The sequence below is a fragment of the Salarias fasciatus genome, chromosome 22 (genome assembly GCF_902148845.1).
Source record: "Salarias fasciatus chromosome 22, fSalaFa1.1, whole genome shotgun sequence".
Lineage (NCBI taxonomy): Eukaryota > Metazoa > Chordata > Actinopteri > Blenniiformes > Blenniidae > Salarias > Salarias fasciatus.
The window spans coordinates 6,282,008-6,424,763 of NC_043765.1; the positions used below are offsets into that span (position 1 = coordinate 6,282,008).

At 43.7% G+C, this 142,756-nt stretch overlaps 6 protein-coding genes across 13 annotated transcripts; 2 read left to right on the forward strand and 4 right to left on the reverse strand.

Moving 5' to 3' along the window:
• Positions 1–22,319: 22,319 nt before the first annotated feature.
• Positions 22,320–31,568, reverse strand: e2f3 (E2F transcription factor 3). 4 transcript variants are annotated; one of them, XM_030082208.1, is made up of 9 exons: positions 30,185–30,329; positions 30,004–30,099; positions 28,506–28,870; positions 28,250–28,340; positions 26,993–27,197; positions 26,439–26,573; positions 26,220–26,334; positions 26,002–26,125; positions 22,320–25,874 (listed from the first exon to the last, which is right to left on the reverse strand). In XM_030082208.1, the coding sequence occupies exons 2-9, from the start codon at positions 30,065–30,067 to the stop codon at positions 25,783–25,785; spliced, it is 1,191 nt and encodes a 396-aa protein (XP_029938068.1). In that variant the 5' UTR covers positions 30,068–30,099; positions 30,185–30,329; the 3' UTR covers positions 22,320–25,782. The 4 variants fall into 4 exon arrangements, with proteins under 4 accessions (XP_029938068.1, XP_029938067.1, XP_029938069.1 ...); XM_030082207.1 differs by having other exon boundaries at positions 30,004–30,329; XM_030082209.1 differs by lacking the exon at positions 30,185–30,329 and having other exon boundaries at positions 30,060–30,150.
• A 397-nt stretch (positions 31,569–31,965) lies between these two features.
• srfbp1 (serum response factor binding protein 1) lies at positions 31,966–36,324 on the reverse strand. Its single transcript, XM_030082220.1, has 3 exons — positions 36,243–36,324; positions 34,106–34,540; positions 31,966–34,003 (listed from the first exon to the last, which is right to left on the reverse strand). Exons 2-3 carry the CDS (start codon positions 34,538–34,540, stop codon positions 32,747–32,749), a joined length of 1,692 nt encoding a protein of 563 aa, XP_029938080.1. The 5' UTR covers positions 36,243–36,324; the 3' UTR covers positions 31,966–32,746.
• A 69-nt stretch (positions 36,325–36,393) lies between these two features.
• Positions 36,394–44,704, forward strand: maco1a (macoilin 1a). Of its 2 annotated transcripts, XM_030120566.1 has the most exons (12): positions 36,412–36,448; positions 36,525–36,640; positions 37,365–37,506; positions 37,604–37,730; positions 37,828–37,951; positions 38,715–38,893; positions 39,887–40,418; positions 40,504–40,662; positions 40,917–41,099; positions 41,181–41,301; positions 41,403–41,577; positions 42,359–44,704. In XM_030120566.1, the coding sequence occupies exons 2-12, from the start codon at positions 36,561–36,563 to the stop codon at positions 42,559–42,561; spliced, it is 2,025 nt and encodes a 674-aa protein (XP_029976426.1). In that variant the 5' UTR covers positions 36,412–36,448; positions 36,525–36,560; the 3' UTR covers positions 42,562–44,704. The 2 variants fall into 2 exon arrangements, with proteins under 2 accessions (XP_029976425.1, XP_029976426.1); XM_030120565.1 differs by having other exon boundaries at positions 36,394–36,640.
• Positions 44,705–45,895: 1,191 nt separating this feature from the next.
• ldlrap1a (low density lipoprotein receptor adaptor protein 1a) lies at positions 45,896–63,618 on the forward strand. Of its 2 annotated transcripts, XM_030120567.1 has the most exons (10): positions 45,914–46,110; positions 55,250–55,392; positions 57,245–57,357; positions 57,506–57,620; positions 59,288–59,360; positions 59,596–59,700; positions 59,926–60,053; positions 60,417–60,451; positions 60,694–60,725; positions 62,900–63,618. In XM_030120567.1, exons 1-10 carry the CDS (start codon positions 46,026–46,028, stop codon positions 62,944–62,946), a joined length of 876 nt encoding a protein of 291 aa, XP_029976427.1. In that variant the 5' UTR covers positions 45,914–46,025; the 3' UTR covers positions 62,947–63,618. The 2 variants fall into 2 exon arrangements, with proteins under 2 accessions (XP_029976428.1, XP_029976427.1); XM_030120568.1 differs by lacking the exon at positions 60,694–60,725 and having other exon boundaries at positions 45,896–46,110.
• Positions 63,619–73,128: 9,510 nt separating this feature from the next.
• fndc5b (fibronectin type III domain containing 5b) lies at positions 73,129–90,042 on the reverse strand. The gene is made up of 6 exons (XM_030120705.1): positions 89,879–90,042; positions 84,099–84,217; positions 82,116–82,314; positions 76,626–76,715; positions 73,251–73,443; positions 73,129–73,160 (listed from the first exon to the last, which is right to left on the reverse strand). Exons 1-5 carry the CDS (start codon positions 89,949–89,951, stop codon positions 73,304–73,306), a joined length of 621 nt encoding a protein of 206 aa, XP_029976565.1. The 5' UTR covers positions 89,952–90,042; the 3' UTR covers positions 73,129–73,160; positions 73,251–73,303.
• Positions 90,043–108,146: 18,104 nt separating this feature from the next.
• LOC115409699 (macrophage mannose receptor 1-like) lies at positions 108,147–112,363 on the reverse strand. Of its 3 annotated transcripts, none has more exons than XM_030120970.1 (6): positions 112,317–112,363; positions 111,660–111,691; positions 111,184–111,564; positions 109,244–109,683; positions 109,084–109,162; positions 108,147–108,740 (listed from the first exon to the last, which is right to left on the reverse strand). In XM_030120970.1, the coding sequence occupies exons 2-6, from the start codon at positions 111,688–111,690 to the stop codon at positions 108,727–108,729; spliced, it is 945 nt and encodes a 314-aa protein (XP_029976830.1). In that variant the 5' UTR covers position 111,691; positions 112,317–112,363; the 3' UTR covers positions 108,147–108,726. The 3 variants fall into 3 exon arrangements, with proteins under 3 accessions (XP_029976830.1, XP_029976829.1, XP_029976828.1); XM_030120969.1 differs by having other exon boundaries at positions 109,084–109,174; XM_030120968.1 differs by having other exon boundaries at positions 109,084–109,180.
• Between the last annotated feature and the right edge of the window lie 30,393 nt (positions 112,364–142,756).

Consider the following 142,756-nt stretch of genomic DNA (forward strand, 5'->3'; position numbering starts at 1 on the left):
TTTAGATTACACCGAGTCTAACAGTTTGGTCTTTTTTTTTTTTCACTGCTTTTCAGTTACCTCTTGTCTTGGGATTTAAACCATTTCTGGGTGGAAAGTAAAAAGAGATCGACCCTCTTTAGGCAGGAACCTGACTGTAAAGTCGAAGCAGCTTCAAAGATTCAGAGTTCAGTCTTCAACAAGTTTTGCATTTAGATTGCTGTATGCAGGCAAATGCTGAACCCAGTCTGGCTTTGACATCGGGCCAACAGTGGGTGCTGTGTTGATTGAAGAAAAGTTAATGTTGTGCTCAAGACTGGTCGTGGTCTCAACCACATTTTCAAGCTCTTGGCCTGGACTCGGTCTCGGCCCCTTATGATCTTGGTCTTGTCTTGCTCTTGGGATCCTCGGATCTTAGCGTTGACTCGGTCTCGAGTGAGGTGGTCTTGACTGCAACACCTCCCATGAATGCATGCAGAGAACAGTAAGGCATAAACATTCATGGTCCTTTAAACTGTCGTTCTTCGTGGTACTGACCCATTCAGTGTCGCTTGGATGAAGAAATGTCTCTACTTATGCAGATGATGGTGTTGTAAATGTACACCTGATTGGCGAAGCGCTGTTGAGTCCAAAATACTGTACAGCACAAACAGCACCGAGATTCAGTCACTGCTGTTGAACTTTTCTTACATGTACAGAACTATTTGCCACGACCACAGCGTGCACCGTGTTTATATCGGGCTGGTCAAAAAGTTTCGTTTTCAGTTGTCATACAGATAAACACTGATAGCACAACGGAAATTGCCGTTTCCATATTGGAGTGCGAACGTGGCCTTTGGCTGCTTTCATACCAGTTGGTGTGGTCCAGTTTTCACATTTGGTGCAACACAAGTGTAAGAGAGCTGTTGTGGCATGTTTATCCTCATGTTTCCATGACAACTGGACATGATCGTCCAGCGTTTGGTTCCACCTTAATGAGACGGGTGTGAAAAGCACCTTGAGATCCCAAGTTCAGTTTTCCATGTGGCTGACATGTTTGGCATTAACAGTGCTTTAGCATTGTCTTTACAAGACTTTGCAAGTCGTTCCAAGACCCGTTCACAGAGCTCAGCTGCAGTGTTTCCCCTGAATGTGGCGAGATGTTTCCATTTTGAAAAAAATGTCAGCGCAGGAACAGCTTTCCTGGACACATCAACGCCGCCTTCTGACAAGCAAAGCTGTGATCATCTTCAATCTTTTTTCTGAGGAAGTGGTGTTTTAATTATCCAAATTTAAAAGCTCTGAGGCAAAGAGATGGCAGCTTTACTGCGACCTTGTATCCAAGCGTGGTGATTAGCGGAAAAATTACAACTTCATGTGATATAATGCGTCCGTAGTGCGAGTTTAGAACGAACTGAAGCAGCTCTGCTTTCCTCAGACTTCTAAAAACAATATTGGATCTGGCAGTAGTATTGATTATTGTGCTGACGATTTTGGGATATGTTTTGATCATCCTATGTCAATTTAGCAGAAAGAAGGATGCATCGGCTATTGGAGAGATGTGACTCCTTACTTCCATCCGTCCATAGTGCTCTAAGTCTAAGTAGCAATACAAATGCATTCACTGATAATCCCGGAAGTTGCAGTAATCTTCTTTCTCTGTTCTTTATTTTGGGCAAGTATTGTGTGCAAAAGAACGTCTTTCCCCTCTCACCTACCAAATACTAAATCTAATCTAGCATTTAAAATGTCTCGACAGAGGTGGACAAAAGTTCACTTTCAACCAAACGGTACTTTAAGTTTTATATTATTTATGTAAGAATTGCAGGTACACGTATATCTTCTATGTTATATTTCAATTTCAATTATGATTTTTCTCCTCTAATATTTTCTATTCAAACACATAGTTTAACATGACCTGCTAATACTGCTGGTCATAACAGTATGTCTCACATTTATTGAGGTTAAAAACCTAAATTTGAATTTATTGCTTTAGAAATTATTAAACGAATGATACAAATGTTTGGAGGTACAGACATCTCGTCAACCTTGGTCTTTCCTGTGGGCTGTAATCCAGTGAAAAATGGCAATAATACACAGACTGCGATGCCTCCAAAGCCATTTCGTTGATGTTTCTTCAAGACATTCTCGTCTCTGTTATTTATGTTGGTGATGACTTGGCTGTTTGGCACCCCAGGGCGATGAAAGTGTTGAAAGCTCAGACAAAAATAAGATGGGAAAGAAAAAAAGAAAAAAAAAAGTGAGGGAGTGTGAGACGGATGACAGGAGTCGTCCATTAGGCGAGTGGAGCAGTCCTGGTGTGAATATTGCATTTCTACGTTTACCGCTATTACAGCCTTGTTCGCTGGTTCCCCTCCTGCAGAGGATAAAAATGGAAGAGAGACACTCCTGTGGGACGATGAGAATATCTCCCGCCCAGTCGGCGATGTGAGATATGGACACACGAGCGCGCACACATGCATCTTACTCGAGTTTAACGGCACCGCTGTCACGTCTTCAGTGTCTCTGTGGTTAAAGTGATCCTGATCTGTCTCTGTGTTCTGCAGGGAGCTAAAAGTCACCGCAGTGCCATCTAGAAAAACACTGCTTTTCTTCAATCCGCAGAGAAATGTGTAGAAATTGAGACGCAGCTACTTAACAGAGAAAGTCATCTCTACCTGCTTCAAATCAAGAAGCATTTTTGCAGAAATGGAGACTCGGCTTGCAACTTAGATTTCTTTTCAACTTATGCTGCAACTTGTGCATACAAAGATGTGAGGGAGGAAGGATGATGGATATATAACTTAAGTTTAATGCTATCCCAGCCTTCACCATCATATTTACATGTTTTCCTGGCGAGTTGGTAATATGGACGTGAACATTGCATATATGAGAAAACATGTTTGGCTCAAAATTGGTTCCCTCTCCTGTTTGATTTGTGGGTAAGAAAGATGATGTAGTTTGTATTTCTGTTTGATATAAAAAAAATATGAAAGATTTGCTTGGAAAGTGCTGGTTTTTACCAAATGAATGATTAAGGTTAGGTAACAAAATTATTTTCCACACATGAATAGAATTTGGTTCTTATCGGTAGTAAGTATAAGTCAATCTGAAGAGGTTAATAAAATGACTCAACTTGAACCTGTTACTTGAGTCTCAACTTGGAACAGTTTTTCTAATGGCTTGATACATGAATTGGACTATTAATAGTCGACACTTGCACTGGATGTGAAAAAAATTGTTAGTTTGATAACAAATGTACAAGCTCCTTGCGATCAGCTTTTCTCTACAATTCAGAGATTTGAGACTTCTGTCAGATCTGTAACCCATGATTAAGATTTGAATTGGAGCTAGCTTGAAATATCTTGGACTTATGACCAAAACATTTCCTTCCGAATTTAGCGTGCGATCAAAAAGCTTGCGGCTTTACTGGACTTGTAGTGAAACACTTGCCTTAGACAAGTGGCCCGGGATTCAGAGTCCAGATAGGATAGAAGACCAAAGACCAGAGATTTGCCTACAGGCTAACACTGAAACTCCGGTTCGTACAGGACACTCTGAAAAGGATGATTTCCCTATAAACAGCCGTAAACAGTTCATGCAGGTCAAGCATGCATAATAAAGCTTTTTATTTCCACTGAAAAAGCGTCGACGTTATGGACATGGACGTGCGAGATGCGACTAATAGGCTGTGCCACGGGAGACCGTCGGGGCCAAAGGTCAGCCAGATGACAACTTTGAACCAGGGGCCAAAATAAAAAAACTCTCTGTAGCTCCTAATCTCAGCTAATGATGTCCCCATGGGCCGAGCGCCGCTCTGCCAGGCCCTTCTGTCATTACAATGCTCTATTTCTCTCACTTTGAGTATTTCGTGTGACAGGATGGATGCCTCATGCCATCAGGTCTCTTTGTTTCTCACATCTGCTGCGCAGTGATGTTTATTTCTCACTCCCACTGTGAAAGTAATAAATGACTTGGGAATTCATAGAACCACAAAGGATCCTTAGTGTTGCCTGTTTGCGCTCTCATTTTCTCCACATATTCAGTCCAGATTAAAATCAAGGGCGTCAGACTCTCCAACTTTATATTGACCTATCTAAGAAGCCGAGGATTAGCACCAAAAAATCCATTTTCATACAGTAGCTTTCATGTATTTATCTTTTTAATTATCTTTGACCTTGCTTTCAGAGCTCTTTCCTTGCTTTTATCATTCTTACCTGGCTGGCACTGGCTTTTTGCTGATTATGTTATGGCCTTTTTCCACTTGCTTCTTAATTGCTATGTAACTATGGAATGTGCTTCATAATTACAGTAATGTGTCGGTGTGAAACCAAAGCAGCTAAATTGACTATAGTAATCATTCGTGTTATTGTTCGCACATGTGTTTCTTTTGTGTCTTTTGTGATGGAACGGCTTGCTGATATCAACATGTGTCAAAGTCTATAGGATTCAGCCCAGCGGGTGACCGAGAGAGAGAGCGCCACGACCGGGAGAGATGAAAGGGGGGGAAAAAAATTGAGGGTTCTCGATCAGCGAGTGAGTAATGGATTGATAGGAACCAATTTTCTTGAGTGTGCATCAAGTTTGAACTCACTTTGTTTGGAAGAGCTGGATTTTGTGTTATCAGGCATCAGATAACGGAGGGGAGGAATGGAAGGCTTATCCCCATCTGCCAGCCAACATCCTTGGAGAAAATAGGAAAAAAAAAAAAAAAAAAAGTATTATCATTCTGTATGTACAGAGCTGTGAATCAGCGCAGTAATCAATAATCCTTGGTCCAAATGTTTGGAACGCTGTTGGAGGGATGAACGCCAGCCTTCCAAAAAACATTTTTTGTTCAGCAGGTGTATTGATGATTGCAGCCGGGAGCAGATCTACAATCTTCCACGGGTTTTAACTCATGATGAGATCGTATTGGTTCAGCTTCTTTTAACACCAGACTTGTGCACTTTTGTACGCTAGTAACGCTCTCTGGTAAAGACAGAAAAAATAAAGGGGGTTTCGATTTTGCCAATGACATAAGGTGGCCTTGTGCAGAGAAAACATTATTTGAAGCAACAGCTGTTTTCCATACTCCGTGTGCATCAAAAGCAGGCGACTACCCACCCAGGGCTTATGACCATGTAAAGTTTGCTGTGAAAGACATAAAGTGGTCCTAAATGTGGAGTTTATGCTGCAGTTAAAACATCCTTCAAGCCTGCTGAGTAAGGTCATGGGAGTTAGTCCCCAAGACGGCTTTGGACTCCCACTTGCCTGCTGACTGGCTGAAGCAGGAAAAGCAGATAAGAAAACGCTCATGGATAATTACAGCCTCCTAAAGACCCCCGGCTGTGTCCTTGCCACACAACAGATACATCTGATCCGTTTTGGGAAAGACTTTATGATCCTCCTCACCAACTCCCCTTAAGTGACTTAACAGCTGGGGAACGAAACGCCAGGCACGGTTTGTGACATGAGGCCCTGCAGCTTTTACTTGCTTGTAACAACATGTCACGCAGCCACTTTGCATCTCTTTATCACTGGCTACCTCTGAAATCAACAATAGCCCACAGTCACTGTTTCAAGCATGCAGGTAATGCAAATACCCACACATTTTTGTCTTTTTTCTCAGGAGTCACAATACTCCTGAAATACTTTTCCCCTCTTAAGTAACCTCTCTGGTTGGCTTTTGACCAAAAATAAAGTTAAAAGCAGCTTAAATTCCAAACATGCTTGATGCAAAATATGAAAACTGATACTAATGGAGCCTCCCTCAGTTTTTTTGGTACATTTCAGGGACTTTCCAGATGTGCGGCAAACAGTGTGATATCACTGATGACCTGTTGGGGCAGCGTGGAGCAGCATAGCTCATGTGCCACCAATGAAACGAACAAAAAAAAAAAAAAAATATTGATCCCTTTGAAGAAAGAGCAAACAAGGGTCAAGTGAAATGTTTAAACAGTTCATAAACATCTTCGCCAGCAAAGTTGAAAACATTATACAACAAATGATCTCTCCGGACCACATTTTAAACACTATTGTGGGCGCACATATTGATTTTAGCAGTGATGAACCTGTTTTATCAATGTTTAGATTACACCACAACCACAATGTCTGTTTCTTTTCTAAGTGGAAGGATCCTGAGTCAACACACACCAGTCACTCCTGCAGAATGTCCACCAGTAAAGCAGGCCTGACTTTTACATGTTTGCATTTCGTGTAGTCACACTTGACCAAAATGTGAAAACAATATACTAAAGGTTCCTTCACAACATCACGGTGCGGATGTGGGGAAACTGTGACCGGTCCTTACTGTAAGATGTTTCGAGTTTGACATGACCAGAGCTGAAACCACATTCTGCCACTGGGAGCTGCAAACAGGGTGCTCGCTGTGGTGGTGCAGCCCGAGTCCGACCCAAGGGTGGAAGCAATAAATTTCAGTTCCTCTTCATCTGCACCAAATGCAAGAGGTTTTTTTTTTTTTTTTTTTTTTTCAGTTGGTAGGTTGTAATTTTCTTTCAAGGCATGTTATGGGCAAAGTATTTTTCCTCACTGCTTTTCAAATTGCTTGCAGGTTGTTCATCCGCGTCATTAACTGGACAGATGGGATCATATTGAATTAAATGTGCTGACTACAGCTTTACTTGCGCAGTTGGTTTATTTGGTGGACTTGAAGCTTTCCGTCTCCTCTTCTTGTTTTATTGCACTGAAGGGCTAAAGACTGATCAACAATGGCACTCTGAGAGTGTTGGAAAGCCATCAGGGTATCCTGAAGAAAGTCCCACAATCATTAAAGCAGAGGCAAATCATAAAAACTAATCAAATTACAGGTTCTCAAGTGCCAACCATGATGTAAAACCGTTTTTATTTCATTAAACGGGAACATTTAGAGGAAAACTTTATGCGGCTAAATCTGTTCACAGGTCTTGAGGAGTATTACGGCGGATGAGAAACAAGCTGTTTTTGAGCCTCTTGTGGTTCCAGAGGGAGCTGTGTGAAAGTTGGTAAATTAACGTAAAGATCCCCACCGGGCATGTTTTAAGACGTATATAAAACACTGTGATCTGAATACCAATTTGTGTCTGATGTGGTGATTTAGCCCCACAGATTAAAAAGAAAAAAAAAAATCAATTATCTTGGAGGAATCCTTGAAATGTCATGTTGTTCTACCTCATTAAGAAGTTCAGAGTCTAAGGACATGCAAATGTGGTACATTCCTCAACTTCAACTGTCAAACAAATGTGTCATAGCTCAAACTTTAGTTTCAGTGTATGTGCACAGGATGTTTCAGGACTCTGTAATTTGTGTGGATTTGTGTCGCGTGTTGAAGGCATGTCGAAGCTGTGACCGTCTCTGAAGTCGCGCTGCAGCAGAACGAGGCCGTTTCTCCTTCTTTTCGGCCTTTCGCAACATTTGAGGGGCGGCGGCGGCGGCTGGCGGAGTGCAGAGTTACTGACAGGACGAACGCTCAGATTATGGCTCCGCCACTCCACTTATCTTGGACAGACACAGAACGCTACCGTGAGTGAGTGATTAAATATGGAGGAGTGGATCATCATTTTCTATATGGCGCTGCCAGTAAAGCCAGCGAGGTCACCTTGGCTCCAAAGTGAGTAAACAATCCGCCGGCCCTGCTGCAGGTAGCTTTTATCTCATGCTGCACTACAGTTAATAGCATTTGTTGTCCTTCGACTGGTTACTGCTGGTGTAATGAAGACGTCATCCTTGCAGTCACTTTAAGTGGTCAGACTTCGGTTACACAACATTTCCAAGTGTCAAATGGAAAACTGTTGCATTCTGGGCGTCAGTTTATACAACAGTGGTAATTAGAGCCCGCTTACTTTTATCTCCACGTCGACGCCGACCTGTCCGTTCATTTTCTGCACCAACTGTGCCCAGATCGCAGGGAGCCGGAGTCTAACCCGGCATGCATGCACACAAATCTCCAGTCCATTGAGGACACACAAACACACACACGCCTGCAGTTTGAGAAACCCCATGCAGGCACCTCTGCTCCCACAGATGTGCTGAGTCATGGCCACGTGTGTCAAGTTGTGGCACCTGCAAATAATTACAGCATTTCCTTGATATTTTAAAGGCATATTTTTAAGACGCATATGCATAACAGGCATAAATCTTCGCCTGGAAAAGCAATCCATCAAGGTGGGGTTAGCACACCTGGCTTTCCAAGCTAATGGGACGACACTCTGATTAGGTTATCTGATATTATCTCCAAATACAGCTATAATTATTAAGGAGAGAGGTATGACCCCTTGAAAACCTGCACTCTGAGCTCAAATTATCCGCCATTAATGGATTTAGTCATTAGCAAAGCCCCAAATGTATTTCTGCCATGCAGTCCAGACAGTGCACGATGGGTAGCGACGATCATTTTTAAGAGTATGCAGGGATTAATGAGCATCCCAGTGGAGGCTGAATGGCTGCGTCCAAACAAAAACACGATTTAGAAACATCTGTGGGGATTTAGGATCGCTTTAAGATCAAATATACACCGTCCCAACAATAACAATGCATTCTTGCACTCCTCATCTAGTGGGGTCAGCTGTAATCGAGGAGCGCCACTTCTCCGGGAGCGGCTCGTTGTTTTGGAGATGCAACTGGTTCTGTTTCCACCCCTGCTCACCAAACGGCACTTGGACTGGCCCGGCCTCACAGCGCGCTTCCAGTAAAGGAAACTGGTGGTACCAGCCGCTTTCCAGTTCACACACACACATACACACACTGTGTTAAACCACAACACACTCACATTGCCAGGAAGGGGTCAAATTAATGGCTGACTTTGCAGCTCTCTGGCAGACACACAGACGCAGACACACACACACACACACACACATTCATTTCTATTCCATTTCTCCCCCTTTCTCTGCCCTTCTGCTCGCTGCCACCCTCTGCTTCCCCCCCTCGTTCGCTCTCTAATTTGCATAATATAGTCTCTCCTTCTGAAGCACTGGGTGCACAAAACACACACACACGCACACACACAGCACTGACAGATGGCACCACTGGCTTCAGACAGTGCGGAGCGGGAATGTGAGGGGAATGAAGGGAAGAGGAGAATGTTCTGGTAAAGTAAACACACACAATAATACCATAATTATCCCGGGCACTGGCCTTGGCTCTAACCTGGGGAAAACCCCGATGTGCCAACTCACTGCACCCGGTGACCTATGGCAGCCAGCGGGGGGAGAAAACACACTGTCATAGGTATGCGCCCGGGCGCAGGCTTAATTATGCAGAGACATGCATGCATGCACAGCGCAAAGTCAGTTCAGGGGAGCGGAAATCTTCGGGATACTTTGTAATCGATCTTTTCTCCTCTGGTGGTGTCTCCAGTCTGCCTATTTCTGTGTGTGTCTGTGTGTGTTGGTGGGGTGGGGGTGGAGGGGGGGTGGGGTGTGTGTGTGGGGGGGGGGCGTTGCGGTTTGACAGGGTGGTGATGGCGGTCGGAGCGTGTCTATTCTGTCGAGCTGAGTTATCCTCGTAAAGCTCTGGGCCTGATTATCCCGCGATGACTCATCGAAAGAGAGAGAGCGAGAGCGAGGGAGCGAGAGAGGGAGAGAGAGAGAGAGAGAGCGAGAGAGAGAGAGGTGAACTCAGTGCACAAGAACCCAACAACCAGGCCACTGGTTACATAGCTATAAACAGAGAGCGAGGGAGAACTAAGAGAACTGGGCCTTGAAAGGCATCAAACGGTAACAATCCCCGGCCAGCCCGGGCGTGTGAGGGCTCGGCCAGAATGAGGACACACTGCGCACACGCTTTTGTGGCACCAGACACACACACACACGCACACGCGTTCGCACAAACAGACGGACGTCCGTCGTTTAACCTGCTTCTTTTCAAGCCTGTTTATCGGCGCCGTGCAAGATGGCCTCTCTGGCTATGGAGCGGCGGCGGCGCTTCCGACGCGATTCTCACCGAGCGGTACATGTCAGGTCGAATAATTAACTTGCTAATGCAGTCAGTAATCACACAGAGAGAGAGAGAGAGAGAGAGAGAGGGAGCAAGAAAGAACTAAATAACAACAACAGCAGGCTGTCGCGGACAGATCTGCAGCCGGCAGGCTTTGTTGACGCTGCAAGAGCGGCGGTCGCCGGGATGAAGTTGCATAACATCATCAGCGGCGCTGCACAAAGGCGGGGCGAGGCGGGGGCTGGGTGACATTTAGGATTGGCCAGACGGGGGGTCTGGAAGCGGCGACAAATACGTGTTGACACGTGCACACATGCCTCCGTGCACACTGCTCCCCGCACATTTCAATGAAGCTCCTCTTAATTCGTTCTACTTGATTTAGCCTCGCAGTGTTTATTGTGTTAAGGAGGGGAGGGAGGGATTTTTTTTTCTCCCCCCCCCCCACTTCCCATTCAAGCTGTCAGACTTTTATACTTTTCACACTTCAGCCAAGAGTTTAAAACTGGAGTGGGATTTTTAGTTGTTTTTTTTAAAAATGTGTACACTTCCTACACATTCACAGCATATATATTCACAAACATATGCAAACACCCACTAGATCGTAGAACCATTTTTTTTTTTTTTTTTCCCAGCTAAGTTCCTGGTGTTTGACTCGATGGACTGGGAGCATGTACCAAAACTTCGGCGTCTTGTTGGAAGTTTTTAAGCCGTTTTTGACTCGAGGGGGTTCTTATGTGTTGCTCAAATATTATTTCCTGCGGGAGCACTCACACTTTTGGACAACTTATATTTCGCTGAAGTAATATTTGCTCTATTGGAGCTGAATATTTCAGAAGGCCATCCACATTTGTACACACACACACACACACACACGCACACACAGATATCTGTTGAGCCTGATTGAACAGGACTGAGCGGCGTTCTCACAGCACCAACTGTCACCGCAGTGAGAGGTCAAACAGAAACAGTAGCACAGCTTATATAAGTCACAACAACGGGAGCAGAGTCGGAGGGGGCGGAGGGTGTGAGGATATGTGGAGAGCAACAGCTGATTTTATGTCCGCTTCATGACAACCTCCCAAATAACCCCAGACAGCGGTGATCTTTCGCTAAAAGAGGACACCCATGTTGCTTCTGCATTTATCTCTCATGGTCAGAAATGTGCATGTAAACAAGTCTTCAACCTGTAACGATGAGCATTGAGGCCGGTGTTCAATTCAAAACTTTCTCAGTATTTGAGTAAGATCAGATAATCCGCAGTTATACAATCCAGCATGTATTTTCCATCTCTTCGACTTTATGGACATTCTTGTGGAAACGGCATCCAAGCTACTGACTTGTTATTGTGTGTCGCTCACCAGCGTAATTGTTTTCCTCCCTCGTTTTAACAAGCCCAGACACCACTGAGCATGCAATCAGTGATTTAGGTTGCCTGGTTCTTTATAACATCGAACATCTGGGAAATCTCAACACGCCGTTAAATTGGTACTCGACTGAAAATCGCCAATTAAAAAAGGTAACCATGAGTTAATGTAGTTTGCAAACATTCATAGAGTCACCATTAGATGGTACTTTTTGTTTAACTTTTTAACACTTGAGAGACAACATATGTTCCCAGATGAATTTGAGACGGAGAGGCGGGCGAGCCAGCTTCTCCCTTTATTGGATTTTTTTCTGTGGATCCAGTATGGCCAAGCACTGAGTCAAGGCACAGTGCTCAAAAAAAAAAAAAAAAAAAAAAAAAAACCTTATCTGTGCTAAATTATCTGCTCATGTTCATCTGTTCAAGAAAATAGTTCCCCTGTGTCTGAGTGCTTTTTTAATGAGCACACCTTACAGTTGTAGCCATTTATTTCCCGTGTGACAACTCTGTGCCATTGTGTCGTGGTCAGTAAAACTTGGATCAAATTGTGAATCAACTGACTTTAAACACCCGATACGTTGTTTATATTCTGTCATTAAAAAGAAATGTGGATTCAAGACATTTGCAATCCGTTTTTATGTATACTTGAAACATTGTCCCAACAGTTTTAGAATGTGCGTTGGTTAATTAGTGAAGTTTTAATATACTGAAAGTTATTAAGGTGGTTTTATTTGTAGAGGGATACGATTTATTATGGGATAGCATCAGTAATTGTAGTAAAGTAGTAATTGGCAGGCCTAACTCAACTTTTTATCATGCACAAGGAAAAGAAATTGCTATCAAATGGCATAAGAAGAAAAGTTCTGCCTGGACAATGAGATCAGGCGGCCAATCAGACATTGCGCTAACCAAAAGTTGCTGTTCTTTTAGAGGTCAATCATTTGTTGTTTTTTAAAGTTTGTCAAATTTACATATGTTTTCATAAAAACATAAATTATGTAGCAATTTCACCAACGTAAAAACAATCATCAGTACAAAGCTGAGAAACATGCAAAAGTTAAGTGGCGAGCTACTGCACGATGGGTCATGTAATACCACGTTCTTCCACAAGATGGTGTATGGAGTCACTCTGCCTCTCTCCCTGCATTCAGTCGAAACAAAGAAGCTCTTCATTCAGGTTCAAATAAGAACATGAACATAAGAACATAAGTGCTCAACATTTTTAACATCAAAGGCTAAATGACCCACTGCTGTCAGCCAGTGCTTTGAATTTAACGACCGTGTCTTTTCATGTGGTTGTTTGAGTTGCTTGATGTTATTTGCACTGCAAGGTCACTGCTCTGCACTGTGGCGTTGATGCCAAAGAAGAACTTTACCTTGTTTTTCCACAAAATCTTCAATGACATTTCAGTTTTAGGACTTTTGGTGGTTGTCAACGAAGAGGAAATGTCCCCACTGAGTGCTCATCATCTAATGAAGGCCATCAATCAGCGGATTAAATGTCTCCACAAATCAGCTCCAGTCAGGGATTTGAAAACTTTTCGAGGTGATCTCTACAGAAAGTAATAACGCCGCTGCTGGAAAAGAGGCTGAAGGGGTTGGACAGGCAGGACAATGAATGTGGAAAGTTCAAGTGTGATTCAGAGTGACAATTTTCAAGGGGAGGGTGGCGAGGACAGAAGGCCGAGGCGGGGAGGGCGAGGAAGAGGTGTGGAGGGGATTGAAGGAGGGGGACGGAGGGAGAGAGGGAGATTTTCTATAAGCAGAAGCTAAAGAGGTCAGACTGCAAGTTTCTGGGTCAGGGCGCATTAAACAAGCAGCCGCGCTGAGCCGTCGTGCTCGGCCCCGTGGCGACGCGGCAATGTGGACAAGCTTCCACCAACTGTGACCGCACATTAGGCACTTACTGCGAGCCATGCAGACACCGCTCAGGGCATCAACACATAAAGTTGCCCTTTATTTTAATCCACAGCATATAGGGGAACACACACAACTACATCCAAGAGGCCAGCAGCTAGCTGTGAAGCACGAGTGTGTGTGTGTGTGTGTGAGTGTGTGTCCGTGTGCGCCGACTGGCACAAATGTTAACCTTAACTCTCATCAGTAACGGTCCCAGGAACACCGCTGAGGGCATAAACACTGGAAGGTAGCGCGCTCAGGACATGGTATGGAATATATGCGGGATGAGAATGATTTGCAAGTCACTGAGTTGTCAGCGGGGCATGCATAGCTTATTTTCATGTCACATTCCTACGGTTGTTTGGCCGGGAACCCGTCTGACGAGCGCGCGCCCGCCCCAGCTCAGCCTGTAATTCTGGTGGTGAAATTTAGCCCGACTCCTGTTGATGCTCAGTGGCCGACAGTCACGCAGGGGAGAGGAGCATGCTGAGGCTCCTGGGAAATTGTTTTCTTTGAACAAGATGGAGATGATGGTTTGAGGTGAAACTGCAGAACAGGCTGTGACACAGATGGATGTTTTAAAAGGAGCGAAAAGGCAAGTAGACACATTACAGCCAACATCTTTTGACATGACGTAAAAACGGCGATCTTACTTCACGCAGCAAGGGAAAGAAGTTTGTCACCATCAGTTTACGACCAAAGAGAGCCGGGGACAATCTGACAGTGGCTGAAAAGATTCCCTGCATCACCGATAGAAATTCTTGATGTACACAACCCTTCAAACAACGATTTTCAGCCTCTCAAGGTGAAAAAATACAAGACCATGTCAGCATGTTCCAAAGTCTTTTTTTTTCTTGGTTTTCATTTTCATGGAACTAATCTGATCTAGACTCTGAGGCCCCATTTACATGACAATGTCAACCAGTAGTTTTAATAACCACATGTTAAGCACTATGAAGTTTACATCACCACCAGTTCACTGGAGTTGGACATGGTGGATTCAAACTTGATGTTGTAGCATTTAAACATGACATTTGTGAAAAGCTGAGTGTGTGTAGCATCGAATCAAATTCAGCTGCGTCATGAATATCTAGCTGAAAGCAGTTTTTATAAAGAAATTTGACAGATCATCTTGAGGGAATGAAATCAACTATTTGCTTTCAGTTAAAACCAGGTAGTTACTCTATTACAAGACCACAGAGCATGTGAGCTTACCTTGTTAGACAAATGCTTCAGTAGAACACCACTGGAGAAGGCTGGCGAGTCTCGTCTTTCCTCAGAGTTCATTAACTGCAGCAGCATCAGTCCACAGCAGAATCAATATGAGCATCTGAAACACATGACACCCATTCACACGGTAAACCAACAAGTACCTACAGTGCTGAGCAACGCTTTGTGTTAGAATTCTGTTTAGAAGAAAGCCAGTTACACAATTGAAACGTAACAAGAGGATAACTGTGTTTAGAAGTGTTTTAGAACGGTGTTAAGTGTTTTGTCCCAAACGAATGAGTCAAGAGTAAGTCTAAAGCATTTTCAATCAAGCATTGAAATGTTTTCCCTTACAGTAAAGATTTATTTGCATTCCCCACAAATCTGCTCGTCATTTTTTTGTTATATCTTACATTTCAGAAATACTGAGAACAATTCCATAACTGCCCTCCTCGCGACCTTCAGATTTCCTGACCTGCTTCATTTCTGACCTGTATTTAAAGACTAGTTAGGCTGATAATTACCTCTTATGTTGTGCTATTTGACCGAAGGCGCACTTTTTTCTTCCTCATATTTTTGTGGCTTATACGGTCCACATCACCGGTGGCATTTGCCGAGTCGTCATGGAGACGGACCTGTTGACATGAAAGCTCAGTAGCTATTAAGAAAGGGTTGGGGTTACGGCTGAAAGCCCTGGAAAATGCTTCTAAGTAGACCTTGAGTTGGATGTTTCATTAAACTGCTATTCTCTCGTCTTTCATGCTCAGTTTTAGTTCTCCTCCAAATGGTTTGTGTGACTCCGAATCGCATCTGGGGAAATAAAGGCGAATCCGAGAAGGCAGAAGTCTTTCTATCCTCTCGTGACACCGGCGCACTTTTGTATTCAAGCTGTGTTTACTGCTAATTTAATGTGACTAAACCAATTTTTTTTTTTTTTTTTTTTTTTTTAATTCAAAAGACAACTGCCTTTTGACGACTTCTGAACGACGCTCATTCATGCGGCTTCGCCGCGAGGCTAAAAGTGACAAGACGCTCTGAGTGGCAACTACAGCAAAAACTAAAACATGGCACTTTTGTCTGATTCATAAACTAAAGCTCAGCCAAAACAGGACTTTGAAAAAGGAGAAATATTCTTTCACGGGCAAATAATGGACCAGACTGAACTGAAAGCAGCCATTATACAAAAAAGAGACAAGAGAGAGCAAGAGAAAGAGGCAAATATCTTTCCAATTATCAGCTCTGGAGCATGTTCTTAAGAGTGAGCTGAAAAGACAGGTTATTAAGCTTTAATGCATCACAGCATAGGAACCATTCAAGGCCTTTTCCCTCATTAGACCTACCACCAGCCTTGCAGCACGTGCGCGTGTGTGCGCGCGCGTGCGAGCATGCTTTTGCAGCTAAGCACCTCGCACTATACTAAACACTTAAACACTGGTAATGAGAGTGTGAGTGCCGGCTAGTCCGCTTACAGACGGAATAATTGCAGATTTAGCCAACAAGGGCATTTCCATTCCCCTGTATAGATTGGATTAGCACATATACAGAAAACTGGAGTCACATTTTCCTAATAAAACCACTCAACGGGAGAGAAAAATGCTTTAAGAACCATGCCCAAGCAGTGTATATACAATATGTATGAAAGCTTTTGATAAATCCTTGAGCAACACAGAGAAAAGATTTAATCACATTTTTCATGGTGAAACATTGTTTTTTTCATGAAACAGGTAGAACTGAAGGTAATACTTATAGAAGAAAACACATAGCAGCAACAATTCTTCCTGGAATATTTTTTTCTTTTTTCGCACTTCAATTTCTTGCAGTTTTTTTTTTTTTTTCTCCGCTGTTCAAACGCAAACAAACAACCTGATGAAATTTCTGTGGACAATATATTGCCCCGGCCGGTGCCTGCACATTAAATGTGTAGTGCTGGGTTGAAACCGCAAAGCCTGAATTGGTTCGCCTTATTGAAATCCTCCGCATAATATCAGAAGGGAATCTATATACCCAAACAGGAAAAGGGAGTGGGAAGACAGGAGGCTCTGTGAAGAAAAAGGACTCTCTGATCAACCTGGGGAGGATGCAGGAGCTTTTAACGATCCGGCCCACCCGGCATGCTGGGACTCCGGCGCAGCCAGGAGTCTACATACGAACACATTAGCGAGACAAAACACCGTCTAACACTCGGTCCAAGTTCCAAAGGATCAATGAAGAAGTATTGGCTGCACTGCTTCTGCTCAGTCAGCCACCAACTCTCCTTCTGTCCGCCCCTGCGTCCCAGCGATCATCGCCATGTGTGCGCTCGGTGGCCCCGAGTCGGATGGGGATGACTTTCCCGTAGATGAGATGATTAATGTGCCTGCTCTAAGATGCTGAGTGAGATTGATGCTGCCCGCTATCCCCTCCATGGCTAATCTTTCATCCTTACAGTAAATATGACACAATGTCCATATGCACGCAAAAAAAAAAAAAAAAAAAAAAAAAAACTGCCTGATTACAAACAGCTTGCAAGTCCTCATCCCTTTTAATGATTACATCCAAAGGCACTCTCAGTCAAACGGCTGTTTGGCTTAATGAAATTAGCGGCTCTCACTATCTGCCTCTGAGCGCGAGGTAAGGAGTTTCCGCCGGGGTCACTCAGCTAAGTAACCCTAGTTAAGAAACTCTAATGCAAATGAGATGTAAATCAGGCTAAAACAGAACACTGGTTAATTTGGCCTCCTGACATTGCAAACAGTCACAGGGGGGATCTGATGCAAATCACATGCAAATGACAACTGACGGTCTTTGTCTCCATTGGCTAAAGGCTAAGAGCCTACGGGCTCGGGTTCACGTCTGGTTTTGTCTATGCAAATATTTGATTTATCCAAGTGGAACTAAAGAAAGTAAACACCCCGGTGGAGAGCGGGGCGGAGTGGTCGGCGAGGGGTTCACGACGGGTCGCGGGGCTCGTCATCGCGACAGCCGAAGCGTTATACACCCACACCGGTTGCAGGAGAGGAAAAACACTAACCTCAAACGAGAGGGAGCCAGACGCTACATTCCGACCACTCCGCATCCACTGAAAGCCAGGACCCAGCTGTGTGTGATCCAGCCAACTCCTACATCATCTGGAGCCATGCCTCGCATATTCACTCCTGAGATCAAGCCCCGCAAAGCCTGCATATAAATGCAGGAACCTGGCCCGGGTCGTATTACGTCTTGACAGACACCATATCTAAAGCCAAAGCCTCCTGAGAAGAGGTCAAACCTTTGTATGGACAAGCCCCGCAAGACCGTGCGACAGAGGTAAATTACTTTCTCTAATGCCGACCGACCTACAGTATGGATTCCTGCAGACGAGGGCTGTTAATTGATCTCCCCTCTAGAGCTTCTATCAACCATCTGCAGCCGGAGAAAGTAACCGGTGGCGGCTTCTGCTGCGTGCTTCTTTCCTTTATAAGTTCGCATTAAAACCCCAACCCTTGAGTCACGATTTGATTGGATTTATGTTGCAAAGATCTGCTGCCTCTTTCATGGAAGACAAGTCAACAGCAAACATGTAGCGAAGCCCTAACAGAGTCTCGCAGACTAATGGCACCCTGCAGTTTTCTGCACTCCAAACCACAATCCTACCTAGTTAATTGTTTCTGTCATGCTCGAGGAGCAAACTCGCAGCAGCATTACCATCTCCTCCAGGAAAGCGGTGCCGCACCAGCTTTCCCGCCTTCAATTCTCTGAAGGCCACCCCTTGAAGTAGCACAGCTGAAGAGTTAGTCATGTGGCTGTAACCTCAGATAACTTCTCGTCTTCTTGCACTTTGTTGATGCACACACGAGGAAAACCTCCAGAAGCATTGGCCTCATGTGATCTCAACTATCTCTACAAGAGTGAGGGAATAATGAGATGATACGCTTTGAAAAGAACACACTGACTGTAAAATAAAGCATTCTTTTAATGCTTCTTTTTCGGGCTGTGTCTTTGAGCACTTCTATTTAAGTCATTTGCGATGACTGGGGAGCTTTGTTCCTATAGCTTCATGCGGTACTGCACCATTTTCACCACTTAAAAAAGGGGGCATTCCACAGATTCGCGGCGTTCGTGGACTTTCCATTGTAATAAAGAATAGATGTGCCTCCCCATTGACAAAGTCAGGAAATGCTCGAAGACCGACTTTGATCTACCGACTTCTGTCTTGTTTTTCCACCAACGGAAGAAAGCGAACCGTTCAATAGCTGCGCCTTCAGTACAGTGAAATTATCAAAGTATTCTAATTTTGACAATGGGAAAGACAAGGGAGTGAAATCACTGAATTTTATCAAGTAAATTGAACTCTGGCCGGCAGATTATTGATTTTTTTTTTTTTCATGTACATCAGAATGAATATGAAAGCATGTTTTACCATCATTAACCATTGTGTGGGAGGTAGGAGCATTGTGTTTTAGACCTCATTCACACAACTTTTCAAGTGAAAACGCATTGCAGATGTTCTGAAAACAATGTCCATTTACACAGAAATGGCAGAAATGCTGAAAATTGTACAGTTTTCATGCCGACATGCTAATTGATGCCTTTTTTTTTTACGTTGAACCACACATTTGGGCTTGAGAACAATACACAGTAAACATTAGCAATGTTGAATACACAGACATTTGTACGGACAGACAACCAAGTTGGTTCACTATTATGGTGACTCGGCTATAAAACTACCAAGTTCCAGGAGTTTATGGACAGGGAGTCTCACTACTCTGGAGGACACCATTGTTATTGTCCATCCATGGTATTTCGTGAACTAACAACATCTTATAATGAGCTTTACCACATGATGAGACACTGTTTTGAATGAGCAAATACGATTAAGCTATAAAAGATAAAAAAATTCAGAAAAATAATGAAAAACAGAATTTGGGCAAAAATAAAATACAATCTGGAAAAAGTGAATTCAGATTTCCGACGGTCTCATTATCGTAGTTTATTAGTTGTGTTCCATCACGCAGCTTTATTCAACCTCATCTGTTAGGAGCATAAACGGCTCCTCAAATGCAGAAATGAGTCAATGGTAAAAGTATCCCTCGTGTCCTGGATGAACTTTGTGAACTTTTCTTTTTTTTTTTTTTTTTTCCTCCCAGTAGCGGCTCAGTTTAGAAGCCTGCCCACAGAGTCTAGCTTTTCCTTGTCCTTCAGGCACTCTTGAATGAAACCGTAGACAACTGTGGTAAGAGCCCAGCGCAGAAACACAAGGCGCTGGTGTCGGCTACCTCTGCTCCCGCACTTCCAAGCCTGCATGCGTGTTAATAGTTCACTAGTTCAACCTGGCTATCACACTTACTCTTTAAGCAGTCAGAAATCACCCCCAAAGGCAAAAAAAAAAAAAAAAACCCTCAATAACCCAAACTGACTCTCCTATATTCCGCAGCTCCTGCCTGTATGTAGGGACTGGACTATACTTTTCTCTGCGCGCTCACAGAAATACGGCACACTTCAGCTTTACGCCAGGTTTAACGGCTCACATTTTTTACTTGTGTCTTGCTGCTGCAGCAGCTCCTTTTTGTTGTGTGATCAATACACAGTCTAGACCGGAGTGTCTGCTTATCTTGGAGTTCCTGCGCATGTGGTACTAAACCAACATGGTACAGTTTGATTTTCGAGACGATAGAGAAGTCCAACAATACCCAAGTTTTAAGTGACGTTACCCCAGTTATAGATTGCTACACTGTCCAGTCGGCCTTCAGTTTAACATTTAAAATTCAGCGTTTCATTTGCCGGGGTTGGAACCCGTTACTGCTTCTTTTCCCATTATAACTATTACAAGAATGACTCACCATACCACCTTGTGGAAAAAAAGTGTTATTACAAGACTTGAGCTACTTAGACAGGTACTGTATATCCATTCCACACACACCAAAAAAAACCATTTGATAACTAGATATATGATGTGTTAAAGTTAAACCTTGAGGGCCATGCTGTGCTCACATTTGTGATCATGTGTTCGACAAGTTTGTCTCTTGCTTGCAATGATGGGAGGCTGATGACCAGCATGCACGAAAAGACTGGTGTATTTTGAAAACTGAGAGTAACCAAGGTGATTTTCTGCTAGTACAATAATACACAACCCCTCCGTGTACCATCAGTTGGTTTACGGTAGGCAGGCAGCTACACAAATAACTCAGAAGGGGTATTGTGTAAGATTTCTTTCTGCCCTTGTCATGAAAGTTTGCTATATTGGAGCTGACTTCGTCTGGACAGTCGAAGTGAAGTCTCCATATGCAGGGGAAAGATCTGCTAGTTGGCAGAGAAAACAACCAAATGAGGCGCTTGGAGCTTGGAAAACAAAGCAACAGAGAATTTGAAACCCTGTGAAGTTTTTCTTCTTTTAACAATTGGCCAGTTCATGCATGAGACAGTTTCTATGGTCTGATTTTTGTTATTTGGAAACAGACGATTCAGGCTGTCAGACACTAACTGTCATTCTGGCCACTAAGATCTGTTGATATCTTATTTACATCTGGATGAGGGGTTGCAAATTAGATGTTTTGTGAGTTGTGAGAGAAAAAAAAAAAAAATGTTTTTTTTTGTTTCTTGGAAGAATGATTGCTTCATTATTCATGGAAAACGCCCAGAATTTGCTGTTACAGTCCAGCACAACAAGCATCACCTACATTTTAAAGACTCGGACTCAGTCTTTAAACTTTACATGCAGCTCTACATCTCAGTCTGACAGCAAAAATCACTCAACAGATCTTTGTTGGCAGATCCCCGACACTGTTACTTCTCTGTAGAAGAGTAAAGGCAGGTGGAGATGTGCCTGCAGGTGCTTCCATGGACATCTCAACACTGCTGTCCATTGATCAGTCTGTGTCCGGAGGGCCCCGGCGGGTCGGATCGAGCTGCAAAACCGGCGCGCCAGCCTCTTTCGGCGTGATCCGCGCACCCTGAGCTACTGGTGATGAATCAAACTACTCCTGTCCTGCCTTCTCACTATTCATTTCATTCATAAACCCAAAATATTTCGAAGGTAGCCCATTGGCTGGGACGACGCTGCGTAAAAAGACGCCGCGCTCCCAGTACCAATGAGAAACAAGTAGTACGCGCTCTCCCTCTCTCCTGCTTTCATGCTCCCTCTTTAACCCTCTCTCATTTTTGTTCTCTCTCACTCTCTCTCTCTCGCCCTGCCTCAGTACATTACACCAGTCAAAACAACAGCCTGGCTTGAAGAGGAGAGCGCAGCGCAGTAACAAGTGCTACGTTTTGGGGGGACGGGGACGGCCGGACGACCACGTCGACCTACACCACTGCTGTCAGAGTGGATTGCACTTACTGGGCGTCACTCCTCAAAGCCCCCGGGGGACCGAGCCTTAAGTGGCGACTTGGTTCTATCTCAATCTCAAATTCCAGCCATCTGTGTTATTATGCTTGGCGCTTAAAAAAAAACCCTCTCACTGTACGTCATCTGCTTGACGACGGGGAAAAAGCACTTGAAAAATGAAACCTAACTGACCGATTGATCGGGCCCATTGACAGCTGTATCGACTGATCTTTAACTGAACTCCCTTGAAGTGGCAGCGAGCTGACGTCAGGCCCAATTCAATACGAGCCGATTCAATATTCACTTGCTTCTTTGGCAAAAATCTTGGTGGCACGCGAGAATTGAAGAAAAAAAAAAAAACCTAAAAAAAAAACAAGAGGCACACATGAATCAATAATAGCAGTGATCCAGTGACTCTCCATGAACTCGGAGCCAGTGTGCCACTGTTTGTGGGGAACTGGGTTGACGGGGTTGTGGAGGGATTCGGAGGTACAACACTGCCATCTATGGAGCAGTCTGGACGCTGCAGGCGCCCAACAGATTACATCATCATGTTGAAGGTGCTTTTCTGAGATGCTGTGGCTCAGACAAAGAAGCAGGGCCAGAGACAGTTGGACTAAATATAAAAAGAGAAGCAGGGAAAGTTTGAAAGAAGTGCATGTGGGTGTGTAGAGAAAAAGCCACTTGAGGATTTTGAAAGAATAGATTTATTTACAAGTGTTAAAAAAAATTTTCCCACAGGTATGATGCTTGCAGAAACGCCCAATATTTTAGTCCATCAACATTCACACGTCGTGATAGTTTCAATCTGTACTGATTGACGCTGCAGACATATGGTTATCCGTTTTCTCCGATGTCTACAGAAAAGGTCTCAGAGGGATACAACCTCGTTGACCCCACTGCCGGAGACTCTTCAATCTGCCATGAACACCAACAGACACACCCAACAACCAGGATACAAAACCCTTCATAATGTTTCCAGGTCTGCTCATTATTTCCAGAAAACAGCTTCAGAATGGTTTTCTTTGACCAATATAATTAAAATCAAAAGCTTTGCATCCCACCTGTGATCTCTGCTGACCCCTTAATGAAAACCAATGATTTAAGGAAAAAAGTGATCATCTGAGAAGTCAGGAACTAACTTTGGTCTGCATGTATCCCAGCTCCAATACAATTCTGATTTCAAGCCTGATGAACAGGCTGATTCTAGCAAATTCACTTGATCAGGATCCAGCCACGACAAATAAAAGTCTCATTGTCCCAACAGCTCAAGAGGTGACGCAGAGCAACGGAGAAGTGGCGGCCGTGACGTGAGCCTGCTCTCTGAAAACACTGAACAAGGCTCACACATTTCCCCAGGAATTCATAAAAGCCTCATTTTCATAGAGTCAAACAATTCACATTACAGTGTGAAAACACCACCAGCCTGTTGTGCGTTTGATTCCGTGGTTTCTCGCTGCCTCCTAGTGCCTCCATCCACAAACTGCACCGAGCCGCATGGGGGCAACACTCAGAAAACAGGGAGCGTGACTGGTGAAGAGACCAGTTTTGAACAGTGTGAATCTGAAAAAACAGAAAAGGGACCTGTTCTCACCAGTGAAAGAGGAAAGCTCAAGCTGCTCTCTTCGAGAAGCAGACGCACACAGTTCAAATAAACTTGAGAGTTCTTGCCTGGAATCAAATATAACATGCTTGTTTGGTTAACGAAAGGTCCCAGTAGTTATGAATTTAGCAACAACGAGTTGTCTCCTGTAGTTTTATTAACTATGACTCAACAAATAAAAGACAAATGTGAGGCCTGAAAGGAAAGTAATCACTCCCAGATATTCTTCAACCTCACTCATTTTAGAGCCCGTTTTAATACTTAATTTAAATTCAGACCATGCCGATACCACTGGTGCCGTTTCCATTATTTTTCCTTTTATATTTTGAAACATTTCCACTTTTAATAAGAAACAAGAACAATTTGATATTTGGACCATAAATCGAGTAACCTGTGTAAGCTACAAGGCTGAACTGTGGTGAGAGCGGTCACCAACATGGACACACACACCACACTTTGTTTCAGTTTAAAGTTCTAATTTTTAACGCAAGTACTGAGCTTTTGCACAGCCTACATGAATAGCACTGGAGACTAAGTGGTCGTCAACAAAGAAACCTCACAACACTGAAGTTTACTTATTAAAACGACCTTAGCACTTGGATTTGTTTTCATGTCGCACATGTATAAGCTCCTCCAACCACCGACACAATGGAGCTCTTCAGGGCCGTGCGACGCGCCGATCCTCCGTCTCTCTGAGCCAATCGCCCGGGCGCGCATGTTGAAGAACTCCAGGCAGCTTTGATTTTCACAGCGTTTGCCGATAAGTGCCTTGTAGTGGCGTGCTTCTCGTCAACCGCTGGTAGATGCAAACATGCAGCCAGGCACTTCAGAACAGCCTTGCAGTTTCTGCCCCATTCTTCCACTGGCAAGCATTCAAACCTCTGACCAAATTTTCAGGGCCACTGATGAAAGCTGGAGAGAAACACTGAGCTTTACATTCAAAACGGAAGCCTTTTCATTCTGCAGGTTTAAGGGAAAATCGATGTTTACATTGACGCACCGTTAAAACGGAGCCTTTCTTCACAGTGACGGGGCAAATCGCATAAATGCCGTGGATCCAGCAGAACCCTGAACTAGTTCACCCCAAACATTTACACTGGTGCTTTTCTGGCTGGACGAGCCCGAGTGTGTGTTGTGAAGAACATTAATTTGACACCGAGAGCCAAGCTCACCTGGACTGGACTTCAGCTTCTCAATGACGGGCTTTTAAATGGATGAGCCAAAAGCTTTTCAGAGCAGACGAGAGGTTTTTAATGATGCAGCGTGTCATCAGCAGAAGATACAATCCCTCAAAACAGCCTGAAGAGTAATTTGTTAACTCCGGCTCGTAGCGGCCGACCTTCTTTCTCAAAGCCGTTTGGTCTGTGAAAAGCCGTCAGGTTTCACCCATAATCAGGAACTATTGCTCTGATGTTTCTGGTACAACTTCAGAGTTTAGGGAGCACCGGGGAGTATGAATCGCTCTTTATTAGATAAAAACTGCAGCACTATAAAAGTCAGAGTTCTGAGAAGAAGAAAATTAAAAGAAAAAGAAAAAAACTCTAGACAGCTTAGACATGAGCTGACTCATAAGAATAGACCGATCCAATAGCAGAACACAGGCCAGTGGGCAGCGGCTGACGCACCGCCGAACATATCCAAACCCAATCATTTCTTTGTTTACGTAACGAAATTACAAGTATTCAAGTTTATTTGGTCAAATCAGGCGAGCAGGGCATGGATTTTGTGCATGTCAATGCAGGGTGATGGGAGTTAACCGTCTGCACGGGGGCACAAGATTTGATTCTGAATGCGATTGATTTAGCAATAAAACCCAGCCTCATCAATCATACTGTTGTGCACTCTGAATCCTGAAAGCTGTTTTTTTTTTTTTTTCCTTTTCCTCCCCTTCATGCATGCAGCACATGGAAGCAAAAAGTCTTGCAGATGACTTTGAACAATCCTATAATCGTGTTTAAAGAAAACTTTAGGAACAGATCGAGTGGGTTCATCCATCTCCGGTAACCACTTTATCCTGACCAAGGTCACGGTGAGCCGGAGGAAGGCGGGCGACATCCTGCAACGGTCGAACTCAGTCACACTTACAGTCGATCTGGAGTCGCTAATTCCCCTTAAAAGCATGCCTTTAGATTGGCTTCTCCACACCGCACCCCAACGAAAACCCCCGCAAACACAGAACACGTGCACTTTAAACACACGGCGGCAGCCAGCAGGCTCAAAAAAAGCAACTTTTGTTCCGCCTTGAGCAGTCGGCAGGAATAAAACGGACGACTTCAAGAGGTCTCCAAACCGATTCCTTGATGTTACAACGTCTTTCGACACTCCTTAATACCTGTAAATCCCACAGGGAAAAATTAAATCCCTTTGATCTTGTCCAGTCTGCCCTTGGTATCCTGTTTGTGTGGCGTTTCCATGTCTTCAGAAATGACTGGATTTCCCAAACAGCCGTTGCGGCGACTTCTCCAGAGGTTGGCTAGGTGTTCGGTTCCCTTCAGCCGATACTTCTCCACATAAAGAGATGCATCCACAGATTGGACGGCAGAACTTCGCTGGCCTTCAGAGGGGGGCCGAGGGGAGGTGAGGGCTGACGGAGACTGGTGATGAATGTGGCGTCGGCTCGGGCAAACTATCGATTGCACAACTACTGTCTGGAAAAATAATGGGGGCATGATTAAAGAGGGGCGAGGGGAGCGGAACGGGTTGTGGAGGTAAACTAAGGGTTAATATGAGGAAGGCAACCTGCTTGTGCGGGTAAGGCAGAATCAAAACGCTCACCTTTGGGAGAAGACGCGGAGGTCGAGGTCAGGTTACTCTCTGGGGCGTCGTTTGGGACCTCGTCATCGCAGCACATGAACACGTCGATGGGTCCCAAACTGCTGCAGAGGTGAATCCTGAAGGCCTGAGAACAGGTGACAGAGTAAGTACACATGTAGCAGAGAATGAACTCCAGAGCTCATTTCATCTTTTAGAGCGGTGTTGAAATAAAGACGTACGTCTTCTGGATGCGCCACGTCAACTTTTGTCTCGACGGGAGCTTTGACTGCAATCACCGTCTGGTCCTTTAAGGCGGGAATCGCCAGGAGATCTTCATACGTCACATAAGCGTGCGTGAGGCACGAGGTCAGGGAGGACAACAGGTAAGGACTGACGTTTGTGTGCATGATTCAAGCACCAAGGCGAACATTTAATTTCAATCCATTAAAACAGGATATCCATGAGTGTAACTGTCTTCGTAGAGCTGGTACAGCTGCGACGTGCAGTCCTCGATCAGCTCGTCGAGCGCCACCTCCGCCTGAATGAGAGCTTGGATTTCAGTTTTTTTCACGCGTTGGGTCAGTTGTGGGCCCCTGTGCAGAGTGGGGAAAAGAAAAAAAATTTACACTTTTGGCCAATTTATGTTGAAGGTTTGTGTAATCTCATCTTAACCCATTATAAAGCCTGTTTACGCTGCCATATACGCGAGGAGCAGTCATTTGCTGGATGAGCAGCAATGAAACATTTCCCAGCTTTTCTTTGCCAATGACTTGCTGGGTGGATTGTCTTATTCATGTTTGAAGAGCTAAACCTCTGAAGTCAGCCACTGAAGTCCAGATACTTGTCTTATTTGTCAAAAGCAATGCAAAGAAAAGCTTTCGGCCAATTTTTCATGGATGCAACAAAAAAAAAAAAAAAAAAAAAAAACCACACTTCTGACAAATGTTACAGCTTTTGAAAAGAACAGAGTAATACATATGGCTAGAAATGTGACTTATTTAATTATACTTACAGCCACCGCATGAGGTTTTTGGATTTCTTCTCGAGGAGCATGACCCCTTGCAGGACGTTGGTGACGTCGTAGAGGCGCCGTTTGGGGACGTCGAGCCGCTGCGCGATCGCATTCAGGTCAAGCACCGTGTTGGGGCGCTCGATCAGCTCGGCAAACTTCTTTGCCAGAGCACCCAGAGAGAGAGAGCGGTCGTAACTTCTGTTTCCTATTAGACGTGATGGGCAGAATGTGAGAGAACAGATGAGAGGTTTGAACACAAAAGCCATTTTAACACAAAATGTTTCATATGGACATAGGTTTTTTTTTTTTTTTTTGGTAAAAAAAAAAAAAAATCCAAATATTACAAATATAATTACAAATATCCTACTGTTGCTGTTTAAGTTTTGAACCAAAGTACAGATTTCACACCAGTGCCACAACAGTGTCACTTGCTTGCCATTATTTCAAGTGAGGATTAGAATGATTGTTTTCCTAATGGTGCTATTATTCATTTGTGAGGCAGCCTAAGAGAGTGAGGGGTCCAATTCAAAGGTTTTTTTTCCCCCCCTAATTTACAAACTTTTGATGTAGACATTGTATTACACTGGTATACATTGAAGACCAAATGTAAATTCTTTGTTTTCATATGATTAAGACACTTTGTTAACAAACGCTTTAGATTAAGACTGCCTTGAAATGCAGCAAAGAATTCTAAACATACAATTCAAAATGTGATTAATCATGATTAGTTACATAAATACTGCAAATAATCTTTTGACGGCCCTAACGGCAACATTTTGAAAACGATGCAGAAACAGTGTCGGCTCAGTAGTTTCATATTGGGCCACTAGTGGGGGCTGTTGTTTGTTTTGATAACAATGCACAGTAGCAGCATTTCCACCATGTACGGAGACCGAGCCTGAACTTTTTCATAAAGTTGCATCTTTATTGGCTCCAAACACCGCTGTCATGTAAACTTGCACTTAACACAACAAAGGTTTTGCATCTTCACTTGAAAACGCTGTTGTAAACAGGGGCGAAGAGAAAATAAAGCTAAAAAAATGTTGAGCTGCAACAGGTTCCATATAGCATCACTCTTCTGACTCTTGATTTTGAAACAGATTTATGCATCCACCAAAAGGTGGCACACTGAAAACACCAAGGTATCTTTCTGTCCTTTACCACAAAATTAAACCATCACTGCTGTGATCTTCTATAAACTGAAATGGCTTACTATAATCTGCAGGCACATCTGTATGCTAAAATGAACAGACTCACTCTTCTTGGCCTCACTCTGCGTTGTTTTGCTGATTTTGGCAGAAGGGCCAGCATCACCATCATCAGCTTCCATCTCCAGTTTCCTCTTTTCCTGTGGAAACACATTCATAACAGCTTGTTAAAAAAGGCATCAATTTGACTGATCAAAGGTGATTAATTATGATGACCACAGTGATTTATAGTTGTTTGCAGTTAGAAGTAGACAACACGTTCTCATCAGCTTGGAATGGGGAGGATGACTTTCTAAGTCCTGCACCGTGGTGTTGTCGGCATCGTCGCTGAAAGCTTCCTGTTTAAAGGGGGACTCGTGCGCCTCATCCTGCACTTGTAAAGTGTCCTCTTCTTTGACGCATGGCACACTGCTCTCATCACGAGCCGTCTTTTCATCATGTTCAACGGTCTGACTTCCATCCTCATGAGATCGTATACCACCACTGTCCTCCACGTCTGCATCAGTACCACCGGCTGTCGGCACGCCAGTATCATCAGTCCTGTATCTCAATCTGTGGGTTCGCTCAAATTCCATGTAGTCGTCGATCTTTTGCTGGCGTTCTTGAGGCGAGAGAAATTTAAAGAGGCTGGGAACATAATCCGGACTGAGAGGGTTGTCGCTTTTCTGTCCTGCAGCAGAATGACACAAACATCTCATCACCAAATGGAGACATACTTAAATATTTAAAGAATGGATGTGACATTAATAAATTGGGATATATGCATTTTGATTTCATTAAAGAGGATGTCGAGCAAAAACACTGAATTTTAAAAGCATATAGCATTTTCCAGTGTCACTGAAGTAACGCAGTTATGACTAAATATCATCTCTCTCACAAAAGATACAGATTTAGAAAGAGAGTTGCCAGATCTGAGAGAAAACAAGTCAAACAGCCATTTTGAAACAAGCACAATGCTTGGATTGAAAATACACTCCTGCAAAATTTATATAAACTGCTTTAAAAAAAAAAAATTCCAACAATGTAATATTTACAGAGTAGCCCCATAAACAAGCAGTATATCAGTATTATTCACTTAGCACCAAATAAAGGTCTTCTGTAGATGTATAACTTTTGGCATTTCAATAAAAGGGAGATAATCTTTAAATATTAATAGAATAGAATAGAAGAATAGAATACAATAGACTTTATTGTCATTGCACGGGGGGGGGGGGGGGGGGGGGGGGGGTACAACGAAATTACATGGGAGCTCATATAAAGCTACAATTCACCTCGATTAAAAATGGCAGAGTGATATGACAATACTTTGTTTACATGAATGTCTCTCCTAAGTCCACTCAAAGTCCACTCAAAAAACAGACACTGGCAAAAAAAAAAAAAAAATCTGGAATGCAGCTTTAATCAGATATTATCCATGCAATTAAAGTGTTCAGTTAAATAAAAAAAATACATTTGACAATATTTTAAATTTGAGGGTAATACACACACACACACACATTATATATATAGGTTTCTTCCCTTTAATTTTTGTTTTCCTTTTCTGCCATTGCTTATGCTTGTTCACGTAGAATTGTTGAGATTTCTCTGTAAAGCTGCCTTCAGAGGACTGTTCAATTTGGCGCCACGTGAATAAAAATGACCCGAATTACTGCAAAGACATTATTTGAGTACTCTTAATAGTTTTGTGCACCAAAATATCCTTAATTGTCTCCTGAAAAATAATCATTACTTCAAAACGCATGAAGCTAAAGGAGTGGAGGCACATAGCAACATGAGGCTAGGTTTTCCTGGGTGTTTGCTCACCTGAGACAAAGTGCTCGCTGCACAGCCTGGAGTGAGCTGTCGGAGTCCAGTAGTACCTTTTCATGGCTGCGATCCATTCCTGTCTGCGTGCCTTTTCTTGGGGGAAGTAATAGAAAGTTAAGTCCCTCTTTTGGGCTTTGGTGTTGTTGCAGCCCACAGCAGCGCACAGAGACGGCATTACTTTTTGAATTCGGTCCTCAAGATGGCGTCGAAAAACCCGCGACTTTCTCCCGTCGGCAACAACCAGTCCCTCCACGTGTTTCCCTTGAAATACAAGCCGACAAAACACCAGGCACTCCAGACCCCTATCCCGCAGGTTTCCTTAAAATGCTGATTTTAAGTAAACCACACGCAAAACAGAGCTTCCGGAAATGCTTTCAAAATAAGAGCATGTATTTCAAACCTCCGAATGTTCCCGTTAAATGTTAAGTTCAGGTAATTATAACTTAGGATAAGACTTACAAACATGTAATTTCAAAGTAGTTAATGTTTCATGTGTCTGTAACCTTACTGTGCTTTGTAAAGCAAACCCAACTGGCTGACGGGTGGAATCAGGGCAGGGGAGTTGATGGAGGTCAAAGGTCACACTCTAGGCACTGTCTGTTATGGGACTCAAGAGTGAGAACTTCCAATCCATCCCCTAACCCTCCAGCTTCTAGAGCACAACCAAAAAAAAAAAACATCAGTGGCAGTGGATGGTAACAACACCATGCATCTCACCAAAGTAGCAATCTTTTTAAAAAAAAAATAATAATAAACCTGTACTCCTTTCAATAATCACACCGTTTTAACAATATTTGTGTCTTTATCCTGCCCTTTTCTCTAACCTTTCCCAAATACTTACCAATATACACTGTTTACAGGAAAGACGAAAAATAAACATTGCCTTTTTACTTTTAACAACTCCAAATAAGCACCATAATGTGCCCATATGTTTTATTTCAGAACTACATGTGCTATAAAGCAATCTTGGTCTTGAGATGATATTTTCAAGGTCTTGGGATGCTCTGGTCTAAAATCAGTCTCAAGTTAGGTTGTCTTGTCTTTCGATTATCTGGTCTCATTCTGGATCCCCAGTCATAGATCAAGACTTAGTGGTGACTCAGTCGAGGGTTGACGGTCTTGACAACATTAGTATCCCAAGCTTGAAAGAATATTATGCGAGTTTAGTTTTTTGATCAACCAAATCAAAACGTGCCTTTATTCTGAAAATACATGGAGCGGTTCCGGTGTTGACATTCGGGATCCTTCGTGTGACGTAATTCATCACGTGTGAGGAAGCACTGCGGAGCTAACTTCATTAAAAAAACAGAGCAAATATCCACGCTTTGTGTTTCATGAAAACACTCGACGTGTTGTACATTTGTGTATCAACTTGTGTTTGTAAACTCCATGTTTTTGCTTCACGATATCAACGCACAGTTTGATTTTCTTACCGGGGCTTCTTCGGGCGTCTCGAGCTGGGGACAGCTGATCAGCCCCTTCGTTGTCCCGCTGTTCTCCGAAACGCACATGGGGATGTCGGCGTTCGTCACCGGGGCAGCGCGTGAACAGACGTCGGTGACTGCAAATGACGACCCGGAATCCGACAAAACTCCGTCAGTCGTGTCGTCTTCTCCTGTTTGCTCCTCCATTTCCTCAGAATATACCTCCTCCTGCTCGTCCATTCAGCCTTCCGTACCATTAAGATACATCTGCGTGATGTTTCTCTGCGTCGTGACTCGTCTCTCTTTCCCGCGGACGCCTTTTAACTAATCTGCATGCCGGTTGCTCATTGGTAAACTATGTGTACGTAATGACGTATGTACGTATGACGTCTGCAGCTGGGTGGCTATGATTTCGGCATTTTTAAATGAACCCACTTATCCCAACTGTATGAGATACTCTCCATATCAAAATATACACGTACAGCTATCAAACAATATATTTATTAAAACACCATGACGGCGTAAACAAACTGAAAGAAGGTATTGGTGCACTAAATTTTTATATATATATATATACAAAAACAAAATGTTAACAAGTATTCCGGGTTGTGTGAAATAAAAAAAACAGTGAAACCTGGTTTGTACAAGTTTCATATCTTTACTGTTCATTTGTTATACTGTTGACTAGCACACATAAATTATTAGAAAAGACTTATTTCACAGCAGAGAATGACACTAGGGAAACACTTTATCCGGCAGTATTCTTATGCATGTTCTCCTGTGTCAGATGGTTTTGTAGTTTTCTTTCTCATTCAGATGCATTTGAATGCATTTATTGTGCACTTTATAAACAAAGTTAGTGACAATGGATGGAGGCAGGCATGTACTTGCTACTGCTTTTCATAACTTGGAAGCGAGTGATGTACCCTTTCTAACCACCCTTAAAAATATCCAACTGTAGCATACACTCAATCCTTCAATATTAAAATTGTCATTTCCACAAGTGATCTGTGCATCAGACTGTAATGAAATGTGTCATCTGTTGCTTCAAGCGTTGGATTAAGCCGAGACTGATGGACTAAAATAATCAGCTTGTGTATGAGCTCCCGTCCTCCCCAAAATCAGTCCATACCAACCCTCAATGTACAGCACAACCCAGTCAACATCAAACCTCTTTCCCAACACTCTGAGATATTCTATTCTATTGTTTTATACAAGATCGAAAGATGACTTTTACGCTCGATTCTGGTTCATACTGAATATTAAATAACCATTAGCACAGAAGACAGTCGAATGTACAAATTTATAAAAAATTCTCAGTCATCGTCATCAAACTTGATCTTCTTTCCCTGGAAGGCCAGGATCTGTCCCTGTTGCTCCTTCCTTTTCTTACTGGCCTCCCAGGACGGATGCAGCGCCTGCTGTGGTGCCTGATGGGAAGAGACTCGGGGATCTTTCTGCCTGAAAGCGTCTCCCCGGCCGCGTCCCCTCCCTCTTCCTCTCCCGGCAGATGCGAAGCCCTTTTCTCCGGACTCTGGCTGCCTCGCTTCAGGACAGGGCTTGCTGTATTTGGACACCGAACTGCTTTCTGAACCTTTTTGGAATTTTGATTGTTGATGAAAGTCTCTACTTGGTCCGCTGCCACCTTTCGAACCTCTGCCTCGATCCCCTCCTCTGCCTCTGCCTCTGCCCGTCCCTCCACCCCTGCCTGCTTTGGCCCCGGCGAGAGAGGAGCAGAACACTGACTGACAGGGTTTCCCTTTCGACTTCAGCCTGGACTCCAGCTCATCAAGTTCACTTTGCAACTTATCTGAAGGCGGCTCGCTGCCCTTCTTCACCTCCACCTTTTTCTCTTCCCCTTCTTCTTTAGTCTTTTTCTTCTTCTTGAACTTGCTCACTTTCCCCAAGAAGAAGTCGTCGTCTTCACTGTCCTCCGACTGGGAGGACTGCTTGTGGAAACGTTCCTCTGTGCTGTCATCGAAGTACTCTTTCTCCTCCTCGCCTTCAGATGACTCCAGGTCACTCTCTTCGTCATCTGTTGACACCGCTGACCCCTGCAGCTCAGCGGGGTCAGGCTCCAGACTGGGTGGCTTTTCAGCATCTTGACTCTGAATCTTCGGTTTCTCTTTGTCCTTCGCGCCACATGTTTCTGCAGGTTCTTCGCTCTTCGACTCTGGTGTTGTGTGTGTCTGAACAGTGGCAGGAGCCTCTGAGCAAGCTTTTTCCTCTGTTTCACCAACTGTAGCGCCGTCAGTGTCTTCGATTACTTTGACTCTGACCTTGTCGTCTGTCGCTTTCTGAGGAATCACCGAAACAGCTTCCTCTTTCTTCTCCATCTGTTGAGGCTGTTGAGGTTTTTCCACTGGCTTCTGCACATTTTCCTTCTCCACCAGCTTCCCACCCTTCATTCGCTCTTCTTTAAAAGCTTTCACAGCAGCTTTGATGGCCTGGATCTTCTTATCGAACTGAGGGTGGGAGGCGATGCGGGCGGTAGCCCGGTCAGAAATGGTCGACTTGGGGTTTTTGCACACTTTTTCAAAGTTGAGGTTTTTCTGCAGGGCCGTTTTAGTCACCTGTTGAAGGAGGAAAAAAATGGGATTAATACATATCAAATACTTTGCAACTGGAAAAACTCGAATGGTAGCTTCTTTGTTTCCAAAACCAAATGAACTGACCAGGTCTGGTGTGAGCTTTTTCATGGCGTGCACCTCCTCCAGCAGCCTCGCCGCTCTCCTCTGATTCCTCTCCAAATCCGCCTCCTTCCCCTTCTTCTTCTTGAGATTGACGATCTGACGTGTCAGCTTCCTGATGACCAGAGCCCTCACCCTCTTCACCTCCTTCCTCATATTCACCACCTCATTGTTGAGGTTCAGGACATCAGATTGTTTTTTGTCCTTTGCTTTAGCCGGCCGTTTGAATTTTCTACCTTTAGCATTACGCTTGGCTTTAGGTTTTTTGTCTTTATCATCTCCACCACCTTCCAGTTTAGCGTCTCCATCTTTCTCACTCTCTTCTTTTTCTTTTTGCCCATCTTCTTTGCTTCCTTTGTCTTCCTTCTCCTGCTCAGCAGGCAGCATCATCTTCTCCATTTCTTCTTGTGTTTTTATCATCTGTTGAAGAAGGATAACATTTTAGATTGATTATTAGCGAATAACCACATCGCTGACATAACCTACTGCCCCCAATTCCAATACATTTTAGATATTTATTAGACAGCAAATATGTGATCATTTTGAATTTGATGACGGTCAAACATTTCAAATAAGCTACAATGGGGCAGGCAACATGACCTCTCATCTTATAGCAAGAATATCCTCAAAGTGGATTTGACTTTGGAGTCTCGGTGTGTGTACAATTTATGTGCTGTCCATGTGTTAATTAGTGACTTGGAGGGCCCATTTTCACAGCAGCATTTCCAAGTGAAAACATGTAATTTATTACATCTTCGTTTCATTAAAGTTTCACGTTGACACAACAAGGTTTTGAAAGCGATGTTCGAAATGTTATCGTGTAAACGGGCCCAAATTGTTGTAGGTTTTTGGCCCTTGATGAAGCAGCAGCATGTCTAAGGTGTATCCTGTTTGATTCTATGGACAGCTGAGATCGCCTCATCCCACCCTGAATTAGACAAAGTGGTAAAAAGACATGAATACAATGTGGCCCAAGTTGTGAGCTACTTGGAAAAACACCAAATGAAACATCTTGTAACTAGTTCGATGATCAGTAACATGACTGTAAAAATTGCCTTTTCGCAGTAACAAGTTCAACAGACTAGTAGTGCAACAATCCTAAATTAATGGTTTTCTGTCTAAAAAAGCAAATGATTGGTGGATTTTGCAATCAAGAAATAAATTGGTTAAATGTTCAAAGAGTGGAAGCAAAAACCTGTTCTGTGGCCCAGTTAACATATATTTCCAGCTTATTAACAGCACTTGAAAGCCAGCAGCTGGCATGGTATTAACATACATTAGTGCATAAGGCATGGGTGACCTCAACATGTGTGAAGGTACACACAATGTTGAACATGGATGTCTACGTAAAGAGTGTCCATGGACTACCATGACCTGCCTGCACCCAGATATGTCATTTAAAGAAAATATTTGGCACAAGCAATAAACAACAGAGACCTATATTACTCAATTCCCTTTTAAAAACCAGCTTGTCAAAAAATACAATAAACATTCAGATATCTAGTCGTACTATTTCAGTCCTATTTTATGTGTTAATCATGCTCGTGCATTTATATACTGACTGGATATTTGGATGAAGAAGGTTATAAGAAGACCAAAATAATACATTAGGGAAACAGCAGCTACAGTTTAACATTCAACATGCCACAGAATGTAGACTTATGGCACCACCTACCGATTAACGAAAAACAAAATAATTTTAGAAGTGCTTTTTTTTGTGCTTTGTTTTCTTCTTCTTTCTTCGTGTGGAGATAGGAGGGGATGTTTTTTTTTTTTTTAATGTGATGCCAAAACAGCAGTCTGAGTTCAGGAAAGCAGGCAAAACGTTCTGGGAGACAACTGTGAATTCTACCTCCGAGATCACTTTAGTCAAGGAAGCTGGACAAAAAGGAAGCAGGTGGTTAACCAGAGCCCAAAGCAAACTGGAACTAGAGTCGGAGATGTCAAAATAGCAAAGTTGAGGAAAACTGGCAACACAAACGTGGTTGAGTACACATGGGAGACTCCAACTACATTACGTGAGGCGTATTTAGACTCTACACAGACTCACACAAGCACTGCCAACTCAAAATGAAGCTACATATGTTGCAAAACTACATAACGTTGTTGGAAATGAACCTACCGCAGATGAATGAGTTTTAAAACGTTAAAACAGAGGGGTAGATCTCGAATCGCAGTACGCCGCCATGTTTCCATACGTCCTGATCACGCAGCGTCGTGACGTCAGACGTCACCGACGCAGCGTGTCGTGAAAAGGGGGGAGGGGCCTTCCTCGGGTCTGTTTTTATTTATTTCTTTGTTTCATGTAGCATTAAAACAACAACAATGGTGGATAATTGGAAGGGAGTGGGAATATCAGGATGAGCGGATGACATTTCCAGTCACGGGTTTTTTTTTTTACAAGAGCGATATCACACGTGAATAATCAACAGGGGGGAGGATGAAGCGGCGCAATGCGGACTGCAGCAAACTCCGACGGCCGTTAAAACGGAACCGAATCACCGAGGGTATATATAGCAGGTACGGAGGGACGGGGTTGTGTAACAATGGCGCCTCACGGGGCTGATACATTCAAACATGCCCGCATAATTTCACAGTTACAGGCCTGACGTTAACGTTACATGCCTATTTTTTCTTTTTTGTGCTAGGCTTTAGCTTGTGAAATCTGAATATCTCCTCACATTTTTAAGAATCTATGTCGTTAGCACCGAGTATGAATGGCGCTCCGACTGTTTGTGTTCTAATAAATAGAAGAGCACTTGTGTGAGAAGAAAATAATAATAATAACGTTAAGAGATGACAGTAGCTATGTAAGGAGCGCTCGTTTCGTGGCCCGGGTGCTCCCGGCGCTCCTGCTCTCACCTGCGCTTTGTCTGGCGCGGGGCTTAATTGGTAATTGTTAAAACGTGAGCGGGACAATTAACGGTAAATGAGACGAAGCTGCGTGGAGGAGGTGTTTTCATACATGAGACTGACTGACTGACTGATATGGAGATGATGTGGAAACTGACCCCAGCTGGGCTGTAAGTGGAAAACATGTCCAGACATGACATTCTGTTGTGTACATACTCAATGCTGCCAGCTTCGAACATGTGGCATCCCAGACTTATTTTGTGAGTTTGCATCTGACTGCATCAATATTTATCTATAACTTACCTTTAAAGTCATAAACCTGTGCGTGTCATTGAACTTTCTAAATCCACTCTTTAACCTTTTCTGTTTGATTTTAATTGTTTCCCCACAGTACCTTCCTGTACCTGAAGTTCCTGGTAGTGTGGGTCTTAGTCCTGCTGGCTGACTTTGTGCTGGAGTTCAGATTTGAGTACCTGTGGCCCTTCTGGCTCTTCATCCGGAGCGTCTACGATTCCTTCAGATATCAGGGGCTGGTAAGAGCTTGGATGGATCACATCTTCCCCCCCACCTACCCACCCGATGTCACTTTAGTATTAAAAACGAAATATTTGATTTTCTCTCTGCACACAGGCGTTCTCCGTCTTCTTCGTTTGTGTGGCGTTTACGTCAGACATCATATGCCTCCTCTTCATCCCGGTTCAGTGGCTGTTTTTTGCTGCCAGCACCTATGTATGGGTCCAGTACGTCTGGCACACAGGTGAGTGCAAGAAATCTGCTGCTGCCAAGTCTCTTCAGGAAGAAATCTCCCAGTGCTGATGATTTTTTTCTTTCTTCTTGTCTTTATTTTCCACCAGAAAGAGGAGTCTGTCTACCCACAGTATCACTGTGGATCCTGTTTGTGTACATCGAAGCTGCAATACGGTTCAAAGACCTCAAGAACTTTCATGTAGACTTGTGTCGCCCCTTCGCTGCTCACTGGTATGCAGCATTTATTCATGTTAATGGTATAGCTTATTGTTATCTGTGCATTCACTAGTAGCCCAATATGAAATCTCGGTTGTTCCTTCTGTTTCCATGTAAATGGCACTAAACGTTTCTGAAACAAAATGCTGAAACAATGCATTTTCTTTTGAAAAATTATCATAAACGTGGCCTACAACAGCATCTTCTGTCAATAAGTTTCATAACGGTGTTAGTTGTGTTTTTAGCTATAGAAAAAAACAACCTTTACTTTTTTTGCTATTTCACTTTTTCTGTCGCCCATTTTCACAATTTTCAGTGGTTTAGGCTCATTCCTTTTTTTGTAAACATTAAAAGCCATTTCATCATTTTTAGGGGTTTTACCTGCTCTCACAGTTCTGACTCTTATGTTTTATCTTTCTATTTTAGTTGTTTCTTTTTTTTTTGTCTTTTTTTTTTTTCATTTTAACCTATAAAAATGCTTATTTCCATAAAAGTTTGAAGTTTTCATCGAGCCACTGCAGAGGGACTAGCATGTGGCCTCAGAGCCTTCAGAGCCTCATGTTTGTTGAATTCATTGGTTATTTTCCTGTATATCTTGTTTCTTCAGATTTCGAAAAAAAAAAATCCACATGCTCAGTTCTAGTCGCACCACAAATGCATATTTCATGCAATATCATGTGATCTTCGCCACATTGCATTGCAACGAAGAATTACATAGTTACAGAAAGTCCCCACCCTTTCAGTGATATGTCTATGCACTCTTCTTGTCTTCCTGCAGCATCGGCTACCCCGTAGTGACACTAGGCTTCGGCTTCAAGAGCTACGTTAGCTACAAGATGCGGCTGAGGAAACAGAAGGAAGTGCAGAAAGAAAACGAGTTCTACATGCAGCTTCTACAGCAGGCTTTACCGCCAGAGCAACAGATGCTGCAGAGACAAGAGAGGGAGGCGGAAGAAGGTGAGGCATGAATGCACAGAGCCGCTGTGATCGGGATCCCTGCTCTCTTTATTATACCAAATGATCAACATATATCTGAAACACACATTTACTGCATGAATTGTTTCCATGATGTATCAAGTGAGAAGACATCGTTTTTATGTTTTTATTTCAGAAAAGTTTCACGTTTACATGAAAGTGGCAAAAACTTGGCAAATGATGTATTTAGCATGCCATACCATATGATTGCACTGTTTGAGTGAATGTGCAATAATAGGCTGTAACATTTACATTTCTGAAAACATAGACATTCTTATGAACAGATGACCAAGTTGGATTTCTCTGATGGTAACTCTTCAAGTAAAGCTATAAAGTACCAGGAAAATACAGGCAGGGAGTCATGACACTGTCTGGAGGCCGCCATTGTTATCGTCCATGTAGTCATACATATGCAGAAAAACTGGTGTGTGTGCACAGTAGCAACATTTCAGAGAATTTGCAACACTTCCTCTTTGGGAGAAATTTTGAAAAAGTAGTTGTAGTTTTTAGTGGCTCCAAGCACATTATGTGAACGGACCCCCTAAGCTTCATGAAAGTTTTCAGTGGAAAACGCTGTCATGTAAACAGGGCCTTATTAGGTTGCACGGACTAACAGGTGTGTGATTTACTTATTTATCAGAAGTGTGTGGAACCACAGGCCATGACACAGTAAGTACGAAGGATAGCCAGCAGATTCCATTGACTAAAAATGTCAATTTTACCTGAAAAGTAACTAAAATGCAGTTGTATTGTTGATAATTCTGTGTATTTACTTGCAGTTTGTCACAGATTGAAACTGGACATGTTGTGTTTAAGACTCTTGTTTTTGGGCCAGCTCACACTCACACTGGAGATTTTCTCTGTTGTTTATCTCTGAATTAAAGCTCATCTCCCAGTCTGCTTCTGTGATAAATCCGTTTCCATTCTGCTTTGGAATCTGGTTAATAACCTCATGTCTTCTTGCTTTTTGTCCAGCTGCCTTGGCTAAAGGGATCTCGGAGGCAGAACCCACAGTAGTGTCACAGAACGGAGCGCCGACTGGAAAGAAAAGCACCTCGGTGCCGCTACCAGAACTGGAGTACCGGGAAAAAGGGAAGGACAGTACTGGGAAAGAGCGGGAAGGCAAAAAACAGAACACAGTTGGAATCAATAACAACAGCATTATTCACGCACTGGACTCCAAACTGCAGGAGGCAGAGTACATTGAGAATTACGTCGGGGCAAAGAGACTGAATACCGACCTGGCAGGGGAGAACACACACACCGACAGCAACACACACACCGCGTCCAAAGAGGAGATGGGCGGGACGGGGAAGAACTACAAAAACGCCAGCGGGGGAAGCAACTCGTCCCCACGGAACCACGTCTCGGCCAACGGCAGCGTGCCGCCGGGCTCCTCCACCAGTAAGAATGAGAAGAAGCAGAAGGGGGCGGGGAAGGGCCAGAAGGACCCGGTGGAGAACTGCATCCCCAACAACCAGCTGGGCAAGCCCGACGTTCTCGTGCGGTAAGAAGCTGCAACATGGCGTCGCGTCACGTCTGCCGACGCGGCGAGGAAAGATGCTTGTCAATGCTCTCGTTCCCCCCGGCAGGCTGGAGCAGGATGTGAAGCGTCTGAAGGCCGATCTGCAGGCCAACAGGCAGCTGGAGTCCGAGATGCGCAGTCAGCTGTCGTCCCTGAGCAGCCAGGACCGCAGCCTCCGCTCGGAGCTGGGCCAGCTGCGCCAAGACAACGAGCTGCTGCAGAACAAGTGAGCGCAAGTCTCTTCACTACTATTACAGTTAATGGCAGGCTAAAGATTTAAGATGCGACGTCACGTGACAGCGCAGAAGTGACATAGAAAGTGAAGATCAGATGGCAAGCTGCGCATCAAGCCAGGTGGTCTCAAAAAAAAAAAAAAAAAAAAGCACCGCCTCGAGAAGTTAATGCGGTGTTTGGGACGTTGCATCTTTTACTCACAGCCACGTGTTTGAACCTGACTTCTCACCTCTCCGCCCCCTTCAGGCTCCACAGTGCCGTCCAGGCAAAGCAGAAGGACAAGCAGACCATCTCCCAGCTGGAGAAGAGGCTGAAGGCGGAGCAGGAGGCTCGGGCTCTGGTGGAGAAACAGCTGGCCGAGGAGAGAAAGAGGAAGAAGATGGAGGAGGCCACGGCGGCCCGGGCCGTCGCCTTAGCTGCCGCCACCCGGTGCGGAAATCCCCCATTTCTACCTTCGTTTGGCTTTCGCCACATTTTCACAAAGTATTAAACGTCCCGTCTGTCTGACAGAGTGGAGTCGACCGATTCTCTCCGCGGCCGCATCAGAGAGCTGGAGACGGAGTGTAAGAAGTTCAGCATGGACATGAAGCTGAAGGAGGAGCAGATTCGAGATCTGGAGGGGAAGTGTCAGGTGAGCAAGACGCTGGGCCATCAACAGGCTGCAGCACGACGAGCCATGAAACACTATTAAAGAGTCGACCTCCCCCCGTCTCATCTCGCTTTCCCATTCAGGAGCTGCGCAAGTACAAAGAGAACGAGAAGGACACGGAGGTGCTGATGTCGGCGCTGTCGGCCATGCAGGAGAAGACGCAGCACCTGGAGAACAGCCTCAGCGCCGAGACCAGGATCAAGCTGGACCTCTTCTCTGCACTGGGCGACGCCAAGAGGCAGCTGGAGATCGCTCAAGGTACGGAGACGGCTGCAGGGAGCTGCTCATCTCTGCAGGATCCTTGTAAAAGATGTTGGGGGAAGGGAGGCTCTTTTTTTTTCTTTATTAAATAGAATTTTAACAGAAAACTACTTGTGGCCCGCTGAAGAAGCAAGATTAGTTAAGTATTGTAGGAACTAGCAGCTGTATGAAGGTGACATGAGTTGAAAAAAATAAAATGTAAAATGAAATGACTATATTGTATTTGGTGCCATAGAATTGAATAATTACTTCAGGATAACAATAACTTTCTGTATTGATGTGATGATGATTAGTTTGGGAGTTTAATGCATAACATCACTGATTTCCTTTATCAGTTGGATGAAGTCAAAGAAATAAACAAAAGAAGCTGAAAACCTGCATGAATGTCCTCCTCTTGAACATACCTCCTTCACCCAGCTTTGTTTTTCTGTCAATTTGATGAATTGTAACTCTTAGAATACTAGCAGCTTTTCACACTGTCACGGTTAAATCGTGCAGTTTATCCTCAGATCCCGTCTATTTTTGTCTAAAAGCAGCTTAAACATCTGTTTTGCCCATGTTTTACCTGCCCTACAATAAAGCTCAGCATAGAGCTTTTTGGGACCTGAGAAAAGATTTAGTTTCTCTTTTAATAATTTTGAAATTCACTGTGGAATATCGCTAAGAAGCCGAGGATGTCCGCCTTGAAATACAAGAAAGATTAGAATAAGAGTAAAGAGAGAGTTATCGACTGGCAAGCTCTTAACCCCAGCCGTGGCTCCCCGTGCGTCTCCTCCAGGTCAGATCCACCAGAGGGAGCAGGAGATCGCCGAGCTGAAGCAGAAGATAGCGGAGGTGATGGCGGTGATGCCCAGCCTCTCGTACTCGTCGGACGGCAGCAGCCTGAGCCCGGTCACGCCGCACTACTCCTCCAAGTTCATGGACAATAGTCCCTCCTCCCTGGACCCCAACGCCTCAGTCTACCAGCCGCTCAAGAAGTGACTCTGACTGCCGCCCGTTGGACCGGACAGAACTCTCCCTGTCTTTGTTTCGGTTGTTTTTGAGTTTTTAATTCGAGGTTTACCAGGCAGCCCCTGACAGGTTTTGCACTCTAACGTACCACACAGTGCACACAACCCCTCCACACTCACACGGACTCCTCTTTTCTTTCGTTCTATTATGAGAACTGTTATTTTTGAGGGGGTTGTGTCCATTTTTTGTTTAATTTTTGTTTCTCTGTGGCAGTTTTTGGGGATTTAGCCATCAGACAGCATGATCTGTTCAAAAAAAAAAAAAAAAAAGGGGGAGAAAGGAACACACGGCCGTTTGGAAAGATGTTTACCGAGGAGCCGTCATGCATCACCTAATGTCAGTCTGCTTTTTGTTTACAGTGTGATCACCTCCTCCTCCTTCTTAACTGACACCCAGGCTGTTAATTTCATAGGAAACATTGGCTTTTCACGATGGTTTGTGGAAGATGGAAGGGCATGATTTGAGTTCCACTGAGCATTCGAAGCTCACCTGTAAAGTGAGATACATGAATGTAATCCTGTTCATGTTTTGATATCGGCATTACCTTCGATCAGTGATTGTTTTGTATAACGTTTCTTTGGGAAAATAGTGGTATTGAGCAGTTTGCTGTGTTCCTCAGATCTAGTTTATGCGTCGTCTCTCGATGCCGGAGCAGCCGATTCTCCAGGATTTGTTGTGGCTGGATGAAGCCGCTGTGGTTCCGTACGTCCGAGGACTCCCAGCTTGGATTCGACCGGGCACTGCCAAAAGGTTTCCTCACCCTTCTGGACCAAATTAGAACCGGTTAGGCCATATTGTTCACTGGATTTAAATGATGTCGAGGTAACCGGACGTTACCCTTACTTTCCAGATTTTTTACAGTGCCTTGCTGTTACTCTTTTTTAAGGTGCATAAACTTTGCAATCCTTGGATCCAAAAGCTTCGACCCTGTCAATCTCACTCTCGAGCTCCAGTGGAAAAAGGGGACCTATTGCGATCGTTCCCTTTTTATTTTTCTCATGACTCGGTTTAACTCTCATTAAGAAAACCAATTCTTTCTGATTGGCCAGCTTCCTTTCTTATACACAATTTACTGCTTGTAATTTGACACCAGCCTCTTGTTTGGCCAACTGCTGTGCCTTTGAGCAGATGTAAAACAGCATTCCCACCAAGGTTTCCCTCTCCAAGAGGAGCTCGTACTACGTCCCCTTTGACGGATTTGTCTCTACTTGAGTCGGTTTTACTAAAACAAAGTGTCCCGTCAGACACACTCGACCTTCTGATTGAACCACAATAGTTTGAACGTTTAAGGGAAAAAAAAAAAAGTCACCTCATGGTGACAGTACGCCAAACACCAACCACACTGATTGTCCGCGCTCATGCCCTCAAGCTGGCATTTTGTTTACAACGATGTACATTAACTTACTGAGGAATGTTTTTCTTTGTTTCGGTTCTTAAGTGCCAAGTGTTGCTGTTGAGTTCCCATCGATGTAGCTAGCATAATGTTTGCAGAAGAGTGCTGTTATTTTTGACTCCCCCCCCCCCCCCCCCCCCCCCCCTCGTCATTGGAACATATTGGGATGGTGTTGTGTTTACAAGGTCCCAGCTGATCACCACCAAGCAGCAGATGGTCAGCTGGGCTGATACTGTGTTATTCACACGTTTATTTATTTGTTAAATTTTATTGAGTGGCACTTATCCCATGATCATTTGGATTCCTCTTATTTTTTTTGTTTTATTTTTTTTTACTTTTAATTTTCTAACCAGGAAGGATTATGTGAATGTGTTGTGTTGGGAAAAGGTTTAACAAAAAAGAAAAAAAAAAAAAAAACCCGAACCATTTGACCATGTCGTGCTGTCATGTCGCCTACCTGGGGGAAAAAGAAAAAAACAAAAAAAATTGTATTGTTTGTGGATCGCTCTGGCGTTGTGAAATCAGTTCTCGAGTTGCTTTTATGAGTTTGTATAGAAGGAAGAGAAGGTTTTAAGAAAAAAAAAAAAAAAGGTGAAAAAAGTGCTTTGTTTTACATTTTTATTGTTCCACCATGTTTCTTTTCTTTATCCAGAGTGGTGGCGGCAGCGTCACGCTCCACACTCTTGATCATCACTATTAAAGAAAGTCTTGCTGGTGGCAAAATGACAGCTGTTGAGTCTCTGTATACTGTGTGAACTGAGCGGGTTCTTTACATTGATCTACCACGAGCAACGAACAGCTTTACTAAAACATGAAATGTTCTAGCAGGATCACATTTGGAAGATTAAATGACTCCAACATAGAAAAAAAAACTGCAAATAGTATTCATATTTGAGTTTAAAAAAAAAAAAAAAAAAACCTCACTAGTAAACCTCAGTATAAATCCAAAGGTAAACACTGGTACAGATTCCTCAAAGGTAACACAGGATCCAGACATTTCTTTTGTATTATTGGAAGCAGCAGCATTCAGTAATGGAGCAGGAAGACATCCTTTTTGGACATTTCACATTTTTTTTTCACTGGTGGGATGAAAAAGTTGATGTTGAAATCACACCATTTAAAAAAAAATCAAGCTGTTCAGGTTTGCGATATGATAGTAAATTCTTACAATGTTCTTATGCCACCATTCAACCTTGCCTCTTTATCCAGTTCAGTCACAGGAGCTGGTCAGAGCTGGGATACACCCTGGACAGCCACCAGCACATTGCAGCACAGACAGTCACACACTCACTGCTAATTCAGGATCACTGTTTATCATCAAACGCAATGTTTGTTTTGTTTGTACTGTAGAAAGAAGTCAAGATAAAAATTAAAAAAAAAACCATCATGCACAAAGGGAACATACAAAATCCACCTCAGCTCCTTGGTACCAAAACAAACTGAACCGATTTAACTGTTTCTGGTCCGGCCCAGTGTAGACCGAACTGGGTTGAATGTGGGAACAGGTTCATGTTCCTGAGACTTTTTTCCATTTCAAGCAAAATATTTCTTAATCTACTTGCATTTAAAAATGTGTCACTTTTCAAAGTTTAGATCCAGCCTAAAGAATTTCGTTTACTTCTTCAGTTTTGTTTTTTCCAAGATAAAATCAGGAGGAAAAAAAATGTTTATATCCCAATGGATTGTTCGTGCTGCATTCACAGCTACACGGGAAACTTTTCTGATGCGTGAAGTTTTGATTTTAAAATAAAGTTGGGTAGTGTTTTTAAAATCACTTGATAGTGACTAACGATAGTCACATACGATTAAAAAAAACTATGAAAGCAATATTTAGTAGAGCCCATGTTTGCAACGTAATGTCCCATGTGACTTGAACGCGTCGCTCTTATAAATAGCGGGATGTCTGAGTGCACTTGAAGGCAGCACCGGTCCATCCTCCGCCGCGCGGCACTACGGTCAACAACAACACTTCTTCCCCGAGAGCAGGCTGCGAATCCGGGCTTCGAACTCCGGCGGCTCCTTGCTCTCTAACCACCCCGCCATGGACGCACTCAAGTCGGCCGGGAGAGCTATCATCCGGAGCCCGAGCATGGCGAAGCAGTCGTGGACTGCCGGCAGACACAGAAGTAAGAAAAAAGTTGCTAAAATTACATTTTTAATCCCGTTTTGTCGGAGTCGGGTTATTATAAATAAACTGTCACCAAACCTTTTTTAACAAACAAAAAAGTGAGAAAGAGGAAGTTTGAAAGCTTTTCACTGTTTTACAACAACAAAAATGTTTCTCCTGTCTTTGTTGTTTTGTTTTTGGTTTTTTGCTGAGGATTGCCTTATTTATTCTAAAGATGGTTAAGAGTTTGTTTTTTCTTTTTCTATTAATCAAACAATAACAACCAAGCTATATTTACAGCAAATTTAAAGTAAAAAAAAAAAAAAAAAAAAAAAACAGTCAAAAATATCCTAAACTCCCCCCAATTTGGGTAAACGGGTAAGTTTTCTATTTTAAGAATGATTTTGAACAGACTCTTCTTTGCCCTCTCACATCAGTCCCAGCAGCAGTAATTTGGATTTATGGATAATCCCACTTCCCATCAACCCTCCCACTACCACCAGAGGAAGTGCACAGGTCAGGGTCAGCCCCAGAAACTACTGTGATTTCTTTATCTGCCTTTGTTTCTTGCTCGAGGGCACTTTACCCGGGGCAGGATCTGGCCCACACAGCACTACATTACCATAAAAGTCCCTTCAAGACCGCCCCGGTGCCCATTGTGGGGACTCAAGGGCCACTTTGTAAGCTAAATCTTGCTTGATCCCAGCTGTAAAGTTGTGTGTATGTACGGCTGCGATGACCGCAGTGGCTCGGAAAGCCTAAAAGCTCCTGCAGGCTGTAACCAGGAGGACAAGCCAGGAATGCTGTGGGTCAGTCAGTGCGTGGCCCCCCCTGTTGGCTCCAGCTCATGTGTGTCTGTTTTAAATTCCAGAAAGCAATTGTCAAATCTGAAAAAGTTCGATAAAGATCACATCAGTACACTCATATTTAGCGGATGTGACCTTATTGGCTAATCTGAAAAAAAGGAAATCGACTCAGGAATTTGAGATCCATCCTTGCATGACTCACTGACACTTGTGAGTGGATGAAGCGCAGATGTTCGCTGTGCACATCTGTCACTGGCAGCAGTTGTTTCACACTGGGAGCCATACCTTCTAAATCAGTGCTTCTCACGTTTTTTTTTTTTTTTTTTTTTCCCAGTGAGAAAACATTGAGCGGTCCAAGTCTGACTGACCTGAACACACAGCAGCCGTTCATTCTTAACGTGATTAAGGATCGACCAATTATTGGCCTGGCCGATAATATCGGCCGATATTGGGCATTTTTCTAATAATCAGCATCGGCCTTTTTTTCCACCAATATCCGATAAAAAATTTTTTTTACCGTATTTCCCGCACTATAAGGTGCACCTAAAAGCCTCTAATTGTCTCAAAGCCCAACTGACTGCCTTATATTTCGGTGCGCCTTTTTTTTCAGAAAATACGGTAATAAAGACCACTCGGTTGTCAGTCAGTTGTCTTGACTACGGCTCCCATAATGCATTGTGATGTGATCACATGAGCAAACAACTTCTGCTTGCTAGTAGCTAAGCTAGCCAGTTCCAAAGAACGGCAAATATGAAGCTTGAGGCAGATTCTCCGCCTCTAACCCGTCAGTCACCAGAATCACACAGTTTGTCCTCAAGTCTCCCAACCGGAGAGCACGGCACGCGGCTGCACAGCCGCGAGGAGCGGCCCGACGCCGGCGGACAGCCCGCTCGCTGGGACGCCAGGAGCGGTCGGCCGGCAGCGGTCAACCGGCAGCGGATTACAGTGAAGTCGGCCCCACGCATCTTCCGTCACGCACTCACGCCACACATTGAAAACTGAAAAAAAATTTTACCGGTAAATGTGTCTGGTGCGCTGCTGTGGAACCGGGAGGAATCAAACACAAGCCTGTCACAGACCGACCGCTGATTTTTTTTTTTTTTTTCCAGTTTTCAATGTGTGGCGTGAGTGCGTGACAGAAGACGCGTGGGGCCGAGTCGGTCGGGGCGACCGGGGGTTGACTGGTTACCGTGCCGAGAACAGACTGCCTGCCGAAAAATGACTCCCCCCACGGGGGCGCGCATCGATTAGTGATAACATTGATTTTAACATATTTTTTAGCGTTGCAGTAGCCTACAACTTCAGTTCAACCGGGATTCTCCATTGTTTATTTTATTATTATTTTTTATTCCTACAGTACACGGACATACAGGGGACAAAATACAAGAAAATGAAGGAAAGAGTTGTGTTATCAGCAGCGACAGATAGTTGAATATTGGAGTTTTGGGGAAGTTATGGATGAGATGACTGCATTATTGTGTGTGTGTGATAAATATAATTACATGTATCAGTAATAATAATAATAATAACAACAATAATAAAGTAATCACACAATTATAAACTGAACGAAAACAAAAGGCCTGAGTATAATGAATGTAGAAGAAGTGTTTTCCACTGAGCACATCACATCTCTCTTCACTAGTCACTTCACTACTAAGTCACTCCTCTGGGCTGTGGAACAATGTCCCACCCACAGCTACATTTTGATGCCAAAATGTTCATTTTTGCTGCAAATGAATATCGGTTCAACATATCGGTTATCGGTTTCCATAAGTACCAATAATTGGCATCGGCATCGGCCCTAAAAAAGCCATATCGGTCGATCCTTAAACGTGATGATTATTTACCGTTACTTAAACTCACCTCATGAAAAACAGGAGACTACGAAGTAAATGTGAATTCAATATTTTGCACCTTTTTATCTCTCTTAGGAACCATTTACATGACTTTTCGAGCGAAAACAGAGTGTTTCTGCGTAAACCAATAACCTATTTGAACAATATGCTATAAACATTAACTATGGTGAGTACAAGGACATTCCAGTGGGCAGACGGCGAAGCTGGTTTTCTATAAAAGGTGACTCTCAGCTATAAAAATCCCAGGAGAATATGGAGTGCAATTCATGACACTCTGGAGGCAAACAATTTTCAAAAAGTTGTGTTTTCAGTGGCTCTGAGCACCATTGTCAAACCACTGTCAGAGCCTTAGTTTAGCGCCATGGTGATGATAGATACGTATGTTTATTTTCTCTCCCAAAATGATTCCTTTTACATGTCTCACTGTTAAACAGAGTTGTTTCATTAACTTGTCAGGAAGCTAAAATACACAGTGACTGTAAGCAGAGTCTCGTAATCCTCAGAATAGACTTTCAGGCGCACTTTTAATGTTTTCCTTCTTTGTTTAACCTAGTTTCTACAGTTTTTGCAAAGCGGACTGTAAATTATTAGTAGATTACGTACTTCCTGCGAATGCAGCTACTGACCCACTTGTATCAGTCGTAGTGTAGATTACCAGGTCTCCCTCTGGCTGCAGGGCACACATTCCTCCCCAGCATTGACCCACATCATCTGGTCCAGATTCCCCGATCTCGCTCTGAACCCTGCGGGAAGTGATCAGCCTGCGTTTCCAAATTTTCCATATTGTATTGAGAGTGAAAACGGGTGAAAGCAGCGACTCCAGCAGGCAGGAAACCCCGCACAACTCGAGGACCTGGAGACAAACCTTGTAACATTTTGTACATGTTGGCATCAATGAGCTTCCGCGCAGGCTTGGCTATTCTTTTCGGGTCTATTGAGTTTGCAGAGAGGAGACACCTATTCAGCTGCCATGGGGTCTGCCCTGTTTTAAATGGCAAAGGCTTCAACCACTTCTTCTTTTTTCTTCTTCTTCTCCTCTCGGCCCGGTTCAGTCGCCCTAGACGACCTGCGCCGGCACGTTGCCAGTGTCAAGGACCAGCCAGAGAGTGCTTGTATGTGGCAAGAAGCCCTTTTCCTGAGGGGCCTCCTTCATTGGCAGCATGAGACTGTACCAGTATATATACTGACGCTCAATATGGCAAATCACTGCCAAATGTCTGAAGGGCTGAACCCCGTTTTGTCAACAAAGCACATGACTTAGCGTCTCTCTTCGAGTCCGTGTATGTATACGTTTGTCTTTTTTTCAGTCTCCACTGTTATTCAGTGCTGTCACTGCATTTTGGAGAGTCTGTGTTCAAGCTAGTGGATCATTCGAGGTCTGGACTCAACCAGAAAGACAGAATGGTGTGCATCATGGGACCTTTTTGGGTACATCTTTAGATCCAAAGTCAGAGGGCATATTAAGCATTTAACAGCCCAAGCTTCAATGAGATTTCTGTGAACTGTACCAGGAATCACCAAACAATCACTCAGATCATAAACATTTGTCTGCAACTCTTAAGAAATTCTTTGAGATTTTCACAGTTTGAGGGTTTGGCGGGCCACGTTGTTTAAAAAAAAAAAAAAAAAAACTTGTTATATACAGAGAGATTAGGTGAGTCACTGATCCCCCTTTGTAGCTTTTTAAATTTCTGCATTTTAGCAGCATCCCAACAAATATGTCATTGACATGAAGCAAAGCTTCAGATCAGCAGATTGTGGCCACACCGTGTGGTTCGACTGGTTGGCGAGCACAAAAGCTCAACTAACCTAAACCCAGTAAAACCACGTTTTTATTAGCAGCTTTTATAGGATCATAAACGACGTGTCCCTTCTTTGCTGCGAAGTTAAACCAGTAAAACGTCTCACTCTTGTGACAGATTTTCCTCCAGTGTTGAAGTTCTGCCCGCTCCTCTGGAGTTGTGGGTTTCGTGCCTTGCATGGCAACACTCGAGGAAGCTGTTGAGATTCTCCGGCTCCACACTTCACAACTTGTGGTGAAATGCCTCTGAAATACTTGCTTAACTTTGCGTCCGCCCGGGCTTCAAAACAAGCACGTTATCGCTGATGTGTTTACATTTTTCTCCCCCCACATCAAGTCAAACACATTCGGTGCTCCGTGTAGATCAGTGGAGTCGAGAGTGAAGTGAAATGAGTTGTAAAGGGGGGGGGGGGGGTTGGAGGAGGAAAAAGAAGAAGAAGAAGGGAAGGTTTGGCACGGTGTGTTGGAGGGATCCTAAGTTGCAGTAGCACTGCTGGTGGTTTCCCCAGTGACTCTGTGTTTGGTGAAGACACACAAATCAGCCCGGACATGAATTGCCTGTCAGCTTTTTTTCGGACGGCCACGTTTGCCGTCACAGTGCCGCACAAAGACGTTTTCTTGTACTCAGCGGCATGAAATGGCTCCTCATCCATCAGTGTTGGATGGGATGAATTGCAACGGAGCTGAAGACTTCGCCTCGTCTTTAAATTCCTCCTTTTCTCTGTCTTCTGAGACGTGTTCATTAACGCAGCAATAACGAAACGGGTTTTGTTTTTTGTTTTTTTTCTTCACACACTCGGTAATTAATCTCTTCACACCAACAGATGGTTGGTTTGCTTTGTAATTTCAGAAGGGGTCACCTGGTTTTGCTCGGTCTCAGTTCACACGTGAACACAGCTGTTTCCTTTCACGTGTAGTCGTTGCTGACCTCTGACCCCCGGGGCCCTTCACGCGGTGGAGCTGAGCGGTGCCTGGTACCTGCTGCTGCTCTCAGGATAAACCAGACTGCAGAACTGATGCTGGAGTCTTCTGAACACATCGGTTTTGGTCTATCTGTTCTGTCATTTTGAGAATCCTGTTAGAAATTCTCTTTACAAGCTTTAAGCGGCCTCCGTGTGTTGCGAAAAACATGAAACTCCTTTGAGTTTTAATTGGGAGGGCTTTTTTTTTCTTTCTGAGTTTAACTGCTGCTTTAAAGACGTCGTCACTGAGCTCTGGGTGGTTTGGGTTTCATGTCGTTTTTTTCAAACACCTTTACTATTATTGTCTGGATTTTGGTGTGAAGTGGCTTCAAGAACACAGAACATAGGCACAGAATTGTTTTCCAGGGTAGTGCTCTGCCAGATCCCCTTTTTAAAGCCATGATGAAAGCCAGTGATCGCGCATACGTCCCTCCAGATTGTTTCAGTCTTTTCTCAAGACCGCCGCTCAACATATTGTTTCCATCTTGCCTGTTTTTGTATTGTATGAAGTATAAAAGTTTCAAAATTATTTTGATGGATGGGAGTGGTTTCTAAGGCCCTGTTTACACAACGATGTTTCAAGTGAAAGAATAAAGCTTTATTTAGAGAGTTTTGTGGGTCCGTTCACATGACAGTGTTGCTTAGAGCCAAAACGCTCTGACTCCATCTCTGTGGAAACATGGGAAAACACAACTTTTCTGAAATACTTCAACTGCACATGTGCAAGTCGATGTACAATAACAGCAATGGCAGCCTCCAGAGTGTCATCGCTCCCAGTCCATGTTGTCCTGGACTTGATAGTTTCATAGTTGAGAATCACCCATGAAACAATCCAACGTGGTCGTCTGTCCATACGAATGTCTGTGTACTCGCCATTTTTGCCTTGTAAACGCGATACTGTTCTGAACCAAAACCAAAATTGAGACGTTATGTAAACGGGGCCAAAGAAGGGTACTCAGACTTATGTATTTACTTTTTAACTGAAGTCAACATTTGAGATGATGAAGCCAAACTCATCCATTCACCAGCTGTTTAAACAGGGTCAGCAGGTTTAGGTTGGACCTGTTTGATGAATTGATTGATCGACCTGGTTTTCCTGTTGCTCACTGGTTCCTCACCAGGCTTCTGGATTCCTGCAGAGTGCTTCCAGAGATTGTACCCCCTTTGATAGGATCTTTCTACAATCCAAAGTACATCTTGGAAACTGTACGTTGGTGAGAGTGGTTGTGTTCCTCAATGGAGAAAAGGTCTGTAACTTTTCTTAGGTGAAAAAACATATTTACAGGCCACTGTTGTATGAGATTCAATTCATGTTGAATTTTCCACATGGCACCGCTATGACACTCAGATGTGACTTTTTTATTAGTGTAAAGTCTTACTTGGATCCCCAGAGTGGATATGGAAGAAAACCTTACCTTAATCTTTTATTGATTTTCTCCAGTATTCTCTCTGGGACTCCGTCTGATTGCTTTGAACTTTGCAGCAGGTGTTCATTTTCCTCTCAAAATAAACCTAAACTGCTATAAATGACCAGTAACGTGCCAGGGTTTATTTTGTCCTGCATTGTAACTGAATGCCAGCAGAAAGATTAACATTCCTATAAGCCTCGACTGTATGTTCTGTAGATCTGATTAGGCAATATTGGCATGTTAAGACTTAATAATCCAACACTGAGGCCATGGCCACGTTGATCTTTTCTACACCACTTTCTATCAGTCTGGCGACAAAATGACTCTAGCGTGTCATATTCTCACTTCGTGTTCAGCATTGTTTAGAAATAAGGTCAATACTACCCTACATTGCTTCACCACCTCCTCTGGTTAATTGAACCAGAAGAAAATGTGACACCTGCTTCAGGTTTTAAGCCCAAGAAAGTACTGGGTCATTTTCTGAGACCCGGTTTACACAACAACGTTACGAAAACGATGTCAGTTTACATGTAAACTATAGAAATGCTGAAAACTATGCATTTAGCATGCCATTCCACAAGTTGACACTGTTGGTTGTTTTTGTCATGAAACCACATAAAAGCTCACAGAGAACAACAGGATGAAAACATGAACAACAGGAGTTCATTGACATCCGAGTAGACAGATGAAGTTCATGAAGGATTTCTGTGTCCCTGATGCACGTGCACATAGCAGCATTTTCAAAAAGTTGCGTTTTCCCCCATTTCTAGGAAGATGATGTTTTTCAAAAAGTTTCACTTCGGGAGACTTTTTTCTAAAAGTTACGTTTTCATCGTTGTCATGTAAATAAACATCCAAAATGCAATGAAAGTTTTCCATTTTCTCTTGAAACCATCATGTAAATGCTTCATAAATACTGTCCAAACCCAGATCCTGTTCAGGTTTAGTGGCACATTCCTCATTCCAAGCTCAGGTTTCAGGTTTGCAGGTGAGCGATGCTACATCTACTCAACTGCAAAGGGATTATTTCATGTGTGTATGTACTTTGTGCTTTGATCCTTATTGTTTCTTACCTAATAAGTTAATGTTTTCTGCTGATACTGATTGGTATATGTTGTTGACCAGTGAGATATTTGCATTGGCACGAACATCCTGAGCTAGTCTGGCTTTACGTTCCGGCTCGTTTTCGTCATTGCGGCGCGGTCACCGTGGGTGCACTGACTTGTTGATGTTGACTTTAACTCCACGTGCCAAAGAACAGCAGCCGGCCCAAACCACATGCTCATCTCTTGTTTCTGTTTACAATCCTGACAGACGAAGCAGAAAAACAAACACCTTGTACGCGTTAGGCTGGAATTTGATCAGTCAGCGGCATCTTGATATTATTAAACACAAGTTGATCGTGTTTACTTTTTGAGCAAAAAGCAAGAAATGGTGAGGAAAACAAAACGGGGTTGACTTGGTGTCAGAAAGGCTTTTTCTCTTTCTTTTGTACATGTTGAGATATATTGGCATGGGAGTGGTCGTGTTTTTTGGTATAATGAATCCCAGCTGGAGGACGAACCATCGCTCCTCGCTGGTCGAGCGGCTTTTATAGTGTCTGCATGTGAACATGTGCCTGCACGAGTGTGTGGAATGCACTGCGTCCCACAGGAGGATGAATTTCCAGGTAATGGCGGTGTTTTTCTGCTCTCGCCTCCGCTGACCCCTCCCTCCGATCCCACTGGCTCCCTCCTCTCCTTCTCAGAGGAAATCTGTGTAAACACGGCTTCAGGGTCAGGGCCATCCAGGCATCACACACACGGCCTGATAAGAAGCCGCACAAGGGGATCAGATGATTAACTCTCCTCATTCGAGTCGGACTTTTTCTTTTCTGTTGCAAGCGTGACATTAGCCGACTCGCAGACGTCCATCTGTGAACTCTGATCTCTGTCAGAGAGGAAAGCCGCACCGTCCCCTTATCACAGCATGTCAGAGTCCGCGTATACGCTTTGCCTTTTTTATTGCGGCTCCCTATACGTTGTTTTTGGAGAGGAGATATTTACTTTACATTCACAGTACCTCTGACCTACATACCCTGTTTTTGCCTTTTTCCACTTGGGGAAGGGAGCTCGACTGGAAGTTCAACACACGCTGTTTACATTTCTCCGGCTCTTTGAATCTTCTCACGACTAATATTTATTTATTTTGGAGCATGAAATGTGGCGGGGAGAGCGTATAAATATTTGATGTCTTTAACTTGAGGAAAACGTCATTAACGCTGATCAATGGATTGGCCCGCTTGTCACTGAAAACATCCACCCCCCTCTGCCCCCCCTCCACAGAGCTTCCGGAGAACTGGACCGACACACGTGAGACGATCTTGGAGGGCATGACCTTTAACCTGCGTCACCTCGGCATGACACTGGTGGACCAGCCCAAGGGAGAGGAGCTGTCAGCGGCTGCGGTGAAGAGGATCATGGCCACGGTCAGAGCTCAACGTCCCCACGCCGCTGCTGCCTTTTCTGTTTAAATAGAAACGAATCCAGGATTTGAGAATTGTTCACATCACCCGAATTAACCAACAGGATAGTTATTTACTGGTTGGAACTGAGCTTATTTCGAAAAACACACAGGACTGCTAAAGGCAAGGAAAAGTTATTTCTCCAGCACCGCTCAGACGCGAGACAATCCACAGCTTTACGAAGGAAAAAAGGAAATGCTTTAAAACTAAGTGATTAAGGAAGGCAGAAAAAGAATTAAGTCAACATTTTGTTCAGATAAAAGTAATAAAGTAAGTAAAAGCTGTTGTTTAATGGTAAGCCTGAGCAAATAGTGATGTTTTATGTCCTAATTTAAAAAAAAAAAAATGAGTGTGTCAGCATGAAGTTTGTTCTACTGGTGAAGAGGAATGTAAAGCTGCTTCACTTTTTCCGTTGTGACTCTGGGAACACTTAGTAAACCTCTTCTTCTTAAGCCTGGATGTTTCATATTCGACTTGTAAATCTGAGATGTATCCAAGCCCAAGACTATTTAAAGCTCTATAGAGAGGAAGTCAGGATCCTTTGACACACAGCAGCAGCAGCGCAGGTGTAGTTTGCTCCACCCTCTTTGTGTTGGTGAGGATTCTTGATGAGCTGCAGCTGTCTCACAGATCTTTTATTGAGACCTGTAAACATGCCGTTACAGTAATCCAGCCTACTGTAACTGCATAAAGAAGTTTCTCAGAATTTTCATTAGTCAGAAATCCTTTAATTCATATGATAGAATGCTGATTTTGTTACTGTGGTTGTTGAATTTCAGGTCTGAGTCCAAACTTACACCCAGATTTCTCCTTGATTTCACGTCCTGAGAGACAAGGAGTCAAGATGTAGTGCTGACCTTTAACCTTTCCTCTTTAAAAAGCTGACCACCATAGTTTGTACTGTTGACGTTTTGGTTGTGAAATAAGCATGAAGGCAAGTAGACTCGTAGACAGATGTTTGAAAGAGCTTCAGGCTGAGTTTGGACTCCAGAAAGACCTACTGTCAGCTTGAGGCCACAAGTCTAAACCATCTTACTGAAAAACATGACGGAGGTATCATCATGCTGTGGGGCTCCTTCACCGTCCCTGTATTTAACACAGAATGAATATTAATCTGTGAAGATTGCTTAGAAAAGATGTGTTATCAAGTGTCAGTAAGCAAGTCACGCTGTTGAGTCTTGATGCTGTTTCTGCTCCTTGTCCCGCACGTTGGGATCAGTACTGGTCTGATTGGAGAAACTTCTAATTTGACACTGCACAAACAAAAACCGCAAACATTTAAAAAAAAAAAAAAAAACTTTCTACAATCACTGCCTTTAATCGTATTATTCAATTCAGCTTTATTTATATAGCGTCAGTTACAGTATGTGTAAATACTGTTATTGACTTTCACGACATTTTAATGCATTCAGTATTTTCTCCAGATGTTGAAATAAGAGGTGTTCTGATTCCGGTTATCAACCTGCCAGTTTTTCCTCTGTTTTTGTTCGTTTGTTGCTGGATGCGAGCTGCTGAAAACTTGAGTTTCCCTCAGGTTTAATAAAGATCTATCCATTCATCATTCGTCCTCAGTATAGATATTAGAAATGTTGAGTCTGTCTTCTCTTCTGCAGTGAAATATGATTGATGTTTAAACTATATTGTGGTTGCATTTGAGGTTTTGACTCATTGTTTTCACTGAAGAGGCTTTGTTGCTCTTTCTGTTGTTGGAGAAAATACAGATACATCGATTCTTTCTTCCTCATAATGATGCTGGAATATTCCTCCATTTGACGGACAAGTCTTAAAGCTAGCATTTCCCTGTTGTCCCTGACAGGCCAAAGCCAGCGGAAAGAAGCCTCAGAAAGTGGCCCTCAAGGTTTCTCCTCAGGGAATCGTCCTGCACGACAGCTCCACCAACAAACTCATGGAAAACGTCTCCATTTACAGGTACGTTCATCCCAAGAGAAACTGTAATGTTGAACCTGTAGAGCGAGAGATTTATCGTCAGTGAGAGATTCGCTTTGGCACAAGGTTGATAAACATAAATCTGAGGCTTTGCGCTCTGCTTGTTTAACCCGGCGCCTCCGGCCTGCAGGATATCCTACTGCACGGTGGACAAACTGCACGATAAAGTCTTTGCCTACATCGCCCAGAACACCCTGAACGGGACCCTGGAGTGCCACGCTTACCTCTGCTCCAAGAGGAAAGTGGTGAGTTTGGAGCCTCTCAGTTTTTTATTTTGCATTTTAAACATTTAGTTCACTTTTTATTTACTCCCTACTGGATGATGTGGTTTAAAATCGAGGAGACTTGTTGCGTCTCTGAACGTTAAAGCTAATTTCTAATAGGCTGTAAATGCTCCAGCAGGCCATTAAACCATCATTCGCGCTCGTCTTGAAGGAATTAAACAGTTAAATGAAGGATCAAACTGATTCATCTTCTCTGGGACTGTTCACATTTTAAGACAAAATCTAGATAAAAATGCAACTTTTATGAGGCACGGCTTCTCAGATCTATAGGAAAAAAGGATCTTTCAAGTTGAGGAAGACTCAGCTAGTCTCTCTATGTAACAATTAAATAAATTTCTTCTGTAATCGGCACAAAAACACCCACATTGTTTGTTCATTTAATTCTGAACTTTTGCCAAGTTCCTAATATTTTGCATCCATTCATCGGTTTATGTTCAAAATTCTTCAATGTATTGAATTATTAAATTAAATTTTTCGAAGTAATTCACTGAAGGAAAACTGCGTTCAATTTGTCTAAATTATCCTTAGTTTTTTATTTTTAACAAATTCCAGACATGTCAAAACATACACAAAATACAGACACATGCAAAAAGAAATGAAACTATTTATCTCTCCGTCTCTCTCTCCGTCTCTCTCTCTGTCTCTTTCTCTGTCTGTCTCTCTCTCTCTCTCTCTCTCTCTCTCTATCTCTCTCTCTCTCCATACATACCCACAAATACCGTAGACACAAAAACTTTGTGTAATGAGTGAATTTTAGAGCATTAAACATTTAATTGAATGTTTAACTGTTCTTATGACTGTGTTTTGTGGTTTCATCTCTTGTTAAAGCCATTTTTACTGTTTTTGACTGAGTTTTTCACTGTTTTTATGAATGTTTTGCATTTTTTGCCCTTTTTTTAGTGGTTCAAGTCATCGAAGTCGTTTCACCTATTTAACAGTTTTAGCAATTCTACTGTTCTTTAGTTGTTATATCAGGTTTTTTTTCCTTTATAGCTATTTTGCATATAGAAACTTTTTTTTTTGTTTAAACAGTTTTAATCTTTCCAGTTGTTGTACTTTTTTTTAAACCAGTTTTCAGCAAATACACTTTTTTTACCGTCTTTTTTTTTTAGCCCTCTATGAGTATTTTAGCCTTTTTGGGCATTTAGTTTTCTCCATTATCTTGTTTGGGTTTTTTTAATCTATTTTCATGATTGTTCTGAAATATTTGCACTTATTTTGCCTTCCTTTAGTTTGTTTTGAGCTGATGGATAACAGTCCTTTTCAAAGGGAGCCTAGAGTGTCAATGAAATGTTTATGAACCTCTGACTTTCTGAAAGCTGCAGGCTGAAGAGTCAGTCTTGAGTCTTTTTACCCACGCTGCATCTGTCCTTGGCTGTAATCTGCACTGTCACTCCTGTTGTATCAACACAGTTTCCAAATGTTTCAGCTGCTGGACGTCACGTGAAATGTTCTCACTGTTACTGGAACTGGGAGTCACTGGGGGGGGGGGGGGGGAACAAAAAAAACAACAACTTTGTTTTAATCCTCTGTGTGTGTGTGTGTGTGTGTGTGTGTGTGTGTGTGTGTGTGTGTGTGTGTGTGTGTGTGTGTGTGTGTGTGTGTGTGCGTGTGTGTGTTGTGCCCAGGCTCAGGCGGTGGCTCTGACAGTCGCTCAGGCCTTCACAGTAGCCTTTGAGCTCTGGCAGGTGGCCAAAGAAGGTGAGCTCCTCACACTCCTCTGCCTCCTGCCTCCTGGAAATCACATCATCTCCGCCCTCCTAAGTTTAGATTTTATTTCTTTATTTTGCTTCAGTTGTTGCGACTCACCAAGCATGTTGATTTTATGAAAGTCAGTTAGAGCAGAGCTTCCCACCCTTCTTCTTTTTCCTCCTCCGGAGCCTCTTCTATACTCGTGTCTAGAAACACCAGCTTGACTTTTTTTTTTTTTCTTTAGAGAAAGAAAAGAGAGTGAAGTGTGGTTCTGCTGGAGAGGGCAGCAGCAGCAGCAGCAGCTCACATTCAGAGAGATCCAACAGCTTGGGGAGCCTGAAAGGCACAGGTAGCACACACACACACACACATGCACACACACAAGTCTGCCGCTCATTTCAAGTTGCTGAAACACCTTTAAAGTCATCAAAGTAATTTCTTCGTCATCTCATCCCACATGCATGTTTAAACTCATATTAAAGTCCAGCATAAGTGAAAAGCGCAGCTTTGGAAAGAGGAGTGTTCTGTTAGTGAATGTATAAAACATGTGGCCTGTCCCTCTCCTCTTTCCCAGATGTTGCCACAGACAACCTGCTGGACTTCGAGGACAGCGTGACTGTCGTGGTGGAGAGCAGCAGGAACGTGGAAGAGGATCAGCTGGACAACCACAGACCCTCCGAGACCAATAACAACACTGCATGGGTACGATCCTTTATCCAACAGACTCATCCAACAGATCCGGGAAGTTTGAACTTTTTACATGATCTGGTGTCACACACGAAGTACGGCTCAGGAAAAAAGAGGATTTATACCACACTTGTACAGCAGTGGTTCAGATTTCATGAAAATTTCTGTTCCACCGATGAAATTCGGTTCTCAAATCAGAATAAAAACTCCAAGAAATTCTGCAGTTTCTGTATGGATATAATCAGATTTGATTCGCTTCCTGAAAGTGATGCTGTCAAACAAGTGACGCAAAGCTCTGATGCTTTTTTATCCACTGTTGTATCTTGAATTATTAAACAAATATTAAACATATTCATGTCACACTTTTGCTTTTTCCAGGAAATAGAAGACGGTTTGGATGAAGCTTTCTCCAGGTGAGAAATGAGCAATAACTCTTAAAAAGACATCCTCTGCTTGTTCCTCTTCTAAAAATCAGCCTGTCCAATCCCCCCCACTGCTCTGTAGCTGCTCTGCTTCACAGCGCCCCCTGCTGCTGATTTCTCTGTACTGCGGTGGAACAAACTCCGCCTGTGATCATGTAGGAATAATCTTAAAACCGGCCAGGGGTTGATCTGATTGTCAAACTGTCTTCCATGTGCTGTGTTTGTGTCTCCAGCTGTGCTCTGGATAGCTATGGTTCATTTCCAGGTAAAGTTGCAAGCCTCACTTAGCGTGTTAGTCCTAATTCACTAACCCCACATCAGCCCATTACAACCAATCAAACCCAATAACACGGCTTACAGGTCCGTAGTGTGAAATAGCTCCTCTTCGTTCCTGATTGCCCGCAATTAGGTTTCAGTCAAAGTGAGAAATGGAGCTGGAGTCACTCTGGAAGGACTGAAGGATTTGTGGCTCGTTGTGTGGAAGTGGAGCAGTGGGTCACTGCAGTGCAGGAGCATTTCCTCCTCAAACAACTGGATAATCCCGTCGACCCTCGCCGGGAATCTGTGAACATTGTTTCCACAATCCGGACCAAGTCGAAACAATCGGAGTCTTTTGTTGCATAAACAGGTCTGAGTTGCTGAGCTGTGATGGCCGAGGATAAACCCGCAGAGGAAGGTCACTTGGCTGTGGTTTAGAGAATGATTTCCAGGGAGAACAGAAAACTTTCATTGTGTTTCCGGTATTCGTTTACATGACAACGGTGTAAACACAACTCCGGCTCCACCGTCAGACTGAAAGTATCTCTTCCTGTTGGCTATAAATGACAGTTTTAGTGAAAATCTCAATGATTTGTTCCTTTCTTGCCCTTGAAAACTAAGCAGGGAGTTAATCTCAGCCAGGCTCAGTGTTGGTTTCTGTGTATGAAACATTTCGTTCTAGATTAGACGTACTGTAGATTTGTGATCTTCGTCCACACAGCGGAGGCATTCTGTTCTCAGGATGTTTCATCTCACAACTTCCTGATACATTGAGTTTGAATCTGGCCTCACATTCTTAATCTGACGATTACATTTGGTTTGTTAAAGTCAAGGTTGCCTCGAAAATCCACACGTTCATCCAGTTCTTGTTGATCTCTGCAGAACCCAGAGGGACTCCTGTCAATCACAAATCTTTATTATGAAGATTTGAGACAAAACTTGTTCACAATTCAAGGGTCAGCGAAGAAGATTTTGCTTTTCTCCTTTTGAATCTTTATGAAAAAACAAATTTTTCATAGACAAACTTAAAATCAATGGATCAACTCTTTCAAGACAGGTTTATACTCCAGTATTGATAATCCAGCACTGTTTAGAATGCGGTCCATTTCCTCCTCTTCTCTTTCTTCCTCCTTCCTCCTCTTCGTTCCATGTTTCATTAAGAACACGTCCTCCATGATCTTTAGCCTCTCATCCTTTGTTGATGGCGTTTCTTCACCCAAGCTTCTTGCTATTGCAACTGTACAACTGTACCTTGAGGATTTCTACAAACATAACGGAGCCAAAAGCTCTCTGTGAGTTTATATCCAAATAATAGTTGCAATTCTTCACGTAGATTTTTCCCATAAAAACATATTTTCTGATATTTCCACACATAAAAAATGAACACTAGAGAATGATTCACATCAAAAAGTGCTGATTTTCACCATCATACATGTTGTACATGTCATGCTTTTTATTTTCTCAGATGGAGGCAGATTGTGTTGACAACATTACAGCATTTCTGACAACTATTCAATCACAGGAAAAGGAAAATTCATAGAATTGGTTTTGGAAATCTTTATATAATAATTCAAAAAAATAGGTCCATGAAAAAGAAAAAAAACATAAACATGGTGTGTGTGTTTTTTTTTAATATTAATCACAAGTCAAATGGCGATCAAAGTGTCATACCACCTGAGTTTTAATCTTCATAAATCTCCTCTTTAAGAGTTGTGAACATAATGCAACACTAAAGTTTATAAAACACTGAGTTTGTAAAAATGTGCATAATGCAGCAGCTGTAGGAGAAGTTTTTTTTTTTTTGACATTTCACTGTATTTTCCTCCAGAAGTTTTCATGTCAGCTCTTTTAATGCTGAGATTATAGTCATTTTTACTTTAATTGTTTAGATTTGGAAAAATATAGACGGTTTTATAAAGTATACACTGCGCTATAACAAAATCTCGTCAATTTGAAGGTCGAGATGAAATCGGGCTGTAAGTGGAACTAAAATGTGTTTGACCCCCCTGAGTTAAACACCTCATTCAATAAATCCAGTGAAACAAAATCACTGCTGTTTGGTAAAAATAGCATGGATCATTATAAAAAAAAAAAAACAAACAGAAGCAGCGTGGTTTGAGTTTTTGGTGAGTCTGTGTGTGAGCGCTCACCCTGCTCCTTTCTGCTTCCCCCCCCCGTCAGACTGGCAGTGTCGCGTACTCACCCCCAGGTCCTGGACTCTGGGCTGATGCCGCCGGACTGGCTGGCCGAGCCCGACTGGGACCGCACCAACGGAAACACTGTTTTCAGCCAGTGTGAGGACAGCATCCTGGGCTTCTGACCCCCACCCTCCGCCCCCGCCCCGCAGCTCAGAGGTCGTCTTCCAGCGAATCGGCGAGATGTCTGCATGTGTGTTCAAATCGCAGAGGAGGAGGAGGAGGAGGAGGAGGAGAGTCTGGCCTCTTCGCTCTGCTGTCGCACCAAAGCAATAACGCCACGTCCAGTGTTACGACGTCTTCTCCTGTTCCAAACATCTCGTCTGGCTCATGTTCTCCACACCCTCCAGGTGTTCATGTCTGCTTTGCCAATGTAATTAGCATTTTCTTGCGTTTAGTTGTAATTTATAGTTATTTTTGTAGCTCATGTTCACTGGCCTTAATAACAGCAGGACAATCAGCTGGACTGTATTTAAATCATGGAGAAAGAGAGGAAACTGTAATTGGATTCAGTGTTTTGCCAATAATCTGAAAATCTGTGTACTTTTTTTGTATTATATGAAATCTTTTTTGTGACATTTTGGCCCAGATGTTACTTTTTTCACTGCAGTGATCGAAACCTAAAATGTGCTCATTTTTAATTGTGACCATTTCTTTGTACTTTATAATCTACCAGCGTTGTACAGAATTAAAGTATATTCAATAATACAAAATAGTCTTTGTGAATGAGTCCTCAGAAAGAAGTACAATTCTGTCATAGCATAGTATTTATTAGCAATTACCTGAAATTACACAACACCTAGCATTTACCTCAAAGCCATGCTGTCTGGAAAAACACCCATAATGCAAAAGCTAGAGAAATATTGGACATATTTTACTTTATTTTGCACTAGAAGGTTTCAAAAGATATTATTTGTTGAGATTGTTGTCATCTGTAGTGATTGGTTTTTGTGAAAATTACCACAAAAAAAATCATATCCAAGAAAAACTTTCAATTCAAAGGTTATTTTACTTGTACGGCCCACTCTGGATGACATTGGACTGCACGTGCATGTGCATGTGAACTAATATGTGTTTGACACACCTCCTGTAGAGTGTAAAAATGTGCTGCTGTTAATTTCCATTTCGACTTTGTTGTTTTTTTAAGCGTAGTGGGCATAACACCTCAAATGTGGCTTCCTGCACCACGAGGCAGCTGTAAAAATTGCTATATATGAAAATCGTACATATTTTTCTTGACGAACGTCAGTTTTTGTTACACTATTTCGAGCATATCTGCTTTAAATGTTCATTTAAAAGCTGTCATGTCAGACAGATCATGTCTCCTGGATGATTCTCCAGGGTGCAGCTTGGTGTTCAGACAGCAGGGGGCAGCACTGTACCATTAAATGACTGCTGCTGGAGATGATGCTCACATCTCCTGCTCTGGCCCAGAGACAGTTTGTACTCCCCACTGCCAGGCCTTAATGTGAGAACATGTCTAATTCTGTCTAATAAGCGGCCGTCCTGCTTCTGCTCGCTTCTCCTGGATTGGAAGTGACAGCGCAGGTCAATAAACGCAGGTTTATGAGCTCTGAGAGGAGCTGTCACGAGCAGGCAGAGGTGCTGTGTGTCAGACTGATCTATGGAGTGAGGACACTGGGCCTTCACCACACACACACACACACACGTTTCCTGCCACGTTCTGTATTCGACTCCTGCGTGAGTGTGTGTGTGTGTGTGTGTGAACCGGACTCTGGAGGCCTGAAAGTCACGCGCTCCCTCCCTCATCCTCTTCCTAACAGGCTCTGGCTCAGTGAAGCAGGAGGCTTTTTTTTTTTAACAATTCGTCCCGACAAGCTTACTTAACCACCTGCATTATTTAGCAGCCGTTCCTCAAAGGGAGCTCCGAGCCTCTGTCTTCACTCTGGAAGTCTGATGAAAGGGTGCATGCTGAGACAAGGCAAAAAAAAAAAAAAAAAAGAAAGTCTCTCAGCCGTCAGGCCTTTAAAAGACGATAAGGGTTAACGGTTCGGAGAGTCTTTGGGCGCCAAGGTCAAGTGGCAGATGATGGGCCAAAGCCCAACTCCACACACTTTTATACAGTGGAAGGATTTATCTTAAATAAGGTTGTGCACGTTTTTCTTCTCTTCCATTTTCTCGACGAGCAAACTACAAACCGATTTGTGAAGATTATCAACAATTCTTGGTTTGTTTTTATGAATAAGAAGACTTCAAACCATGAAAGCAACTTTAAAATGTTCAGCAAAAGAGAAAAATCTTGTGTAAATGTGCAGAAAAAGATTGTACGGGTGGATAAATGCTAACTGATTTTTACAATACCCGTTTGAAATGAGGATTGCTCAAAAAGAGTTGCTCATGTTGTTAAACAGGCACCTTTAATGTAATTCATAAGCAACAAAAGAAAAACATTTCAAAAGTTGATCCGATTCAATCTACACCATGAACTTTTGAACTTTTCTTTTATGTGAAACCCAAGATAATCTCGTATTTCTGAGGCTTGAGGCGACTGCAGCAGCATGAAATGAACCTGTTTTTCTTTCCAGACTTCTTGTCACTGCTCTGCTAATAGTCTCTGGCCTTTAAAGACACTGATTCTGGGACAATGGTAGAAAAGTTTTCTCTCCCAAAGCGAGAAAACAAGCCCTCTGATGTTACTTCAAAGTACGACGCAATAGTTGTGAACTGTTGCAGCTTTTGTGCCACTCTGTGGGCCCGAGAATAGAACGGCCTCGTTACAGAACAGAGAGAGAACGGTGAGCGCCGTCAGACCCAACCGCCCATCGCGATCACCATTAGATCAGTGGGAGGACTGGAACTGATATTGTGGGATATTTGGAGGTTAAACTATTAATTGTTTTTTCAATTCATTCATTATTTTTACTTGCCTGGTGGACGGGATCGGAGCAGAGCAGGTAGCAGCAGGCGCCTCCTCTCTCTGAATGCCGATGAGGGGTGTGTGCGGCCGAAGCTGGCCTCCAGCAGACGAGGTGTGACAAGGTGAGACTGTAAAGGCCTTCAAACTCAAGGCTGGACGAGTGTGAATCATCACAACACACACACGCACACACACAGCCATCCTGTGGAACCAAAAACATAAATTCGAGTCATTCGTACGACCGCAGGTGTTCACACACGCGCACACGCCAGCTGATGGTGTTGTGTCGGGTGGAACGGTGATATTTGCCGGATAATGAACGGGGTAAACAGCGGCGGCGGGCGATGGCCGTGTGCACTGTCAGACGGGCTGATGGCGGCTAATGATGCAAACACTTCAGTTGGTTCTCGCCTCGGATTGCGGGAGGCGGGAGAGAAAGCGTCTCGTCTCGAAGCGATGTCAGAAATGAAGACGTGGACCGGAGGACGTGCGTCACACACACACACACACACACACACACACACACACACACACACACCGACCAGAACCAAACTTCTTCAGCATGTGAATTATAAATGGTATCGACTGCACCTGTTCTCGCGTAAAACTTTAAATATTGTGTAAATGGAGCCTCAGTTGCTGTTTTCTGCTACTGGCTGTGATGTGACTTCTTAAAACGATAACAAACGGAGGCACGTGAAAGTGAAACACTGCTGCTAATCTTCTCGTTTGAGGACCTGAGAGCCGTTTTATTCAGCATTTCATTTGATGAATTACTAAATTATTCCTGTTGCTTGACCTATTAATCAGCGGGGGCGTTTAATTCCACCTCGACAAGTGTGATTACTCACACACACACTCACTCACACACACACACAGGAAAGGAAAACAGACTCGTGAACGGTGCATTGAAAATATTTTATTCCTTTTCTGTGTTAATACATAATTAGACATTTATATTTTCATAGAAATAGTATATACGTATATATTAATATATACCATGAGTGTGAACAATAGCAGAGTCATGCTAGCCCTCATGAACAGGTTTTATCCCATAAAACATCGAAATGGTTCAACACGGACGTGGCGATCGTACATAAAACACTGACTCCATTATTCTGCTGTAAATCCATGCTTCTTGGTTATTTGCTTCGACATAAAGTACAAATATATGCCATTAAGTAGACGGCCCTGTTCTGTACGGGTTTATGTAGGGCCTGGAGGGTGAGTATTCGGAGCTCTCGCTCGTCGCTCATCTACAGTTTACAGGCAAAACCAGTGGGAAGGAGGCGACTTCAGCCGTGATTCGGTCGGTTCTTTATTAAATTAGCAGGAGTTTTGTAAGTGCTGGGGTTTCTACTGGGGTATTTCTCATTTTAAGATGACTTTAATCACATAGTTGTATCAGTACTTAGAGCTCAAACATTCGGCTTATTTTAGGGAGATTGTAAAAGTGATTAAAAAAAAAAAAAGCCCCTCCTGGTGAAAGAGCCACCGGCTTCCAGATGAGCGATCAGATATGATTTTGTTTAACTTATAAAACTCTTGTGATGCAGGTTTCGGTCCGTGTTTGCTCGGATCTCTCCCCGTCGCTTCCATCACACACCGATATTCACACATCAGGCCGCGACGGGACTTCAGTGTGTGTGTGTGTAACGCTCCTCCCTGCCCCAGCGTCCGTCACTCAGAGCTTTCATTCCCTCTGATTCTCTGACTCATCCTCCCCTCGCCTCGCTCTCTTTCCCAGTCTGTCTTCGGGTGTCTCTCTCTCTCACTCTGTGTTTGCACACGCCTCATTGGTCGTTCACCTTGAGCAGCTGTTGAGTCGCCTCCCGCAGCCTCAGAGAGACGGAGACTGAACGGTCTGAGCCAGACCCGCCTTCTGCTGCCGCCCCCCCACTGGGCCTCTTTGGACTGCGGCCAGGAGGAGAATGGACTTGGTGGATGAGTGTTTCAGTGTGTATGTGTGTGTGTGTCTGCTCAGATTAGCCCGTTGTAGGAAAATTACCACTTCAGGCTCAGAAGTATTTCAGTCACTTGTGCTTTTTACTGCCCTCAATGTGAGATAATCTGGATGGAGTTCCCTCCCTGTGCAGCCACATCAATGATGAAGTTCACAAGACGTGTATGTTTGTGTGTGTGTGTTTTAATCAGTCACACAAGAGTGACCCAAAGCTTCCCGATCACCAAAGCAGAAGAAGCTGCTGTTGGAATGTAACGCTTTCCTGCTCTCACTCTCTTCTTGTGTTGTTAAAGATCTCAATTATAATTTCAGTAAGAAATATCTGTTAAGTCTTTATAAATAGCCTGCAGATGTTGTAACTGTTGTATTTATTTTCCTGCTTTCATCATGTTAAAAGTTTCTCTCTCAGGTTTCTCACATTCTTTCTGATGATGTGGTTCTAAATTCTGGTGCAGATTCTATTATTTTTGTGCAGTTTTTATTTTATTTCAGTCAAATACGGTTAAAATGGAGGTTCTGCAGTACTGTGATTCTGTTGTCAGGTCATACAGTGACATCTAGTGGTCTCAGATGGCATTTTCCAGTATATTTTGATGTTTAAGTTGCTTCGACCAAATTAAATAAAAGTGTGAATTATCGTCTGGAAAATATGGTCCACAGGTTCAGACATGTTGGGAAGACTGAGAAGGAAAATCTAACCGATTACCAGTCTCCACTTGCTCCATCACTCGACCCAAAACACTTGTTTCTTTTGAAACACTGTAACACTTCCCACAGAATCTGTGGATTCTTCATTTACAGAGAAAACATTCTCAGTTGGAAAAAACTAAAGCAGAACTGCGATAAATAATCAAGGAGAGAAAGCAGGTGCAAATAATGACCTTTAAGTTAATTAGGAGCATTTTTCATGGATGAATCCATCCCGTTTGTCTCTTTAGAGCCTAAAAACAGGAGTGGGGAGAGGTAACAGCAGGGGAGGGTGGTTTAAAAATACCCCCCCGAAGAAAAACCTGCTGACTTTCACCTGGCGCGCCCGTGCCGACGGAGCGTCAGCCACTTAGCAGGGCTGCTCAGACGCTCCGAACGAAAAAGCCTGACATCCGCCTCCCCGGTGTCTACTCTGTCGGGCGTGCTCCTTCTGCTAATTCTGCTGTGTTCCACCGAGCTGGCCGCCGTGCCCCACTTCTGTCACCGCCTCAGGTTTCATATGCTTCAGAAAAAAAAAAAAGAAAAAAAATTGAAGTGTCTGTCCTGCTGTGTGGCGCTGGAACAAACTTTATTTTGTTCCTCAAAGTCAGACGGTTTGTTCTGTGCGCCGGGTTCGCAGACCACCGCAGCCACTTACTCATTCCATACGGCCGTCCTCGTCTGTCTGCTCTCGCTCTACATCCATTTATATGGCGTCGCAATAAGTGTGGTTTTCTCTCTTTGTCCTTCATCCTGCATTAAAGAGTCACTGATCAAGATGAGCGCTTTCACACTGCGTGCTGAGGTACATCAGCATCGACGGCGATTTAAAAGGTTCTGGTTACAAGGAAATGCTCAAGTCTTTTGGAAAACGACAAGCGTTTACACTGAAATGGCAGAAATGCACAAAACTGTAATTTTGATGTCGGCCACTAGTGGCTGCTGGTTGTTGTTTTTGTAATGAAACCACACAAACGAGCAGTGAACAGAGTCGAAAACATTAACAGTGGCGAGTAAACTGACATTCGCATGGTCTTAACACTTGTTACTGTCCGTCCAGTCACTGTTTACTACAGCAGCCTGTGAAGCAGCAGTGTTTCTGAAAATCTGCCTCTTCTCCAATTCAGTGGAGTCAAGGTATTTTCAAAGAGTTGCGTTTTCAGTGGCTCCGAGCACCGCTGTCCTCTAAACCGACAGGTTCTTCACCTTTGTTTCATGAGATTCATACTTCCTGAAAGAAAAAAAATCACTTCAAAACTGACTCAAGGATGAGCTGGTTGGATTTAGATTTTTTTTTTTTAGGATTATGGAAGGAATTCATTCACAAATACACAAGAATGAACTGATCAGATCTGAAGCCCAAAGTTCAGACAATAAGTCAATAATATTACTTTCTTTGGAGAATTGATTTTCACACATTATCTGTTTCTTTTTTAATAAAAGCCCCACTTACTTCAATTTTTGTCTCAAATATTATCCACAAATGACAGCTGCATACACTTTTAGAAATATTGAAATATTTCTTCAGATCTCACGTTTTTCTCTTTACTGAAGGCAATAATTATCACCATCAGAATGTGCTGGCAAAATCAACGATCTAAACAACTTTCCAGTTTCAGTCACACGTCATCATGTGTACTAGACACCCTTTGATCACTGCTGATCCATTACAGCTCTGCCTTTACAAACAAAACCCTGTTCTCTGGTCTCTGGCTTTCATTTAACAAGATGTTTGTTTTTAAGGTCGTGGTTTTATGTCTGCTGTTGTTCCTCATTAACACAGTAGAGGAGCGTACGAGCCTTCGAGCTCCACTTTTGACTTTAAAGGTCAGAAATGCTTTCGGATTGCGAGTTAACTGATGCAATTAGCACAGTTTGAGATAACGCCGAGCGGCGCCGCTCATCCGAGTCCAATGGAGAACAACATCTGGGATGCTAGGCGCCAGCACCCAGACAACGGGAGCAGCACGGTTTCTCTGGGGGGCCTGGGACGGCCGCATGAGAACAACAAAACACTTTTTTTCCACTTTTAGAAAGCTCATATATTGCTCCTGTGGCATTTAGATGAAATCTGTGCTTAATAATGGTGCAAAAAGGGCCTCTCTTTCCCCATCTCTCCAGTCCGCTCCCATTCCATCGATTCTTTCATTTTCCTTTCTCCCCCTCCGGTCAATTTCTCCCCGCTTGTTTACCTGGTAAAGTGTGCATCCCGGCCGGTCGGAGACAAACCGGTGATAAACGAGCGGAGGAGCGAGGGATCGGAGAGAGCGCGGAGAGGAGGCGGCTAACGGGGAGTCTGAGAGCGGCCATAATGAGAACCGGGGGAAAGAGGGGAGCCGGGCCGGTCGGAGGTGGAGTGAGGACGAGATCGGCGGAGAGCGGGAGACGGGAGTGATATATGAGAGAGGGAGCACTGCGACGGCGAGGGGAAAGTCATAAATGGGGGAATGAGGGTGGCTGGAGATAGAGGGGAGAGGAGGGAGAGGAGGGAGAGGCTTCTGCAGGACCGGTGATTGAGATGAGAGCATAATGACCGTCTCTCTGTTTAAACCCACTGTGTGTTCCCGTGTGTGTGTGTGTGTGTGTGTGTGTGTGTGTGTTCCTGATTAGCAGTCATCTCAAGCAGCGAGGCATTCAGACATTCACTCATTATCTCTAATAAGGTGCAACTCTGCCGAGTTCAGCTTGGCAGCATTTTTCCATCTGACTTTTCTTTTCTTTCCTTTCCTTTTTTTTTTTTCAGTCGATTCAACCAGTGAGCGGAAGCACGAGGGGCCGAGATCCGATACATTCACCACTGTGTTATTAAAGAGGAGGCTCTGAGGAAGATAATGGAGCCTTATCTCTGGCCGCGTAATTCTGATGAAGTCTTTTTTGCTCCTTAAAAACCTTCTGATGAAGCGATATCTGCAGCCTCGCCTGTGCTTTTATACCCGAGAGTCTCCAGTAACAGTAATCCACCCGGTCGCCTGTCCAGAGGAACGTCCGTCTGCTCTCAACTGTTTGAATCACATCGTCCTCTGAGTGCACGTGTGTGCGATTTCATTACAAAAACAAGCAATGATTCCATGTTGCTGCTGAAGAGACCCACCACTGAACTTTAAACTCTTAAATCTAGAGCAGCAGGGGACATGGTGCGTTTGTGAGGGACTATTTTCGGGGGTGGATTAACACACGTTTGGCTCCCTTGTGAGTTTTTACCACATCCGTTTGCGGTTGGATCGCCACCGACGTGTCACCCAGTGCTCAATAATGTGTCAGTGTCGCCTTTTATGAATGAATGGAGCGCTGGGAAACACACAAATAAGGGTAATCATTCCAGGCTTTGTCCACGCAGACAATACTTAATTATCACCTCATGGAAAGGTTTTGGGTTTGTATCAGGAAACAGGAACAGGAAAATATGACCTGAGCATGATCGGAAATAAAAATTCAGAACTGCCGATCTACGGTGTAAAACTGAAATGAACTGAATGTTTTGAGCGAGTCCCAGATGACCACGGATGAATACACAGTATCCGTCACAGGACAAACCACACACACACTCATACTCATACACACTTCCCTACTGGAAGACGATAAGTAACCTCACACTTCTGCCTCATCACTGCAGGTCAGCTGGAGAAAACCCCAGCATAGATAGATCATGCAAACTCCACCCTCAGCCTGGAACTGAATTAAGGTCTTCTTGCTAACTGCGATCATCACTCATCATGCATGACAGCAATGCGAGCCGCAAAGAGGAAAAACTATTCTATTACAGCCTGGCATCCCCAAAACCAGAACCAACGCCCGGCCAGACTCCGCCGCTCCGTGTGCGCATTTCATCAGGACCGACGCCCGGTTAATCTACATCCACATTCCCCGCGCATCCCGCTGCAGACGGCATATGGTGCTGAATATGCAGCGACGGAGCATCAGCTTCAATATGAACTGAAATCAGTCGCTCTCCAGCTGCGCCGCCTCTCCTCAAAGTTTGGCTTCGACGAGCGCTTCGGCCGCCGGGTTTTTCAGGCTGCAGTAATTAGCATTATTTGGGGAAAGTTGGGATTGATTTGCTTTGGTGAGGGAATAATTTAACTGATGGTAAGACACAAGACGAACCTGATGTGCAAAAACGCCGGACCCAACAATGAAACCGATCAGGGTGGGGGGAGGGGGAGCACCAAACAGCAATGTGCTTATTCGAGAGACATCGACACAGACAGACGGAGGAAGAGGTGAGCTGCTACACCGAGGGCTGGATCTCTGAAGAGGTAATGGCACATGGACTGGTAGAAAAAGAGAGAGTCCTTGTTTTTTAAAACAGAGCATGTCCTGCTGTGTGCTCACTGGAACCCGGACCCGGTTAACCCTCCCCGCCGCCGCCGTCGCCGTCGATACAAACCTGAACCCGACCGCCACGCTCGATGATTCGGTCCCGGACGCCGCCGATGAGGGAGGAGCAACCAGACGGTATGGATCGAGCAGGGCAAAGAGGAGGGGATGGATGGCCGCGGTCTCTCCGGCCACGAGCGCGTCTCAGTCCGAGGTTTCGGTCGCGGCGTGAGCGGATGCAGCGCCGCCATCATGCGGCTGCTCGCTCGCAGCGCGGCGGGATTTGTGTCGGACGCATTCGTAGAGTTCTCCATCCAGTCAGGAACAGTTTCTGTGATGGTTTGTCAGGTTTTTTTTTTCTTTTTTTTTTTTCTGAGAATGGCTTTCCGTTGGTCTCAGGGTCTGGAAGAAACAGAGCGATTATGTATTTTTGTATCTAAAGCCAAGAAAGAGACCATTTTTGCAAATTTCGGGAGCTGCGGCTGTGCCCACCTGTCCTGAGCTTAGAGGAGTTGGTTATTGCAGAAGGCGATGCCGGGCTGGTCCTAGACGTTGCTGCGCAGTAGCCCCCCCTGCGGGTGCTCGGGAGTACTGCACTCCGAGGAGTTCTTGGCTTTGTCCTTGTTGTTGTTGGGCTCGTTGTCTTTGATGATATCGTACTGGCGACAGAACAGGGCGATCACGCCTGGGGAGCCGAAACCACGGATGTCAGGTCAGATCTCAAAAGGAACAATGTCGTACCAATATCTTTTCTGGAGGAAAAACCTCAAAAAGGTGCAACGTTTTGATGTTTCATAATGCAATACGGAGAACTAGAAGAGTTTTTTCTTCTCTATGTCAACAATAACTCAACTCTTGATATTTACAAGATATAATCAGGCTACATCTCTTTCCCAATAATTCTTTGATTGCTCTGCAGCCTTAAAAGAGCAGGTCTGTAACTGTTGACATACAGATTATAACATAATTGATTTGCCCCCGGTTAACATGAAAAACAAACAAATTTTCGTGTAATTGTTTCAGAAAAGTTTCATATTCAGAACATCAGACACATAAATGTGCAAAGGTGTCAATGTCATCTTTGTTTATATAGCACATTTAAAAGGGCTAAACGCACCCAAAATGCTAAAGAAGTTTTCTGTTTTCACTTGAAAATGCTGCGTGGTAAAAGTTGTATCACGTTAATAAATATAAAACTTATCTATAATAACTTGGCATGACATTATTTAAAGGTGCTGTAGGCAGGATTTTGCTAGTCAATGCTAATTTTTCTGTGTTTTCTTTGGATTAAATGTTAGAGTATCCATTGATTATCCTTTAGGAGTGTAGCATCACTGCACTACCGCGAGGGCGCAGCGTTTCCATCTGTCTCTGTTCTGAGCTGGAAAGGAATCTCGACAGCTCCAGGTATCTTTGACCAATCAGAAGAGCCCTTGAGGCTCTAACCGTGATTGGTCAAGGGGCGTTCGTCGCACGTTCTTGTGGGAGGGGCTTAACTTGCGTAAGGGCGTGATGTCAGAGAAAACAGGACAGGATTGGCTGTGCTGGGTTTCAAATCGCCATCTTAGATGGGTCAAATCGCCAGATGGCGGAGATGTGGAATCCTGCCTACAGCACCTTTAAAGTAGGTCGCACTGAAACTAATGACTTATTTAATAAAACTTCTCCAAATTCCTACCCCTAAAAAATTGAGGCTCAAAAACTAGAAACATCCCAGGCAGTAAGTTGGCTTGAATTTTGGAGTTGTCTCAAGGTTCTTTGTTTCACAGTGAATCTAATCACATGTGCAGAAACACGTCTTAGAATGCTATAATCAGTTAAACATCTAAAAACATGAAAAATATTGAAAACAATAAAAGAGAAATCAGATACAAAGAGACAGTTAGAAATGCTAAATCTAGCCATTTCTGCAGTTTTTGCTGTTATAGGCTGGAACTGTCACAATGGCCAAAAAGAGGCGAGAAATGGTGAAAACAGCTGATAAAACCAAACAACTAAACTGACCATAAATCCTCCCAAAAATGTTAAAACAGACAAACTGCAAAAAAACACTTACCATTCTATAACTCTCCAACCTTGTGAGCTGTTATTTTAAAGATGACACATGTTCTGCAGCTGCAGTTTTTATGGTGCGAAAGCAGTTCAAGTTTAACGTTTGTAAAACTAATCTCAGCTTGCATCATTCCCACCTGATTAAAGCGAGACGCACTCACTTCAATCCGGCCCACTCTGCATTTGATATTCTCCTCGCTGCCTGTTCCGGTCTGGCTTTTGACTCCACACGGGCCTGAACACCTTGAAGTTCAGACACGCGGCGCCGCTCGCCTTTTCTCCGGCTGCAGGACGCCGCGATGCGCGCCTCCGATGCGTCAATAGAGCCGATCGCCGGGCGGAGAGCGCCGCAGACGTGAGGGGTGTGAAACGAGCGGATGGCGATAGGAACTCGATGTTGTGATAGGAGGGGATTAAAAACATGGAGGTGCAGATGCGAGGGCGGATAGAGAGAGAGGGAGGGGGAATAACTCATGACGGCGGAGGAGCACGTGCTGAGTCCGGACCTTCGGCCGTTCTGCTTGTGTCAGCCCCTTCTGCCTCTGATCGCTGCAGGACCGGAGGGCGAAGTGGGATCTCTGCCTGCGATAACCCCCAGCGCGCCCCACAGGCCCAATTAGAAGCAGAAAAACACAATCCGCCTCCTTCAAGTTCAGCTTTTCTTCACTTTCCTGCCCTGTTTTTTTTTTTTTTTTACACTTTCTCACTCTGGATCGGCTCAGCGTTCCTCTCTCACGTAATTGGCGAGAGAGATCGAGCTCTTATACACTACATACAGGAAAAACAGCCATTTTTCTATCTTATTATCCTTCATGAAGAGGCTTCGCAGGAAAAAAAGTGTTCTAAAAAGTTACATCTGTTCAAGAAAAAAAAAAGTGAAAGCCATTTTCAGTGACTCTTATCACCGTTGTCATGTAAACGGAAACCCAGAACACAACTAAACTTTCCTGTTTTCACTTGAAAACGCTGTCATCCAAATGTTGCCTAAAAGTTAATTTTCGAGTGTCGAGTCCTTGAATCTTCAGCAGCTGCTTCCATCCATGTGATCTGAACCAGAAAGGAAATATTTTTGGGTTTTTTTTTTTTTTTTTCCTGTCGGCCTCAGTATGTTCTCATTATGATTCATGAGCCGGGCTCCCTGCAGATGGTGGGAATTAAAATCTGAAGGCTGTCACTGAAGTTTGACGCGAGGACTGAAGGAGATGGCTGGACGCTGTCAGGCGTCATATTTGCAAATAAAAGGAGTGACAATGTGAATTCAGGCAGCACAGAATTAATTAAACATGTGACACACAAGACGTCTTTTTTTTTTGCATCTCGTTCATGTTTTTTTTTTTTTTACAACATGCATGTCAGTATTTCCACAGTTCATGCGTTTTCATTTGAAATGTTTTGTCGATCGGGCCTCAGCTGGATCGAGGGGTATAAAAGACGGACGGAGAGTTGTGTGAATAGCAAACGGCCGACATCTGCAGCACTTTAAATCCCGAATACACACACCGAGACGAAGCCAGCAATAAGAAATGAACTGGAAGAAAAATGAAAACTTGATAAAAAAAAATGTTCTGGCTGCAGTCTACTGGCCGTACAGAACCGAGACCTCAATTTATTGAGGCGCTGTGCTCCGCTCCTCCAAAATGCACGCAGGCCATCTTTGCATGGTCCTGGAAGCGCCCGGAGGAGCAGGATCCTCATCAGGAGGCGAGTGTTTGTCTCCTAATAGGAACCTGTCAGAGAGCTCATTTGCCCCACAGACAGGAGATTCCTATCAGAGCGGGGCAGTGACAAACGAGCGCCGCGGAGGAGGAATATTACCTGCCCACATGACGAGCACCACCACGATGATGATGAGTTCTCCGGCCCTCAGCTGGGCGGCCTGACCCACCTCCTCCATCGTCACCTCGTCTGAAAAGGGGAGACAAGAAGAGCGTCAGCGGCGAGAGGAGCCGGCGATTTATCGTCCCGGGGAGCGAATGTGAAATGGGCATCCCTCCGACGCTCCGCGGGGGAGGATGACGGAGTGAGACGGGCTGACAGGAGAGCAGAGGGGCCGGCCGCTGTAAATTCTCCTCTCAGTGTAATTAAAGCTAAGTGAGAGCAGAGGTCCGCCGAGACGGAGAGCGGCGGATCGCCGCCCGATCGCCCAGCGCCTTCCTCTGGCTGACAGCTGCAGCCTGACACTAATCACAAGGTGAAAGGTCGACGCCCTCTCACCGCCCTCCCCTCCTCTCCTGCCTCGCACCGGCGCTGAAGACCATCTCCAGGGTTAAAAGAATCAGAAAACAACACATCTGTCACTGCTCTGCTCTGCTCAGGGACCAACGTGAAGCCAAGCCAATATCTCCAAAAGGTCAGGGTGAAATCTCAATTTAAACAGAAATCACACTGCGGACGGCCGAGACGCACGATACTGTGTTTCTAACAACCCGTCATTCTGTTGATGACAGGAATCAGTTTTAGTGTTATCAGAGAAATTCATCTTATAGAGGAACGTAATATAAGAGTGTGACTGATCATGTGATGACGTCAAACTTCAGGATTCAGGCATTAAATCCTGTCATTCAGCAGATTTAAACCTGATTCACAGATTTAATTTTCCTTCACTCGAGCATTGAGGGAACTTTATAGTGTCTGAATACCTTTACTTAAGTTAGTACTAGTTATTAATCATATACTAAATTGTATTGATGAGCCAATAATATCTTCATTTGACCTGTTTTTTACGCAAATTTTCTCACTGAGACAAGGCGCTCATATTGAAGAGACTTTAGTGAATGTAGTTGGAGACATAATGATCAATATCATATATATCATTATTTTTATGTTATTGTAGCGTATGTTATTGTTGAGTAATCGGAGCCTAAATCAGTTGTGAACATGATACTGTCAAAATGTGTGACGTTACAATGACACACCTTATTCATACTGCAGTCCTCTGAAACAGTGCTGGGAACAGTGGATTAAAGGGCAACTTCGGTTTTTTGACATCTGGACCTTATTTCTAGGTGTGTGCATGCTCATATACTCACTCAGACAAACATTGTGCAGCACAGAGTCCTTCAGAAGTTATTTAGATCCAACTGATTTAGCAGCACTTAGCGGGGGCCACGGCAAGGGAGCTTCAGCGCGGGACATCATTTCTGCAAAGTCGCTCATTTCGGCTATATTTTCTCATCCATCGCCAGTGTTATCATGAAGTCAGCTCATCTACCGTCTTCAGGTGGGTCAGCTGACAGTTTTCACTAACTTAGCCACAATTAGCTCGGATGGGAACGTCGCGGAGCTTCTCTCGACGCGACGTGACAGCCGAGGCCCAGCCAAAGTGGCTCTCTGCTGGGGAGAGGAGCTCCGCGAATTTCCTATCCGAGCTAATTGTGGCTAAGTTAGTGAAAACTGTCAGCTCGTCAGCTGAGCTGACCCACTTGAAGATGGTAGACGAGCTGACTTCATGATAACACTGGCGATGAATGAAAAAAAATAGCCGAAATGAGCAACTTTGAAGAGATTATGTCCTGCGCTGAAGCTCCCTTGCCGTGGCCCCCGCTAAGTGTGGCTAAATCGGTTGGATCTAAATAACTTCTGAAGGACTCCGAGCTGCACGATGTTTGTCTGGGTGAGTATATGAGCATGCACACACCTAGAAATAAGGTCCAGATGTCAAAAAACCGAAGTTGCCCTTTAAGACAAATTCATTTTTACTGTGATCCCAACATATCACAAAAGACTCACATTTTTTATGTGCTGTGCATTCATGTTCTGCTAATTCAATGTGGTAAATCTTTAAATATGAAAAAGTGTAAATCATCACAGCTAACTCATAAAAATTGGGCAAAACCTCAAACGGAAACAAACGCAGGAGGCAAGAGAAAAAGCACTGTTATTAATAAGAACTGTTAAAGTACAAACTATGTTAACATAATTTACTTAATCTCACTGCAGGATTAAAGGTTATCATCACACGTTGACCCGACCTCCTCCGCCCGCCGCATGCTTTCACTCTGACGGTTACCGATGTGCACGACGTGCAGCTCTGAGGTTCCTCCTGAGTCGGGCCTCCCCGGGACACGCTTCTGCTTTTCTGGATGAGCCGAAGACGAATTTATTGATGTTCCTCTGGTCTGGCTGCCTCGCAAGTCTCCTGTTGCCATGGTGATCCCTCTGAGCTCAAGCCGAGTCCCGGGGCTCGGCAGAGGAGGGAGGCCGCAACTCTAATAACTTCGGAATGGGAGATCACATGTGTCTGCGGCGAGGGTGGATCTCATCCTGTAACATGAGCGATGGACGTTCTGCAGACTCTTGTTGGATTAAAGCTGTTCACAGTGATCTACTAATCGGTTGGCCGAAATCCACTGAGGGTATATTTACGCACCGGAGCACTTAGCAACAACTTTTTAATCAGATTACAAGAGGGCTTAACAAGAATGAAATCTGAGGCACGCTTGCTTGTGAAACTTTTGCCCGAGTTTGATTCAGGAGTTTCTTGTGGTTCGACTGGGATTCCTCCACAGATAAATTAAAGACCCGAACGCTTCCGACAGAACGGAGGCCGCGCAGTGTTTAACTGCCCGATCTACAAAACTTCACATCCTGCGGCTCTCCGTATAAACTTACAGCCGACGTTACAGCATTACACTTTACAGATTTTTTTAACCGCATTGTAAAAAAGATCGGCGCGTTCAGAGCGCCGGTTTCGCGCCGCTAACGCTCGTGAGTCACAAGCAGACGGAGAGATAAACAAACAGAGAGATGAACAGACAGAGAGGCGGGCAGGTGCCGCGTTCTGTTGCATTGTGCCTGCAAATAAGAGACTGTGTCGGCCTGATTAATGCCCGCTTAGGAGGGGAGGAGAGCGGTAATGGCTGGGAGATTTAATCAGGGAAGCTCCCACCAACACACAGACAATCTGTTGAAAAGAGACGTGGCGTCAAAGTCAGACACCTGAACATCGACGCCGAGCGTCCAGACAAACACCAACAAGCCATGAAGTCACCAGAGCAAGCAGATAAAAGAATAAAACCATCATTCCCCTGAAAAACAACTCAAAATGTAGAGATTTATAGTAAAATTTGATCCCAAAAACAGATGCGCAATGTTTAACAAAACACTGTTTCCATGTACTGACAGACATCGAGATAGAAAAGTGCAATCACTAAAGAAAAATCACACAGTTAACTAATGGAAAACGTTTCCTTGCACTGCTACTTGTAAGTACGAAATGTGTAAAAGATGTTAAAGTCATCGGCGTAAGTGTTTGCTTTGATCACAAATCTCCTTATGTTCCTATGCTTATTGCAAAACATCATCACAAGTGATAAAAGACAACGTAATGGTGATATCTGAGTTTAAAAACTCACCGAAACACTTGAAATTTAAGAGTTTCAACTCTTGGTCAAAGGTCAGTTTTTCGAAAGAAACTCTTAAAATGACAAAATTTACAGAAATAATTGGAGCTGAAATCGGTGGTGAAATTATAAAACTGACCAAATTTGAACATACAGTATTTTATTAGCTGTATCTGAGATTTTATATGCTTATCATAGTATTTCTATAAGCGATGATGAAATATCACTTGCTACTACTGACCTATAAAATAATGTGTTATTTGCATGTTTGCTTTTGCCAATTCATGAGATTTTCATTGCATAAATATCACATTTCATTATTTACATAAATTGCACAAGCAAAACTGCTTTTGCAATGTCTTGTTTTAATTTATTGTGGTTAAATGTGTCCACCACAGTCTCCAAGGTTTCATTTGTACTTCTCCTATCACAGCTGGCGCTAATAAAGTTCTTTTACTGTTGAATTCAAACCAGATATGATCTAAAAGCAAATTGCCTCCTGTAATGGAAGCCGGCGCTCTATAAGCTGATAAAACACTCAATAATTAGCAATCGACCGTCAACTTAAACCCTCGAACAAACAGTGAATGTCCGACCGTGACTCAGCTGCTTTATCGGGCTCATAAATCAGATTCCTGCCAAGCTGTAGATCCAGCAACGGCCAGATTTACAACGACTTAAATCTTCCAAGACAATCAAACTGCTTATTGCACAGTTTGGCCCCACAATGCAATTGAGGTTTGCAGCCTTGTTAATCGAAAAAGAGTTCACTGAGTGCATGTGTGTGGAGTTTACATGTTCTTCCTATGCAAGTGTAGATTTTCAGTAGGTGTTAGTTAAGTGTGTGTAAATCAGCAGCACTGTGCCTCGTTCGTTACGAACCATTAGTGGATGAAGCCCTGTAGCTCTGATTGAAAGTTCCAGCTTCAGAAGCCTGACGCACCATTTCGGTCTCACAACACAGTAAATTATCTTGCAGCACAGCCGATTTGTTGAGCGATCAGCCGGTCGGCAAAGCCTTAAAACACAAGCAGTCGTAAACTTTTGGGGAATTTTTAACCCCTTCAAACCTCCACAAGCAGCTTCAAACGAGAGAAGCTGACGGCTGTAATAAATAACGCTCCGCTATCCTTCTGAGAAAGTTCTAGATTGTTATTTTATCGCCTCAGAATGAAAGTGAACGACCTCATATCCACACTTCCACACTGCACATCCATCACGGCTGGACGTCTCTCTCTCTCTCTGACGCGTTTCCAGGAAACCCGCCGGCCGCTCCGGGCCCAGCGTCTCCCCGTCTTATCGCCGCTCTGCTGATGAGTGTTTAGCGTTTCCCCTCTGAAAGCGGCTGCTTTTGGCGCTGTAACTGGGTCGGACACGATAAAAATGGAAGTAACTGCGAGGCCGCTCCAGATAACGGCGAGCCTGTACGTTCCAGGGCGAGAACAATACATCCGTTACAGGAGGAGGAGTGGAGGCGGGGGCGCGAGAACGCCACTTACTGTGTTTTGTTTGTATTAAACTGTCAAACTCTCTATTGGTCCTCTCCAGCAGGGACTGTCTGGTTAATAGCTGCTCTTAAACATGTGCAGGTGTGAATGTAAGTGTGAATCTGGATATATGGATTTCTGTCTGCCGGCGGAAGAAAAATACGGACGACTGCACATTTGTTTACTCCCACTTTTGTATGCATTGAATCTTAAATACTCGCCTGTATACATGAGTGTGTGTGTGGTTTTCTTGTTGTTGGAAGGGATGTGTATGCATGGCGTTCCGGTGGTGTTCTCCACTGAGGAATGTCACAGTCATGCATACATAAACAAAGGCTTTTGCATCGATTTGCACGATTTGGACCCTGGAGAGACAGCAGGCTGCACACAGACGGAAACAGTAAACATGTTCTCTTCAAGCGGGTGAAAAATAAAAAAGTAACACCGCAATCTGCAGCCGGGCCGTTCCTTCTCACCGGGGCTCTTGGACGCCATCTTTTCCGACTCCTTCAGCGTCCTGAAGAGCAGGGGCTGGCTGGGGGGGCTGCTGCCGCCCATGCTGATGCTCTGGACGTGCACGATGTACTCGGTGTCCTCGTCCAGGTCCCACAGCGCGCAGGAGCGCGTGGTGGTGTTCACCTCCTGGATGAACCTCAGCATGCGGACGTCCTTCTTCTGCAGGAGAAACGCACCGTCACCTCCAGCTTTCACCAAATCACAGACTTTCCCGGTCGAACGGTGGAACAGTCTTACTTAATTTGAGTAACAGTAGAGAAAAAGAGGGCTAAGATTAAACCTCTTGGGATTTTTTTTTTTCTTTTTTTTACTTTTTTTCAATAAGTAATTAAGTCTAAGAAGCAGAGTGCTCTTCTGGTCATGTATACTCTGCAAGAAATGTACATTATTATCCAGCCGGGGCTGCTTGCTCAGGTCAATTGGTTCCTGTTAGATTAAGTGCACGGCTCCTCGGGGGCACTTTTATTTACAGGGCAATTAATGAAGGGGGTTTCTCAAACCTTTAAAAACTTCACACAGACAAAATCTACATCCCAGCAATACCAGAGAGAGGATCTAAGGCTGAATACAGAATAAGCTAATGTTTTCTTTTTGTAACTTATGCAAACAAGTAGAGGTCAAAATTCTTTGTTTTTAAAGGTACGGTTAGAGAAAAGATGCAAAAAGACAGGAAGGAAACAAAGTAGTCCTGAAATTCTGTTTTGCACCACAAGATGGCGTCAAGCGTTACTCTGGTGTCTGATCTTTTTTTCAGTCATAAACAGGAAATATGAAAATGTAACACTTCACGCAGCTTGAGCTAATAATGGCCATCAACGTTTCTAAAACGTTTTGGGAACTTTTCTGAGTCATTTCACGGCTGCCGAGTAACACGAAGAGTCCATATATGTGATGGCAGTAATCCGAGAGACTGAATGCGCAACTATTAGAAAGCTTCTCCACAGATGGAACTTTTCGAAAAAGTTTCAAAAACTCAGACTCCACTGAAATGGAGGGGAAACTACTTTGCTGCATCCCCACCTGCTCACCAGGAAAACACACATTTATGTACAGACAACTTTCTACATTTTTTAATTATCTTCTTCCACAAGAGTATTTTTTAATGGTTATCTTGTTTTGTTTTGTTTTTTTTTTTTGTTTTTTTTTGTTTTTTTTTGTTTTGTTTTTTTTTCTTAGAACAGTTAGCCAGCCTTAGGGCGCTTTCACACCTACAGCATTTGGGCCGCTTGAAGCGGACTAGAGTCCCCAACTCCTGCAGGTTCGGTTCGTATGCGCTGGTGCGAAAGCGGACCAGTTAGTTTTGGTCCGGGACAAAGAACCGCACCGAGACCTCCTCGAGGAGGCGGTCCCGGTGCGGTCCCGGTGCGGTCTCGGTGCGGTCCGCTGCTGGTGTGAACGTTGACCGGCCTCGGTCCTGTCCGCTCTGTTGTGGAGAAGGCTTTTTGGTCGGCGGAGGCTTCCGTAGCAAGCCGCGCGGCGCATCGCGTCACACATGCTGGCCAATCAGGGTTCACTTCCGTCACCCAAAACACACTATTGTGTGGACAGCGCCACCAAGGGGCTGGAGGGTCATAGTGGATAGTTCATCTGCAAAAACAAGTGGTGTGAATGCAAACTGAACTAGTTGACAGCTGCGACATTTATGTCCAAACCGAACCACTCCAGAGGACTAGTAGGTGTGAAAGCACCCTGAAACACATCCTGGGGTCAGATGGAATTAAAAAGGTGAAATATCTGAGAGTTCATGCTGAAATATGACTAAACTTTAATGAAAAAAACCAATAAAGTGAATGAAAAACAAAATTCAGGTAGAAATTGACACTCAGTGCACTGTGTGCTTTGATTGACCTCTAAGCAGTTGCACAGAGCAACACACACACACACACACACACGCACACACACACACACGCGCACACACACACACACACACACGGGGAGGGTACCTGTTGGGTGATGGCGAATCCAATGACGGGGTCTCCCTCCAGGATCTCCCACGTCACCACGGCGGAGTTGACCTCCACCTCTCGGATGGTCACATTCAGCGGGGCTGACAGCAGGGCGTCTGACACACACACACACACACACACACACACACACACACACACACACACACACACACACACACACACACACTACATTAACACCATATTGTAGTGTAAAGCAGATGAAGCTGTGTCCGACCTGCACACTCCTCCTCCTCTCCATCACTCTCTCTGAACTCCCTCAGCTCCCTCACTAAGATCTCCTCTTCTCCTCCCACACATTAATCCTTCTCCTTTCATTTACACCGGGCCTAATTAAGCACAGACAAGTCTCCTGGTGTGTTTCCTCTTCTCGTCCGCCTTTGTTTTCTCTGTCTCACTCTGTTCTCCCTTCCTCTTACCCTCTCCTTCCTCTTCCTCCTCTCTCCCACGCACTTCTCATTAAAGTGTGACTCATGGACGCGTTTCTGCCGACATCCTCCCCATTGATCTTAACGTTCACGCTCTGAAAGATCGCAGCCCTGGACGCATCGTGAGCTCGACGATGACGGATTCAAGTCTTTTCTGTCCTGCAAATAAACCTTTGAGTGGTGTGTGTGTGTGTGTGTGTGTGTGTGAGAGTGTGTGTGTATGTGTGTGTCCTCAAGGTCCTCCACCGTCCCCGTCAGCATTGTTTCCCATGAGCCCGACTTGTAAAAGCAACATCAGAGCCAGACCTTGACATTATACTTGGGAAACACACATGGCCGCTCATGTGAGTTTGCAAACACACACAGAGGAGCCGCTCTGAAAAATGCCTTCATCTGCTCTGCGCTATAAATACCCCACACGGACACACACACACACACACACACACACACACACACACACACATCTCAGGATTTTTTTAAGTCTCCCAAAACACCGAGTGTTTTTCATCCAGGGGCCATCTGAGAACATGAACGCTGCTCCTTCGCAGGAGAGACGATATCTCCTCCTGTTTGACATTTCAGGCGTCTCAACGCAGATAAAATCAGGAGTTTTTTTTTCGGTAAAGAGGCTCATCTGTAATGATAAAAAAAAAAAACTGGCAGGGTTTGTATTGAAAGCTGATATTTCCTCACTTTAAAACTCAACTAAGTTTTAAACAACACCATGAGAAATCTCTTAATAAGTGCGATATTCAAGATAATTACAGAGATTTCTTTGAAAAATGTCCTCTATATTATTGATTGCTGGAGTAATGATAAAGCAAACGAACTCAAAACACTTATTAAATGCAACATACTATCAACATACTATTACAGCTCTTTAAAATGATCTATCATGTACAATTTAAGCGCATTTTCTCTCCTTTCCAGATATTTTCTTTTGTATTTCTGTATATATTTTTATATTTTTCAGATTCCAGTGTGTTTTTTTTTGTACAATAGAGAACATTTTGTACATTTGCTTTGCCCCTTCCTTTTATTTTTGGTATATTTTTTCACCATTATAAACACTTGAAGACACACTTTTACAGGCACAGCTGAATGTGAGAGCAACCTACTAAATCCACTGTATGTGAAATGTTTTGTGCCTGTGCAAATGTCAGTAAAGATTTAATCCAATAATGCAAAACATGCTGTGCAAAGACAAAATCTGACAAATACATGAAATGCTACAAAAGCAATCGCGATGTTAACATTCGGCATGACAGCTGAGTAATTTCTTCTGACAATGTCATCAACTGGTGTTGTTCGTTTAGTAGAAACAATCGGAAAGTGTTAATAAATGTGGTCACTTCACCCAATTAGGTTACTGAAGCAACTTTTTGGGTGAGCTTACAGCCGATATCTGATCACAGAAAATACCAAAAACACTTTTTAATGATTTAAAACCAAAGTTAAATAACAAGAAAATGAGCGAATACGCATAAATAGCAGAAAATTAGCAGACTACAAGTTAAATCATGTATTTTTCGCCTGCATTAGAGCTAATGGCATTAAATTAGGCTGGTATGAAGTCAGTTCAGAAGTCATGTTCTATGAAAAATGTGGCAGACAATAATGCAGGCTCATGATCTTTCAAAGACTCGGGGGTGGAAAAGAAGAGTTGATGTGTGTCTACATGAGTCCGAGTCCCTCGTGTGCAAAGTCAGGAGATCAGCGACTGTTCATTTACACCTGCAAACAGGGGCCTTCAGCTTTCAACACTTCTGGAAAAAAAACACATTTAGGTCTATTTAAAACAGCTTAAAATAAAAAAACAAAAAACAAATAAAATACTCCACTTTTACTCCACTAATACACGGATAAATGTATACTTTCATTTATCAATCAAAAGAACAATCTGGGGTCATAATTTGAATTAAATCAATGAAGGTTCAAGATAGTGCTTTTTCCACTGATTGTACTCACTTACAAACCATGCACTTTAGATTTAAGTTGGAAGACATTGTCTTTTTTGTTGTCGTCTTATAATTATGAGAATTTTAATGATCTGATTTTGTGTAGAAAAAGTAGGAAATCGTGTGGTTTTTGATTTAAAATGGCATCTATGAAAATGTTAAAATATCCAGTAATGTCAGGTTGATGGTTTTTCGCAGCACATCTTTTGATCACTTTAAAAGTTTTCATAATTCCACAAAAAAAAGTCACAAAGTCACAGTAACATCAATGCACACCTTTTGTGCATTGATGTTACTTAAATACAATCTGACACAAAATCTAAATGATCAGTCAGGATTTTACTAAATCTGCGCTTCAGGTATGAAAAAGCTCAGATATATTTATGAAACCTCAAGATGGGAAATTAGACTGCAAAGCATCAGTATGATGAACCGTGAGGATAATTAAATAAACTTCTGCTTGAGACTGCAAATAAATTGGAAATCCTCTTTTTGGAGGTTTTCTTCGTTAAAACACAAATGAACAACAACATTTTACCAAATACCTTCATGCATGAGAGAAAACTGAGGTTGGAAAATTAGACTCGAAGCTTCACTTGACGGCACCATCAAACTGTGCTTGGTGGCTTTAAATCAATGAATAAAGGTTGAGTTCTGGTGTGGAGAAGTGTGAAAAGGTGTGTGTGTGTGTGTGAGGAATCCATGTGGATTCATTTGAATCAATTCAAGCAACACAGTAACACAAAGCTCGAAGGCTCATTCCAGCCATAGTGCATGTTTCAAAACACAAGGCTTAATTTAATGATGTTATTAATGTTAAACCTGGTCAAATTAAACAATTATTCACTTAATATTTGTTTCCTAAATATTGAATAATGTACTTCTGAGCTGATGTGTGGAGGGTTAAGAGGAAATATCAACTTTTAAGAGCAGTGTTTTAGTACATCTGAAAGTAGATGTGTGTCACATGACATCGTTTTCAAAAACTTTCATTATGTTTTAGGTGTCGGTTTACATGACAACGGCGCTCGGAGCCAATGAAAACAACTTTTTGAAAACAGCTCCCAAGGTGAAATTTTTTGAAAATGTTCCAACTCTTCAGGGAAAATGCAAACGTTTAGAATTTGCACCGCACTGTGGAGACGCTGCATGAGCTCCATGGCTGGAGTCCACAGTTCTTCAGCAGACTCTGCTTTCAAAACGTCGCCGTGTAAATCTGAAACTTTTCTGAAATGTTGACCTCAAGCTGAAACCACTTCATCAATCTGCTGATTTTTATCACTTACTTTATCAAACGAAGACGCTTTCCAGCCTCGCTATTGTTCCAAACACACCCGTGCTCTCAGCCGATCGATCGTATTGATCGCGTTATTCTGACTCAGTCGCCGATCAGACAAAAACAAACGCAGTCAGTTTGAAAATGTTTGTTTTTTTCTGCTCGATTCACTTTCTTCTTCATTCACCTAACATCACCCCGTGCGATGTTCGTTTCTCTCAGCCCTGTAGAACTCCTCCATCTACACGACAGCAGGAAACACTCTCCCAGCCACTGCTTTAAAGAAGTGTCTGTCTCGGTCTTCCTGTGTTTACCCCCCAGATTACCAACACAGCCATTTTTTTCCCCACTCTCCGAAATGAGACTGTCACATCACACCTCTGCAAATATTGAACCCCTCAGCCTGCGACTTGCTCGCAGAGTCAAACAATGGCATTAGAGTGAGAAAAATACATCTCCCTCTTCATCTCTTGCGACTCCCCTCCATCATCCACTCGATGCAAACGCGATCATCCGGATGCAGCCGGAGGAGCGGCGTGCTGCACACGGCTGGCCAAATTAGTGTTTTCTGTGGGTGACAAACTCTCCCAGGGGCTCCACGAGTGTGTGTGTGTGTGTGTGTGTGTGTGTGTGTTGATACAGGCGAAATGTGTGATCCATCGCTACGACTCCCTCCCTGACTGACTCCCTATCTTCCAGCACTTGCACAGACGCCCAGAAACCAGACAATCGCGGGAGAGTGATTCCCATCCGTTCTTAAGTCGTTTGTTGCCAAACAACCAAAAAAAAAAAAAAAAGGTGGCTCTAGAATTACAAAAAAAAACATAAAAATCCTTTTAAAAACTACACTCATCTCCAGCCTGAGGAAGCCAAACATCCAATCTCTGGAGGCGGAGATAAATCCCACATGATCTGATCGCAAAGATTTGGGTTTTTCAGAGGACTATCTGTCATCTCGGCTTATCGCCGTGCAGCCAAGATCCCACGCCTGAGATAAACGCTCCGGTCCAGCGTGATCCTCCGCAGGTTAAAAATATGCAATATCATAAAAGATAGATGAGATTCTGTCTCCATACATGCATGATATATGATGATTAGGGCCGCGCTGTACGTGGAATGGGAATCACTCCTTTCATCCTCATGCCGGCTCCCCTCCGGACACTGACGGATGTGGAGGGGAGCTGCACACTTGAAAGGCGGCGTGTGAGCATCAGTCCTCCAATTACTGTAGGAACTGCATCTTAAATGGTGAAAAATACCAATTTTTTTTTCAGCTTTTGAGATGCTACTGCTGAAAAAAGTGATGAAACCAAAGGAAAAGATGAAGAAAGATGAAGGCAGAAACAAACTTAGATTATCCACATTCTCTCTATTCATTACATCATTTGGATTTTTTACCCTTCAGATTAAAGGGTTTCCAAACCTCCACTGTCCGTTTCATTACTGATTTCGAGCAACAGCCATACCCGTGAAAGATGGGCGGCTGATCAGAAGGCTGTAGGTCTGATTCTCCCTCTCCACATGTCCAAGTGTCTTTGAGCAAGACACTGAACCCCAAACTGCTCCCAGTGGATGGACAGAGTGCTGCTGCCTGTGTGTGTGAGTGAAGGGGTGAATGTGATTAACAGTATAAAGCACTTTGGGGATCACTGAAGCAGAGGAAAAGCATTATATAAGAGAAATCCAGCAGTAGTTGTAATGCTTCCCACACTTGTGCATAATTAAGGTTGGGGGGGGGGGGGGGGGGGGGGGGGGGGGTCAGGAAAAGTGAGGGTGACCCTCCCCCTTAAACATGTGATGGAATGCAATATGTATTTTCCACTTTGCATCTGGACTAAATCATGCAACTTTCCGCAATCAACCAGTTTTTGGTTTATTCTGACTTATGACGAGAATAACTTGTATCAGTCATTTATTATTGTTTCCCCCCCAGCTGATGCACGAGCACATGCAGTGCACGCACCACGCATGGCATGTGCCAGGTGTCTCCAAACATCATGCATGACAGCAGAGGACGCGTGCGTGCAGCGGGCCGGTGCAGCAGCAGCAGCAGCAGCAGCAGCAGCAGCACACCAACCTGTGGTTCGGTAAACTCACCGGCGTGAACGGAGGACACCGAGAGCGAGCCCAGCAGCAGCAGCAGCGCCGCAGACGAGCCTGGTTTAGCCATCCTCCCGCTTCTTCTGCCGAGGACTCACATCCTGCGCGGCCCATCTATGGCATCGCTGTCGGCGGGGAGGGAGCGAGCATTTTCCCGTTACCGGAGGAGGGCAGGAAAGCGGAGGACCGGAGAGACGGACGGAGGAGGCGCGCACCTGAACTTGGACGCTGCAGCAGCGGCAGGAGGAGGAGGAGGAGGAGGAGGAGGAGGAGGAGGAAGAGGAGGAGGGAGGGGGGTGGACGAGAGAGGGCTGAGAGGGGAGGGAGGAGGAGGTGGAGGTGGTGCTTGGTTCGGTTTGTCTCCCGGTGGAGTCTCGGTGATGGACCTCGTGAGTGTCTGAGACCACCGGCGGAGCGCGCGGAGGAGAGCGGAGCGGAACAGGAGTGCGCAAGAGCTGCAGACTAACGTGCCCCCCCAGCTCTCTCTCTCTCTCTCTCTCTCTCTCTCTCTCTCTCTCTCTCTCTCTCTCTCTCTCTCACCTGCAGCAAGTTGCAGAAGCAGTGGCGGAAACACACTTCTATGCACGAGGTGCCCAGAAGGCGGTGGGGGCTCCAGTAAAGTCCTGAATGTCACCAAGTGTCTTCATTTGTCAAGAAGACAGTGGAATATCAAACAATATGTCTGAAAAAATGAATAACATCCACCAAATCATGCATTCCGCTCAGGAACGTGGCTGTTTAACTCCGTTCAGTTTCAATTTCATTTCATTTATACAGCAGGAAATAGAGATGGAGGTGGATATTTTCTGCAGAATCAGACTCAGAGACTTTCTGTATCCATTTGTGTCTGTGTTCATGACCAGAGCGTGTGAGCGTGTCTCTCAGCTCCCTCTTCACCAATGATCAACACGTTTCAGAATATTCTCCTTCAAGAACAAGGCAAATTCCTCGGGCTAACACAAAAGAAATGTCGGTCTCAATGTGTTTCTGTTCCATAAAACATGAGCTATCAGCTGCATAACTTAAAAAGAAGTATAAATCTTGCATGCACAGAAAATCAATTGTGAATGTGATCTGGAAGCATTAAGGGGTCGTATTGTAACTGAAGGATGTTTATGACTCCAATATCTTGTCAGTAGAAACAAAACTGCTGTTTTATATCAGGTCTAAACAGGGATGGTGGATCCTATGTGGTCCATTAAGGGGAGAAAGAAGCAATATCCTGGAGGTCAATAGAGAGAAAACACATGTTCCTCACTGCATGTGAAACACGTTGAAGACAAAATGGGACCACCGCTGCACGTGCTCTGCTCCAGAATGAAGGCCATTGCTCACATATATATATAGGGACCCGGGGACAAGAGTTGGCCATAGATTACACAAATCAATACTGGATTAACATTCCCAACAGAAGCCTCTTAATGTGTGTTTCATTTCAATGAGAAGGGGCCAAGGTGTCAGTCTCCCCCTCTCTCAGCTCCTCTTTGCTCTTCATCGTCTCTGAAGGTCAAGAGAGCGATCCCGGACCGCGACAGTCACATCTCTTTTCTCCGCCACTGACGGCTTTATCACTTGACTCAGGTTCAGACGGGCTAAGTCTCCTCCGTCGACCTCCGGTTTCGCCAGTGCAAACGGAAAAAAGAAAGTCCCACAATTTCCAGTCACTGTTGGTCTCCTGGGTTATTTCGATGAGGCCAGATGCTGAGAGATTTCTGCATTTCGGAGAACTTCTTCCAGAGGTTAATGCGTTTTTTTGAGAAGTGACGGGAGTTTGCGTGCCGAGTTTGTGCGATGGTGCCGCACTTCACAGCCTGTTTTCCAGTTGGATATTCACTGTGCAGGCGGAAGGCGAACATGGGGCCAACACGTGTTCCCGGTGAGGAGACTGAAAGGAAGCCGGGAGGCTCCAAACAGGCCTGAAGTGGCCTTAATCCATGTGAGGCTGCGGGGGAGCGAGCGAGCGAGCCGTCCGCGCACGCTTTGAAGTGGCGTTATCGCTTCCCTTTCTCCGCTCGCCTCCTCACGCTGTTAACCTCCCTGAACTGCCCCCCCCCTCGGAGCACTTTAATTACACCGTACTTTATGTTTGGGTGCGTGCGTGCATGGAAGCGTGCGCGCGTTTCCTTCGGGCAGGAGAATATTTACGGGTTGAGTCATGCAAATGAAGACGAAGGAGAATCACGGGTGAAATTAGGTGAGATATTATAGTGGAAATGGGACCGAGGGAAGACTGGGAAGAGTCTTGAATAATAGAAAAGTGGAGACAAAAAGGAGGGAAATGAGATTAAAAGACGAGTTTTTAAATGGAGCTCCTGCTTATCGCCTGACTCCATCCAAACCCGACGCCAAGCTGAACCTATTCAACTTCAGGACAGAGGAACCACCGCAATGTCACGTATACGCCTGCACGTGCACGCCGCCAACCCAACGGAAAAAAAAAAAAGCAACGCCAAAGAGCTGCTGAAGTCATCAGATCTCCCCTCATTCATGAATATTTGGCCCTTTTCTCCTTGGCACCGCAATTCAATTTTAAGGCCCATCTCAAGGGACTAAAGCGATTCACCTCTCCACATCACTGGAGGTGACTGAGGCAGCGCCGAGGGGACGCACCGGGACACGGCTTTATTCTCATGCTGCAACTGGTTACATATGGAATCTCCGAATAACAAACAAACAAAAAAGAGAATTCTCTGCCGTGCTTGTAAAACAAGGATTCTGGGACATTAAAGTTTAATGTGAACATGAAGCAAACAGTGGCGCCACGTTGCTAAAGGAGGCTTACTGAGAGAAGACGACCAAAAAAAGGACAGAAGAGTGTGAAAAAGTCTTTTCAAGATTATTAACAGTTTTTATTGATTCGGTGGAGATAGGGATAGTAGGATGAACCTTGACCTGAGGGTGCAGATTCATTCAGATGTTTTCTATATTATTATACTTTTATTAATGCTAAAATTAAATGTATATGAAATTGAACCAACCAGCACCATTTGACGGCTGTGGCTTGAGGCGAATTTATACTCGTCCATCGCTATCTGGTTTCTAAAAAGCACTGAAACTGAAGAATGATGAAGCTTGAAATTTACCACCAGCTGCTGCTGGTCGGCAGCCATCAAAGCTAAAAATCATTTAAATGAAAATCAGATGCTATTTTTTTAAAACCGCTCGGCAGAAAATAATTATAAAGGTATGTTTTTGTTCTTCAGTGTTTTTATCAGCGACATGTTTTTACTTCAATCTGTGAAAATTTCATCTTGTTTGCCTTTTTTTTTTTTCCTTTGCCTTAACAATTTAGAAAACAGTTACACTGCCCCAAGTGGCCCAAAATATGTTCACACATCAGAACTGAATGGGGCTTTAAGCTGGAAGCTCCTGGAGCTTCGGCAGCCGTGAATCAGTCATCAGTAAATGGATCGGTAAATGTCTCACGCAGTGGTTAGCTCATTCTAAAACACACCCAACCTCCCACCAAGAGGAAAGAGAAAACTTGTAATTTTCTTCTAATAATTGCCATCAGAGTATCTTCCCCTCTTCTGTTCGCAGTTCAGATTTTTTTCCTTTTTTTTTTTTAATTCAGGATGCATCTCACTGAGCCTCATCTAATCAGATTAGGTGAATACATTTAGCTCTTGACTCCTTTAGCTCTTAGATGGTATCAGCACACACAATTAGAACGTCTTTATTACCAGATCTTGATGACCTTTGAAGACATGTTCTATGAAAACCACTATAATTTCAGATTTAACCGGACACGCTCCAGATGGATTTAATCCTGTTATCAGAGAATTTTTTATTTTTTGTATCCATATCTGTGCTTTATCAACAGTGTCACCTTGTACCCTAACTGAAGGACTTATATACCACACAGTAGTCAGTTTATATGACAGTATTACACGTTAATATGCCATACAATATACAAGTTAATGAAAATGACTCATTCGTCTCTGAGCTGTGAAATCATTTACATATTTATTCAGCAAGAAAAAGATGCTCCATAATGTATTTTTGAAACACTTTGTGAAAGAAATTGAATCGTGAAAGTAATAAAATACGCAGCAAGAAAACAGCTGAGAGAAACTACCGAACATGCAGGCAGCAACATCCAGCGAATGCTGCAGGAGTTAAACTGGAACAATGAGGCGGTCGTCCACCAGGATACGGGAGTCCAGCAGGAACAACAAGAGTCGCAGTAAAACACTGAACAATACGGAGCGAGACAGCAGCTCTGCCACTCGTCCACTGAACCTTTGCTAACAACTGGGTTTCCAATCTCATAATAGAAATGAGTTACGGCCAAAAGTTACTTTTCTATCACTTTCTTTTCCAGTCAATGAATGTAGTATGTATGTGTATATGTATATGGATGTACTCGTATATGTTAGGAACACATGTTTAGATGTACGTGGACAGTTTGTTGATGTATGTGTGTGAATATTGTACAGATGAATTCATAGAATTTATAGACAGTTGTAACTTTATGTAAACGTTAGTTCAAAATGTTGATGTGTTCTGATTTAGGGTTAGGCAAAATCAGTGTTAAAGTGATGTTAAAATAAGTTAAAAGTGATGAAATTTGCTTCTTTTTTCATTTTACATTGATGATCAAACACCGAAGAATCAACTTGAACTTGAAACTTGAACTTGTAGTTTTATGAAATGTGTGCTGCTGTGGTTTGAACATCCTTTAATTTGTATTCTTGCTACTGAGGACAAGAGAGGACACTACTCCTCTTAGGTGGGTTTTTCCACAGAGACGCGCCCCACCTGCCTCCCTGAGGGCTGGCCTCGCCTCGCCGTGTTGACTATCGTAGCAAAGAGCAGTTGGAGGAAGATGGCAGCGGCTTATTTCCTTAAGTGGTCCCGATTGAAGTGCTGGCATCGTGTGTGTGTGTGTGTGTGTGTGTGTGTGTGAGAGAGAGTGTGTGTGTGTCCGATCGTCCTGACGTCAGTGTCTTTTCTTAGCCGTCCCTCTGTGTCTTTCTTCGTGCAAGGACGGAGCTGGTGCCCGGTGCTGAGGGTGCAGACCCTCCCGTTACCTAACGGGCCGGTGCAGGTGCCGTCACGGTGGAGGCGTGCGCGAGGCGGCCGGCGCACGTGCCTGCGTAGAAGTCACTTTCAGCCCACGCAGGATCACTCGGGAATCTCAGCACGTCACTCACAGCTGCCGGTTCATGTGCCAAATCATGACAAACCTCAACCACACCTCCAACTCCAGTGCAGGTCCGTCTCTTCACCCTTTCATCGTCTTTCTGTGGATGAATGTTTGGTATTAAATCGTGGAAGCGTCTGCGGTGTATCCAGGGGCTCGACAATAACGGTGATGTCTATTATTAAATCATCCTTCCTGTTTGAGGGGTCTAATGGGATATTCTCCTGTGAATTAAATTATAGTGAAATTGGACTCATTTTATAAAGGGAAGCCCTCAGGAGGCCCCCTCCATCCTGGAATCCCTCCTCGCAGATTACTGTTGTTACCGTCAGTTTCTGCCTCATCTGAAGTCTAAAAGCTGCTCCGTATCGATACCAGCAGCATTCCGTTTAGTGTTGTCCTCCCACAGGGATGATATGGGTTTGAAACCCTGTTTCTAAGTGAAAATAGAAAATTTCTGTAAAAATTCACAAAAACAACTGACATTTTCATAATGTTGCCATGTGATTTTTTTTTTGGAAATGAAAAAGCAAAATGTCTTTTCATTTGAAGAGATTAGAAACCTGGATCGTGTTCAAGAAGGTTTTTAGTACATGTGTGTCATTTAAAAAGGTTTGTAATCACAGCTCATCATGATCATGCAGTTTTATGGGATTAGATATGGGAAATGAGCTTGAATCTTTACACAAACGAGGTTCATCACGAACTGCTTTATTATGGATTTTTGCTTATATTTATAAAATTGTCAACCAGTTCACTTTAGCAGATTTTGAAATCTTTTACCGTCTTTAAAAGGTTGTTGTAACAATCATGGCCACTAGAGGACACCACCTGCACCAATAGTGAATGCTAACGTTTCTTCTGGAGTTTTTTGGAAATGCTGGAACGCACAATGACATTGAAAAGCAAGCGGTGCCACCTTGTTTAGTCGCTCACTGACTCATGTTTCCGAGCCACTTGTCCTTTTCGGCTGATAATTCCAGCTTCATATGGCCGAGGGCAGGGTGCACCATGCACACCCAGGGGCAGTTACGGGTCACCAATTAACCTGACATGGATGCTTTTGGACCCCGAGATGGAAGCCAGAGGACCTGGAGGGAATCCATGCATGGGGAGAACATGCAAACTCCACACAGAAAGGCCCCAAGCCCCCTGCTGGTATTTGAACACACCGTGAGGCAGGAGTGCTAATCGCTGCTCAGTGCAGCCCCACAACTGTCTTGATGGTTAATAATTAAAAAAAAAAAAAAAAAAAATACTATTGCAAGCTAAGTCACATTATTTTTGGCTCGGAAGCTCACAAGATCACAGGAGAATGATGAATTCACACTGGAAAGTCCAAATACACAGAACATAGACTGACACATTTGGAAAATCGCCCACACAGAAACACAAACAGACAAAGAACCAGAGCACAGAGGCGACACCCAACATGTAGCACAGCCACCAGGTGCAGACAATCATTCACTCACACACACACACACACACACACACACACACACACACACACACACACACACACACACACACACACACACACACACACACACACACACACGAAACACATGAGGGCAGGAAACAGCAATCAGACATAAGGAGGGGAACTTGAGCCTGAAATGAAAGATAGAACAACAAGTAGAACACAAGCAATGAAGCCTGAATTAACAAAGCAAGGAAAACAGTCTTCAGCATTTTTACAAGCTTATAATTGAAATAACCCCAAGGCTTATAGTATATTTAGTAGGATATTTAAAAATGCAAACTGCCAATTTGTCTATATCATAAAAAGATTGATGATGCGACAGCTCAAGTGTCACGGAAATTTATTATAAATCCCCCTTATGGCTGGCAGGGGCTTCCATCATAAATTGCAGCCTCCTTATGGCATCGTTTCTGTCATTCAGGTAGTTTTTGTCATTCTGACTATGAGGTAGTGGAGCTGCATTGTTTATATTTACATCAAGTCAATGGCTCCAACCTTGAAGAACTTCCCAGTGCATGCTGAGGATGTTATTTTTTGTGAATCAATAAATTTAATGTACCTTGGATTGTGTTACGATTGTTAAGTCAGGGCAAACTGTAAAATGTCAGCCAGTGACACATTATTTGCTTGCAAAGCTGAATTTTGCAGGCAGGAACGACTAATAAAAACCAGCTAATCAAAAAAGAAAACCTCCCAATGCCCGCTTATAATGAATAAACCTCCCCAACAAAATGAACAAAAAATTAAAAAAAAGACAACACCAACATCATCTGGACTTTTCAAGCAGTCATGTACATCAAGCTGTCACTCCGTTGTTCACGCCCAATGAAAGCTGACAGGTTGATTTGCTCTCTCTCCCTCTCCTCTCTCAGGATTACACTGAAATCAGCTGGATCCCGCTCGTTCGGTTTTCTTCCGGACGCCTGACGGTCGACCTCGGGCCTGGAGCTGCACCGTCATGTATGTGGGAGCAGAGGAGACGACGAGGGGAGACGGAGGGGAGGAGAGACTTTGATGAATAACTGCGGTACTGGCGCTGACAGCACTGTTCAGTATCAGACCTTGGGTGTGTGTGTATGTGTGTGTGTGTGTGTGTGTGTGTGTGTGTGTGTGTGTCTGTCAGACATGCATCCAGTGTCTGTTCTGTGTTCTCTGCCTGGTTTTAGGCTGAGCTTTGACCTGTATTTGTTTAATTCTCCATGAATATGATAGCTCTATCTGTATCCCTCTACTTCGCAATCCTTTATTTTAACATTTTAAAAAACTGTCTGAAAACACACGCCTGTTATAAAATCTATAAAGCGCCGCTGAATCACACACGTGTGCCACTATTTGCTCTATCTCTCTTTTCTTTTGGCTCTAGGATTTCACATTGCTGCCAGCGTCCTCTCATTAGGGAGGACTGGGGACATTTACCACTCCTGCTGGACTGAAAGGACCCGATCAGCCGAAATCAGACCCTCAAATCATCATCATCATCATCATCATCATCATCATCATCATCATCATCATCATCAGACTTCTTTTCTGTCTCCACACAGTTTAATGACCCCACTGCTCTGTTTCTTTCATTAGCATTGCAGAAATAACGCAGCCAGTGGGGAACGTCTATGGATGATATTACACTTATTACACTTTTTTTTTTCTTGCAAAAAGAGTACAAGTCATTACCATTATGTCTGCAGGGGCTCCACGTTATCGCTCACAAACTCACTGGAAAACCGAGCTTTGCGTCACCTCACCTCTCCTCTGCGGGAACTGAAATAAAAAGGAAACACCACAGCGTAGCCCTTTAAATGCAGGATACACTCGTATTGCGGCAAAGCAGAGTTAACAAACCTGCTTGTTCGTCTGTTTGCACGGCTTTGTTGCGCTCGGAATACAAATCGGGAAGATGTGCAATGACAGGTTGCACTGGGCTCTGTGTGTTTTAGTCCGCTTCGCTTTGCATTCGTAATGACAGCCTCATGCAGAGCGTTACTGCAAAATTCAGGATGGAAAAAGGACTTCAGCAGCTTCCCACAGTATTGTACTGTCATAAATTAAACCTCTCATTTTTTAATCATGTGATAACCCACCAATCATTTGGGTTGATTGAACATAATTCACTGCATCCAACATTCAAATATATTTGATCAAGCATGATGACACACACCCATTCATCCTCTATGCCAATAAATTATCTAATCCACAGAAAGACATGGAGTCACACTCTCCTGGGCAATTTTTTATAACACAACTTTTTAAGTTAAAGCAAGAAAGTTAGACATTTAAATCTGCACAAGCAGAAATTACAGGAACATTTTCGAGAGGTTTGCATTTGTTTTTCGCCAGATCAATGAAGGAGTCAGAAAAAGCTGATCAATAAAATGTCAACAGTCATGAAAAGAGCAGCAAAGAAAGGAAACAACAACAACAACAAGGCTGGGAAGGGTTGTCGTAACGTTTGATGAACAGAATCTCAAGAGCCACACAGAAAAAAATGAAAAAGCATCATTCATGAAATGCATCATGAAAAGTTTCACATTTACACATCAGCATTTAGCACAATGCTGAATAAGAAGTTGTTTCCGCGTTGGCCAGTAGAGCCGGTGCTGTTAGTTGTTTTAGCCATGAAACTACTCACACGTTCAGAGAACAATACTCTGCATCATTGTGTAAACAGGTTCTATAAAGCAGGATGAAATGATTAACATCCTCAATGCTTCAAACTTCCCTGAAAGGGAATTTTTCCCTTTAAGCTTGTGAAAGTGGATAAAGTCTCGGTCGTTGCTGCCCCGTGTTTGATCCACCTCTGTTCGACCGGGATGTTGTTGTACATCAAAGCAAAGCTGAGATCAGAGTGTGTTGGGCTGTTCGCAAGCTGCAGGTCAGGTCTCCTGTGAGAAGGAGGATCATGAAGGTGATCCGGTGAGGAAGACGGACGGCACGGCCCTGATTTCATACTAGAAACTGATGGAGGCTGTCCAGAGGCGGAGGTCAGCGGCGGTTATGTAATGATCCTTTTCCTTCTGCTCCCATACACATGTGCATGTCTCTATATTTAGCAGCGAGGCATCAGAAAGGTAACAGCTCCGAGACTCCAGCTGGAGCCATTACTAATTCACAACAATGGCTTTGTAAGCAGTGGGAGGATTTGGTAAATCCCTGCTGTCACAAGAGCAATACACACATAAGCATAAGTTTCCCAACAGCAGCGCTTTAGCATTTTTTGGGGCAAGACAGAGAAATGCTTTCAGTTTTTGATAATAAAATATCTGTTAAGTAATTTGGGGGGATGTCAGAAAATCCATTATCTGACAGCTACAAGCAAAGAGAGGCAAGAATTTTCCCTGTTCTGCACAAACGCCGATCAGCCACTGCATTATGACCACTTGAAATGAGGCTGGGTGCAGCTGTGCTGTCAGACTTTTACCTTTTCTATCAGAGCTGACATTAATGTCAGGACATCACCCTATCCGGCCCAGTAGAACTCTGACATTGTCGGCATCTGGTTTCATGCAGACCTTCGTTAGTTTGTTTCCTAAATTCAACTTAATTCTTTTTTGAATTTGATATTCGAACTTGCCAGTGAGTCGTTCTGTCTCTGGATAAAGTCAACACCTCAACTGACTCAACAATTAAGACTTCTTGGATTATTTATTCAAGAAAAGAAATGTTCAAGATGCAAAGTTTAACAACTGACTTAAAAAAAAAAAGAAATAAAAGGTTGTTTCCTGACAGCGACACCTGTTAAAGGGGTGGATGTTTGTAAGAGGCATCTTGAAAACAGACATCTTTGTGTGGATTCCTGGTCTGTAGTGCCTGGTACTTTACAAGTGAATGAGAAATGGGGTCTTTCGGAGCTGAGGCTCACTCAAATGTGTTCCTTGTGAAAGACTGACTGTATGGTCAATCAGTCAATCAGGATGAGCCACATGTACAAATAGGAAGAGGAACGTCTGAGGTAGATGAGGTGAAGAAATCGGGAACAGGAAGTGTCACTCCTGTTCATGCTGCAGCAGCATGGCCTCACTGCCACTGCAGGATATAAGGACCTTTGCTGGACTGATGAGTCTCATTCCCTCGACAGACAGAGGACAGACAGTGTATGAAGCATCAGTACCTCAGGAGAGGCTGGAGGGATACACACTTATGCCAGAAACAGCTGCTAAGAAAAAAGTAATGCATCAAAGGTGTGGACTTAATCCCTACGTAAATAACAATCTATTTAGTTACGCTCTGGACTTAAAAAAGAAAGATACTCGTACAGTCACGCAGCCGCAACAGCAAACAGCTTTTTGTAACCGATATGCAAATGTTCACCTTTAATACCAGCAACAATAAAACTACTGATGAGGAAATGTAAGCCATAATAAGATCATTTGTCTCTCCACTCAGTGCCAAAAATTCAATCAATTCAAGATTACAGGAGGGTTTTTTTGTTAATTTACTCATTGAGTAACTTAAATATGCACCCAAATACCCTTCTGAGTTAATGCCACATTGTAAACCAACAAGAGATGACCCAAATTCCTGTTGGAAATAATGGGCTCAGAAGCAGTGAGTGAGTGAAAGGTGACACAGCCGCAGACTGAAGGCTCCATCAAAAGGAGTTCAGACTCTGACTTTGACGAAATCATGACGAAGTGGCTTCTGAAAGAGCCGAGCGCTGAGCGGGTTGACGGCGCCGAACGGCTCTGATCAGACGCGATTGTCCCGAAATGCAGCGGAATGAGGCTTAATTGCAGCGCGGTGAGATGTTTTGCTAAAAAGCTGAACGCCGCCTGAATGAGTTTTACAGAAACGATTCGAGCTCAGAGCGAGAGCCGAGTTTCATCTTTGTGCACAAGACAGAGGCGACGCATAAAGACCGAATCAGCATTTATTTGGAGAGAAATGTGACTCAGTGGATCCCTTTGACTGCCGATGGGTCGTTTAATCCTTTTATAGAGCTCATCTCATTCATTTTAAATGCAACTGACTTCCACAAGTGATTCGAAATATGGATGCTGCTGGTGATAAGTCACTGTTTACCACTGAGAGTTGGATTCAGAACGCACCAGATCTGACGCGAGTTGGCAGTGGGAGCGTTTGCTTTACTCCTCCGGCGGACGGCTAATGGCTGCCAACGGACTTTTGGCGAAGTTACTTTCCGATCTGCACCTTATTAACTCTACTCGCTAATGAGCATGTGCGCTGAGCCAATATTCAATTAAAGTCATAATCAGCCTCGGCAGTAATGAGTGGAAATGACAACAGAAAGTGTGAATGACAATTAAACACTGTCATTAAACATACATTACGGAACACAAATGGAACAGAGAGACGGGGCCGGAGAGCAGCGCACGAATAACGCTGATGGAGCTGGTGTCAACTGGAATCCATTACTGGTCCCATTAAAGGTTCTCTATTGAAATGTATTATGGAAGCGGGAGGAAACAGATCAGTTGTTCGAACGGCTGCGGCGTGTGAGACGAGAGAGAGGGGAGTGAGTTACGGCAGAGGCCAAGTTAAGAGGGAGCTTTATTCTCCCAACAACGAGGGTTTTACGAGGGCGGTCTCATTGTGGAAAATAGCAGTAAGGTTTTATATCTGCTTTCAAACGCTCATATAGAACCTTCGATCTGAGGAACAGTAAAACAGTTTGGGTGTCATAGTTACACTAAAGGAAAAGATTGGTCTGTGGAGGGGACTGCTTCTGTGACGATGCCATAAAGGAAAATACACAGAGCACAGAGTGAGTTTATGTGATGAGAGGAAGACTCTTTCCACCTTGTGTCTGCTCCCTTAAGTCAATCATTTCTATTACTCAAAACTTTCTAATTATTTTTGATCGTTAGCTGCCTAATCACATTGTTTACACAGTAGAGCAGAAGTCTGAGACCCTGTTTAAACGATCATTTTCACGTGAAATGCCTTGTTTTTGTATTTAAGTTTACATAGCAAAACTTTGAAAATGTTTTCACAAAAATGGCAGAAGCACTGAAAACAGTGTAGGCATGCCAGCCCATGAAGCACTGACTGTTCATAAAGATGGACGAAGCTTACCAGTTGAAGATCTGAGCAGGACGTCTCCATGATGAACATTTGAAACCAGATGCAAATATGATCGGTCCAGCCTGTCATGTGACCGCATCGTGTGGACAAAGGAGGTGTTGTGATAGGGCGATTTATGCAAAACTGTAACTCATAAAATAAAATCAACAGATGACTTACGTGAAAATCATAGTCTGGTGAAGCCAGCACGGTTGTAGAAACTAGGATAGAGACCAGAACATGTTCTGAAACCGGGCGCTTTATATGTTTATTTGCACTCTGAAAATCTGCCTTTTTGAATTGGTTCCAATGAGGCCCAGGCTCTTTTTGAAACCAAAATCATCGCCCCCTGCTGGAATTTCCCTGTAATTACAGCTTTTCTGCACTTCCCCATGATTACCTCCGCCAGGAGGTTATGTAATCATGTCGGTTTGTTGGTTGGTTGGTTGGTTGGTTTGTTGGTTTGTTGGTTGGTTTGTTAGCAAGATCACGGAAAAAGTAATGGACGGATTGCAATGAAACTTTGTGGAAAGGTGGGTCTTGGGCTAACTTAGAATCCATTAAATCTTGGTGAAGATCCGGATCATTGTCTGGATCCAGGAATTTTTTAAAGGATTCTTTATCATTGACAGATAGGGAGTCTTTCACATGGTTGGGAAGGCCCGCCGACGGGGGGGGACGCCTGGTTCTTACAGGACGCGCCGCTTCCGAAGCGAAAGTGGAAGCGCTGCGCACCAACTTTCAGATCGGCGCCCCTGTTAACCTATCTGACGGTTCATACAGGAGGCGCTGGGGACCGCCTCATGCGTAGCGTCTCACCCTGTGGACTGCGGGCGCTCTAATCTTCTCTATTTTCTCCACGAGCTGCGCACGCTGTGGACCGCCAGTTGTAAAGCTGGACAGAGCAGATCGCACCAGACCGGAAGTCGGGAATGGAAAATACGAGAGAATCCGGTCAATTTTCAAATTAAAATGAAGTAAAATAACATAAATTATGTTGCTTTTCGGTTTTCTTTTTCAGACAAACACACACACACACACACACACAGAGGGAGAGAGGGCGACAGGGTGACAGACAGAGGCACCGCACGCTGCAGCGCTCCGCTCTGATCACACCCCCGATCACAATGTTGTTTGATTATATATGGTGTTCTTATTGTTGTTGGTGACTGATTTGAGCTGTGGCGGAGGTCTGCGCTCTCTGAGTGCCAATTTCTAGTTGTCTCTTTTTTACCTGCAGAGGCTGGAGCTTGGAACAAACTGGCGCTATGCTCGCTACAGGTGATCCTCAGCAACAAAACCACCCAGTCCCAGGAGAACATGAACTTGGAGTCATGACACCCTGGAGGCCACCACTGTCGACCATGTGCAGAGGTGGTCAGTGAAACATGGTCAGAGGTGGTCAGTAACGAAGTAAATTTACTTAAGTAAATTTACTTAAAGCTCGTGTCCGGAGTTTCCGTGTATGTATCATTTTTCAACATAGCTTAAATGTGTCAGTCTGGCTCGATACTTTACTATAATATTAGCATAAAGCAATATAAAAATTTATTTATGAGCCCCGCCTTCATCTCATAGACCCCCATGTTATCCGAAAAAGCGCCGGTCAGCGTCAGCCAATAGATTTCGAGCTTCCGCATTCTCGTGCCGTCAATCAAAGTGTGCGCGCAGCCAGAGAGCACGGCCGCTAGCCCAGGCAGAGGTGAGTTAGCAACGCAGCAGCCGGCCCGCTTACCTCGGATATATCCACTGTCTGCTGAACATCCACCGTAAACAGCTAAACATGTAGGAGGCTGTAGGACTCGGAGGCTCTCATTTTCACCCGACAGATAATAGCGTGCACAATTAAAGGGGCGTGGCTTGGTCGCTCATGAAAGTAGAGGGAGGGCGGAACCTCGAGATGTTGGATTAAAAAAAACCTCTCTCTTTGAAAACTCCGGACACCAGCTTTAAGTACATTTTTTGAGGATTTACTTTTACTCCACTACATTTGGCAAATAAATATCATACTTTCTACTCCACTACATTTCAAAAAGGCTCTCCTTACTAGTTACTTCGTTTTTTTCTATTTAAAATTAACCACAAAGCAGTGTTATTCAAACTCCAGACCAGTAGGTGGCAGTGAAACATGGGTTGTCAACAGGAAGTGTTGCCATCTGGCTCAAGCGCGCGCTGTTTATTTGCAGCTGATGTCACACACCTGGCCTCGCAATGCACGTTGGGTAGTCGCTGCCATGTTGGAGTGAAAACAAACAATCGGGCGTATGACGATCTTTCACTATTCCAGAGGATTATGTGGCTAATTTTGGTCAGAGGAGAGCGTGAATAGATGGAAAATGATCACAAAACGGTAAGGACATAACATATGTTGTGTTTGGTGTGAACAGCTTTGAGATTTGACAAAAAGTGTGTGAGAAACATGCGATCTGAGGTGTTGGCTGTGAAATGTGAAGATCGGTTTTAGGTTTGTTTTGCCGCTGACGGGAGGCGGTCAGCTCAGAGAATATTCTGGTGTCATCTTAAAATGTAGATTTTGTAGTCCAAGACGTTGCGGTGGAGCAAACGGATCTTAAGTTGTGTAGCGTTTGGTGTCTGGAGGTGCGGGTAAGGGGGCCGTGTCGAATTGTTGCATCTGGATTTTGAAGTTGTTATAAAACAAACACTCGGTCATCAAAGTGCAGCTGGAGCGTTCAGTTAGTGACATTAAGGCTTCTTGTTTGAGGCACAATTGAAAGAAATCATCCTCAAAGCATTTTAGTCACTTTTTACACTCGAAGTGGAGCAGAGAATGCTTCTTTACTTTTACTTAAGTAAATTTTTGATTTGCCAACTTTTACTTTTACTGGAGTTGTATTTCACTGGTAGCATCTGTACTTTTACTCAAGTAATGAAATTGAGTACCTCGACCACCACTGACCATGTGCAGGAGAACGATTTACCACAGAGCCTTTTCAAAAAGTTGTGTTTTCAGTGGCTCCAGGCGCTGTTGTCATGTAACCAAAATGCGACAACAGTTTTGTATCACTTGAAAACACTGTGTGTGCATCAAGCTCACACCTGAACCTAAAAAAAAAAAAATGTTTTTTTTTTTAAATCTCAGGAAACTTCAAAGTTTACCTTCATAATAGCTCATGGTTTGGTGTACAATGAGAGCAATGGTGCAGGAAATTTTGTACAGGAGAACTAACACAACACATAGAGAGAGTTGTGCTACTTGGTGATTATTTTTGCGATTATTGTTTTAATTCCTGTAGATTTTCATTAAAGTTAATCAAACTTCCAAAAACTGTCTTCACCTAAACAATTACTTTGATGCCAGAAAGACATCCTGGAAATACAGATTTCAGTCCACATGGCGGCATGAGTCCCTTTGCGATCAGGTAAATGTCCCCGCAAATCTGACAGAGCACAATCCTGCAGTTACACACACACACACACACACACAATTGAATTTTATTGTGTGTTTTCACTCCATAGTGTCATTAGTGGTGATTTTGTGCGCCTGACCAGTCTCACAGACCCACACACAAACACACACACACACACACACACACACACACACACACACACACACACACACACACACACACACACACAGGTAGCGTCTGCGTGTTATTGCCTCCTCTTTGTTTCCAGTTCATCCTCCCATTGAGCCTCTCGCCGGCAGGAGTGCAGGAGGCAAACTGTGATTTAGTGGCGGTGTAAACTAGAGAGCTGAGGCCCGCAGCTCTGCTTTATCAGCGGTGCTCCATCTTGCCGCTGGGAGGGGGACACGGGAACTCATTTAGGGTGTTGCCAGAGATGGTCTCGCTCCGGCTGATAGCACGGTTGAATTACTATCGCTCCTCTCGCTCTTTTATTTCTCTCCATTTGCCTGCCTGTGCAGTGTGTGCTGCTGCTGCTGCTGCTGCTGCTGAGAGGTGCAGCAGCAGGTGGAGAGCCATTTTGAATACTTTGATGTGACTGTGCCGGCACGTGCACTCATGCGTTATTGTGAAACGGAAACACGCAGAGACACGAGTTGCTAAGGAGAGATTCTAGTCCTGATCCTGTCCTCCACTTCTCATAAGTTTCACTGAAGAAAAGCTCAGCAGTGTGCTGTGATTGAAGAGTGTTTACACAGGCAGATTCAGGTGTTTGGTGCTGGCTGGTGCCTCATATTGTGCGCCAGATGGTTTCGGGGGGTCACCATGGAGACGGCTGACATATAATCTGGATGTGGTGAGTGATTTTAGCTTCCTGGGGTGTTCGGGGAGGAAGGTGCAGGGATGCTGTTTGATATTCACATCTCAATGACAGACGCTGTCTTTGAGAGGCGAGTCGGGTGAACTGATTCCAGCTGACTGGGTAAAGGTAGGTTACACCCCGACGTATGCACCTATTCACACTAATGGTCAACTGACCAATTGTCATGTGAACCGGGCTTCGGACTCATATCATACTTGTGTTAAGTGTGCTATGAAAACGACGGACGCCAGTGTAAGTGGAGTTCTTGAGCGTTAGTTCCGTGTCCTTGTGTTGCGATGCTGTCTCTGCACAGTTTGCAATACATACTTAGTATGTGCAGCCATCACTTTAAAAAGCTATTTAGAGCCGGTTGATCAAGAGGGAATCCGGAGGGAGAGACGTCGAACTACTTCACACTGCTTGACTGACAAGCCATCTCGGAGAAGTGCCCCACTGTACCCTCCCTCCTCTCGGGAGGCCTCTTAATTACAAACTCCAGGAATTGTTGTGCTGGCAGAAGCCTCTCCACAAAGTCAGAGAGGACATCCGCATGGTCCTCTGTACCAAGGAAAAAACAGGAACACGGGGCTGCGACAGATTCTCTCGTTAGCCGTCGTGGTGATAAGTCGTTGAATCTTTCTGTTTGAAGAACAGCCCACCGTTTAGCACCGGGTCGATTCATATCATTTAGACTGATGGTTGCTATTTTTCATCTGAACTATCAATAACTTCGGAGCCCGTCGGTCCTGCTGACCCAGCATCGCTGCATCTGCTTTGCTTAGCTGCAAAGAAGTGAATCATTTCAATGTAGGACTGGAAAAAGAAAAAAAAACTAAATGTAACACAACGTTCATGATAAATGTCCAGATTTGCTTGCTGCTGATTTCTGTTTCAGGTTTTGTTCAATGCAGATCATCTTTCTAAGACAAAGAATGCGTTTCCATTGAGATCAATATACAGTTAAGTTTAATCAAATCGCTGCTATTAATTATTCATTGTGTGTAAAACAACACTTTTGCTTGTCATTGAGTAAAATTCAGGCACCAGCTGAGCTAAAGTAGACATTTTCAGCACTTTTTCCACCTTTGATGCTTCCCCAGAGAGCGTTTTCACTTCCTGTCAAGAAAAACCTCCTCAAGAGCTGTCAGATATTCATACATCCACTTTATTTAATTCTTAGTGCTTTAGTCAAGGACAAACATCTTATGATATCCCGTCCTTTCGTCTGTGTAATTTAAAGAAATACGCTGCCTTTGTAATGATCAGACAGCGGTGTCAAAACTTTTCCTTCCCACAACGAGAGGACTCAGAAAAAATTCCTTCAAGCAAAAAAATCTTCAAACGAGTATAAGCACATCACTCACTTTTTTCAGGTCTTCTTTATTGTTTTATATTACCACACGCAAAGAGAAAATCCCTTTTGAAATGAAGACTCTTCTGTAATGAACGCGGTTCTGATCGTCCGCTCTGGTTCCCGATCACACGCTTTAAAGCCAGAGGAATGCAGCCAAAACATCAAGCTTCACAAGACTTTTCAAAGGACTTAGAAATGAGACTCATGAAACATTAAAATTCACCACAAACAAAAACATGTTTTCATTTTTCAAACTAACAGCGTGCAGATAGAATCTGGGGAATATCTTCTCCAAACTGTGCAAAGCAACAGATGAGCTGAAAGTGTGAAACCACTGACTTGGTCATCTGTGGACTCGCTCTTGATCATGTTTATAGCCTATTGTTCTCTGTGCAAGTGTGTGGTTCCATTGCAAAAACAACAAACAGCGCCAACTTGTGGATTGTCGTGTTAATTACATCATATTTAAAATGCTTGAATGAGAAAGTTTTCTAATCAAAATTTAAAAAATGATTATTTTTCACTTGAAATGTTGTCATGTAGACGCGATATGAAACCATGGCATACAGGAGTAAATACGGATGTTGATCAAAGAAGACTGAAGCACAATCACCACCTCAGCATCCCCAACCTGTACGAACAGAAAACGGCACAGATGATTCATGGGTCAAAGATGGAGTTTGACATCGGAGTTGACAGTAGCTAGACGAGTACGGCTTTAGCTTAGCTAAATGCTTTTCTTTTGCTCAATTTATATTCATCCATTAGCTAAGATAAGACATTAAATCATTAAATGTTTGCATGTAAATCTGAGCTTTAATGACATGCAGTGTTGAAAACTGACCTCGTCTGTGGGAACCCTTGTGTCTCACTTTGTGGTCCTTGTGAAGAATTAATGTGTTTCTTTTCACTTTTAAGTGAATAGTAATCATGTTCTCAATGACCGCATTTCTCTAAATGCCTTTAATATTTACCTTTATCCTTTTTTTGGCCCTGGAAAACCTCCCCCTCTCTCTCATTCCAGTGGAGCGTGACGTTTGATCCTTCATTCGTCTCCAGCGTTTCCTGCAACTACACAAGATCCTTTCAAGAATTAAACAATAACGAAGACGTTCTGCTTCAGACTCAGCATACCTGCTTCAAGATTTGCTCCTTCAGGAGGCGGCGAGTGATGTTGGCCTCGAGCTTGAACTTCAGCCTGAACGTGGTTTGTTTCCTGACTGGTGGAAGAGACACATTTTGGCAGATGAAAGGATGCTGTTCATCACAGTCGACGTCCCACCAGGACCCCGTGGGGGCGTCCGCCGCCGCGCACGACATTGCGGTGCTGGTGTTGGTGTTGGGCTGGCTTTGGGCCCAGTTGGTGAAAGAGGCTGGGGTCTGGTCAGACCAGCTGGACCACACCTCTCTGTAGAGGCCGATCCAGTGTTTGCTTCGTATCAGGCTGGTAATTTCTTTATTTTCCTCCTTGTTCCGCACAACAGCCAGGTCTGTGTATTTGGACCGGCAGTAGTTCTTGGCTTCTTCCCACGTCATCTTGGTTTCAACTGAAATGAACCTGGAGCCTCTTTTTTCTGGTGATTACAGCCACAAATGACATTGAGTTTAGTTATTTAGTTGTAACAGTTAATATTAATTTAGCTCTTTTTATATATATAAAAAAATAATCCAATAGCATAATAAGTATGTTTTATTGATGCTTTTCAAAAGCTGAAGTTCAGGCCTTTGGACAACCACTGTGTAACTAACATATTGTAGCGTCGAGCGGCAACTTGAAGGCAAGAGACGAGGAGACTGCTGCTCTTTGCTCAACCGGGCTTTATTGTTAAAACACCCAAGCGCCAGGAACATCTCACACACCAACACACACAGAACCCCCACAAAAGGTCCCAAAAGTCCCGAACAGGGAGCTCCCAGCATGCACCGCAGCTCCCCGGAACAGGCTGCCTCTAGCAGTGACCCCCAGCGCCCCCCCTACAATATTCGAACTGTATGGCAAAACACAGCCCTTTAAATCCAACATGTTTGTGAAACACAATATTCTGCCTGTTACTATATATTTTTTTCAATTCTTTAGAATTGTCTTGCTCACCTCAAGGCCTTTGTATGCTTCTCCGTCACAGCGACGTTGAACCTACACCGTCAACGCCGCATACTACGTCGGCCCTACGCTAGGGCTTGATGCGCACCTCCCAAAAATCCTAACCACGCGTCGTGGTGACGTGAACATCGAGGGCTGTGATTGTTCCGCTTTCGCGTTGTTTATAGAATGAAGTAGAACAATATACTCACCCCAAATGCTTTTCTGATCTGAACAGTGCTTCGGAAGAAATTTAGATCCAAAATCGAGTGGTGGATATCTGTACACAGCTAGCAGATGGGGCATGGGTAATGACGCCGCTCCTAAAACGGCTTTAATCATCCAAAAACTCATTAGTTTCACGAATATTTCATCATGGTCCGCTCACACCTCTCTTCCACGACAGCCCGGTGTCGCGAAATATGTCATATATGCAGATATATGTTCGGTAAGTGCACGCGTGTCTAGATATCTATGTCTATAGATCTATGTCTAGGTAAAGCCGGAGTTACAGAAGCCGCATTGTTGTTGTGACTGCCGATTGCGAAACAAAGACACCGCCACACCCCGCCTAGCGACTTGGCGGTGAAATTGCCGAGGAGGGCGTTCCCTTGACGCAGAAGCAAGATATGTTCAGTAACGGCGTAGGGTTGCCGGCCTAGGTTCTACGTCGCTGCGATGGAGAAGCATACAAAGGCCTTCACACCTCACCTCCCGTTCTCATGATCGGGACCAAGTCAAATAATCTGAGTTTAGCAATTTATGAACCACCCATCTATGGTCCAGTGGACTAGTCTATTGCAATCTTGAGGAAATAGCCAACGATGCACCTGAACGCACCTCATTATAGGACCAACACGTGCACACAGAAGCTTGGAATGTACTTTGCTTTTTAATCAGCATGATGAGCACTATGGTAAAATTACAGCTGTTCCAGTCTCACACACTGTCTTGAAACACTCTCAGTATACCGGTATAAGGAACCGTTTCCTACCGTTAAGGCAGAGTACGTTTCTTTTTGCCTCGCAGCTCCTGTCATACCATTTCCCATTATAGGCCATCAACACGCATGCCTGCGAGGAATGTTTGCTGTCTGGTTGAGCGTCTCTCCAGTTTTTGTAATCTACTCTGCTATTGAAGTCTTCGTCTCCCTTTGACCACTTCCACCTGCTGGGGTCATCGTGCAGGCCAATCCACGCATACCGATCGCTGTCTGGGAGGACGCTCCACAGCTCGTCGCTGTCGTCCTGGTATTCCACGGTGGCCAAGTCGTTGAACATGCTCCTGCAGTATTTCTGAGCTTCGGCCCATGTCTTCGAGCTGTTTACAAAGTAGTACTCCCGGAGGAGTTTAGTACACAGACAGACGGACAACCCTGATGGGCAGAGAAGTGCACTCATCAGAAGGTGTTTATTGAATTCTTGATTTTATGGTCCATCAACATCTAACACACAATTTCTACAAACTGACCTGAGAAAATGAGAAGCAACTGTCGCACCATCCTGTAAAATGAAAATGATCAGATGTTAGGATTTCTTAAACTTTGTCTGTCCTTCAATGCAGAAAAATACCACTAAAAACCCTGTAAGACCTCTAAGTCACAGTGTTTGTTACATTAAATATTTATGGCCCTCCTGTTGTCTGTGGAGGGATTTTGCCTGATTTAAAATATTAATTTAAAAGCTTTTTATTTCTTGTAAATGCTTGGAAATAATATATATGGTTAGATCCTATCTTCTTTGCATGTTAAAAATAAGAAAATATTGGGTATATGTGCATCTGTTCTTTTCAACAGTCAGTTTGCTCCATCAAGACAACAAACACGTATATTTACTATCACAAAAAAGTATTAGTGGTATCCTCACCGAAGTTCAGATTCAATTATTTTCTCTACTTTGCCAAATAATATAATTTTACAAATTTATCAACATTTCAATGGACTATTGAAATAGTGCAGAATGTTACCTTATCTTTTTCTCACTCAGATGGAGTGTTATTGGTAAAAATGAAAACAAAACAAAACAAAAAATAAACCATTAAATGCAGTTGAAGTAAAAGTTATAGTTATTAGTAAAACTGAAATATGTATACTATAAGTTAAGCTTCAAGTCATAACTTCAGGCCTACCTCAAATGTTAAAATTTCTCGATGTTTTGCCCGAGCGGATCTCTGGCCCGACTCATCTCAAACCCTCAGAATTATCTTTCCTTTTATTGAAGGACCCAGCCTCCTTCACCAGGGGAATTATGCAAAGCCGAAGCCATTCATTTGCTCCTGACATTAGCAGAGGAGGTAAAGACATACAAATCAAGATGGTGAAATTGAGTGTGAGACCTTTAACTTGGTCATTAGGGACGTTCCACCCAAAGGCAGGCAGTGAGGGCATTGTTAACCACTGAAAGTGTTTTGTTATTTATGAAGGTGTCGCAGGTCGAAGGGCGCTGAAGATCGCCAAATGTCAGGTGTAAAGGGTCTGCTTCATCTGGACAGTTTGCCTTGATATTAAAGTGTCTGGGACAAACCTGGAGAGTTAGTCATTTGGGAAGATATTTAACTTCCACACATTTTGGGGTGTTCTTCCTTTTTCCAGCTCTTGGTGATGCAGAGTCCTACAAATGTTTCTAATAATCAAGTTATCACATCATCTTCACAGAATTAATAGATTTTTCTTGGAGTCATGCAGCCTCCACAAATGTTTTCTATCGGATAGAAATTGATTATGCTGATCGGGGTGTAACGGCGAACACAGAACATCTGTGGACATACTTCCACTGGACGAGCACGCAGTCTTCAAGTCCATCAATCATCAGATGAGTTGATGAATTAGTTTGATCGAAGAGGCCCAGCCAGAGGCTTCCTTGATGGCTTTCCTGGCTCTCCTGACAATGACCTCCAAACATTTTTTTATGGGATTGAGGAGAGTTTTCTGCTCATTGAGTGAACTCCCCTCAACCCATTATCATGTTCATGAAACCAGTTTGCGTGGTGACATGGCGCACGGTGTGTCTATAAAACCATGATTGATTGGACGTGAGGACATAGAGTGTGCCAAGTGTACATTCCTCACACCATTACCCGCCCCCAGCAGCAGCAGCAGCAGCAGCCTGGACTGGTGCCACGACGCAGGCTTGATGGATTCATGACGATGCTGCCAAGCTCCGAGCGCGCCATCTGCAGCCTCAGCAGAAACGGAGATTCATCAGAACCGACTTTGTTTTTCCCAGTTTTTACCTGGTGGTTGGCAAACGGGAGGCATTGTGGGCGTTTTGTCATTTTCAACCATCCAAATCAACAACATTGTCTTGATCTGCAGGAATGATCTTCAAGTTTTTTTTGTTTTTGTTTTTTTTTTACAGAGACACACTGAAACCATTGTGTGTCAAAATTCTACAAGATCTATTTGAGGAGAGGAGGTTGAGTTTGTTGGAATTTAAGTCAATATCATAGACCAGGAGTATCAATCACATTTTAGTTCAGGGGCCACATACAACCCAGTTTTATTTTGAGTGGGATGGACCAGTAAATAATGCCGCAGTTACCTTTAAACTGAAACTTTAAACTTTGTCTCTGCTGCGGTGCAGAGCATGCATGATGAAAATGTCTCTATTTTAGTAAAACTATTTACTAAAATGACTGAAATTCAACATAAAATCAATTTTCATGATGTCACTGGAGCAAAATACAGTGAAAGAAAAAAAAAACTTGCACTCTCATGCATGTTTTTCTGAACTCACCCTGACTGCATGACTTTGAGGCTAATGCTCGTTTACCATCTTTTTTGGTTGCACCAACACAAATGTGTTGTGACGCTTCCTCTTCAGAAATTTGCTTTAAAACAAAAAGTTTTTTTTTTTTTTTTTTTACTATTTGCTTGGTGGTTTGTTGAGCTGAATTGGAGCCTCTTGCGGCCCCGTTTTAACCCGCGGGCCTTATGTTTGACACCCCTGACACAGACCCAGCTGAAGCTTTTAAAAAAATTCTGATATAACCAAGAAAATTCTCAGTTTGATAATAGCTCAAAAAGATACATTTGTTCATCAAAGCTGTCGTCCTTCCATTCTCTGACATTCCTTCATTCAAACCATTAAAATCTGGCACCTTCTTCAATCATCCCACGCGGATCCCATTTTACCCGCTCTAAAATGAGGTGTTCACATTCGCTTCAGCATCTGAGATTTTATGCTTCAGACTGCTCAGTGGATAATGGAATGGTTAAGCCAGCTATAGGAGTGTCTTTTTTAAAGATCTGCTTAGTAAATACAGTATGAATGACAATATTCGATCAAAATCTGCATGTATGCCTTCTTGTGTGATCAGCGTTTGCTTTAAGCAGTCGGCGATGGCGAAGTATTCACAGATCTGATTCGAGTTGCTCTGAAATCTGGAGAAATCCCAGATACACAAACGGAACACAGCACGAGTCCTCACCATGGATATTTAAACTTGCTCAAAGAGAATTTGTTTAGGCTTCATCTCAGAGTTCTTTTCAGCTTCCAGTTCATATTTGGTTGCTGCTTGAGATTCAGGAAATCCCAAAGTAATTATGTAAAACCAACCTTATCACTTCATTTGTAGGGTGAAGAGCTCAGCCTCTTATTTCCATGCACTATCAGGCGATGAAATGAAGCGTGCGACCTTCCGCTCCGGGGTCATTCAGATTATTAGGTGAGCAAACTGGAGGTGACACGCCGTTTATACTCATCTTGAGTCCTGGTAGTACTCATTACAATCATTACACGTGTTTCTTCTCCACTCAGACGAATCTATATTTGTACATTTTCAGCTTTAAAACATTTGAGTTTAATCCACTGGAGGAGTTTCCTTTAGACGATATGAACTGAAACCAATTTGAAATATTTATAATAGAGACATGGGATCCGTCGAGTTAAATTAAACACTTCATTAAGCGCTGAATAATATTTTAAATGAACATGTGTTTGTGCCCACTTTTCTCTCCCGCTCCGCTTGAGCCGCAATTTCTTAACACAGGTTGAGGTTTGTTGCACAAACACGCGCCGCCCGACTTGTTCCAGGAGTGCTCCGTGAAGACAGCGCTGGCCTTTAATGTTCACACTTCACACCCGGTCAGCTGGCGAGGCTGACTCTCTGACCTTTAGCTTCTGGCAGTTCCTGCTTCTGTATGATCTGAAGTGAGGGCTGCAGAAATGGAGGCAGCAGGGTTCAAGCGTCTCTTTGCAATTGATGGGTTAACCTCCAGCTCCCTCTAGTGGAGAGTGTAACATCTATCAGTGGCTTTTAGGAGTAGGTGTGTCTTTCGATGTAGCTGAGCTTAGAAGAGATGCAAGTCTGCAAGGTTCCTGTGCTGACTGGAAGTCAATGACATTTCTGATTTCAGGTTTATCCATTCTAAGTCATTGCTTCCAAAATCAAGAGTTTGTAACACATTATAGAAAGTATCTGTCAAATATTTCTTTCTATCCATCATCCTATTGAATATTTAAAGAATTAAAACAGATTCTTGGATGCTTGTGGGCACAGTGCAAACCTCTGACACAGCCTTGTGATATGATGTATTTTATCTTACTGTATACATCAATCTTATGTGGGAATAGATTACAGCATTGTGAAGTTTGATGGGTTGCCTGAAACAAATTGCTTCACTTTTAAACCCTGATGACTGAAGCACAGCGGGCTTTTGCTCAGTTGTATATGTGGTAAATTTAGCACAGGCTGTTCGGTCAGATTGAATATAAGGTTTAGATATGAGCAAAACTGTCCACAGAACCAAATTCCTACAATTATGAGATAATTCTACTATCAGTCAACAAAAAGTACATGAGGTTAGTTTTACATTTGAGTATTTTTGTGCCCACCTGGAGGATAACATTTGAAAAGAAAAAAAAAAAAACAGTTTAACATCAGAGGTGTGTTTTTGGACTGTTGTTTCCTCCCAAAGTGCAAAAACTTCTTTGGCATGACTCCTCATCACCAGTAGGTGTGGATGTGTGTTTTGAGAACAATATGTCATAAGCACTGACAATGTTGAGAATATGGACGTTCGTATGGACACATAACACACTTGGATTGCTTTTCTGGGTGACTCTCCACCATAAAAAAACCTAAGTCGCAGAACATGGATCAGAAGTCAAGCCAGTCTGAAGGCCTGACAGTAATAGTAGTATGTCCCATAAATGGGCAAACAAAAAGACTTTTTGAAAGAGTAACTTCACCTCATATCTCTTGGTAATTTTAGAAATTGTTGTAGACGACAAATGGCCCGAGGGTAGCAGGGAATAATCCATTATTGTGTCAGAGAGTGGGCTCCACAAGGTATGCTTTCTGTGTGTGTGTGTGTGTGTGTGTGTGTGTGTGTGTGTGTGTGTGTGTGTGTGTGTGTGTGTGTGTGTGTTGCAGAGGGGGTAACTTCTGTCAGTGTTTGCCAAAAAGACTCTTGTGGGTGATGTATCAAGTCAATGGAGTGAAACGGATGTGTTCCCTGAATTATCTTCTCCGATGTTGGCATGGAAATCTGCCAAATCCCCCCAATGAAAGATGCTGCTCCCGCATGCTCAGTCAAGTGTGTGTGTGTGTGTGTGTGTGTGTGTGTGTCATGTTTTGTCCACATCTCGGGGCCTAAACAAGGCACTGAGAATTTGAGGGTTTGTCTTAAATATGAAGATAAAAGCCAGCCCAATATTTCATTATCTTCAGTGTAATGAAAAGGTCAGGGTTGAGAAATTCCTGTGTGTCCTCAAAAAGGTCGGGTGAGAGATGCCGTGTCCCTGTAAGGTATGATACATGAACATATGAGTTTCAACACACAGCCAGAACTACATTTATCTGACACCAGATGGCGATGTTGCCTTTGAGATTCCGCCCCATTCCCCAGCCACTTCCCCCCATCCCCCCTCTTCCTCCTCCTCCTCCTCCTGCTCGGCGGATCCGTCGCGACAGTCGGATCTTCTCGCCATGCCGGTCACGCCCCACACAGATATCAGCCTGTTTTCTTCCCCGCGCACGTACAGCCACCTCTCCCATAAACACTGCTGTGTGCACTGTTGTGCACTAATCACACACAGACACAGACAACGCTCGGACACTTGGGTCTTGCATTTTAAACCCCCCCTCCACACCCCTCTACCCCACCCTGCCTCCCCCACCTCCAGCATTTCAATTCCCATCCAAGCTGCAGCTCCTGCACGTCTATTTTCAATAAAGTTAAAAGCCCGCCATCGCGCTGTAGTGTTTCCAAGCCAAATGGTAAGACATCATCAGCCCACTCACTACTATTTTTAACCATTATTACAGTCATCAGCGAGTAGAAGCCCAGATGGCAGAAACACATGTGGAAAACACACGGATTCCTTGCAGTTGATCAGCCATGATTGCACCCCTGTGCGAGCAGGTTGGGATGGGTGGGTGTCAGTGGGCACAGGCTGGATTTAGAACCATAGATTCATGAATATTTTATGTCAAACGGGAAGATTTTCTGCATGTGTTTTTTTTTTTTTAAAGCAGGACTCCCGTCCAAGATATTCCAAAGCACAGAGTCAATCTGTTGCAACATGGACGTCTCAGCTGGAAAGATTCTGTTCTATATGTTGGTTTGTGCAACAGCCGATCTTTGAAAAACAAAAACAAAAACACAACTATGAGCTTTCACTTCACCAGGCGAGGTGTGTGTAGTATGATACAGTGTGAAGCCCGGAGCGTTGTGGAGTGTAGCAGGGATCATTCACAGCTGTGGTTTTACTGTAGTATCAATAAAATACCCACTATGCCAACAACAAGAGCTTGGCTATTTATTGACCAAAAAAAAAAAAAAGAAAAAGTAGAAGCAATTTTGCACACACACACACACACACACACACACACACACACACACACACACACACACACACACACACATTAAAGCACCATCTCCCTACGTGTGGGAGACAGAGAGACCATCACCATGGAAACAAACGTCATGTAGCCTAGTCTCCCACCATCTCCCACCCCCCTCCCCAATATGAACTCACCTCTCTCTCTCTCTCTCTCTCTCTCTCTCTCTCTCTCTCTCTCTCTCTCTCTCTCTCTCTCTCTCTCTCTCTCTCTCTCTCTCTCTCTCTCTCTCTCTCTCTCCATGCTTCTACATTTCTCCTCCTCTGATTCCCATTCTCAACATCATCCATCTTCCCAAAATACCCCCGCCGTGGCTTCCTGCCTCCGTCCCTGTTGTTGTGCATCAAATTTCTGCAAATCTACACAAAGCCTCTCAGTTACCGTGCAGAGTCTTATGGATTTTTTTTCCCCCCCCTCCTTGACTTTATAAGACTGTGTGCAGACAGGTGAGTGGCCCATGGTGGGGGGAGGGGCTAGCCAGACCAAAGGGGGGGGATGAATCCACCAAAGTGGATATTTCTTCTTTCACGCCTCGCCTCTTGTCACCTTTCTTTCTCTGTTTCTTCCTTATTCAAAGGGCAGATCGATAGATCAATACTGAGGCCATGTGGCCAATTATCAGGTTTGTAACACAACATGCATCATCAGCAGAACACTGGGCGCTTTTAATACACGTGAATCACCAATCAGTTTATTCATTATCGTCCCTTTTTTAGTGTATTGTTCGTGTTACAGAAGCATTAAACGAGAATCTGCAGCCAGATGTTCTTTTTACATTCTAGCGAAGGCATGCTGGGAGGTGGTTGCTACATCCTTGCCTTTGGATTCTGTTTGTCTGGAGAATTCAGGTTGAATATTGACATAAATCTGATTTTGGATGATTTGGTGTGAATAAAATAGTCTTTCATCATGCTGCACATTCTTTTCCTAGAATGACAATTAAAGTTTTTTTTCTTTTCCCATTCCAGAACAATTTAGACAATATCGATAAGCTATACACCATACAGAGAAAAAAAATAAAAAACATTCAAGGTACTGTACGCCAATACAAATTACAAGTAGACACAGTGTTAAATTCATACCGTAAATTTGTAAAGTATCTCACCTGTGCTGCAGAAAACTCACATTAACTCGATATCTCAGAGAATATTTCTGGTCTGTTTTTAAAACAGTGGACCTGAAAGTAAAGATGGACTTTTGAGGAGCTAGTTCGTCACTGTGAGAATACAGGTATATAAATGAATGTAAACAGTCAAAATGCATCCATTTCGCTGTACCGAGAAAGGCTGGAACTCAGATAGTTACCTCAATTTTCCTAAACCTGCTCTTGTGAGTAGTTTCTCTGCACACACTTTTCAATTTCGGGAGCCTGAATGCCTCGGATATGTTCACTCTGCTGGAAAGCTACAGCTTGAAGTGGATTTTCACTCCTAAAGTCCTCAGCTAAACTCCAACTCACTGTACAATAGCAACAAATTCAACCGCGATCGGCTGGATGGCTGTGCTGGCTAATTTGGGTTTGGTGTGTGTCACTCTGGAGCTACAAGTTACAACCTGCTGTGTGCAGGGAAAAAAAGAGTTTAAAAATGAAAAGTGAGTCATTCTCTTAGAATTTAACTCCTTTCTTAACATCTTAAGAAGTTGAGTATATGTCACCAGTGACAAAAGTGCTTGTGTTTTTTTAATAGCACTCCTGTCTGAAAAGTTCCCAGCCAACATGACTTCAATTATATGCTGTGCAGAAGTGCCAGGGGTCACTGGCAGGTTTACAATCATGGCACAAAACGTACCCTTGAGCAGCGCGATAATGACATCCACATTTGTAACAGGGCAGAGGCACATGGGGGGGCATTTGTGAAAAATACTAAAATGCATAGTAACCCACATGATGCAGTCACAGGAAGGAAAAGGACCAGAATGTCTGCACAAGTCTTCAATTTCTTGAGTGAGACGAGAGCGACGATGTTCACAACTGTGACTGTCGCCAAACTTCAGCTGCATTAACTGAGATATTTAGTCTACACAGTAAAATTCACGTGGCGATGGAAAACTTCAGCTGCGTTTCAGGCGCTCAGAGTCACTGAAATGGCAGGTTTGTTGAAAACGCCTTCCAACTCCATTGAAAATGGGCAAAAATGCAGCTTTAACGTTATTACTGTGCATACGCACCGTGGCTGTAGTATGTAGTTCTTCTGCACGTGTGCGAGTAGATGGACAACAATGGCAATGAAATTAAAAAAAAAATCCGCATTTCCACTTGAAATGTTGTGTAAACTGGGCCTTAGTGAGAGAAAACCCAGCTCTGTGGGGACATTTGATAGAAAAATATAATTTCATAAACAAAATGAAACAAAAATAATTCATGCTGGACCATGGTTGTGAGGGCTGTACTGTATATTAACTGGGATTAGGTGAGGAGTCAGTGGGATCAACAAGCTCCGAGAGAACATGCAAACTCCACTCGACAAGCCTCAGTCCCTCAGATCCAGATCTGTTACCACCCTACAGTGTCCACTCCTGCACCAAAACTGTGTGACACATTGAGATGTGTTGAAGTGATAAGCAGCTTTTTGAGGATAATTATTTCCAGTGAAGGATAAATTTTCAGATTTTTCACTTATCGCTTTATAAGCTTACTGGAATGCTTTCAATAAAGAACATTTCAATCCTGCAGTTTTATTGAAGGGTAATTTAGGTTGATATTTAATTTTGAAAATGGTTTTTTTAAAAAAAAAAAAACCTTTATAGTGTGAAACAGTACAGGACCGCACTTCAGAATTTATAATGGTCCAACTCTTATGTCTTTCTTGCAAAAAGGAAAAAAAAAATTACTCACTTACTACCTTTTTCCTTCTTATAAAGCAAAAATCAAAACTGATGTGATTTGTCCTTTTAGCATTTTGGAGAATTTTAAAGCAGAACTTGTCATTTTTGGAAATTGTCTTGTTTGGAAGAAATGTGAAGATGTGAGAAGGGCTCCAATATGATGCATTACCCTCTAAATGGTTAAACGAATGCGCTCAACTCCACATTGTGAAAGTAAAAAATGACCTAAATTAAACTTGCAATAAGTGATCAACTAAAATAAAAGTTTTAAACACCGATGAGTTGTGAATGTGAGCTACAACTAATAATGATACGACTAATTTTGTCCCCTGTTTTTCTGAAAACAAATGCCAATTCAGTTTTTTTTCCCTTGGTCAAGGTGTTGCTGCAATCAGCTTACCGAGGCTGCTGCTGCTGCTGCTTTGTGTCAAAGGCTCTTGCTTGTGTTTCTGCTTTTTTTTTTCTGCTCTGCTGCTCGGCTTCCACTGTATGTTTTCCTGTTAGGTCATTTGCATGCGTTGAGTTCCGGCTCATTTCTTTAAGTTGATTTCTTTTCTTTTGGTGGATCCCTCTCATTTAATAAGCAATCATGAACTTTCATCTGGCAAAGACACTGAAATCGATCTCTAGTCATGAACGGGTCCTTAGTAAACGGTGCTTTAATGTCCTGGAGTCAAACAACGCTTGGATGAAAGAGCAACCAAGACTGTGTTGAGTCATTTCAGGTGCTACATGGTTCCAACTCGCCTCCTGTCCTTGTTTCTCCTCTCCTCCTCTGAACCCTCAATGTTAATGCTCCAGCCTAAGCTCCCTGATCCATCACATTTCACAACAAAAGGCCATCCTCTGGCACTCCTCTTTCATCTGAGTTTTCTCTCTCTCCATCACACTCTCTATTTCTTTCATCTCCCCTCCTCCCCTCCAATCAAGACCCTGCCCTGAAGGTTAGGCTGCTAGACTTGGAGTTGTGTTTCGGAGAGGAATGAGCGATTTCAGACGTCACGACGCCTCATATCTTTACCACAACCTAAGAAATAGTTACTTTTTCTGTCTGCCCTATTCTTTCAAGTAGTTTCCATCAAGGGTGTGTTCTTCACTCGATGTCAACATAAATCCTATGGACAGTCCATGAAGTGTGTTTCTTGATTGCGAAGGCTGCAGACTCTTTCTCACAAATAGATAATCAATACGATACATAAACCCTTTGGTCACAGGCTGGCTTCCTTCCGGGTTGTACATAGGATCCTTTAGTGTACTTGCTGAATGGATTAGCTCATTAGACATGCGCCAGAGGACGCACCACTGATCCGGAGATTGATTGGTTCTGTCTGGACGGAGTCCCCACAAGACCAATAGAGCGTCGTCCATTAGCAAGGTCTTTTACCATGCTAACTTTTCTGCTCCATCTTCCGCCGAGGAGGACTGTCTGATGTCTCTCTTTGGTTACAAACCATTGACTTGGCTTACTTTAGCGTAATGGCGCTGCCGTCAGACAACTTAAATGAACCGCAGATCTAATGAGGTTGCGTAATGAACCCGGGAGGAATTATCTCTGAATTCTTAAGTTTCTTTTGTCGAGGCTCGTATAAGATCCTCACAGGTCAGCTTTATTTTCACGGCTTATGCTTCAGTTCAGGTTTCCGGATGTGATAACGCTTCGCTTGTTGAAGGTCTGCAGTCACACTTGTGATTAGGCGCCCTGATCTGAACCAGAGTGGCAACAAAATGAGGAAAAAAAAAACAATTTCAGTCAAGTTCAATTTGAATTTTTCACATTTTATCGTTTGATATTTGCTCTGTACATAATACGACTTTTAAATTGTAATTCTCAATAGAGTGTGTGTGACTGTCTGTCTCTGTGTTGAACTGGAGCCTTGTTCAGGATGGAGCCTGGCTTCGCCCGTCATCACCTGGGATCGACTTTAGCACCTAAGTTTGATACAGCTGTATAGAGGATGACGGAAAGATGGATGAATTTTAGCATCTTTACCTGACGGAAGTTGATGAATACTTATTAAAACCATATCTCACATGACATCACAGCTTCTTAAACATCTGTCTTGACAAATATTTAACTGCCAAACAAAGAATATTTATTTGTTATGATTGCCTGTTGGACTTAAATAATAGAACTTTGCGTGGATATTTAAGTGCCATATGCACACATCTTGTGATGTGAGGTTATTCTGCTCTACATCCTCCATATATGTCTTAATCGACCGTGTGCTTCAAAATGTTATTACTTAAAGGCAAAACAGATAAGCACTGGTTGGGAACTTCTTCTGGTGCTAAGAGGGTTTATAGGACTGCTTTGTATCGACTGCTACAAACCTGACTGATAAAGCAGCATATCTTTCTCCAGGCATGACAAGATGAGCATTGATCCGCCGCTGCCGACCTGTTGAGCGCCGGCAGCCCGTTTTTCCAGCGGGTCACATGACCGGCTCTGGTGAGAAGCATGACACAACGTGAATATTAGGCCCATCTGGGTCATCGAAAGAGTGAATGTGCATCGAATGTTTATATATGAGAGAGAGAGAGAGAGAGAGAGAGAGAGAGAGAGAGAGAGAGAGAGAGAGAGAGAGAGTGTGGCCATCTGTCCTGACAAGATTACTAGAGTCAGACAAGGAGTCCGACTGGACCAGATTAGAGTAAGAATATAGGGCAGGAGAAGGAAAATGAGGAACAGAAAGGGAGTTAAAAAAAAAAAAAAAAAAGGCAGATGAGGAGAAAGAAGCAGGAGGAAGAGGGCGGCAACAGCAGAGATAACTTCATCTCAGCAGAAATATGTGAGATTTGTACGGTATTTGTAGCAAAATGAAGCGAACAGTCATGCAAGCACGAGATTTGGGGAAAAGTATGAAAAGAAGTATCAAGTTCAAGGGTAGAAATTCTATGTAATTGCTGATGGGATGTTACCAGAAAGACATTCTCAGAAGTAAATACAGTTCGATGAAGGCTGCCAGATCCATATCGGTTGTTTAGAAGCTTGACCAAGATGCTTTTGTGTCACAGGTGTCCTTGTGTGTATGCAATTGCCATATAGCTGTATATATTTTACAGGGAATTATTCAGGGTTTTCACAAGTATGGCGGCGGGGTTTAAAGTCCCTCGTGACCCTTGTCACATCCTCCTATGGCAGAGGTAAACGCACGTTTAACGGATCCACAGTTTTCCGCTTATTTGTGTGTTCATATATGTTTATTATGCAGGTAGTATCGAATGTTGACAGCGCCCAGGAGACGGGCGCTTCAGCTGAAAGCTGATTAAATTGCCATGGCAACTGGGTCCTACTTTCCTCTTCCCCTCATCCCCCTGTCTGTGTCAGTTTCAGCGGCGATGGGTTTCCAACACGAGAGCCACACTCGTCGTCCGTTCATAAACTGGCAGGTGTACAACCCTCCCCGGTCACACAGGTAAACACACATGCCGAGAGATTCCATCTGAAAACTGAGGCGTCTGCACGCAAACGAGCGTCTCTTCGTCACTCGAACACTACAGTTCTTGCGTGATTCTACTTTTATTCTCTAAAGCCCGTCCATGCTTCCACTTGTGCTGTAAATCACTGTTATTCACAGCTATGCACGCACGCAAAAAAACGTATATAATCATCGTCTTTTTTTTCCCCGAGACGAGCGACAGGCTGGCGAAGAGTTCCCCAAGCTGTTGCCCTGGCAACCGAGGAGAACATTCATTGGTGACCATGACAACCGCTGATGCACATCCGGTGTGGTCGGTGGATTTTTATTTAGACACCTAGCAGGGGGCCGTTGCATGTGTGTCGGCATGTGTGTGTGTGTGTTTATAGATCCGCGTGCGTATGTAAATATGAGGCGTGTGTTTACGGCCACACACGGGGACTCATTGCGCCCAATGCCCGCTGCGTGTGTGTCACACTGGGTTGTATATGTGTTTATGAAAAGAGAAAGCAGTTTGACTTATTCACACCGTACAACAGAGAAAGTTCATGAAATGGTCAGTGGAAATATATCAACTGTCCAAAGTGAGATTTAATAAAAGTCCCACATTGTGGTTACGGTTAGAGGAATTTATTTTTATTTATTTTTTTTTTTTGTGAATAAAATGAGAAGTGCCTGAAATTTAAACCTTGTTTAGATGTCAAAATTGCCAAGTGAGAACAAAAAAGTGTCTGTTTGCACAGCTCTCTGAGCAACTGAAAACACAAATGTATTAAAAAAGGCTCCTTTGATAGAACTTTTTTAAAATGCCCCAACTCTGTCCTGTAAAGCAATTCAACTTTGTCTTCTGTCCAAATGAATGTCTGTGTTCTCGCCTTTATTAATGTTTTTAGTGCATTGTTCTCTGTCTGCATGGGTCTGTGTGTTTTTTTGCAAAAACAACTTATAGCAGTCGCTGTGCACACCAACTACATTGTTTTCAGCTTTTCTACCGTTTTCGACTTCGTTTTTCAAAACATTTCAAACTCTTTTGAAACGAAAATACCCAAATGAAGCGTTTTCAATTGAAGCACCTCGGAGGACGCTTTATTGGTGTTACTCACAGGTGGCACAGCAACAATAGAGAAAATGTGAAAGGCTCAAAAATAATCTTTTAAATTATAATTTACTAAAAAATAAACCAATACATCGATGGGATGTAAATAGGACTTCATAAATATTTTACAGGACAACAGAAGACAGAAACAATATCAACCTGCAGGGAACATTACGTTGACCTTATCATTCTATTAATCTGTACACAGATGAAGGAACGACTAGAACATGAAGAAGACACTCGATTTAAGCCACAGCCACCAGGTGAAGACCATCCTACACTCTCTTATACCACTTTCCCACTTTCCCAATGACATACTGAGTCCAGCGAGGTCTGCGGATTGCTGAGGGCAGAGAGACTCAGTATATGGTGTACGGGAAACCATGCATCGACGTCGTACACTTCCTTACAACGCTCTGTTCTCCTACAATTAGGTCTGATCGTGTTTCCATCGCTCATCATCGCAGACAGTGGGCGGATTAACCCGGTACCAGCCAGCCCGCCACAGTCCACAGCAAAAAATTAAACATGTGCTTAAAAACGTGTCTTGATCCACAGGGTTAGGGTTAGTTTTTGAATTCCCAATCAAAAACAGTGATAAGTGAAAATACTGTAGATAGAGTCAATTCAGAAGCTACTTCTTTGAACTGAGGATATGCAGAATCCACTCCCCCTACACAGTGAAGGTGGTGAACTTACAGTAAATAAGCACCTTTCACACACACACACACACACATACACACACACACACACACTCACACACGTAACATAAAAAGACCAGCTCATACATGTTTCCTTTCTCAGAAGCCTAAAGCATGTCTATAAATGCGTTAGCATTTCCCTGTTAATGGCCCCGATAGGACTCCGCCAGTAATAGTCCCATATACATGTAGAAATCCATACAGACCATTAGTGATCCGCGCTGAGCTTTGTGGGCAAAACAAACGCACCATGGAGACTTCTATAGTGTGTCCGCTATAGGGAGAGCGAGGATTTGAGTAAGCAAAACGCTTCAGGGTTGATGGATGGGAACTGACATGGAGAAAGTCGACCTTTTCAGCGACACCTGTGTGTGTGTGTGTGTGTGTGTGTGTGTGTGTGTGTGTGTGTGTGTGTGTGTGTGTGTGTTTGTGTGTGAAGACCTCACGTCGCGTCCACAGGGCTTGTCAACATATATATCATTTAACGATAAGTCAAAGACAGAGACGGCTGCAAGCGAAGGTGGAGATGTGTGTTTGAAGGAAGAGCTCAAACTCTTCATTTAGCCAATCACCGTTTCTGATTATCGTTATCCTCCTTTTTTCAAACTCACACACACACACACACATACACAGGCGCTCGTCTTACACTCCCACCAAACCCTGCTGTGTGTGACGCTGAGAGTCCCTGACAGCCACATAAATAATCTAGAAGTTCAGAATCCCACTGTCGACCGTGTTTTCAAGCAAACCTCCTTTAAAGCGACCTCACATCAAGCGTGGTGTGGACACGCCACTCCTCGCGCTTCCGTCCGCCACGGGTCTGCTGCAGGTGGAGGAGAGGGGGAGAAGGGAGTCATGGAGGTCAGCGGTGGAGGAGGAAGACGGGCGCGTTCATGTACCGAGCGCATCAAGGAGCTAACCAAGAAACGCTAAAGGGCAAGCCGGAGTAAATGTCAGCAGGAAGGTGCGGAGCGACCGGCTGCAGGATTTGATGAAGTCGTGTCGATTAGGGTTGTCTGGGTTTAGTATCAAAGGGCGCTGTTTTCCACCATAATCTGTGATATTCACAGATATGACTGGTCTAGTTTGTCACAATAGCAGCATTCAACCCTCAAATCTATCAACACAGCATGTCTTTCTCTAGTTATGCATGAAGATGTCTTTTATAAACCTTTCTGTGGAGCAGGAAAATGGAGGCATCTCATCAATCTAGTATCATCAATCAACTTTTATACCACCTATTTCCAGACTGAAGGTGCAACCAGTGATTTTCATTACACCAAACGTGAAAGGCAAGCCTATCACAGGGGCAACTTACACACATTCAGGTCCATGGCGATTGAGCGTTTTTGAAAAGTTAGATTTTCAGTGGCTTTAATCGTTGTTGTGTCGATGAACGCCCAAAATGCAATGAGAGTTTCACTTGGAAAACTGTGCCACAAAATAAAAAGCACTAAAACAAATGTTGATTACTCTCATCCTGGTTCAAATCAACTCTTTTAAAAACTTTTCTTAAATGAGTGCTCCCTAAGGAAGTTAACCGCCTTGCACTGCAGTGGTCCCCGTTATTCACGTTCACCCATTCACTCACTCACACTAACAGTGTAAAGTGCCGAAGGAGTGAAAGTGTCTTCCACAAAGTAAAGTGAAGCTTCTGGGACTTGAGAAACAGCCACATCAAAAAGTATCGATTTTCTCCGATAAGATGATGATTCAAACACAAAGGCGTGTTGGGGAGATCTTGGTTCGATTCCATGCTCGGACCACTGTGAGGGAAGTTTATAAGTTTCTTTCACGAGGGTTTCCTTTATCTCTTTAGTTCTTTTAACAGTAATTGATTAACCATAAGCAGGTAAAGTCAATGATTGACAGATGAACGATTCCCTCGAAGGTGGATGAACTCTTATCTTTCTTTATTAGTAGGACTGATAACATTCAGTCTGAATATGACATACAGTTACCTCATGAGGCTGCAGGTGACATTGTTGGGGCCTGTGTCCCAAACCGTACCGAGGTTTAGCTTTAGTGGTCTGACTTTAACTGCAGCTTCAGTTTTCTTTGCCAAAAGTTTTCTACAAATTGCGTTTGCCGACGTTGCATTTCTCAGCATGGCTGAAAAATCCAACGAACGCCGCTTCCTGTCGTCGACTAAACCCTGCTGGCACCTTCTGCCTTGGACCGCTGAATTAATCGAGAGGGTGCAATTGAGCTGGGCTATTCGATCCAAACGCTCTCCTCTTTCCTGCCACTCGTGGAAGCTGCGAGGTGAGCTGTGTAAAGTGAGAGTCTGCCCTTCTCCCCGAGACGAGTGCTTGTTGTTGGAGCCATTTAATGACGCCCGTCGAACGGGCAGCGGCTCTCCACGTATGTCCACAGAACGTTCGTACAGGAGGAGGGTGAGCGGAGGAGGGGTGGAGGGTTACTGGATCTTCGCAGAGCGGGAAGGAGTGAGGAAGAAGTCAGGAAAGAGAGACTTGAGAAGGACGGAGACGGGGATGGGGATGGAGAGACTCTCCGCTCCAGCAAAGCGATGCCTCGTTGCCATGGCAGCGCCGTCTCTCCCGTCTCCGTGGGAACGGCTGAATCCTGTTGCAGCTCGACTTTGCCCCTGGGCAAGAGAGGGAGAGGATGAGAGGAGGGAGGAAAGAAAAAAAAGGGAGAAGAAAAACAGTAACAGAACGGCGAGTTTAGCCCGGGGCGTTTGGGCTGACCTGGAAAATGTTGGGCGTGTGCTTATTCTCTTTCCGTCTTTTTCTTCTTCTCTCGCTCTCTCTCTCTCTCTCTCCTGTTCCTCGCCTTCATCTCTCTCCTTCACCTTTTCTCGTCAGTGGTCTTTCCACAGACTGAATGACAGTTCAGGGTGGATGTGCAGCATCGCTGAAAGCCTTTAATCCTCGATTCCTTTCCCTCTCCCTCGTCTCCAAGTCCTGACATCCAACTGTCAGCGCACACGTGTGCTTTCTTTTTTTTTTCTATGTCTAAAATCTCCTGTCTTGTTTTCTGCAGGATGCATTCAGCTTCCTCATGACAGCTTGGGCCATGTGGTCCAAAAGAAACGTCTTACTGTCTGTCCGGATCATCAGGGAAGAGTTAAGAGGTAGAGATCCAAATCACGGAGAGACTCACGTAAAACTGGAAACTGAGAGAAGGCAACTTTACGAGACTATCAAGTGAAAGTATGAACAACAGAACAAAGGCAGTCTTGAAGTTCATATCAAAAAGGATTTGAGCTCTCAGGATCCCGTCATTGCTCCGCCAACTCAAGAATCCCACTATTTTAAAAAATACATTATTTAAATTGAAAATGCAAATCAGACATTCAAGTTGAACTAATCCTAACACAATTTAGCCACGTGATTTTTATGCAATGAGTGAGTGATTCTGGATCTTTTTTTCTTCAATATCAATGTTTCTTTTAAGGCTATGAGAAGCCCACGTTAGAAGAGTGTTCCGTGCCAGTAAATATTTCCTATTATTCTAATATGAAGGTGCTGTGGAGCATTGTGACAACCCTGTGCTTGACACCCCCGCTCTATAGGTTGCTCTGTGTGGATGTTAAATGTCAAAATAGTAGAATCTCCTCTTTTTTTGCTGACACGCCGCCGCCGCCGCAGAGTCCCTCCACGCCAGCCCCGCTTGTTTGCCCGTTTGCGTGTTTGTTTGTCCGTTTGTTTGCGGCCTGGCTCCGGCCCATCCGCGCAGCATAAGTAGCCCTATTAGCGGGCCAACTAGCCAAGAAAACAGATGATCCCCGCTGACAGAGGTCCTATTGTTGTGATCAGCTGCGAACAATGCGTCTCTGTCCGTACGCCACAGTGGTCGATTCACCGCTGCCTTCAGCCGCCGGTCACTACTCTATCAGCCGGAGCCGCGGGGGGAGCGGCCGGGCGATCAGAAGCCGTATTGTACGCGCGGGATTTGTGGGACAGAGTTGATTTATGGGAATGCTGTTGCGTGGGGCTGCGATGTGTTCAAAGGCTCCATTTCCTGGGATTTTGTGGCCTTTTCATTCAGACTACAACAACAGTTGTGTTACTTTATGATCAGATTTGGCTACATATTTATCTTTGGTGTAGTTTAATGGATTAACTCATACAGTGTCAATAAATGATCCTGTTCAATATAAAAAACATTACTAAATCTTTTGTCATGTTTTAGTTTTTCGAGAGGTAATCTTATTAGAAAGATGAGATTGAACTCAGCAAAGTGATTCAATTTTTCAATTTTACCTTTGATTGAGATTTAAATCCAGATGGAACAGACGGATACTGTTACTGTAAAAACCCTTTCTTCCTCCAAACTCCAGCACTGGGACACCGTCGACATTTTCAGCCGGCAGTTCCTCGTGTTCCTGCACTGTCAATAACCAGTCAAGCTGTGAAAACGGTAGATTATTACACTTATTTAAACAAGAGAAACAATGAGAGCATTGATTGACGTCGCAGGAACTCGCTAATGTTTAATCTTTAACAACAATAAAAATGTTTTCATTTCTGATTCGCTGTTACTTAAAGAGAACATTGAAATCCTCCCAGTGTGACATTTCCCTCGGAATGCAGAAACAATCTGACAGCACACACAGTTGAAGCAGCCGTCTCTGTGATTTGTAATTGCTTGTTGTCGGTTTATGCGCGTATAAAAAGATTACATGTCGGCGTGAGTCCTCTCAGCGGAGGCTGCAGAGACGTAAGGAGCTCTGAGACCTCGCCTTCACATTTGTCCACAGCTGGCCCGAAGATGTGTTCTAAATATTTGGAGGGTTTCCAGAGGAGCAGCGAGTCTGAAGCTGCCCCTGTCCCCGTTTTATTTCAAACAAGAGACACTTGAAACGATCAAGGCTCTCTCGCAAATGACAGTGTAGTAGAAAATTCTTTCCGTTAACTTTTCTTCTGCATGACAAAATGAACACAGGACTAAAGTAAACAATCTGGAAAGTTGGCTGTAATTTGACACCAGCCTCACATGAAAAAAACGAAAAAAAATATGGATAACACAAAACAGTGGTGCTCGGAGTCGCTGAAAACACAACTTTAACCCTAACCCCGCACACAATGGCCGTAGTAAATAGTTCTTCAGCACAATAGTGACCTTCAGAGCGGCTCAGCTCCCAGTCCAGTGTTCTTCTGCTCTCTGTACGCACGTGTGTAACAAACAAACAGCAGCTCCAACTCATGGCCTGACATGCTCACTACATTTCAGTGTTTCTCCTGTTTCCATGTAAACAGAGATCATTTTCAAAAAGTCGCCAAACAAACAGAAAACATTTCTGAGATGAAAACAGAAGAGTGAACCATTTTTGCTTGAGTCACTGTCAAATGAACCAGGTCTAAGATTTAGATGCATATCTGCATGTTTGCTTATCAGTCTGACACATTTGAAGGTGATCTACTAAAGCCCTATGTATATGAATCAGGCGTAAAGCCTCGCATTGTGCACATAGATGTGTGCATCCAACATTTTCATTCGAAGTGTTATATTTAAACAAACATCTATTGGAATTGGAAAAAACTTTGAGCAATAGATAATCATTAGTTAAGCTTATGGATACCGAGGACCTTGAGTTATAGAGAGTTCTGGAAGCTTGTCCAAAATCCAGAAGCAAAGTTGTGGACTGACAGTAGGAGGGTCCATCGAGTTTAAAGGTGTCCTCTCATTTTCTGACTTAACGTTTTATCTTCAAAACAAACAATTACTGTCCCACTGTACTAGTGAGAGAGCCTTTTGTCTGATCCTTCATTGTAATGTGTGTGAGATCATCCTATGTATTGAGCTGTGTGTATGAGAGAGAGTGTGTGTGTGTGTGAACATGTGAAATCATCTCGTCAGGCTGTCACCCAGCGCCGTCAAACATCACATCGTGTTCATCCTCCGTCTCACACCTGACTGGGATTAAACTCCGAAAGGCTAATCTGTAATTCCCAGTAATCTGAGGCGATTCGCGTGACGTCAGGGTTTAATGTGACGCCGATATACAGCAGTGACTTGCTAATAGATTGTCCAATTCTCCCATGTCACATCAAATCCTTCAAATACTTCAGCTTCGCCTGCTTTTGCTTTTTCCATTCTTGATGCTGAGCAGAGAAATACTGGCAGCGGTTATGAACTCGCTGTGCTGGAAACATGTTGTGAGCAGGAAGCTTTTCTGGAAATTATTGAGAAGCTTCATGGGGGATGCTGAGTTTTACATTTCTAGTGAGTGTAAGATTGATAGCATTAGCTGATGTGTGGGCTGAATTCACATCAGGAGACGATGCTAACCGCTGTCCGGTTCATATTTAGCTCAGAGATGTGAGTTAATAATTGATATTCTTGAGTTTTCAAATAAAAACTTTCGGAGCGTATTGGGCGCCTCCGAACCACTGAAAATATAACTTTCTGAAAATTACTCCTAAGGTGGAACATTTTGCAAACACTGACTGTTTCCGTGGAGTCCAGGTAAAATGTCTTCTTATAGTTTTCTATGACAACGTTGGAGCAGGGAAACCCCCCCGGCCCGCCGTGGACATCTGCTGTGTGCCTCAAAGAGCTCCTGAACCTCAGATTGGGAATCATTGCAATAGAAGATGATTCTAAAAGATCCCAAATGGCTTTCAGTAGCAATAAAGACTCATGAAATCCAGGACTAAAATGATTATACAGCAAATCATCCTTTACTGTATATGGTCTCATGAGGGGCCTCTAATAGACTTCTATGGATGAGAAGTTAATTTTAATGCATGTGTCTCATCGCATGTAATTATATTTTACGGCAAATTACAGTGAAACGAGTGAATTGTATAAACTCTCTGCTGCAAATAGAGGTTTTTTTTTTTTTCTTTTCATCAGAGCAATAACGAGTTAGATAAAAACCAACATAGCATGCTGGTTCTTATGGTTTTCATCAAACTGACTCCCCAGCGTGCCAGTAATTAAATATGTTGCAGAGGTTCACCTCAGGAGTATAGTTTAGAAACAGGACGTGTGTGACGTGTGTGTCATCAGTGCGTGGGCTCCAGAGGAGGTGAAGGTGTGTGAATCCAGGCTCCTCCTCCTCCCCCTCCCTGTCCACTTCGCTTCTCATCACCGCGACTTCCAAAGTTCACCTCAGTTCCCTCCGCTCTCCCTCAGCTCGCTCGTCTTCTCAAACTCGCTACCCACCCCTTCCTCCTCCTCCTCCTCCTCCTCCTCATCTCGCTCTTTTTCTGTCAACCCATTTTCCCGCTCCGTCTTGCTGTTTTCTTCATGCTGCCTCGGCGGCGTGCGCTCGCTCAGGACCGGGCATCGTTTTCCAGAAAACACAGTTTTCAATCGCATGCAAGTAGAGAAAGAGGCAGTTTAGCTCCAAGTTTGACCCCTTTTGGACTGAACACACACACACACACACACACACACATACACACACACACACACACACACACACACACACAGAAACAGAGCCGGGAAGGGACCACTCCAGCTTCCATTTTCAGAGCTACAATCTGAATGTTTAATCATTCCCAGCTCTTTGCTGGGAAAAGGCATGAATTTTTCACACCGTGGAGAAGGGAGGATTGTGGGAAGGCAGGCTAAAAAGACACAAAGCCAACAGATGCGCCGCAGCCGAGTACGAAAACACACCGAGTCGGAGTCGTTGGACTGGCTGTGCCGATGCGAGCCCAGATTGGAGACCTTCTCTGAAAGCTGTGGCGTTCGGTGTGACTTTGCCAGAAGCTGTGCGCTCCATCATATCTTTACTCCACAGCTGTTTGCACCAGAACATCTGTCGCAATATTTCTACAACACTCGTGCAAATAGTGTGAATGAAGAATCTCAGTTCCGGGTAAACTGAGAGATCATTTTCTGCGCTGTTGCAGGAGCGGAGCTGAGCACAGTCAAACAATGCATGCGCGCACATCTAAAATCGAACTCGTCGAAAAACGCTCACGATCGCATTAATGTTTTAATAGACATCTTGTTTTTTGTGCAAACATATTTCATGAGGGCTGCAAGAACAAGAGACAAAGAAATCTCTGTTACTCCATCTCTGTTACTGAATTTGTTGGTGACAAAATGATGAAATTAGCTGCAATGAAAAACTAAATTTTCAGTCTGAGCCTGTAGATAAAGACCCGACTTTCAAATCAAAGTCTGTGAGCATGAGAAGAGTTATTGTTTGTTGAGTCATTATATCTTATAATGTGAGATGTTTTTTAAGGAGTAGTGTTTAGATCCTGTGTGGAGATTGCACATTCTCCCCCTTGCATGAATGGATTTTCTCCCCTGGCTCCAGTTTCCTCCCAGAGGAATGTGAGGTTAAGGCTCCATTTACATGACAATGCTTCGAGTGTTTCAGAAAGGTTTCGGACAAACACAGCAACGTGTTGAAAATGATGTGTGTGTGATGCTGTTCAAATCCAGGGGACGGGGAACCCTAGTGTCACACACTCAAAAACAAAAAAACACACACACTGTATTGTCTTCAGGGAGAAACAGGCCGTATTGATCTCGTCTGTTGCTGGATATTAGTTGGGAATAAACAGACAATGCACCTTCAACACACACACTGATTTTATAACCTCTGAACCAGGGTGGTGTGATTTCAGCCAGCGCTTCTTCATTCTCTTTGCTCTTTATGTTTCTTCACATTAATTGCTGTGAGCGTCCACAATCCACAAGTGAGACTTTTCACACTGCTGTGAATGTGCAAATACGCCTCATTCGCTGTGCGAGGATGAGAAAATCGCTCTGATTTACACGAGCCAGAGGAGCATCTTTTGTTTCTGCAGCCCTTCATTTCTTCCACAGTCCTCCTCCAGTAAATATGTCAGTGACACCACACACACACACACACACACACACACATGCAAAGAGAACATGCCCCATTTCTACAACAGATCACACATGAAAGAAAACACCAGGAGAAGACTACTTTCATGTGAGGTCTTGGTTTGAGTTGGTCTCTTGAGACAGAATTATGTGATGAAATATTGTTGCCACCTTCACCTGCAATTAAAAATACTTAATTCCTGAACTGTATCTCACCCCGCGCAGCCGGAAGCAACACGTCTCCCGGCAGCGTGCATAATAACGGCCCTGATGTGGCACGGCGAGTGTGACGATGCTGGATGCAGCTTTTGATTATCATAAATCCCCCAACGCAACTGTGATAACGGCAATCTTGCAGGTTCACCGCGTGTCACACCGCACCAGATGGGCTCCATCAAAATCTTGGCTGCGCTCAGCTCTGAGGGACGTCAGTCAGCTCTGAATCCCGAGTCGGACGGCTGCGATACCAGCCACATGTATGAGGGAGTACCGCCGCATATGTCGCCTGCTTGTATCACCTCTCTGAATAATCGCTCCTGGTTTATTCTATTCAATATTTAGGCCATGGAAGAAAATCCTGTTTTTAAACTTTAAACCTTTTATTAAACTTTTCCTTCGACATGGTTTTACTTTTAGGGTCCTCAAACAAAACTGATTTAAAGTGATTTTAATTATTTGCTTTGCTTTCTGTTTTTTTTTTTTTTTTTTTTGCTGTTTGGAATTTCAAGTCATGAGCACAAAGACACACAAAGAATTTTGTTAGTGACAAATTTGTGAAAATAAAAATTAACTACTCGGCTAGTTTTTCCAATTTTCCCATCAGCTTTTGTTGTTTTTTTTCCTACACTCTTTCATTCATTCTGTATCAAACACTCTGCACTCATCCCCTCTTGTTGACAGGCAAACAGACCAACGGGCCCATGCCAGTTTATTTGGTTTCATCTCATCTGCCCTAACCTTTACCCCGCCCTCCTCTCTCTCTCTCTCTCTCCCTCCCTCCCTCTCTCTCTCTCTCTCACACACACTCTCTCTCTTAATCTCGGTGGGAAGCCTTGGAATTAACCGCCGGTTTCAATCAAGTCCAGCCAGATTCACCCTCTTGTGTGGCCAATGACCTGCATATCTCACTCACCAACACACACACACACACACACACACACACTCACACGCACACGAGTGCGCGAACAGAAAGCATACTGTCGTTTAGTCAGGGATCACGAGGTGGACATCCCTGAGTGACGCCGTTGTCCATGCCACACACACACCCTTCTGCCACTAACCGAAGGGGGAAAAAAAAAATTACATTCTAATCCTGCGTCCTCATGCGCGCCCACACTCGTTTGCAGGCCTGCATGTAAGAAAGTGTTTATGTGAGCTGATGTTTCTGTTTATGTGTGCGGTTAAAAACCAGGTCTATATTCCCCTGGTGGAGATCAATTAAATGATAGACATGCTTGAAGTCGATCTTCCCAGCAGCCCGGGTGATGTATATCACAGACAGTTAAAGGGCAGAACACATACAGACACACTGGTCCCTCCTGGGAATCGGCGAGCGCCGGTTTCCTGCCATATTTCCACATTTGTCTTACTGTCAACTGACAGAGTTTGATTGTTGTCTCCATTCTGCCAAATGTCTTCCAGGAAATAGGAAATGCGCCCATGTGAGGACTCTTGGGTGTGTTGGTCCTGGAACGATGTGTGGGCAGGCTACTTAAGCCTATATCTCACGGTGCTGCAACAAATTGCAAGTGAAGGAGTTCTGAAAACATCTCCAGACGTCCGCAGGGGTTTGCAATTTCCTGGTATGAGTCACCGGGGTCTCAAAAACGTGTTGTTTGAATATTGAACACGTTCAAAATATCTGCAGGACTTCTTTTTTTTTTTTTTTTCCACTAAATAGTCACACAGTTGTTGCTGATTTCCTCAAACTCTAACAGGTCTTCAACTAGTCTCAATTTTAGTTTCTGTCTTCTGAAGAGTCTGAGAAAATTAGACAATAAGCCTTGATTGTGTGAATTTGGTTTCCACCCAAGCTTCATTTTCAGAGATGTCTGTTGATAACCGTTACATTGTGGTCAATTCCAAGTTGGAAATCTGACTTGTTTATTGTTCAATATGTGTGCAATGACACCAATCGCTTTTCCACACAAGTGGAATTTTTTGTACTAACTGGAAAAACTGCTGTTTCTCCGACTGGCTGTCCTGTTTTTTGCTTTATTACTACTGTGTTGCAGATCCGAGGGTGAGTCAGAGTGAAAGCGCAACTGTGCTAACTTTATGCACCTTAATGGCTTCGTGTGTTATAAACGTTGCCGCGCTTCCCTCACATCAGCGGTTCATCAATGCTTTCGGTAGAGGCCAGTTCACGTTGGATTAGAGAGGTTATGAAACGCATCATAGACTGCTCAGATAAGTACTCATGTCCAAGGTAAAAAAACACATTTGCACATGCTGCGAACAGCAAAAATAGACCAAAACTGAAAGCACAAAGCAGGATCTTATTAAATCAGGTCTTTTGTGTGTAAATTCACACCAGTCATATCGTAGATGTGATGAATTACTGTACGATCCAGGGCTGAAAAGTATCTGAGCGTGTGCCTTGATTCACTTGTCAAAGCACGCTGTACTATAAATGAGATTATCACTCTGACATTTCGTTAGCAGGGACGTGATGTGATGAATGAATATGTGTTTAAATCGGTGTCAGTGGGTAATGTCACTAATGCAGCTCTGTTGCTCCAAACACTCTTCTGTTGTGGCTTCTTTATTCGTGGGCGGGTTGAAAATAAAATAGATAAAGGAAAAATGCGAAGAAATGCTCTCAAACAAGGGGGTGAGATTTCATTCTTTTATTATTTTCTTGGGTGTGGATCATCTTTTGGAGTTTCATGTCTTTATTTTTGATGAAGCTCTTCCAGGATTGTTGTTCTTTCTTTTTATTCACTTAAAGTGTGCACGGACCCAAATCACCCACCATCTGGCCTTAAATGTGTTTCTCCAAATACATATTTGCTCAAAACAGAGGCAGGAATCTGTGTGTTTGTGTGTGTGAGAGAGAGACTTCTGGCATCAAAGCTCATTTCACAATTTGCTCCGCAGACTTGTAATGAATAAAAATCTGTGACGCGTGGTGAAGTGATCCATGAGTCTGCACCAAAATCGGTGGAAAAAAAAAAAAAAACAGAAAAAGAGGGAAGAGGGTGACAGTAAACGTGACTTAGCCATGCTTTGGGAATATTGTACTATTCAGCCTGCGCACATACGCCGTGCTGCTTTCTTATCGCGGTGTATTTGCTGAGATGAGGAGGTAATAGCTGTGTCAACAGCACGGTTGCCATGGAGACTGCGGGGTTTCCATAGCCGTGCTCTCTTTTCCTGATGACCCAGTTTTGTCGTCCGTGGCATTGAAGCCCTCCAAGAGCTCTCGTGGCCCACTCCTCTGCCTTTTTACCTATCCGCTGAGTACGGCTGATGGATGTTTGATTTGAATAAGAGCCGTGTGTGTCACGAGCGCCGAGTCGAGGGTCTTCGCCGAGGAGCTCCGCAGAGAAAACAAGGACGTTTTTGGCGGCGCTGTTCGGTTCAGCGCATCTCGGCTTCTTCCACTTGGCTGGAAGGCGATGAATTTAGGCTGCTGTTGATGGCAGACTTTCGCTCCGGGGATTGAAATGTAACATTCCTACTTAACAAGTTAAGGCAAACCAGTGGAGGCCTTGAAATAACACATTTAACACTGAAATTGATTTTCCCCCGAACAGAAAAAACCTTTCGGTTTGAGTCTTCCTCCCAGCTCACAAAAGGTCAAACTCCATAATAATCTTCCATTTAGAGTCTTCGAGGTGATTTCATAAGTTTTAAAGAGCTTTTGAAGAACCTTTGCCGCTCGATGTATGCAAAGGAGTGAAGGAAAGTGAGAGAACAAACAAGATCACGCTAAATCTGACATTTTTGGGTGATTAAAAAGGACACCAACCTAGAAGAAAGACTGTTTTTAAGCACATATAAATGAACAGAAGTGGCAACATTAATTGGTGTTACTAGGTAGAGAAAGTCTCATATCAACAGGAGGTTGTAAAAGTTTAGTGTTTTATTGCTTCCCGCCTGAATCCTGCATGATATGAGCGGATAAATGATTAATTCCTGCATGGTGTCATCAATATCCATGAGATGTGCAAAGCATTGTGGACAGCTCTGCAACCAGCATTTTATTTTACCGTCCCTGTCAGCGTGTGCCGCTAACTCTAGAATTTAACAGCGTTTCTCCAATAAAGTGTTCGTTTACTGCACAGTCACCTGGATCACATGCAGACAGATGAACATCTCAAAACAATTGAAGCAGGTCACTTGGTCATGGCTTTTAAAAGACGTTTTACACCACAATAGTGGTGTAACAGTGTCCTCTATACATAGAAACCCTGCAACATTAGCATATGAAACCTTGGTGACACACCCGAAAGGTCGAAGTACCTGAGCTCCTCACCCTCCGGCGGAACCAGCCAGCCCGGTCAGCTGATGAAGCCGTTCGGATGAGAGGCGAAACGTCTTCCCAGACACACGACCGAGCCGACTCGACCTGATTCAATCGCTTTGGAACAAAGCTCATTAGCGGATTTCCATAATCTCACTGTCGTTCCCATGTATCGCCAGACTGATGTGTGTATGTTGAGCTCATGGTTCTTTGTAGCCCGGAGCATCTTGTGACTGCGGATGGCTCCACATCGCACCGGGGACCAATCAGACGCCTGTCTGCTGGCAATATGCGGCAGACAGGAATCCAAAAAATCTACAGCTCACTTACAATTCTGTCTGCTTCTGCCCTAAGTTTTCTTTTTTTTTTTGTTTGTTTCACCGTGTGAATCACTAAAACCTGAACTTTTGTGTCATTTCTGTTCCTGGAAGACCTTCAACCCACAGACACAAACACGACGCGCTCCGAGGTTTGTTTCTTTTGTCTCTATCAGTCACAAACAAGCAGGCCGGCGACTGACCGCCGCACGCTTGTCAGAGTTGGCCGGCAAACATATAAAAAGCGTCACTCACACCTCGTGGCAGTGAACGCTTGACTCACCCAACATCTCCAGACGTGACAAACATCTCGATCGGCCGGAGTCGGGAGGCCGCCTCCCCCGACGGCCGCTCGGGAAACGCAGAGTCTGTGTCGCACGGCGCGGCTGAAAAATGCGTCTGCTGAGAAATGTTTGGTTTTTGGATGAAGCCTGTGAGCCGAGACGTGTTTATGGGAAGTTGTTCCAACTGGGAATGTATGTCAGGTTCACCACTGAAACGCATGCTTCGCCACCAGTTTCCCCTCTGGATGTTTGTGAGGTTCAAAGATCATCTGACTTGGCATAGATAATTCTGCTGCTTGCTTGTTTTTGTTTTGTTTTTTTTTCTCCCTATCTCCCTTCTTTGAATATCATTGCCTTAATATTGGAAGATCATTGAAATACTGTGAAAAATGCACCAAGTTTTAGTTTCTAACTCTGAATCAAACACAGAGGAGTGGTTCATCAACAATCAACAACATCTCCAAGTGAAAACAGAAAACGTTTGTTGTGAAAAACACGGCACATGTGAAGCTTTTCTGAAGCGAAAATGCAAAAAACGATGTTTTTTTTCACTTCAAATGTTGCCTTAATTCAGGGATGCCATGCTGTTCATTCAGGGATGAAAAGCAAGCCAGGCATGCAAAAGTGTCGATTTATGTCTCAAAATAGAAAATAAATCTGAAAATATGTTAAGAGTGCACAACATCCGTCCATGTCATCGCTGGACAATCCCACTGGGACGAAATTAATTTGGATTCCACTGAAATTTTCCTGTTTCGGTGCGTCCCAGATGATCACCTACATTACTAAAATATGCATTTCAGGACAAATTCTGGTCAAAATATTGTTGTCTTTCATTTTCCATTACGGCGGAAGCACTAAAAGGACATGATTAAGTACTTTTTTTCTTTTTTTTTTAACTTCACTCACGGCTCTGCTCCTCCACACAGCTGGAGCTCCCCACAGACCGGGCCGAGTTACGCTTACTTACCTGTTTCTTTCAGAATTATGATAATGAAAAACTATTTGAGTTATTTTGTATTTTTCACTGTTTCTGAGGGGTGGGGGTGGGGGGGGGGGGACAGGCACAAGCCATACCCATCTCGACGTGCAGCACCGCTTCAATTACCTCAGAAATGCAGAAGTTAGCGTGCGTGGTCACATGTCCAATAAGGAGTCAGAATGGAGCATTGTACGATTTCATCAGTTTGGCTCTCAGCGGCGGTCGACTCTTGACTGAAATGAGTGAATATCAGCTGGAGAAATGAGTTTGCTCCCAGATGTCACAACACTTTTCTTTCTGTTTTGAAGGAGAATTCCTGACATTTTTTTTCCGCAGCTCCGATGGTCGGCTAAACCGACCGTGGCCAGTGGTTGCTGCAAAATTGTGGAGTTACCAGAATGAGAATCTGTCTCGTCTGTCGCTCCCTGTAACCCTCTTTCACACTCGCGCACGCTCCCTCGCGCACGGACCGCTGGCTGCGCTGCAGCGGCAGCAGTGGCTCACTGACTGTGGGTTTTGGCAGCGGAAACCACTGGACAGACTCTGTTTTTGTTTGTTTTCATGCAGCGTCCCTGCATTTTTTCGGTGCGGCCTTCTTGTGAAAGGAAGTAGTGGGAGGGTAGAGAAAAAAAAAAAAAAGAAGAAAAAGAAACAACATAATTGAGATTCCTCCTCATTGAAAATCAAATATCTTAGTAGTAGGGAACACGCTGTGTTTTTATACAACTGTGACCTGTATGGAAACAGGAAGGAGAAGATTCTGCCTGTCAGCCGCGCTGAAATACTGTTCCGACGGTAATTGCACAGAGCGTTGTTGATAGCGGTGACATTTACATGTAGTCACGATTGTCCTTTCATGCTATGTGTATCTCTCTAATATTACACTGTTAGCTCCGAGAGGCGTCGTCTCCTGAAGCCTGCGATGTCTCGTATCCGGTCTGAAGCCTGAATGCCCCCATCAAGTTTAAAGTACGAAGACTCAAACAAACACAAAAAAAAGACACACACTCCTGGGGCGTCTTTCCTCTCACAGATGGTGCACAGGACCTCTGGCTATTAGTTGCCAAGGGGGGGCTCTGTCATCGTTTCTTCTTCCTCGCTCTTCACCTCGTATCTCATTTTGGAAAAAAAACACCGCCGATCTCGACTGCTCCGGAAGTCGTAACGTTCGAGGACAAGAGCACGGGGTTCTCAGGTTTTCCGTGCGATCACTGCTTCTCGCGCTAAATCTTTGTGCAGTCTGCTTACATTTTTAGCTCGTGACCCTGTTGAATTAATCTACATTTCTAGTTGTGAGAGTTCAGCCAAAGTGGAAGCTGAAAGCTGGGTTATCCTCCTCCAGAAGTAGGCTGAGCAACGTGTGATCCAACAATGCTGAAAATCCAACATCTCAAGCTTCTGACAATGTAGACCTTTTTTTTTTTTTTTTTCCTAAAATGGTCAGGCAGAAGATTTCTGTTGTGTGCACATCAGTGGGATCAGAGACCACCTCCAACATTTAGAGCCTGAAGACTTTTGTGTATTAAAATGTGAAAAAAATGACATGCAGTTTGAGACATAATGGACCTTGAAAGGCAGGATGTTCTCTGGATAAAACTACATACATATGTTATTTTAATATTATACATTGGAATACACCATTTCTTTGTAAACAATACCTTTTGAAATAAAACTAAATTTCTGTCATTTGTTTGCTTCATTCATGCAATTAGTTTCCCGAAACTGTGAAAATGGACATTTTTACCTAAAAATGAGCTATTTCATCACCAAAGACACTAAAGCAAAGTTCGAACATCATAATGGCCGTATCTCATGATCCATCCAGGTCTAGAAGTGATGTAAATA

Bases quoted from the DNA above. Each gene is read 5' to 3' on its own strand.
- e2f3 (XM_030082207.1), bottom strand. From the start codon at position 30,181: ATGCCGTCTCTGTGCGCTGCTGTGGGCTGCAACAACACCAAAGCCCAA. The intron at 28,341-28,505 runs GTGCAGGACTTA...GTGTTTCCACAG, and splicing joins ACGATGCCGACAACACCACG to GAAAAGAGGAAACTGGAGAT. The intron at 26,335-26,438 runs ATATCCTGTTTT...CTCGTGCCTCAC, and splicing joins GAAGACAGTTACACTCATGG to GCACGCTTATGTGACGTATG.
- srfbp1 (XM_030082220.1), bottom strand. From the start codon at position 34,540: ATGATAAAAACACAAGAAGAAATGGAGAAGATGATGCTGCCTGCTGAG. The intron at 34,004-34,105 runs GTCAGTTCATTT...CTCCTTCAACAG, and splicing joins AAAAGCTCACACCAGACCTG to GTGACTAAAACGGCCCTGCA.
- maco1a (XM_030120565.1), top strand. From the start codon at position 36,561: ATGAAGCGGCGCAATGCGGACTGCAGCAAACTCCGACGGCCGTTAAAA. The intron at 36,641-37,364 runs GTACGGAGGGAC...GTTTCCCCACAG, and splicing joins ACCGAGGGTATATATAGCAG to TACCTTCCTGTACCTGAAGT. The intron at 41,100-41,180 runs GTGCGGAAATCC...TCTGTCTGACAG, and splicing joins GCCTTAGCTGCCGCCACCCG to AGTGGAGTCGACCGATTCTC.
- ldlrap1a (XM_030120568.1), top strand. From the start codon at position 46,026: ATGGACGCACTCAAGTCGGCCGGGAGAGCTATCATCCGGAGCCCGAGC. The intron at 57,358-57,505 runs GTACGTTCATCC...TCCGGCCTGCAG, and splicing joins GAAAACGTCTCCATTTACAG to GATATCCTACTGCACGGTGG. The intron at 57,621-59,287 runs GTGAGTTTGGAG...TGTTGTGCCCAG, and splicing joins TCTGCTCCAAGAGGAAAGTG to GCTCAGGCGGTGGCTCTGAC.
- fndc5b (XM_030120705.1), bottom strand. From the start codon at position 89,951: ATGGCTAAACCAGGCTCGTCTGCGGCGCTGCTGCTGCTGCTGGGCTCG. The intron at 84,218-89,878 runs GTGAGTTTACCG...TGTGTGTGTCAG, and splicing joins GGTGTCCTCCGTTCACGCCG to ACGCCCTGCTGTCAGCCCCG. The intron at 73,444-76,625 runs GTAATATTCCTC...TCGGCTCCCCAG, and splicing joins GGTGCTCGTCATGTGGGCAG to GCGTGATCGCCCTGTTCTGT.
- LOC115409699 (XM_030120968.1), bottom strand. From the start codon at position 111,690: ATGGTGCGACAGTTGCTTCTCATTTTCTCAG. The intron at 109,684-111,183 runs GTAGGAAACGGT...TGTAATCACCAG, and splicing joins AAACGTACTCTGCCTTAACG to AAAAAAGAGGCTCCAGGTTC. The intron at 109,181-109,243 runs GTATGCTGAGTC...GATCTTGTGTAG, and splicing joins AGGAGCAAATCTTGAAGCAG to TTGCAGGAAACGCTGGAGAC.